The sequence below is a fragment of the Nesoenas mayeri genome (genome assembly GCF_963082525.1).
Source record: "Nesoenas mayeri genome assembly, chromosome: 10".
In the NCBI taxonomy this organism is placed as follows: Eukaryota; Metazoa; Chordata; class Aves; order Columbiformes; family Columbidae; genus Nesoenas; species Nesoenas mayeri.
In genome coordinates, this window is record NC_137560.1 from 7339330 (window position 1) to 7456436 (window position 117107).

Genomic DNA, 117107 nt, shown 5'->3' on the forward strand with positions numbered 1-117107 from the left:
GGCCCGAGTTTGGCTGCCATCTGCGCTTTCACTTTGATTTTCCACTGGCTTGGCCCCAGCCCTTGGACACAAAGAGGGAGGCAAATTGGTTGTGAGACATCGAAGGTGGAGGCACGTGTGTGAAGAGGATACAACACCAGCCCCAACATCCCCTTTGAGCAGGTGTCACCCAGGGGACAGGTGGCAGCTGCTTTGCCTGGAAGTATCAGGCAGAGGTGGTGGTACCAAACTTGAGGGAATGAAGGGGTGCCCTCATGTGTGTGTTTTTGGTGAATTGTGTGTGCCCCAGCCCCCAGGGCTGGAGCACTGTTGTGGGATACACCTGCAGCACCCCATTGCCATGTGTGTGGGAACAGTCGCAGCCCCTTCCTTGGACCTGCCATGGCTCGGTGGGGAGCAAGTGGGGAAGACGCCAGTGATGATGCTCTGTCCTAGCTGAGATGGTTTTGGTCCTTCTCCTAGGGTAGGCATACCCGTTTTGGGCTGTGCTCCCCTTCTGCCACCCATCCTGGAGTGTGTCCCTCCTCTTTCCCCTTCCTGGCTGTGCTCCCCATCTGGGCTCCTCTCCCTCTGTACATCTATCTGTGCTATACCCCCATCCCGGCTTTGCTCCCACTGTGCTCCTGCCCAGGCTCAGGGCGGTCCCGCGGGTGGGGGGTCCCGGGGGAATGTAGGGCAGTGCGGGGGGGACAGAAGGCCGAGAAGGCTACGGAGGGGGCGGGGAGCTCCGGCCGGCGCTGCCGGGGCTGGGGGCCGGGGCCGGGCAGGGCAGGGCGGACCGGCGGTGCCGGGGGGAGGCCGGGGGCGGGGAGGGGGCACTGGCCCCCCCTCCTTCTCCGCTGCCCGCCCCCGCGGCAGCGCGACTCGGCGGCGGCTGCAGACGGGGACGGCGACGGCGCCGCGCAGGTAGGACCGACACCGGCACCAGCACCGGGACCGCGACCGGGCGGTGGGGACCGCGCTGCGGGGGCAGGAGCGGGCAGCGGGGCGGGTGTGGCCCGGCTCGGCTCGCTGCGTTCGGAGTGAGGGCGGGGAGCGGCGCCGGATCCTGCCCGGCCGGTACCGCTCCTGGCGGGAGCATCCCCGGGCACAGGCGGCGGAGGAGCCCGGCCCGGGGGTCGCTCCGGTACGCGCCACCCCCGCGGCCGCGGCTGGCCGGTAGCGCTGGGCTGGAGCCGGGGTCGGATCCTGCCGCCGGAGGGTGCCGGGAGCCAACGGGGAGAGACGCGGTTGCCTCCCCGGCCGGGGAGGAAAGGCTCCGGGGACGGGGGGCTGGTGGTCCAGGAGGCATCTCGGGGTGATCGGGGGCTCCTGGGGTGCCCCACAGAAAGTGGGGTCGTGGGATGCTGGGGGCTGGCGTGGGCGCAGGGTGCTGGCAGCCTGGTGGCAGGTGGATCCGAGGGACATCTCGGTGGGACCCCTTGGCCACTCACTGTGTCCCCCCATGTCCTCAGTGGTCACTCCGCTGGCCACCATGGTGGGGACATGGGAGACTGGTGGAGAGCCCACTCGAGTGGGGCGCACCCTTGGGATGCAGGAGCGATGCCCTGGCGGGGCTGAGCCCTTGTCTCCCCTGCACCCCCTTCCCCCTGCAGAGCCCTGACCCACGAGGGACTGACTCCCTGTGGGGGCACAGCATCTCCTTGGGTGGCCTTGGAGGGCTGTCGGGGTGGCCGGTGACTCCCCAAGGGTGTGATACATGTGACATGGACAAGCTCCCCACTCAGCTCACGGCTACCGCCTCTTCCCTCTGCAATTTTTTACCCTCCTCTCTTCATGTCTACCTCTGCAGCCTCCGATCTCTTTTTTATCCTTCCTTCTTATTTCAAGATCCGTGGGTTTGTGTGGGTTTTTTTCCAGATCCCCCTCCCCACCTGCCCCAGCCTGTTTTCTCATCTGTGCTCTCACTCATTCTAGCCCTTGTCTTTGTTTCAGCTGGGGAGGAAAAAAAAAAAAAAAAAAAAAGAAAAGAAATAATTGCTTCCCTTGTAAAGTTGGCCCTGGCAGAGCAAGCCCCTGAGCCCCTGGAGAGCGATGCTGCCCGAGTGGCGTGGGAGCCAGTGGCAGCCCCTGCCACCCTTCAGCCGTGGTCCTCAGCACGGGGGCACAGCCACTTGCTCCAGTAAATGCCAGTCCCCTCCCAGGGAGGGTGGTTTTGGGATGCCCCACAATTGAGGGGCACCAGCAGTTTGGCTGCAGATGACACAGGTACCTCCCTGGTGCTGCTTTCCCCAGGGTGGTTTTTTTCTCCCAGCACAATTTTCATTGCACTCTCCATGTCTCGGTTTGGGCATCTCTGTCACTGGGGTCTGTGTATGGTGCTGGTTTCCTGGGGTCCCATGGGGCTGGGAGGGACCTCGGTTGGCCTGGAGTCTCAGGGAGGTTTGTGTTTCATGTGTGCACTGCTATGCCCAGGTTTGCCTTTGTCTGGAGCAGGGACAGGGATGGGGGACGGGGGGGCCAGTCTTTTATTTTCCCTTTTGCATGTGTCTTTGATACCATCCCCAGGAGGGGATCCTGTTTCCCCAAACCACCTTCTCTTCACATTGCTGCTCCTGTGCTGCTGGGATTCACGCTGGCCGCAGGTAAAAGGAGAAGCTGGGACTGACCCGCGCCTCCCGCTCCCCGTACCGCGGGCAGGCTGCCGGGTCCTGGTTGTGATCCCTGCACGGAGCTGCTCTGTGGCCAGGTTTGACTTCGCTGGCTCAGGTGTCGCCTGCCAGATGCTGCCAGCAGAATCTGGCCCCTTGTTTATAAGCCAGGGAGTAGTTTTGTCCTTATCTCCATCTACTATGGAGGCTGGAGCTAGAATTTCAACGGCATGCTGTGGGTCACTCTGGGAGGCAGCTGGTGTGGGTGCTACCCCCAGGGGACGGGGTGCCCAGGTGAAGGTGTGGGAACCGCAACGGAGGCAGAGGAGCGATGAGGTCTGCTGAGTCTGGAGCTGGACTGTCAAGGACCGCAGGTTTAGCCATGGTTTTATTGTCTGGTGCCTCCTTCTCCCCTCTGCCCCATCTGGTTTCTTCTGCCTTAGGGCTGGCTCTGAAAGACGGGAAAGAGGTGATGCTGGGGTGGGTGGCACGCAGAGGGCATGCAGGGCGTTTGGGAGGCACATACGCACTAGGGTCTACAAAACACCCACACAGATGCCTCATCCCCATGAAGTTTATTTTGGAGGATACTGTTGTGGCTTCAGGCACCAAATGGTTTTGATAACCTAAATAAACCCAGGCTGTGTGAGAGTGGAGCATGCAGGCACCGAGCCCCGTGCCATGGGACGTGCTGGCCAGGCCCCCTATGGCTCACCCATGTCGGCACCGCCGCACCAGCGCCAGGGGCTGAGTGCGGGGAGGTGACGTGTGCGGGGACGGGAGGGAGGGCGAGCAGGGGACGAGCAGGAGCCTGGTGATGACCCGGGGCTGGCGTGGGCAGCCCCAGTGGGGACGGAGAGCCGGGGAGAGGGACATAGAAGGGATGAGGTCCTCCCCGATCTGCTGCTCTGCCTGCACCCGAGCCGCTGAGCGCCAGCACAAGGTGCTGCGAGCCCCTGCCTGCCCTCTTGAAGCCATTTGAACTCAGCCACAGGGAAAGAAGGCCAGGCGTAGGGTTTCCTCCCACCTCCTTTTTTTTTTCTTTTAGACACGAGACATTCCTGAGCGGATATTCGTTGCTGGGGCTGAGATGCCTCCTGCCAGACAAAACTAATGGGAAAGGGGAGAATTGGTTTGGGATTTTTTCTCTTGTGTCTTGACCCTTTGAGTTATTGAAAAGCCAGCTGCTGCTCAACCCTATACAGTGAATCCCACATGTCTGCAGCCAGTCATTTCGGGTCTGTAGGTGGTTTGCAAACAAGTCGCTGTGAGTACGAGAGCAGCAGCTCACGCTGCCGCGATTACAGTGGCGGGTTACGTGATTTTGTCTCTGTTCCACCCCCCACCTGGGTCAGATGTGTAATTATCAGAATCAGTGAAGTGTAAATTATAAAGCAAAAACCCTCTGTGAAATATTCATAACTCTGCCCTCAGTGGAGGGTCAGCCGTCAGAGCTGGGAAGCCCGGAGGAGCCCTCTGCCATTCCCATCACCCAGCTACCATCCTGTCACCCACCGTCCCATTGTCCTACCAGCCAGTGGCAGGGGAGGGAGAGGGCAGATGCAGTTAGGCAGGCAGGGAGCGGGTGACCTTGTGACATCTCTGCCGTCGTCCTGCTTTGCTCCACCACCTCTCATTTTTGTCCAGGCACCGTAGACATCTCTGAAAGCTGTAATCTGCAAAGCCCCGGGGGGCTCCACACTGTGCTGGCTGCTATTATCCCAGAGACAAAGAGGGACAGGCAGGCAGATTACCTTGGCCTTTATTTTTTCAGCTGGGAGCAAAGAAAAGCCGTAAATGAGCTTGCTGCCGGGGAGGAGTTGAACAGCCCGAGCCCCCAGTGCCCCGTGCTCCTGCCCTCCCCAGAAGCCTCCAGACCCCATCCCTTGCTCCAGGAATAGCTCATGCTGCCCCGTTGCGCCCCGCTTCCTCCCAAAGCCCTGAGGCCAGGCACGGTTTTGGCTCAGGGCTGGGGCGCCACTGCAGCACCCTCACCTTCTCGGGGCATGTAGCACCTGGGGACAGGGTGGCCGGGAACAATGCGAGGCTCGTACCCATCTTGTACCCAGCACTTCCGTGCCTGGCGGTTGCATTTTCAGCCTGGACTAGCAATGGGGGGAGGCAGGGCTCCATGGCCCCATCCTGCACAGTTCAGCACCCAGGCTCCTCTGCATGCTGAGGGCCACATCCCCAGCCAGGCTGGCCCTATGCCAAGATGGCACTGCTACGGTGAGGGGCAGGTTCCCTCCATATGGTGCCCCTGGCTGGCTCCCAGCGCTGAGGCAGGTGCTTGTGTCTGGGTGACACAAAACCCTATTGTTGGCACCCACAGGGTTTCCCTACCCATACCAGCCCCTGCCCCAGCACCACCGAGCAAATAGAGCAGCCTGGCCAGACACAGCTGCATCCTCCCCAGGGCTCCCTGCAGAGGATGCTTTCCGTGCAGCCAGTGTCCCCCAGCAGTCCCCTCCACCTTGAGCCTTGCTGGCCAGCCATGCTGGGTGGGTTTTGTCAACGGGCTGCTGAAGTGCTGATGGTTTTATGCCTAGCACTTAATTATTTCCCCGACTGCCACTGCCATGTGCTGGCGAGCAGTGCTGGCTGTGACCCCGCCGAGCCCAACGCTGCTGCTGCAGCTGGGGAGCTGATGGCAGAAGCATGCCCCACGTGGAGTTTAATTATTGGCTTTCTTCCTTAACAGAGTACATTGGCTGACCTTAATGCAATTAATTAGGGCTTAATCAACTTCTGGTGGCTCAGCACAGCACACAGTGAGTCCTGCCTTTCCAGGAGGGTTTATAAGAGGTTAATGTGGGTGAGGAAGGGTGGAATGTATTTTGTGAGCTTGGTGGGGCTGTGCTGGCAAGTGGAGCCCAGTCAGCTGGGCACTGGGACAAGACTTGTGTGTCCTCCCAGGCTGGGCTTGCTGCTGGAGATACTGGTAAAGGCAGGAAGTGAGCGAGGCTCAAGGGCTGTGCCTGAGGTCATGGTGCTGCATAGAATTGCCTGTATTTCTTGGTTTTTGCATTGTGCTGAGGCTGGGGTGGCTTTCTGTGGGGCTTACCCCTGTGCCTGCACTGGGCTAGGAGTTTTCAGGCTCTTTGGGTGCTCTCTGTCAGTGATGGGGCTGTGGTCGAGTTGTGTATCCAGCAGCTACTGGTGGGTGGTTCCCAGGCTTGTACCCAGGCTGCTGGGGGTGACGTGGGGAGCCACTTCACCCCTCCTTAGCATGCATTGGCCTTGGAGACAGGAAGGTGCTGTCAGTCACTGGCTCTCCCTGGGCAAGGGAGATGGTCCTTCCCTGCCCAGTGGTATTTAATAACTAATAGTGTTAATTAATATTGCAGGATGTCCCCAACAGCCTGGCTCTGCCCTATGGTTTTTCTTGGTTTGCCTGCTGAGTGCCCCATAGGCTTTTGGAGCCCTTAAATAGGGACTGAGGCACACATATCCAGTGTAAGGATTTATTCTCACATGTTGTGTCTCTAGGTGCTGGCTTTTAAGCTTCCAAGCTGGGAGGCACCTGTTGGCATAGCTAGTGATGGGGTGCCCCATCCCTGTGCTGCTGGCTTCATCTGAGGAGGAAGAGACAGCCTTGGTCTCACAGAAAGCCTCTGGCAAGGTGGGTGTCCCTGTGCAAGTGGTGGCATCTCCCAGTGTCAGCTGTGCAGATGGGGACCAGGGTGGTGACTAATCCTGTATACTTTGCATCCCTGCCCCAGCCTCTGTGGCTCATCACTCATGGTAGCACATGTCCCCTCTGTTTCCTTGTGTCCCTGTCTGTCCCCCACCCTGGGGCCTGTGTCGCCAAGCCCCCTTGTGTGGGCAGCCCAGTGCTGGGAGTGGGAGCTGGTGGCAGGAGCTGTGCCAGCTGCTGTTGCTGGCTTGTTTGCTTCAGCGCCAGTTCATTAATATCGAAGAGCTAATTAGGATTCTGCAGCCCTTCCCACCCGGCCCTCCTTCCGTGGCTGGAGGATACTTGTTGTCTGTGGGATTTTGCTGCAGCCCTGTGTTAAAAAGGATTCAGCCCTGGTCTGTCCCAGCCCAGTGGTTTGTGTCCCCCTTTTTCTCTTCCTGGCTAATCCATGTGGCTAAAGCCCCTTGAAGCTCTGCAAATGGGAAGTGATATTTGCCAATAATCCCCCGTTCCCCTGGGCAGGCTTCTAATATTATGGGTTATTAAAAAAAACAGAACTCAGGCAACAATAACTGCAGCTGGGGGAGAGCCCAAGCACAGATTGCTCCTGGTCAAACCCCACCCGGCAGAAGAGCCGCAGTTGGAGGAGGCACAACATGGCATGGCATGGCATGGCATGGCATGGCATGGCATGGCACAGCCGGATCTTGCAGAGCATCTCTAGGCAGAGCCCAGACCCTCTTGCAAACACAGAAGGGGTGGGGATGCTGTTTCTTCCAGGACAGAACAGTGATGCTGCTGCATCCTTTCCCATGCAGGTCTGGCAGAGAGTGGCCTGAAGTCTTTCCTCAAGGATAGGTTTGTCCCGTGGGAAATCCAATCGTCAAAAGATCTCTAGTTACTTGCAATTTTTTTTTTTCTGCAAAAATATTGATTTCCCTGTGAGAAGTCTCAACTGCAGCTCAAAATGTTTCATTGCACGGGTTGGGGGGTTTCCTTCTGCTTTTAAGTCAACATTTCCTCTTAAAATGTCACTCAGGGAAGGCTGCCTTTTTTTAAGCAAAAGTCTGTGATGACATTTTAAGTGGAGGAGAAAATTGCTGCTTCGTTTCAAAATGTCAACTTTGAGAGGGGTGAGGGGTTTTTTATGTTGTGTATTTTTTTTTTTTTATTCCAGCATTTCCCAGGGGAAAAGCAAAATGGTTTTGTTAAACTCAAGTAACAGTTGCTCCCACCTTGTCATCCCCAAACCCCCTTTTTTTAACCTGATTTTATTTTTGCAGCAGAGAAACTCTTGCCAGGAGAAGTCAGCCTCTGATGGGACACTGCCCTGGGAAGGGACAACCCATTGCAGCCAAACCTGAGTTTTCTGTGGCAAATCCTCTGCCCCCAAACTCCAGTGAGGACCTGTGGGAGGGTTTCCATCGCCACCAGCCGGCTTTGGTCACTGTGAGAGGGATTAACAGTGCGTCTAGGTCCCGAAGCTTTCCTCTTTCTGCTCTCCCTCTGCCTTGCATGCCTGGTTTTCTTTTGCGCAGCTTGCCCTGAAAATCACTTGTGCTAGATTAGGCTAGAGACGGGAGTTATCTCCCTTTTATTTATTAGGGCAATTATAGTTAATGATTCACATGCTCGTGGAGAGTAATTACTCCCAAATACAGCACCGGCGGTGTTCTTACCCAGCCTGAGTACGGTGATTCACAAATGCATCTTCTCATACAAATCGTCAAATAACGATCCCTTAATTGCTGGTTTGGTTCAGAGGCGGTTAAGAAGCGATGCAGGACCTGGCAGTACCGTTGCTGTGCCTGGTTTGTGCTGGCGGTGTGGCCGCTTGCCCGCTTCTGCACCCCGCTGTGCCACCAGCCGCCACTGCTCGCCTCCCGTGTGGGTTTTGCTGGGGACTTTGTTTGAGTCGAGCCCCTTGAGCTGTGGGATTTGTGCTTTTCAAAGCATTGCAGTGTGACTACTGCTTCATCCTCCCAAAACTTGTCAGTGACATGGTTAAACCCTCGCCTCTTCACAGCTCTTGGAGCAGGTGGATGAGAGCTTGTGAAATACTAATGTGGAAAGCAAAACCCTCCGTGTTTTGAACAAAAATAAAGGCCCCTGGCTCCAAATTGCTTATTGTGGGGAAGTTGCCAGGGATGTTATCTACTTCCCCAGAGCCTGGCAGCCCCCTGCCTCCATTTCCCCAGGGAGAGGACATATGGGGACCCATGCCTCCCTGGTTGGGAGCATCCCATGAGGGATGACATGCAGAGTCCAACCTTGTGAGCCGCTCCAGCCTTGGGAGAAACCCTGACCCTGGGAATGGAGGAAGGCTTCTGGGAGCATTTTAAAAGGTATTGGTGTTTCCCAGTGCTACCACGTGGCTTGGAAAGGCAGCCTAGAGCCTGAAGTTCCTCCTTGTGGGTTAAGAGGAGCCCAGGGTGATGGCTCTGGGGTGGCTCAGCCCCTCGGGGGCTGCCCAAGGCAATGCCAAGGTGTTTGGCTGGAGACTGATGATCAGCCACAGTCTCCTGGGCCAGTGAAATGAGGGAGGTTTGGTGCCACTCAGCAAGCAGGGTGTAGCTGTGCATCACTGCTCTGCTCTTTTTTAGTTAAAAGCTGCTCTTGCCTTCTTGGTGAATGTCTGGGCTGCATTGCATGAGTCTGTGCCCACCACACATCCCCTCCTGCTGTGGGTGCTGCTCAGGGTCCTCCATCCTGCAGATGCCAAAATCACTGCCAGGATGTGAGGCAGGAGGAGAAGAGACAGCACAAAATCCCCTTTCTGTTTGTTGGCTGCTGCTTGGCTCTATCCCCAGCATTGCTTGGGTGGGCTCCTGTGGGAGCTGCCCTGTTTCCCCCCACAGGCGGGCATGTGGGGCTGCCCATGGCGGCTGTGCCAGCACGGCTTGTAAGTGTTCACCGGGGCAATAGCTCCTCAGTTTCATTCCATCCATGTCCAACTTCCTAGCAGAGGATCCGCACTTGCTCACACCAGTGCCTGGCCCCCTGTCAAGGGCTGCTGCAGGTGGCCAGCAGCTGCTCCCAAGGGGCTGCCGGGGATTTGTGCTCTGACAGCCCATGCTGCTCACTCCACCTGCCGGGCTCTCCTCTGCTTGGTCAGATGGCAGAAGATGCTCCCACCACTGTGGGGAGAGACTGGCTCATTTTTCTCCTCACACCAGGGGGTTGTGGTACCCATTGCCTTGGCAGTGCTGATGAAGTCCCAGGGATGATGGTGGTGCAAGAAGGGGGAAGCCCCTGAAGGGTGATGCTCTGGGATGGTAGGGGCAGAGGGGAGGTCTGAGTGTATCAAGGGCAAGTCTTGTCTCGGCTCCAAGGGGGTGCCTGGGGTAGGACGGCGTCCATTAGCTGGGAGCAAGTGCTGATACCTGCAGGATGCCCTCTCCAGTGGTTCTGGGGCCTCCCACGCTTTTTCCTGGCTGAAATCTCTCCTCTCTTTGTTTTCAGGCTTCTTTGTCTCCCCGTGGACCATGCACAGGGTCTGGGTGGGCTCCTGGGGCCCAGCCACATCCCCCCGGGGGCCGTGGCAGCCACTGCAGAGGGACCAGCCTGTCACCCCACCAGCATGGAGCAGCTCATGGCCTGCTGTCTTGTATGGCTTTTTATTCCTATGTGATTATACATCCCACTTCATATAGGGATTGAAGCCGTGCAATACACTGGGGTACTACGACGGAGAACAGCCCCTCTGCCATGGGAGCTGGCCTTAGAGGAGCCACCAAAGCTGTCCCCGGGGTGCTGGAGGAGGGTCCTGGCCTTAGCCGAGGCTTCGTCCTGCATCCCTGGCTCCCCAGCCCTCTTGGGGGGCAGGTGAGGGGTGCAGGCTGCTTTGGGGTGAGGCCAGCACAAGCTCCCTCGTGCAAGGGTGACCTGATTCTGCGTCTGCTGTGGAGAGCCCCAGCAGCTGCGTGGTTGGGCTCAGCCCTGGGGAGATCCCGGCTTTGCTCCTGCCCCCCAGGAAAGGGGCAGAAGGGTATGGGCACTGGAAGGAGATGCTGCCAGCAGGAGGAGGAGGATGAAGATGAAGAAGAGGAGGAAGGAGCTGGGGAACAGCTGTGGCAGCAAGGGCTGCCCCACGCATAACACTCTTCAAAGTTTCTCAAGGGGCCTTAGCCGCTCTTTCAAGGTTTGTGTTAAATCTGTCACATTAGCAAAAACAGTGAAAATTACCCAGCTTGTGGAGGAGATGAAAGGCAGCCCCCTTCCGATCCCTCCATAAAGGAAGGGCCCCATTAACACCTAGTGAAATATTAGCCATTAATCAGGCTCCGTGCAAAATAAAACCATCCACATTTATCATTATTGGATCCTTAATGAAGTGATAATGGGAATGCTGGGGAGCTGTGATATTAATGTCTCCTAAGAGGCAAGAGCAGAGCCAAGGGCGGCAGCCAAGATTTTTAATTTACTGCCAAAAGCTCACGCTGTTAATAACGCAGTTACTTCTCCTAGCCATTAGCACTGTTTGGCTACAAGCAGCTCGCTTAAAAGAGCAAACTGACCCTGAATGTGCCCAGGCTTTGCTTGCCCACTCCTTGCCCAGTGGCTGGGTGTGCTTTTCCTGACAGCTGTCCCTGTGTCCCCTGCCCACGTACGGGGATGTGGACTGGGAGCTGTCAGCAGTCTCCTTCTTGGAGGTTGGCTGGTATAGAAGGAGTTTCGCTTTTCCAGTGAAAAGAGCAGGGACTGGGAGCAGGGACGAAGCAGCTCTTGTTGTCCTCACTCTTTCTGTGACTTATCTCCTTAGGGACAAGAACCCTGGAACCAGGACAGTGTGGAGCTCATCTCAGTATGGCCCACACACTGGGATCACTTGGTGTGACTGCAGTCCCACCCTGGGTTTCTTCATTTCCCCAGGTACGCTCAGGCGATGCTAATATCCCACCCAGGACCGCATGGGCAAGCTGCAAAGCCTTGCTCAGCTATGGTGACTCACTCGGGTTCCCCAGGGGAAGGTCATCGCTTCTGGCAGGCTCCAACAGCCCAGAGGCAAATGGGTACTTGGCAGGTAAGCGATGCTGCTGTGTCTTTAGATGCAACTGCTATCTCACAAATCCTTGCAAAACCCGAGCAGTGCAGCCCAAATGTGTGCTGGCTCATGCACAGGGTCTTCTGCAGTCGGTGGAGGGACTGTGGGTCAGACTGGCCTTGGAGCAGTAACAGGCAATTCTGTTCTGAGCGTTGTCCAGAAGGATAAAAAGATGCAGTGTTTGTAAAGGGTTCACATGCTCCAGAGCACCTTTCCTCCCTGTGTAGAAGATGCACAAGGTCTACCCAAGCAATATGTCAGAAGTGGAGCTTTCATCTCTCCAGGTAGAGGCATCAGAAGAGGAAAAATGTTTCTGTAATGTGTGTGTCCTTGGCCAACCTCCCCCTGTCCTGCTATCTCATTAGAAAAGAAGGGATAAGAAGAAAAGCTGTACACAGAGGCCAAGCGAATGTAGATGTGAAGTGCACTTCAAACAGCTCCATGCTTTCAACAAACCTTTTATCAGCCTTCTTTCCCCCCCAACACAAACTCTTTTAATCGCTAGTGAAAAGCCACTGTTTAGAAAGCAAGGACACTGCTCAGAGCACTTGTGGTAGGCATTTCCCAGGAGAAGCCAGCGAGACCAGCTCGAGGTCTTCTGAACTTGACTGTGATGGAGCAGCTCCAAGGACCATCCCAGTGCTCAGCAGTGTGGCGGGGCACAGGGCTCAGGCAGAACGGTGACACTGTGCCCAGGCTGGCACCTGGACCTGCTGCTCAAGGTGCCAGTGATGCTTCTGCCAGACACTCCAGGCTGAAACTGAAGTCATTCTAGATTTCACTGGAGCAGAATTGGATGGGAAGCATTGACATTTTGGGGGGAGATCTAGCCAGTTATCCTGGCTGGAGCCAACACTTCCTGCCTGTATTGCTGCCTGTGCTGGTGCCCCCACACGCTGGTCATGCAGCAAAAGCCAAATGCTCCAAAACCCGCTGGTGACCTCTGGAGAAAAATGTACAGCACAAAGCAGCTTCTCCTGTACAACCACCACCTGACGTTACGGAGGCACAGCAAACCTTGTAACACTTGGCAGGTTTCTTACAGGAGATCTCAAAGCTGTTTTCCAGCATGAGCAAGTTCAGGCATCTTACAGAAGACCTTCAGACTCTGAGGACAAATAAGATGGTGGATGAGTTTAAACCACTGGGGTAAGACTGAGGCATTGAAATCCCCAGGCTTTTGCCTTGACACTGCAACTGAGCTGTGGCCCAGACACTCCAGCTGCCAGCCTGGCATCGATACTGGGCCCTGTGACGGTGCTGCTGATGTCCCTTCAAAACCAAAGCAGGAGGTGTCGCATCCTCCTCAAAAATCCACCCTCCAATCCACCTTGGAGCAGGGTGCAGAACGGCTGTTCAGTGAGACACCACGACTTGTGGTGTTGGCAGGACGGTGTATTTATGTCATGAGATGAGATCAGCCACACGGAGTAGGTCTGTTTGGAAGGAGTCTGAGTCAAGCGTGTCCTATTAAATTAGGGCTGGATTTTCCAAGGAGCTCAGCTCTGTAACAAACAGGCAGATAGTCAAAAGGAGTTAGACATGTTGGGTCATACTGGCTGCTGAGCTGAAGTCCTTTGAATATCCAGCCAAAAGAATCACCCTGCCTGTTGCTACATGCAGAGCCCTTCTGAAATCCAGCCCCATTGTGGGCTCCATGTCCTGGGAAACACGGCTCATCTCTGTTCTCCCACATATTGCACTGCACAGGTGACAAAACTGTGATAACCACTGCATACTCATACATGTGGGGGAGCAGCTCCCAGTCAAATCACAGCTCCAGCAGCTCTGCCCTTTGATCAGCTCAGCAGCGTGGGTCAGGAGAGCCGAGTGTGAAGGTTTCCTTGCCTTTTGTTCTGCAGAGTTAATCAGAGTGACAGCGACTTCTGCCTCCGTGCAGAAGAAAGGTCAGTGGCTCAGGCTGGATGTGCAACTTTTCTAGGCAGCTGGAAAACACCACCGTGAAAGCTCATAGCCTCGCAGTATCCCCACTGCTGGCATGGAGGCTCTCCTGACAGAGACGGCAGCGAAGATGTCCCCATGGAAGGAAGGAGACTGAAGAAGGGCTGGCTCACCACTGCACCTCAGTTGTCCCCTTCCCTATGCTGCACAGGGAAGGTAAATCACCCTCTGTGTCACTGTCACTGCTTTCATGTCCCGCAGCGGGATGAAACACTCTCAGCCACCATCCCCCTCAGCTGTGCTGCTGGGTGAGCACTGTGCTGGGCCGGGGGGCTCTGTGGCACCTCAGGCACGCGGGCATGGGGGGAGCTGCGGGGCTCTGCGCTGGCACGGGGAGCGGTTGATGGGGGTCTCCTGCCCACCGCAACCTCCCAGCACCCCCATGCCTGCAGCAGAGCAGGCCTTGCAGTTGCTTTTACATCCTTCAGTCGCTGTAATGCGCTTCAGTGAATCTGCAAAAGCCCCTGATGAGCTGCTTTTGAGCTGGAGGTGCCCCAGCCGTGGTGAGGGCTCTCCCTGGCAGCTGTACTGTGGCCCTGTTTTCCCCACATCTTTTAGCTATAGCTTAAGCAGTCACAGGAGCGGTGGCTATGAGCAGAAGTGTTAAATGCAGCCTCCGTGTCCGTAATATGACCTCTTACCTTCCTCTGATCCCAATTACATGTGCTGGCTTTTGCTGTGGATATTCACTTATGTGTCTAATTAGTGGATTCGTTCTGTCAAAGATATTAGCAGCCTCAACAGTGAGTCCTAATTTAAGTAGTTTACGTTTGTCTGCAGTGTTGCAGTGCCTTTATTTTCCCCAAGTCTTAATGAAATGCATCTGGATATCTGCAGAGGGAGCTCTCATGATCTCTCCATGGCTCTAATCAAAATGGCCTGGATATCCATGACATTGGTGCCCGTCAAGCCTGTCACCAGGAGATGATGCCCATCTTGGAACTGGCTGAAGAAGGTATAGGAGTCGTTGTTGTTGAGAAATGCCTCCACATCGAGGCCGTCTCGCAGCGCCTCACACACCAGCTCGGGGCTGCAGAAAGCCCCTGCCGCCTCCGTTGGCCCATCCTGCCCGTCTGTGCCCCCGCTGAGGAAGACAACGTCACACCTCGCGAGGCTCCTGCCTTCCGCAGCCCGTGCCTGGTGCAGCCCCAGCCCCACGCGCAGGGCCAGCTCCTGGTTCCTGCCTCCCTTGCCGGTTCCTCGCAGCTGAACCGTGGTTTCTCCGCCAGCCAGGATGCACACTGGTCTTTCAGCTCCTAACCCTCGCATGGCCTGCAGGAACTCGGCAAGGTTCAAGCCCGGGATGTCCAGTTCTGCCGCCAGCTGCAGGAGATTCCTTCTCACCTTGTCACCCTGGGGCCCTTCTCCAAGGCCAGCGAAGCCCAGGCAGCCCAGCTGGACCAGCTGGCAGTACAGTGTGGCGACGCGGCCGACCTCCCCGCAGATCGCTGCGCTCAGGATCAGAGTCGCATAGCCCAGGCCCTCAGCTTGGCGTTTGGCCTCATCTAAAGCCAGTGCATTTGACCCGATGATGACATTGCAAACGTGGGAGTAGTCTTCAGGAGCAGTGGGCTTGGTGGGAGAGTGGGACAGGACCGTTTCCACTGACTCAGGCAGGCTTTGCAGCAGGTTGTATTTGGTGAGTATCTGAAGGCAGTCTTGGATGCTGTGGGAGCTGGCAGCAGTGGGGCCACTTGCTATGATGTCCAGGGGGTCACCGATCACATCAGAAAGGATAAGGCTCACCACCTACCAAGAGAAACACCCACAGATCATAGCAAGAGGCAGAGACAGGTGACCACACAAGAGCCCTGGCATAAGTGCTGCTCTGAGTTACACCTGCACCACCCGTGTGTCAAAGCAGATGGAAACGGGCAGATCTTGGGCCATTTTTGTTTTACAGTCCTGTGAAAGTCACCTTGCCCTACCTGAACCTGCAAACCTACAATGTCCTTTGATGCTGGACCACCAGACTGGAAGATGTAACCTGCAACACTGCACTTGTCAGGCTGGTAACCTAATGAGGGGTCAGCACACATTGACAACAGCCCTGAGGGGAGCCAAGGGTCGTACCCAGCCTTGAAAGCGTTGTAGTGGAGCCACCAGCACATTGGAAGCACCTGCTAGGTGAGGGCTGGGGACTGCTGGGAGTGGTGTGATGGGATGGCTGACATCTGCAGAATCTGAATTCCCCCTGCTCCACCTCTGTGTCCCTGAGCGGTTGGGTCCTCAGTAAAATCTGAGCCACAGAGTCCCAAAACAGTGTGCAGAAGTTGTTCACACAGTAAGGAGAAAAAAAAACCTGCATGCATGCTTAGGTCAGTTGATTAAACCCCTATTTTGAGGGCAGATGGGTGACCTCTGAGCAAGCAGGGGCTTCGCCCCGGTTACCTGTGCAGGATATGCAAGCCGGGCCAACCCTCCACCCTTCAGCAAGGACAGAGTCTTCCGGACAATGTTCAGCTCCTGTATGGCAGCTCCTCGGGAAGCCAGTGTCTTTGTGAGCTTCTCCTTCTCTTCAAGAAGGATGGGTGGGATGGGAGCAGGCAGTAGGGCTGATCCACCCCCTAGGATGCAGAAGAGATGGCAAGGACATCAGGAGAGCAGGAGAAGGAGGACAGAAGGAAAGGAAGGCTGTTCAATGCCTTTCCTGTGCACTGTGGGAATGCAGAGGTGGTTGGGGAACTACACTGACATCTCTGGACAATTCAGTCTTCTTCACCAATGGGTTTTAATCCCTGCTGCCCTGCACTGCCTGGAGCCAGCTACACTTCACCCAGGCAGCGTAAACCTCAGCATACCCAGGTGCTGCGTGCCTGCAGTGGTGCAAGGATGATGGAGAAGGGCCAGCAATTACTACCCCTATTTTACACTATGCAATTACTACCCCTATTTTACACTATACAATTACACTACCAGGCTGCTAGTGTGTCACCACGCTGATTTTCAGGGACTACCTGGATGGCTGAGCAGGGAGCACAGACTCCATGACTCGATGCTAAGCAGATGGAGAAACTGCCTGCTTTGCTGGCTCCATTTATTCAGGGCAGTGTGTAAAACCACCAGCTACAGCTGCAGCAAGATTGGAAACTGCTGAACTGCACTCAGCTAGGCTTGGGAGGAAAGAGAAAGTAACACAAAGGACAAAGCAGACCCAGAATCTAGTATGATAACCTCATCGATGGGAATCCTGTCTGATACAAGTGAGCATTGGAAATGTGAAAAAAAAGGCAAGAAAAATATTATAATGGAAAGGTGGAATAGCTGGAAAATAACAGAGTAGAAAGGAGCAAGATCTGAGCAGAGAGGGAATGTGCACAGAAGTACAGCTGAAAGCTACTGTCAAAAGGCAAAGCCTGCTCAGAGGTTTGAGGCAAATCAGCATCAATAAAACATGACGAGCAAGGAAAACAAATGCAAATGCCTGTGTTTCAGTCAATAGTCAGGGATCTAGCTGAGAGGCAGGAGCAGTTGGAGACCGGCTGCTGTGTGGGAGTGCATGTGCACAGGGAGCCGCAGCCACAGGGAGATCTTGAACAGGCTCCCTGCGGAGCTGAGGAGCCTCTTGGAGATCCCCACAGTCAAAGGACAGGAGGGAGCCCAGGGGAATCCCAGCAAGCGCAGCTGGATCCCAGTCACTTAGGTGTTTGCCTAATGGCACTGCTCTCTCTGTAGCAGGTCAGGCTTCAGCATCCACACAGGAGCAATCACTGAGCAGAGGAGTCCCCAAGGGGTTTCTGCAGAGCTGCCCTGAGCCCTTCATGCTTTGTCCTGTGACACCCCCTCACCCAGCTGAGCTCAGGCTGTGGTAATGTCACTGCTTCCCTCTGATGCACAGTATTCACCTTCCTTATGCAGCCCTGGGAGAGCCAGGGCCTGGGGATGTTGTCCCAGCTGTGCTCAGGGCTGTCCATGCAAGGCATGCAGATTGCTGCGTCAGAGCCTGGAGGCCTCATTTCCACTGCCTGGGAAGCAGTGAAGCCTTGGGAAGGGTCAGTTCCAAATCTCAGCTTACAAATTCACACCTCTGCATAAATTCAGAGCTTGTAAGTCCACCAGGTGGTTGCTTCTCCAAGTCTGCATCCCAAATATAAGGAGGGGGCAGAAAAACAGCATCTTCTTGCCAAGGGCTGAGAGCAGCTGCCAGGCTGTGCCCAGAGGTGCTGTCTCACCGCAGTGACACAACCACGGGACTCAGCTGTGCAACTCAGCGCCTCCCCAGTGCTGGGAGGCAGCATGTCCACTGCAGCAGCAAGGAGGCCGCTGCTCTCCCCTGCTGCATCTCTGGAAAAAGGCTGGTGGGAGAAGGGAGAGGACAAATCACAGAGGTGCGAGTGTCAGTGTGGAGGGGCTGGCGTGGCACAATGCTCCTCTGCTGCAGGGCCACGTGTGGGCAGGCAGCTGGGGAACGCTCAGCAGAGCCCGTTCCCTGGGATCTCCACACTACCTGAGATGAGCACAAGGAGCAGATCATCTGCGGTCAGACCCTCAGCCAGCTCCTGGATAGCAACCGCTCCCTTCAGAGCTTCTTGGTCTGGGAGGTTGTTCTTGGCACCTTCAATGACCTGGATTTTGCTGTGTGGCTTCAGCAGCATCTCCCTGGTGAGGTAAGAAATGCGGTCACACCACTGACACGTGCACCTACACAGGCAGCCAGGCTGTCACTCAGCAGGAAAACGGGCCTGATGCACCAGAGGCACCCAGCGAGTGACCAGGACAGGGAGGTGGCCTTTGCTGAGCATCTCTTCCCCAGGGCTGGGGTGGCAGCACATCCAGCACAAGAGATGGGCTGTGTCACTGGTGTCACTGGGATGTGAAGGTGGTTGAAGAGCAGGTGGACAGGGTGGGTGCCAGAGGAAGGGCAGCTGGAAAGGACTGAGGGGGGTCACAGCAACATTCCCCAGAAAATAAATCCGGCAGCCTACTCCCCGAAACTGTCCTGACACAACCCCCCTTACTGCATTCCTGCTCGCTGCAGGCTGTTCTGGATGCCCAGCGGCACATTGACGATCCCCCGAACGAGGTGGTCTCCCAGGATCTCTTCTGCTGCTGCAGCCATCCCCAGCACAGCTTTGCCAAAACCCACCAGGTATAGGTCCCTCTTCACTGGAAAGGCCCGTCCCTTCACCAGCAGCCGAGGACACCCGTCTCCCTGCAGCTTCAAGGCGCTCTTCAGCATCGGGGCTGGTCGGACGGTGCCCACCGCACTGCGGAAGAGGGACAGGGCATGCTCGCGGAGGGACATGCTGCACAGGGTGGCCAGGCTGAGTCGATCTACTTGGTGGGGTGGGCTTGTATGCGTTCCGCTGACCCTGGTGAGTTCTTGAGAGCTTGAGCAGCCGACACCCCCCAACCTGCAAGGGACGGTGAACAGTTTTGTTGGCAGAAGAGACAGGACTGTCACAGAGAGAGCAGGGAGGGCAAAACATGAACCATGGAGCTCTAGCTCCTGTTTCCTCTAGATTAAGGTGCCATATCAACAGGGTTTCCAAACCTCTCCCCAGGCAGGAGGGAGGGAAGGACAGTGTCACATTCAAACTACCTGCCAGCTTGTGGCTCCCTTGCAATCCCGTCACCTCCCACAGGGAAGGTGAGCCCTGCCAGCAGCTTCTCCATCACTGCAGCTTTGACCCTGGCAAGCCATCATTTCTATTTGCTTAGCGTTTGATGCCTTTCCAAACTGTGGAAGCTGTTCTCTGTCCTGGAGAGAGTAAGGCATCTGTGTGGAACAGCTTTTCACTACATTAACTCCCTTCCTCATGCTAGCCAAACGCTGATCTCATTCTCCGGCTGCACGTTGCCCCATGTGTCCCTGCAGCACCAGGCACAAACTTAGGAGAAACAAGAGGCTTGCTGGCTGCCTGATCCCATGCTGCTGGTGGCCAGAGAGACCAGTAATGACATTTCCCCACCAAACAGCAAATTAACACAAGGCTTCACTTGTCTTTATTTTTTAGTCCCCTTGTTATCCACTGAAATTACATTTAGAGCCCAAATAAGACTTCAGATCCAGGCAAAGTTGCCAGCTGTGTCTGTGAAGTCTCACTGGAGCTGGCCTCTGCTTAGTATGAGCATTATATGCAACAGATCTGCATGTGGATCGAAAGATCTCAACTGCTCAAGAGCAGACACTAATGTTGATGGAGGAAAGGCAGCCCCTGCCAGCACACTCACATCTATTCCCTCACAGCGTTTCTCCTCCTTTTTGTCAACTGGCAGCAAGCTCACTGCTGGTTTCTCAGGATCAAAGACCCTTGTGATCTGCATCTCTCCCGCTCATGGCAATTACAGCAGGGTTCTGGGACGCTGAAACCACCCAGGCAACACGCTCAATCCCAGACCCATTCAAATTACCTGAGAGAGTTAATCCTCTCTCTAGTAAATGGATGTGTTTCAGTGCAAGGCCAGTGTCTGGCTTCTTCTGGGAGATCTCACGAGTCCAGAGGTCTCTTTGTCCTAACACTCCCATAGTACTGCAAAGTGTTAATCATTAAGCCAGACAAGCTTTCCAACAGGTCCTCTGAGTTTGAATATGCCTTATTTTGCTGCAAGCACCCAAACTCGCTGTGAAAACCTCTACAGAAGCACCTTCTCAGGCAATGAAACTTGGCACACTCTGAAACCTATTGGACAAGGAACTTGCAGGTAAAACTATATGCAGAATCATATGTTTGCTAGAGAAAAAAATGCAAGGATCATTGAAACTGGAAAAAACCCATAAGTCTAACCATTCAGTGCTTAGGAGAAACAGATTTTAAAAGCAAAACACAAGGCAGATATACTACCTGTCTATACTCCCTAGTCTATATACTGGTCAGAAGGATTGGCTTTTCTATCACAAGGACAAGTAAGAACAAAAGACGGGGTATCCTGACCACTTTCTTCCTACACTCTTAAATTTAATGGCAGCTGATGCTGCCAGAAGTTTAAACTGCCAAGCCTCAGCCCTCTTACAATGAGGGCCGGAGTAAGGGTGCTAACAGCACTGAAGTCAGCTGTGCACCTCTCAGGAACTGAGATTAGCAGCTCCGCGCCCAGCAGGTCTGCGATGCACCTGGCAGCACAGTGCAATCAGAGGAAGGTGTTACAAATCAGAGGTGTGAGCTGTGATAGGATAGGGGGTTTGCAGAAGTGGCTGGAGAAAAAGGCTTAAATAGAGCCTGGGGAGTTTAAGGAAATAAAGCCCTGAAGCTTTTAACAGGCTCTGGTCTCTGCCTTGATGTTTCTGTGCATGGCTGACCCTGAAGACCAGGGGAACTGAGCACAACCAAACCTGCAGCTGCAGCTCCAGTCACGCGTGCCCTCCCGGCAGCTCCGCTCAGCTCCAGACACCGCACAGCAGGCGCGAGACGTTTAAAAGCAATCCTCTCCTACTGGAGCTGAAAATAATAAATGCCAGCTTAATTCTTCTGGTACTTGTGTACATACTGTTCCTGCTTGCTCTGGAAAGCATTTTGCTACAATAGCAGGTATGTAATCTGTTTTCTGCACTCTGAACTCAGATTATATTTTAACCATTGTGGCCTGATCCAGAGTCTGTGGAAGTCAGAACGTGTCCCATTGCTTTTGAGGATTTTAGGGCACGCTGCCTGACACTGATCTCAGTGCACAGGTGTAAATGCAGAGTAAATCCGGTGTAAAACCCCCTTGCAATCGGAGGTTATCCAACTTTACACCAGCACAAGAGAGAGCTGAATTTGGCACAGCCCCATTAGCTTGGGCAGTTTCTGTGTGTGACTCTGTTCCTTGTAAGCTCTGATTAGACACGCAGCCTCACTGGAGGCTCCCCTTGGAATGGGGGTGCTGCTAATGATGCCACAAAGCCATTTTTCTGTGATTTATTTATACAGTCCTGGGTACTAAATGTCATCAGGGAACAGCTATAAATCAGGGCTATGAAATCCACTGTAGATATTAACAAAAAATAGAAGTCCTACTCATTTTACTAGGGCTTTAAAAACAAGATCAAAAGAACTGAACGTCACCCCACAGCAAGGCATAGGCAGCCTTGGAAAGAGAAATAATCCAAATGGCAGCTCTCAGACTCGCTCCACAGGTCTAGGAATGATGTAATTGCCATCAGCTGCTGCATATGGCACGTGGGGAAATTACATCCTCACCGCCCTGCATTTTCCTCTTCCCACTGCTGGCTGGGAATCTGGGCTGGGAGAAGGGGCCGATGATGTGACGCGTAATTTCACACACTAATCTTTGTTCCCTGGTTTCTCAGGGAAATCACGTAGGGATGAACAAGCCCTCTTCAACGTGGATATAAGGTGACATGCTATAGACACCAGTGGGGCTTGGGTTTTGCACCTTCCCTTTGTCTCTGCTTGGGATAATTTGGAGTTGGGGTATAGACAGTAATTTGGAAAGTTTTCTAGAAGTTTGCATTAAGCTTAGGAGGAAAGTGATGCCAAGAATTGCCTGTTCCAAAGAGAGCAGGAGGACTGTGAGAGGTTTAGATTAATCTGCTTTAAATTAAAACTTCCTCTGCTTTCACTGATTAATAATGTTCACCATCTACATACTTGTTTGCGTGCATTACCATTATAAGCTTTTTCTTCACAAGGCTCTTCCTAAGCTTGCAGAAACTTCTACTGTTAACTCTCACAACAAAAAGCAGCAAAAACCCAGCTCCTCATTTTCACTACCCCTGGGAAAGAGGGAGGGAGAGGAGCTGGACTGTGATTATATTCAGGCAAAGCACTAGTTTGCATTACCTTCCATTAACTTTTTAATTAAAGCAATTCTGCAGGCAAGAAGCCGAAGTCAGAGGGAGACAGAAACAATCCAGCACGAGGGGCAGAAACGTGGTAAGCTGCCAGGTAAATTGGCTGGTGGCATGAGACCAAAAGCACGGACACAGGGGGGCAAAGTCTGAGCCATAAACTTGGAGTCACACTGGGGAGAAAAAGAGTGAACAAACGAGCTGGCCGTGCCTGTGCAGTGAGAAAAATGAGCCAGCGTCTCATTCCATGGCAGGTCCTGGAAAGCCAGAAAAATATTCCCTTCTCAGGGCTGGCTGCCCACTGCTGGGCAGAGCTGAGCTATTCCAGGTGCTGTGCTTGGAGGTTTGTTCAAGGGTTTGCATCATAGGCTTTTGGTTTTCTTGAAGTTGGGGCAATCGGGCTTGTTGCAGGCCAACCCAACTGCACATCCTGCGCACTTCAGGTGCCACAAGGTCAGAGGATGCTGTGTATTCATGCTCTGGGATGGGAAATTTAACTTCAGGGGTATAAGTTATTTCATGTCATCAGGACTTCTCTGGACTTCCCGCAGTTTGGCAATGAGTGGTAGCTGGCCTGCCATGTACAGGGTCAACTCCAAAATCCCTGCGGGGCTTGGAAAAAAAATGAGATGGCACTGGATCAAACTCCAATTGTTGGAGGATAATTTTGAGCTCAAGCTCTAAAAGACAGATTACATCTTTGTTACAGCAGCAAACTACCAGACATGGCAAATTTTAGCAGTGTCTCTTGCTACTCGTTTTTCTTGCTACATGACTTTCTTCTGGCCTCTTGGTACGTAAATTACCATTACACTCACGAAGGCTTACCGCTTCCATTTTTCATGCATTACCATGGGAGTTTACCTATGAAGTACAACAGAGCAGAGATTTTACTGCTTCGAACTCCCATGTTCCCACTTACTGACACATCTTTTCTACCATTTGATATATCAACCTTAATTCGCCTGGTGAGCCCTGCTCAAACTCAAACTTGCTGCTTCAGATGGTCCCAAAAGCATTAAGAGAAAATTTTCCAGGAGATGTTCTGAACCCAGAAGAAAAACAAAGCAGTGAAGGTTTGTTCCAAGTGACTATCCTGGGGGGATTAGATGGGGGATTTTTCAAGACTAATCTCTTTAAATGAAAATTTCAGAATTTGATTAATTTTTTAATCTGCACATGGATTTGCATAAAATTACTGTGCTGCCTCCTTCACACTTTGTAAAAGAGAAAATGCCTGCAGCTGGGATGGATCAATGCACCACCGGTCAGCAATGAAGGGTCCAGTACACAAGTGGGTGTGCAGGGACAGGGCGAAAGGTCCTTCTGCCCCCACTCATGCTGGTGCTTCTGCATCCTTAGCCGAGACAAAGGATGACGGTGGACAGAAGCAGTACGAGGAGAGCAGAGAGCTGGACTGAGGGTTTGCCAGGTAGGCAAGGGACAGAGTAGGATGGAGCATAAGTACCTTTGTTTCAAGAATATGCTGAGCTCTGAGAAACCCAGGAGTTGTAATTTCCAATACATGGTTTTCTATATGTTTCTTGGAAAAGAAATATGTTGCTCTTATAACTGATTTACTCACCAGAAAAGTGTCAGCAGGGTCTCTTTTCCTTTGATGGGGAATGTAGCCTAAGGCCAAACACAGGGAAGGTAAGTATTCAGTTCAGCATTTTATATATATAGATCAGTATTTTTAGTAAAAAAAAAAATAACTGAGTTTGACATATGCATCTTACTAGTTTTTCTAGGTCACACTCCCTTCGCTCCCTATGTACCTTTTGGAAATGATTTTCCCATGCAGTGGGGATTGCAGGGCAGAAAAAATTTTCACTAAAAAAATCCTTCTGTAGCTCAATGCAGAACAGCACTACCCTGGAGCCAAGTCCGTGCCAAGTCTGCTTCCTTTCATGCTGTAATTTCTCAAGCTCCCTCTTCTGAGTCAACTTGCAATAGAAGTTGAGAGTCATTTAAAATACAGGGAAGGATCATAGTATTCTAGAGAAGATGAAAAGTTGCCAGCCTTGAGGACAGGAATAATAGAAAGGGGTCGAAATTCAGTACTGCAAAATATAAGGTCATGCTCTTTGGGATTAATAGCAAAAATTATGAGCTCCTCAGTTGGAAATAATGTAAGAGGAGAAAGAGCCAGGAATATTAATCAGTCACAGGATGCCAATTACAGCTGCCCACTAGGCTGAGACAGCAGGCTATGGGGAAAGCAGAAAGCAGCAGATGAAATCTACCTTGGCTTCAGTGAGGTTTTTAACACCTTTCTCATGAGCACACTGAAGAAGCGTGGGTTGGGAACACACTGTTAGACTCATTGGAAAACAGTTTGACCATTGGCTCAGAGGGTAGAAATCAGTGGCTCAGGGTCCAGTTGACAGTTGGCAATGAACAGGGACTCTGCTGGGGTTCATGTCACCCTATGTCTTCATTGATGACCTGGAGGGTAGGGCAGAGTGCCTCATCTGAGGGCAGTGCTGATAGAGCCACCTTCCAGAGGAACCGTGATAAACCTAAATTCTAGGCAAATGGAACAGAAACCTCATGGTGCTCAGCAAGGAGAAGGGTGAAGTTTTGCTGCTGGGGCAGGATCCCCACACTTCAGGTCAGGCTGGGAACCAAGTGGTGCAAACAACTAAGAAGCAACCTGATAGCTACAACAACTACTTGAAGGATGGTTATAAGGACTTGCTAGTGGCAGGAAGTATAAAGAGGAGTAATGGCCACAGTTTGCAAGTCAGGATGTTCACATTGGACATGAGCAAAAAATTCTTTATAGTGGGGGTCGCACAGGACTGGACCAGGCCACTCAGAGAAGCTGTGCTCTCCATGCAAGGTGGTTTTCAGGATTTGGCAAGACAAAGCTGCAGCCAAGCTGATCTTGTACTGGTCCCGCACTGAGCAGGAGGTGGAGCAGGCAGCTCCAGAGGCCTCTTCTCCCCACACTCCTGTGATTCCATGTTGTTACAGCAGGGACAGGTTCCAATGCTCCAGAGCACCAGGCTTAGTTTCAGGAGCCCAGCAAGACATGCCAAGTTGTAGGACATGAGTCCTCCACACAAGCCTCCAGTCATAACTGTTACTGACAGAGAACCAACGCTCCAGCAGAGTCCAACAGAAATATATTTCCCCAAGCAGTGTTGTTTCCAGAAGCACTTCTCTGAAATTCCCATCCACCCATCAGAGCAAGTATGGGGCTGTCTGTGTTGTGCAGGTTATGGTGGAATCTAATATAGAAATGCATAGGTAGAATGACTGCATTTGATCAATATTACTCAAGCAGCAATTAAACATTTTTTTCCATTAACTAGTCTTGCAGGGGCATTATCCATAATTCCTACTTAATGTGACATTTTGCTTGGAGATTCAATTATCCTGCCAGATAAATTCCAGCTTGGTATAAACTGACAAACTAACTTCCAACAATTAGGAAGGCAGAAGAAAGAATAAAAAGGGAGTGACAAAACATCAAATCAACAACCCACGGTGTTATACAACTCTAAAACTTAGCTAAGTATTGGAGGTGTTTTGAAGTAAATTGCCTTATGATGGTATTGGTGAGTCACCTTCAGGGCCCACATGAGATAATCCAGGCTTTGATCATGCGATTTACAGCGTGCAGGAGGCGTGCTGCTCTGCACTTAAATCTCTCATCACACAAAAATCGGTTGTCAGTTCTGAACCAACCTGCAGTGGGGTAGCTGACCCCGAGGCCCTCGGAAGTAACGAAGGTGTCTTTTGTTGAGCCTCCTTAGACTCCGGTGTGAAAATCTCGTCTCCGTTTCAAAGTAAAAATCAGTGAATCATTCCCACGAGCCAATCACATCGCAGCATAAGAGGGTGAATCACATTAGGTGCCTACACCTGTAAGGGTGAACTCTAGTAAGCAAACAGCAAAAGCAAGTAAATTGTTTCACTAAATTGTAAATCCACATAAGATAATTAAGCAGGTTTGAATGACGTGCAAGCAGAACTCTGAAAATAGTTCACAGACTTACTGTTATTTGACCACAGGAGGGCAATATCATTCTAAAAGCAAAACCAAACTCTATTCTGGAGACTATGAAAGGAAAATGCAATTAACATCTATGAGGCATCTATCGTTTATTTTTTTTTCTTTTCATTCTGAGTTTCTGGGGGACTGAAATGACAAAAGATCTGGTATTCTTCTAAAATTAAAATAGTGGGGTGCTGGAAATCTTCATGGGGTGAGAGATTCTCACAGCTGCTGCTACACTCACATGTACAAAAATGTGAACATAGAGCCTGACGTGAAGATTCATGATAGAAAAAAATAACAGTTCCAAGGTGACTGTATTGGAGCAGCAGCCCCCAAAGCCACAGTGACCTTCCCAAAGGTTGCGTGTGTGCTGCTCATCTTCTACTGGCATCTTACGTGGTGTTAAGACCACAGTGCTACAGCTGAGGGGCTTCTCTAGTACTGCTGGGGGCTGGGTTTTGGAATAATAAAATGTACTGGGAAATTAAAATGTGTAATGATTGGACTGAAAGTAGGGGAAGAACGAGTGAGGTCATCACGGTGTGTTCCACAGGAGGGGACCTGGCGCTGGCCTGGCAGCGGGAGCGAACTCCTGCCGCCAAGGAGCTGCGCCCCGGGCTGTCACTGCGGGTCCCGGGGAGGGACCCCCGCCTGTCACTGCGGGTGCCGGGGAGGGATCCCGGGCTGTCACTGCAGGTCCCGGGGAGGGACCCCCGCCTGTCACTGCGGGTGCCGGGGAGGGATCCCGGGCTGTCACTGCGGGTCCCGGGGAGGGACCCCCGTCTGTCACTGCGGGTCCCGGGGAGGGACCCCCGTCTGTCACTGCGGGTCCCGGGGAGGGACCCCCGTCTGTCACTGCGGGTGCCGGGGAGGGACCCCCGCCTGTCACTGCGGGTCCCGGGGAGGGATCCCGGGCTGTCACTGCGGGTGCCGGGGAGGGACCCCCGCCTGTCACTGCGGGTGCCGAGGAGGGACCCCCGCCTGTCACTGCGGTTACTGCAGGTTACCACGGGAAACACAGGGAAATATGTAACATTCACTACTGGGCACGCTCCCAGCACCGCAGGAGCGCGCCTTGACACCCACCCCGCCCGGCCCCGACGACACTCGGGGGCCCCGCCCTGACGGGCACCGGAAGTGACGCTCACCTTAGCGGCGTGAAGTCGTTGCCCGCTCTACGGGATGACGTCATGCCCTCAACCCGACTTCCTTGCTAGACGCGAGATGGGTGGGTAATGGCAGTCTCGCTCCGCCCCGCCGCAGCCGCCTGGTCCTGCCCTAGGTCTCCTCTTCCCACCTCGGGCCCTGCGAGGGTCGAGGACGCCAACAGCCACGCGGGGGTGGGGGAGGACAGGCCTTCCTGCCACGCTCAATATGGCCGCCGGGCACCGCTCCCCTGTCCCAGCAGGCCGTGCGCACGCCCCGCCCCCCTCCCCCCCTCCGAGCTCCCCTAACGCCCCCAGCGGCCGGGCGCCCCCCCCCTTCCCAGGGTGCTCCGCGCACCGCCCCCTGCCGTTCCCGGAGCAGCAAGATGGCGGACACAATGAGGAGGAGCCGCCTCTCCGCGACCTGAGCGGGCCCAGCCGAGCCGGAGGGCGCCGCCTGCCCCGGCCCACCGCCCCTTCCCGCCCTCTGCCGATCCCCTCTGCCCCGCCAGGCTCTGCCCGTCCGCTCCCGCCGCCGCCCGGAGCCCCGCCCGGCTCCCCTCAGCGCCGCCGCCCTCGGCGCGGCCCGGCGGCGGGATGAAGCTGACGGACAACGTGCTGCGGAGCTTCCGCGTGGCCAAGGTCTTCCGCGAGAACTCGGACAAGATCAACTGCTTCGACTTCAGCCCCAACGGCGAGACCGTCATCTCCAGTAGCGATGACGACTCCATCGTTCTCTACGACTGCCAGGAGGGCAAGTGAGTGCGGGGGCCCGGCGGGGCCCGCTCCTCCGCGGGGCTGGGGGGAGTCTGGGCCGGGCCTGGGCTGTGAGGCCGCCGGTTTGGCCGCCGCCCGTTGGGGCGCTCGGGGAGAAGCTGCGGCTGGCTGAGGAGGCGGCGGGTCTGTCCCCGGGCTGGGAACCTCCGGCTTTTCTGTTGTTTTTCAGTATAGCTTGTGGGTGGAACTGCAGCGATGTCTGACAGGGAGTGGGGGGTGGATTATAAAGGGTTAAAGTGGGGCAGAGGTTGGAGCAGTTCGGTTTTGTCTGCGCTACGGGCGGCTCTGCTCGTTAGCTCTGGTAGGCTGCAGCCGACGGTGGTGATTTCCCAAGTGTGGGAGAGTTCAGTGCTGTAAGAACTAAATGGTTAAGCCTAAGGGGTTGAGTCTGGTCCCATTTCCAGGCCTGGGGATTGCTACGAATATGCAAACTGACTTTCAGGCCTCACTGAGCTTAAGTCTCACTAATTAAAATACAAGCAGTTGCTGTGAGCAGTGTACAAATGTGCCGCTTTAAAGAATTGGGGTGTAGCTGCTTAGATGAATGCTTTAAGACCAACGGTAAAGATGGTGTGGTGTGTGTTAACTGTAATTTCTAAAAACTTGATGGTGTTTTCTTTAAAACCTAATTCTTAAGTGGTGTCTGAGAATGTTGCAGATAAAGGTGGTCCTCTGTGCTTTAAATCCTTTCTTCTAGTGCATTTTTATCTGCAAATCACAGCTGTGTGATTTACATGTCTTCAGATGTTGTCTTAATTTATATTTAATCAATCAAGGTGTTTATTGATTTCTGTTAATGAAGTTTAATGCATTAAAGATGTCTGCGTGTTTCTCACTGAACAAAGTTGTCCAGTTTATCTTCTGTCATTGATGCTTGTTCTCTGTGCACAGCACTTGAGATACGGTGCTCTTGTGCAGAGGTTAAAAACATGCAAATAAGAGCACCGCTAATACTTGCAGTTTATGTCTTGGAACGTACACAAAAGGGATTTGTATTCTATGAGAGCTGGAACAAATTGAGCCAATAATTAAAATATTTCTTCGTACAAGAATGCATTTGGTTGATTTAAATTCTTCTAAATTTTAAGTTTTAATTTTCATATGCTCCTTGGTGTGGAGATGTAATTCTGAGGTGATTTTTTTTTTTTTGGTAGAGTCAAGACTAGAGAGCATCACATATGTATAGAAAGAAAAATGAGCATGTGTGGTGTAGGAGAGAGAATAAAAAGGACAGGGTGGTGCAGAAATGGAAAAGAAATGGCTTGGGAGTAGCAGGAGGTAGATGTGTCAGTGTTGCGTATATTTTCTAGATATTCCTAATCTTCCTGCTTTTTGCTGTGTTTGAGAAATGGCATGCTGCATATTCTCTTAGTTTTGTAGACCACCTATTATATTTTATTTTACATTTCTACTTAGTTTGCTTGCTTTACACATTGAAGTTGTTCGTGTTCCCCATCTGATAGATTGAACTCTTACTTGAAGTTATTTAATTTTTATTCATATAAGAATAGGTAACTTCATACATATGGTGTCTGCCATGGATTGTATTCTAGATCCTAATTATATAAGCAATAGTAGAAGGGCTGAGTGATGCTAATGCAGATGGTATTGATTGCTCTTCCCCTTTCAAACTTGTAAAGAATAGTTTGATGGGTTGGGATGCATTTGGTCCTTCCATCTCTGTCTCCATCTAGGCCTGATGTGTGCTTTACAGTCAGAGGGTTTGCTTTAATTAAGTTAAATGTGGAAGATCGATGATTGTCTGCTGCAGTGGTACAGGGCAACAAGATTAGTTTCATCAAGGTAACCCCTGTTTCAGGATGTGTTTCTCAGGTGGTTATAAAATGAATTTAAAAGTTTCTCATGTATTATCAATTGATTTAAAAGTGCAAGCGTGCTTTCCAGAAGTACCTAGGGATGCAGGATGTGCTTTTTCTCTCACCTGGAAAGTTTTAGCTGCGAATGACTTTGTCACAGGAGATTCGTGTGGAGGTGAAAAATCAAATCTGTGAGTGGTCATTGTTGTGACATGGTGGAATTTGGCAGTTCCAGACGTGTCGTTTTTTCTTTTTTCTTAAACCACAATTTCGAGGGCCTAGAATTCTCACCTTCTTGTATCTGTTATTACTAATGAATATAATGGTCAGGAGAGGGAATGTCCTGATTGCTGGGTTTCAGTATAAGATACCCTACTTGAGCAAATGGCCTGAATGTTAAAACTTTTCCCCATGTAAAAATCTCAAAATTTGGATTTTTTTTTTTTCCTCTTGTTCTGAGAGGTTCTGCTGGTAGAATTAAAAATGCCCCTGTGTTTGGTTATACTTTAGGCACACCCTCAGCTAGTTTGCTTTGTTTTGCCTTACTAAAATGAGCCGTACTGGTATGATCAAGCCCCATCTCAGTGAACTTCAGTTTGTAAAAGTGTCGGGATAGTTGAAACAGTGATGTGCAGTCAAGAACTGACAGGACAAGATTATCTCCTTGAAACACAGTTTCCCTTATCATGTATATTCTGAGCATAGGCAACAAGCTTGAAAAAGTTGTCCTGCTTCTTCATGAGCATCCAGTAATTTTGGACCTGAGATTCCACTTGTATTTCAAAATCTATAAACAACTAGATTGTTATTATTTTTTAAGCCATTCTGCATCACCAAATACCTCCGTAATAGGCAGGCTCAAAAGCCTAACCAAAAAGCTAGTGATTCAAACCAAGGCACAGATATTATTACAAACCTCACCTGCGTTTTGTTCCACCTTTAGAGCAGATTTGACTGTGATCTTATAAAGTAATTTTCTTTAGCAATAGTGCTTGGTTTGTGGGTAGGCTAGATAGATTAATCTTAAACATGGAATTATGCCTAGTGATAGTGATTTGTTTAAAAATATGTAAAAGTTTTTCTGTGTTTTTAAACAGTTGATTGGGAACATGTGATTGGTCTCGTGTGAAGTGACACGATTCTGCTTGTATCAGCTTACATGAAAACTTCACCTTTCTTAAAAGGCAGAACTGCTTTTTTTCCTCCTTTTTGGTAAATGTGCTTTTGTCCATCTGACGGTTTTTATTACTCTATGTGTATTCTTTGTATGTTCTTTTTATTCTTTTATTTTGAATAGAGCTTCTAAGCTTTAAACTTCACATAGATAAGGAAGAGCCACATTGGGCATGAAAATCTTAGTATGTCGTGATTTTTTTGTTTGTTGTTTGGGGTTTTTTTTGGTTTTTTAGGGGAATGGTGGTGTTTATTTTGGGTTGGTGGGGGGGGTTGTTTAAGTTTGATCAACAGCTGAGGTAACTACAGAGAGCAGTTTGGGGAAGCATATCAGGCACAATGTTACAGAATTTTGGTGTGTAAATTTACATTTGATGTGTTTTTTGGTTTGTTTTTTTGTGTTGTGTGTGTTTTGTTTTTTGCTTCTTCTTTTTTTTTTTTTTTTTTTTCCCAATTTGAAGCATGTTTGCATCTGAAACTTGATTTAAAAATCTACTGGAGGAACTGAGGAAGACTCTGTTGAGATTTGGTCCAAGTGGTATAGGTTTTCATTACACTTGCTGTATTGGCTTTCGGTTAATGGAAGCTTGTCCCCAGCAAGTTTGTTTGAAATTAAAGCCCAATGGCTTCTGCTGTTTGAGAATTAATCTTTTCAGAGTGAATATCTATTTTTGCTCTGATGTGAGAAGTCTCAAAGTCCTGCTTGTTCGGGTGTGTCAGTTTCAGGCTAATGAAAACAAAGAAAAAGTTGAGCATTTTAGAAGTACCTTGTCTGAGGGTGTAGTCTGATAAACTTTTCTTTTGGCAGCAGTATTGGTTTAAAGCACTCCTGCTGTTTGTTTGCATTCCCATGCAGTCATCCTTGGTTTGTGCTGGTAAAATATTTTGTGGGCCTGTGTAATAACCAGAGTTATGAATTTCTGGATTAAAAATAACTCCCGGAAGAGACTGTATTATTTCTGATGTTGATCGGTGCCCTATTGGTTGGCTGCCCAGCTCTGAAACTGCCATGCTACCTCAGCTGAGGAAGAAAGGGGAAGGAGGGTGGTGGAGACCTTGTGCTGCTTAAACAGGCCCTGCTACTGCTGCAAGATACACTTATTGACCAGCTACTTCTACATTTACTTTGCAGTTCAAATTTCTAGTATTGCAGTACATCGCTTGCTTGGTAGACCCCTAAAATCCAGTTCTGTATGTTTACTTCACTCTAACTAGAATGTCTTTAAATATCAATCTAAGATAAGCAGCAGATGAATTAAAAATCTGTATTGGCGGTACTCTTTGACATTAAGGGCTCATTGTACTGGCTTCTCATATTCTTTTTATGGCAGACGTCACGGGAAAAAGACTTTTGGAGGAGATAAGAGCATTTTGCAGGTGTTACAGGGAACTCAAGCCTAGTGATGGTCTTGGGGAACACACCAAGGTCCTTGGTGGAAAACTAAATAAAAATGCTTTTCTTTCTTTGAATAAAAACATCTGACTGCTCGAAACAATCTTGTAATATCTCAAGGAAAACAGGCCTTGTTAACGTGGTGAGTTTTATTTTTTTGTTGCAGTGAGTGCAATTATTTCTGCTTCCTTCTGACAGACCAAAGAGAACACTGTACAGTAAGAAGTATGGAGTGGACCTCATCAGATACACACATGCTGCAAACACTGTCGTGTACAGCTCCAACAAAATAGATGGTAAGTGTGCTGCTGGAGTTGAGCATACTTAATCTCCTTACACTTGAAACTACATGCTTGGATAAATAGCCCTAAAGAGCTGGGAAAAAATTATAGCAACTTTTTTGGTGAGAAATGCACTGTCAGAGGAGGAATTCAAGTTCAACTCTAATGCAGAACTCTGTGATATTCCTTTGAGCATGCTGATGTGAGTTTTGTTCATTACTGCAATAACTGAGGGATTAAACTTTGTTATTGTGATAAAAGTTTGGTTCTTGACTCTGTTGTTCACTTTGCTGTTTGCTACCAGTGCTATCAGCCTCTGTGCCTTAGTTTCTTATGCATGAAATGAGGTAGAAGGAGCATGTGGCCAGAAGGTGGGCTAAATGCTGTGGCTCTGGTACACCTACAAGTCAACTGCAAAGGAGAGGAATGTCTTCTCATTCTCTGTATACAGCAGGAAGTTCAGGTAACTCAGGAGATCACCAGCCAAACCTGGAGGAGATCACAGAGCTATTCTGAGACTAGCTTTGCTTCTGCTCATCTATTTTTTTCCATGTAATAGAAAACCCACCCATTTTCATGCCATTTCTCCACAGTCAGTGTTTGTGATAGCTACAGTCTGTAAACTGGTGACATCGAAGGGCTTCCAGAGCTTTGTGACAGCCTATTTATTAATGTATGTGAGTTTAATTTAAAATTAAAATTTAAGAACTGGCACAATAGGTACATTAATTCTTCTGTCTGGCAATACTTCCGAAGTTTGGAAACAGCTAGTGTTTGTTTGAAATTTTTTCTCAATTTTGTTTGTTGTAGTCAGTGTCTGAGAGTTTTTCAGTGAACACTTGACTTAGCACAGCACTTTATAAATGGGTTTTAATGCTGCATTTGTAAACTCATAAGCATTTCTGGAATAGTGATTTTGGTTTGGTTTTTCCTTAGAGCTTGATGGTAGAAATACTGATGCCTTGTGGTGCATCCTAGGTTACTGAAGGAATTTAATAGAGCATGAATTTAGAGCAGATGAAAGTTAAGAGTTAGGAAGTCAGGTTTGACTAGAATAAGCTGTGCCTGAAACTAGTGGAACAAGGAAGTTTCCAATGGAATTAGATTTAATGGTATAAAAGGATTAAAAGCGTGACGGGAAACACTTGTGTTTTTAGTCTCACAGCCTACGTATTATTTTCCAATTATTAATTTATGTCACATTTCTGTCGTGGCTGTTATTTAATTTACAATTAATTAACAATTAACAATTTGATGAAGTGTCTTTAATGCCATTTTGAGTTGTGAGTTTATAAGCACTGGTAAGCCTTTGAGGAACCGAAACTTAAGAGTCTTCATGTTACAGGATAGCATTATGACAAATACTTGATTAGAATAAAAGAAAAAGATAGAATGTGAAAATATTTGTTGCTGTTATAAACCATAAGCCTAACAAAATCAGCAGTGTGTTCTGCAGGGGTCCAGATACTCTCTAGTCTGTAATGCATACAGTCTTGGGCATGGTGTGTTGTATTTAACCTGTTACACAGTTGTCGGAAGGGAAAATTAACTGAGGAACATGTTATAGGAGTGCTAGTGCTCTCTCCCAAAGAAGAGTGTGTTGGTTTTGTTACCCATCCACTTCTGAAGATGTCCTCAAGACCTTTGGACTTAATTCTTCTTGCCTGATTCCAGGCTGAGGTAGTAGTTTGTACAGTTTGAGGGTCTATGATACCACCCGGTACAGGAGATAACTGTACAGGCCACTGCCTTGCCTGGGACAGAGCGCTGCCACCAGAAAGGACATGAAAGGATCACAGTTCCCCAGTGCTGCTGCTTTAGTGAAGTAAGCTGTAATTCTGCATGGATACTTCAGAAATCAGGTAATGGTACTTCCTGCAGGAAAAAACAGAGACAAGCCTTAACAGCGTGCTTGAAGCATATCCGTTCTGGACATGATGAGGTTTGATGGGGATTTGGGGATTTATGTTTTAGAAAGTCATCTGAGGTCACTTAGAGCCTTTCAGAATGTTGTGTCTCCAGCTTGATCATTAAGACTTAATTTTCTGGTCAAATACTGGAGGATGATCCAGAACTCTCATCTCAACTTGATGTGAAATCCCAGGCAAAAATGGTGACTTGATAATTTTTTCACAGAAACTAGATTTTGCTGAATGAGCCATTCAAAAAGCTCTGAATACAGTAGCCGTTATGAGCATTAAAATGCTCTGTGTATATTGCATCTTGTTCTTTGGAGTTAAAAGTCCTTTTCCCTTCGTTTGTCTTTGGAGCTGCAGCAGGACTCGTTACATCAGTGCAGGGTCTGTCAGCACTGTGCAGTGCAGGTGCATAATGCCAACCTCCTCCATCCACCCCTAGTTTAACTGGTGTCCTCTAACCAGTGTGAGAAGGGATTTTGCTGCTGTTGCTTTCCAATATCAGAGGCTTAACTTGTGCTCAGATGGATCTGCACACAAAGATTAAAAAGTGGCTTCTGTGCTTTAATAATTATTTCCTCTTACAAAGATTTCTTTTAATCTTGGGAGAAAATCTTAACAACATCTTCCAAAATTCTGGGCTACTTGTGGTATCTGCATCTCTACTCAGAATAAAATTACCACTTGAGAAATGTTGTGGTGCTGCTCTGATTTATTCAATATATTTTGAAGATTGCTTTAAGTAGACTAAGCATTAGATTACTACTCTGTCTTCTTCTCAAAGCTTAACTGCTCAAAGTGCAGAGAATGTGTGAAGCTGTTGATTGCCAGCTTAAAGAGAAAGATTTGCTGCTTTTTGTCCTGGCTTTGAAGTTCATATTTTTATCTCCTCTATGGCTAACTGCTGAAATTCATATGTTTCCTATGCTTACTGTTTGGTTTGAGACTTGTTTGCTGGATGCGTAGCACAGTTCATGCTGTATAGCAAAAATAAAGTGGTAGTATCAACTTTGTAAACTTGATACTCTTATTTTTTTTAGAATCATGCAATTAAAACTACTGGTGCTTAAATTTTAGCAACTTTGAAATTAACTTTTGTCAATCACATGATAGTTTGTGTGTAATATGACTTCAGACTGTAGGAAGCCGCCCTCCTGGTGTTTGATTTCCATTTCTGCCTTCGAAAAGAAGTTGCTTTATGTCTGTTTCTAACTTGATTCTGCTTCTAAGTCTGACTTGAAATCAAATTACCAGACTTACCATGGCAAGGTTGTTGTTGCTGTGGGGAATAAGTTTACTGCGTGATCACTTCTAGATAACGTTGGGTTTGTAGTATAATAAAGCTTATGGTTTGCTTATGATTTCAGATACAATCCGATACCTCTCCCTACATGACAACAAATACATTCGGTATTTCCCAGGACACACAAAAAGGTAAGATGTGGCTTGGGGACAGTACAGGAGAAATTGAAATAATTATTGTAATGAGCTTAAGTTATATTACACTCAATTCATTCTGGTTTTTGCTTTGTAGAACTGTTTATGGCAATTTTGAGCTTGTATACAACCATTGGGGTGGGTGTTGCTCCATTCACTTCTTTTGTGTGTCTCTGATAACATGTGGTCTTCTGTGTTGCAGAGTTGTTGCTCTTTCAATGTCTCCAGTGGATGATACTTTTATTTCTGGATCTCTTGATAAAACTATTAGACTTTGGGATCTCCGTTCTCCAAATTGCCAGGTAGGGTATCAAACCCACATGTACGGTGTGTTGCATTTTCAGTTAGAAGGATGAAAAATGAACGTGTGCTTGTTATAAACCAAAAATACTGCCAGAAGTGTGTGCTGCTGATTTAGTGTTGACACCTTCCTGGAATGCTGAAGGAGCCTTGATGACAAATCTCTATGAAATAGGAATGTCACATTGTGTAACACCACTCACTTTCACCTGTGTCTCTGCTGGTGAGGTGCTGGGAGAAGCAAAAAATAACACCCACAGCCGATGAAACAAGAGAAGAGCTGGATGTTCGCAGCTTGTTTGTCAGGCTGTTACCCCATGCAGAATGTTCTCTCTTAGCCAGCATGTCTCCTGCCTTGGGAATGGCAGCAGAAGGGACATTGCGAAATGTGTTTTATTTGGGTGTTTATAGTGTGTGTTTAAAATGGATGCCTTGATGCAGTTATATTTGATGAAGAAACTGATGATCTAAAGTAACCCAGCAGCCCTATGGTTTACCCCCTCCTTGCTTCACTTTGGTTGTTCATCAGACCTGTCTATGAGCAGACTGAATTTTTGGCAAGGCAAACCCCTATTTGTTTTTATTTATTTCTTTTACTGGAATAGTTGTCTGTACTTTTTTTAGTGGAAGCAGGCTTGTGTGGGCTCAGAAAAGTACCAGAGTTGGCAGCAGGGGCAGGAATGGAAGACTAGGGGGAGAATCTCCACCTTTTATTGGTGATGAGCTGTTTTGTCTCTGTATCTGAACATGTAGTGTTGTGCTGTCATATTTTCCTGTCTCACTGGGACCATTTTGCGTATGAGGGCTACTTATTAATACGGATGATGTAACTGTAAATGCAAAAGGAAGAAGAGGTTGTATTTCTTACAAAATTGTTTTATCTGTGTCAAAACCAAGCTTTTTCTGACAAGAAATCTTAATTTTGCCTTTTTCCATGAGTATGTCTTTAATGTCAGTATATAGTTTCCCTTGGGATGAATCTCAATCTCAGAGTTCCTACAGATGAGATAGGGTTGCAAATTCAGTAGCGGTTCTGTGGTTTATGCTAATACCTGAAGTTCTAAGAATGGTAGAACTGGGACTAGTAACTGGAAGCTGCATCCAGCAGTTTGGGAAAGAGGTTGAGAAAGTGTTAATTGTAATTTTCAGTTTTTCCATGTGATGGCAGCTGTGGTACCCAGAAATATTTTCGGGAAACCAGAAATGTTCCATTTGCGAGGGCCCCCCAGAGTTGGGTAGCTTAGTGCCCAACCTTCAAACATCACAGGGAAAACTGACCTAAATTGGAAAGAAGAGAGAAGTAGTAAAGTCTCTAGAATTTCCTAGGGAAGAACAGTATTTCAGAAATGCAGAAGCTTCTTAAATGTATTGTTGATTTAATCAAAGATGTGTTCTTATTTATGTGCATACAGTTGCATAAAGACTTTTGGCTAACATATGCAGATGTGCCAGTAGGGATATAGAAAATTATATATCTTGTTGGCTTTTGTAAAATTCCCTCAAGTCTTTTGTACTGTGTGAGCTAAGGAAAACTTAGCATTAAAAATAAGCATTGATAGTAATCTGTCCATTTTAATGTGTAAGGTCTGTTGACCTCCAGAAGGTAGAGGGTTTCATTAGACAGGCATGGAAAGTTCAGTGCTGTTGGCAGGACCTGTTTCTACTTGCTTTCAAAATACCTTTTTTTCCCCTCCCTTGTAACCGTAATTGGGAGAGTGTTGCTATTGATCCCAGCAGCAGTGTTTTGCAGAGCTGTCTGATACGAGTGTTAATACAGCCACATCATCCTCCCTTCTTGAGGTACATTTTGAGTGGATGAGAGCTCCGGTGAGGTCTCATTTTCTTCCTATGTAAACTTTGTAATTGCAGCAAACTGGAAACTCCATATGATGACCTGGAGTGGTCAGAGTTGCTTTTGTGAAGATGAGTTCTGAACCTTTTTAAAACCCCAGTATTTACAATGGAAATTCAGTTCTTCCACCCATAGGCTACTGTCCTGCTCACAGTGGGCTCAGGGGTGGGGTGGTAGGAATGTGAGCTTCAGTTTAGCAGAACAACTTGGATTTCCTGTATTTTCTAGGGTTTAATGCATCTCCAGGGGAAGCCTGTGTGTTCTTTTGACCCAGAAGGGTTAATTTTTGCTGCTGGAGTCAATTCTGAAATGGTGAAGCTTTATGATCTCCGTTCTTTTGACAAGGTGAGTTACCCTAACTTCAGTTCTTAGACTTTATCGCTTTCAAGGAGTAGTCTAAGCTCAGTGCTCAGAGGTTGGGTTTCCTTACTCTAGCTTACTATATGGGGTGCCTGCTTGGCACCTAGAGAGTTTTGGTAACTATGCATCTCAGAGAGGTGTATGTGCAGTCACCAGATCCTGAAATCCACTCTGGAACCAGTGTTAAAGTTTACTTCTGCTAAATCTTTAGCCTGTTCCAAACTCCTGTTTGGATTTGTTGTTGTTGGGTTTTGGTTTGTTGTGCTTGTGTGTGTGTGGTTGGTTTGTTTGTTTTTTCCTTATTCTGGAAGAACACTGGCAAAGACGGAGCCGGGATTGTCAGAAAGGATGGAAATTTCAAAGGAAACTGTAATTGAGTGGGCAGCTAAACTGGTTAAGCACAAAGCATAGTTAGTTCCACAGTTTTCAAACTGTCATATGACGGTAACACTGGCTCAAGCTCTTTCTCTACCTTTAATTAGCAACCTTGTTTGAAAACTTCATCCTACCTTAATTTCTGCTGTTAAATGTGGTAGAGCGTTGGGGCTACTAGGTATTGAAACACCCTACTGTGGCTCTTTGTGTGAAAATTGTGGATTCCTCCCTCTTGAAGCTCACACATGCAGTGACATGTTTTTGGCATGTCACTTTCCTTTGGTACCTTAGGACTGAAGATTTTCTTTTGAAAAATCTTAAACTTTTTCCTGAGCAAAGGTTAAAAGCAGACTCTTGTTAGCAGCGATGCATACAGAATCAACATCGTATTTCCCATTTTTTCTTTGAAGGGGCCATTTGCTACGTTTAAGATGCAGTATGATCGAACGTGTGAGTGGACAGGCCTGAAGTTCAGTAACGATGGCAAACTCATCCTCATATCAACTAACGGAGGTTTCATTCGACTGATTGATGCCTTTAAAGGAGCTATCCTGCATACGTTTGGGGTGAGCATGTTGCCTGTGTTACATGCTTGAAACTTGGCGCTAGGTTTGGGAGCAGGTGCCCTTTGGTTGTGAGATGACTGTGGACACACTCTCTACTACAGACTGTCCTGTTTTGTGCTGCAGGGTTATAACAATAGTAAGGCTGTCACGCTGGAGGCATCGTTCACACCAGACTCTCAGTTCATCATGATAGGTAAGATAATTCTTCTGGAAAGAATTTCAGTGCTCTGAAATTACATGTGTTATGTAGGACTAAAGTTGTGGCTGAGTTGAGAAGCAGAATGTATTTAAATAATACAATGCGACTGTAGGATTTCTGTGCATTGACAGTTTTCTTTTGTGTTAGTTTACTCAGCATTTTTCGATGTAAGCGAGCCTGCAAGAACACTTTTTATTTTTTCCTTTATATATGAACACTTCCAAAAAATATAAGAAACTGGCAAAATATTGTAATGTGTGGAGATCTGTCACATAATGTATGTCAATGACCCTCACCTTGTGGCTGGGACATACTCCTGCTGCTTCTGAGAGTGTTTTGGGGCTGTCTGTCATGGCCTGACAAACGAGGCACCTGTCTGTGCTGGGGTGATTGGCCTGGTGTGTTTGTACACCCCCCAGGGACATTCCTGCACTGGCAACGTGCATGGACAGCTGCATTGTGTTCATGTGGCTCTTGTAAATCCTCATGTCTGTGGAACAAGCTCTGCTTAACCCTTGATAGAAGCAGTAGGCACCAGCCTGGGGGCTCCCAGCATGGTTCTTCTGGTCCAGGCCCCCTTCCTCACCCGCTGTGGGAGGGACTCTCAAGTGAAGTGGGTGGCAGAAAGCAGTTGCAGCTCCTGTAAAAGCTGGTGCTGCGGGTTGGATGCCCCAAGGGAAGTACTTCAGGACCCATGGATGCAAGTCAGGCACATTTGTGTGGTGCTGCCCCCTCCTAGCACTTTCTTTTCATTCTTATTTATATACCTGGTACATCAAATAACTTTGTGGTAATTGGTATCCTCATTTTTCCTGGGTGAGTGATGGTCTTGGCAAAACTTCTATTTTTTTCTGGCTGAGAACTTCCTGATTGCAGAGAAGGTGGGGAGGTTTATTTGTTTAAACTGTTTCTGGAGAGTACTTTATTGCACACATTTACCTTCCTGTTGTGCCCTTCCAAGTGAAAAATATAGTGGAAGAAGTTCCAAAACACTTGTTTCTTTTCGGTTTTTACATATAGTTAAGTTGTAACTTGTTCTTAATTTTTCTTTCCTGAAAGGCTGTACTTGCAGAAGAAAATGCCTTGCATTTTTGTCAGGAATCCTATCTAAAATTAGACCAAAGCAGAATTGAATTAGAAAAAACGTAAAGTGCCCAGCCTGAGACTTTGCAAAATGCCATTTTAAAGTGAAAAACCTGTTCCGTTGTAGCAATGTGGAGTCGACATCTCCAGTGAACCTTCTGCTGTTTGGCGTAGTGCATTGAAATCTGGTTCCCTGCAGTGGTAAAGCTTTTGATTTGATTCTCTGCCCACCAAGTGAAATACTTGTAGTGTCTGAACTGAGAACTTGTGTGAACAGTGACTCTCACACCCAGCTTTTGGCCTCTTGCACATGGGTGCAGGTCGGCGAGGGTCTTTCCTCCGCAGCTGGATGGCGTCAGCTCTCCTCCTCTCCTGGGTGACCATAGTCATTAAACTCTTTGCCAGAATAGTGTCGCACTGTGTTGTGTAGCCGAGTCTCTTCACTGCAGAGATACAAACCTGCTGCTTGGATACAGGTGTGTAAACTCTAGCAATGTTTTGTAAATGCCCTTGTGATACCTTGAGAATTTTAAAGGTTAAGTCCTGAAGACAAGGCATGCTTGTTCCTACAGTTCTCTGACAGAAGAGCTTATGTACTTATTTTCTCTGCTGACCTCTCCAATGTATCTTGCATATCTTGTTTTCCATTTCTGCGTGCAGGTTCAGAGGATGGGAAGATTCATGTTTGGAATGGGGAAAGCGGGATGAAGGTGGCTGTGCTTGATGGGAAACACACAGGTCCTATCACCTGTCTGCAGTTCAATCCCAAATTTATGACTTTTGCTAGCGCATGTTCCAATATGGTAAGGAAAGTGTTTTAAGTTCCTCCTAGCTCAGTGAGGTGCTGAGCCTTTTAGAAATGAATCTGAGAAGGCTCAGTGCAATTGATGGGTGTTCCCTTGGGCTTTGCTGAGAGCCAGGTCCCTGCTGTCCCACCTTGATTGTGCCTTGCTGGCAGGTAGATACGCAGAGCAGCACACCTGACAGGCCAGTGTTTGAACACACAGGTGAAAGCAGAGCACTGAGTGAATGCTCATGCAGAAGTACGAGTTCTTTAGCGAGTTCTTTAGGTCACTGCACACAGCTGGTATTTTCAGTTTGTCTAAGAATGGGCAAAACAAACCAGCGTAAGCAAGGATTGTAACCTTAAACTGCTGGGAGGGTGTTCTTGCCTCTTTGGTGGTCTGCCTCTGTGCCTGTAGAAGGTAGCAGTGATCAGCTCCCATAGTGTGCTGTAGGAAAGATTTGTATTCTGCCCTGTTAATGATGTTCTTTCTTTCCTCTTTTGTAGGCCTTCTGGTTGCCAACTATCGACGACTAGTTCCTACACTGCAGCTGCTGTCAGATTATTTCCATACTGCAAACAGCAGCACATCGTTGCAAGCATAGTATTGGAATTGCCTCGGTCTCCTGGACTGTGTTCCTGTTCCTGCGTATGTTTCTGTATGTCTTACCTTTATTTGCTGCATTCCTTTGCGAGGACTCTTCCAGTTGGCCTCCAAGCATGTTCAGAAGCGGCATGCTACACGTTCTGTCCTTCCACTCTGTGCCCAGCTGAAGTTGGAACTGACACAGTATTATTTCTAAGAGCAATGAAGTCTGTTTTATTTACAAAATGTTTGTGCCATTTTTTTAAGCTGTAATTGTGTGTTTTCCTTCTGTGAGTGCACAAGGCTATTGATGTTCAAGGTGGAACGTGCAGTTCCTTCCCATAAGTGCATGTTTTTCACATCTGGGCTCTCTCTGGCTTCACTGCAGTCCACAGATGCAAAGTTACTTCTGTGCCAAATGACAGTTTTCAACTCAAACAGCAGATGCTGGATTCTCTTGCAATGGAACACATACTGAAAGAGTGGGCGACTCTAAACATACATTAGACAACCTGTCATCCTGTTTTGGGCAATTTAGTGTGCAGCAAACCGCACAGGTTTTGTCCATTGCCACAGCTTGCCGAAGCCTCCCTGCTTGTTTGCTGTGCCAGCATCTTGGAGGGCACAGACAGTACTGATGAGGTCCAGGCTGTGTCCCAAGCAATAAAGGAAGATGGAGGGTCAGCAGGAAAATGCAGAAACGAAACTGAGACTGAAAGCACAGCCTGACTGTGTATCTTCCTTATGTATCATCTTGGCTGATTTTATTTGTAAATATCGTGGGGAGGGCAGTGGGAATGGGCCATATTTTTTTACTTTTAGATATTAAAGAATATGATGTGGGCCAGTATTCTGGGTTGTCTAGGCTGTTTACCTTCACTGATGCAGTTTTCCCCTCCTGGTTTGTAAATAAGCTCTATTAAATTATCCCCAGACCAGGCTTAGACCTGTATCCCTTTGTTGATAAAACTGACGTGCTGTTAGTTCATCATGCATTTTGTTACAGGTCCTGCAGGCTTTCAGCAGTAGCCCCCAGAGAGCAACGCTTCCTTTGTCAGATGATGTTTTCAGAATCGAATTTTAAAAATCTTACATGTGATTGCGCTGACTCTGCTTTGCCGTGGCTCTGCTCCAAGGAACGCCCCTGCAGAGAGACGGGAGGGATGTGCTCCTGCTGCAGAGGGGCTTGTGGGCAAACAGCACAGGAGGGCTGGCAAGCTCGTTTTAAAGCCTAGTTCTAGCTTATTTTTCCTGAAGTGCTACATTGGTCAAATGCATCTACCAGCAGGCTGGGACAGGCTCACCGTAGATGTGGTGTTCATTGTATTCTGGCCTTCCCAAGCGCACTTGGCTCCATGTGCTGAGTCACAGTTTGGAAAGTCCATTCTTTCCCCCATCCAGCCAAGTGTGCTTCCCCTCTCCTCAATGTACAATGCTGGGAAGGTGACAAGCACAGCAATGGGCACATTCTCTCTGGTCTCAGTGCTGGTCCATACAGGACAGCAGCACTTAAGCATTTTCCCATAGGTCAGTTGTCTGGATGTTCCCCTATTAGAGCAAAGTTTGTCTCAGCTCTGAGGCCCTTGACATAATTCAGGGCATGTCTGGAAAAGTAAATGGGCTTGTAGAACAGCTTTGTCTGTTTGGCTTTTCTTTGCCTTTTTCTTTTTTTTACAGCCCTCGTCAGCAGAAATGTGCAGTGCTAAGAGTTGGCAATGGGGAATGAGCATTTATCCACTTCTGGTTCCTTAAAGCAGCAGCGTGTGCCGAGCCGCAGGGTTTGCCCGTGGCAGCCGCAGGAGGTGATCTGACTAACTTGATGTTTGGATCGGTGCTGTGGTCAAAGCTTCTCAGACCCCATGGCTTGCCTCTGCTGATGCTACCACATGAGTTTAGTGCCGTTTCTGATGGCATGGTCAGTGATGGGAGTTTGCGATCCTCCAGACTGGAGGAGGGAAGGGAACAACAGACTGATGGCTTTCAATCTTGCCTAACGGGCCTGCTGTTGGAGATGCAGAGATTCATACTATTACACTATCATCCTTCTTTCCATACCATCCCACCGTCACCTGTCAATGCCCAGTGGGAAGGGAAATGGTTCTCTTGGTCCTCACAGTCGACTGGGTTTCCACAGCCACCTCTTCAACTCAGTGTTGTTGCACTTCAGGCTGCTTGGTGCTATTTTACCATTGCTGGTGTTTCTGTAAGCAGCCATGTTTTACAGTGGTTTGTAAATACAGATATTTGGGGTTTGTAGTGCATTTTACCAGTTAAGCGTTCAGTAGCAGATCATCTTTCAGGGTTTTAACAAGTCTGTTGCCTGAGGAAGTGAACAGGTAGGCCCCAGCCATTTTTCTTGTTACTTTCCACAGGGAAGTATTTGGAAGTCTCATTTTAAAAAAATGTTCTTTGCTAACATGGTTTAAGCACTTGTCTAAAGGCTATTGTTCAGCTCTCTTCTGCTTGCAGTGTTGTAAAATACTGTGCACTGCACCGTGAAGTGTGTAAGAAAAAGGACCAAAGGACCGATCTAGAAGGACATATACACTAAGAACATCAGTGGCTTTTTGGAGGGAAGATGAATGTACAGATTTGTGCACAACACAGCACTAATGCTCAATTCAGAATGAAAGCTGAACACCTTCCCAGTGCCGCTTGACACCCCCACAGGCAAAGACTTTGTTGGTGTAGCACGGAGTGTTTTCCATCTGCCTTTGCATAAGGGAAATGTGTTGTCAAGGAACTTAAGTATCATGTGTGTCTAGAAGGTGAGACAGGGAAGGTGAACAAAGCTTTTAGCCTCCAGTTTCTATGTGCTTCCACAAAAATACAGGACTGCAATTCCTGTGCTCTTCAGGGCAGGCAGCTAATCATTCAAAACAGCACTCCCAGGTCATATGGAGTGCCCAACATTATGTAAAGCCAAGGAGGAAACAGCATTCCCCTCTAATTTGACATTTAAAAGATAAATCCTCCCTGTGTTCTTTGAGATAAAATAAAGACCTTTCATCAAAACAAGGGGAAGTGAGAGTCAACAGCCTCTGAATAAGCAGTGGTGGGGGCTGCACACATCTGCTTGGGCTGTCGGTAGATTTCGGGTGCAATTCTCCAAGTTAGTCTTTGAGAGATTTGTGTGGGGGTTTTTTGAGACCTCCAGGTCCTTGCTTAATGTCCCAAGCCCTGCTCTGGGGGACGCAGGAGCAACCGAGTGAACAAATTTGGAAGAAGCAATGTCTATTTTCTAATGCTTCTGGACTATATTTGCACTTTAAGAGACTTGGCCTTGGGTTGGGGTTGGGGCTGGGATCCTGGTGAGCCTTTGAGAAACTGCTCTCTTTGGTTGTGAGCTGCTACGGGGAGTTTGACTCCTAGGTGGTATCTGCCAGATAAGTGTAAATACATAAAGTCAAATTATGCTTTGTCACAAAAGACTACGTATGTGGAGAATTCAATGTTATGGCTGTTACTAATAAATATTTTGTAGAGAGATCAAAGAGTGCTGTAAATTCTGCATTTGTCCGCTGTGATACAACATGCTGGTATCTTAGAGGGGGAATGAGAAAATGGTGGGTTTTTTTAAAAGCCCCTTCATTGTGGAAAGTCAGAAGCTCTGTAGTGGAAACTCTGCTGCTCTGAAGCTACATAAATTGCTCATTTTAAGAGATTTTACTTGCCTGGGAATGTGTCAGCATAGGGACGCAGACTGGTGACAGCTGCTTGTATGGTGTCCGAGGCAGAGCAAGGTGGGGAAGTGGCTCATTACTTTGGAGGAACAGACTTGGATCATTACAACAAATGCATATAGAGCATCGCAGCTGCTGCAGGGGGCTGGCAGCCGGTGTCAAGGTGATGGGTAAAGCCCCGTGTTGCATCATTTTCAGGTTAAACTCAAGAGGATGGGGGAAAAGCAAAGCTGGAGAGCAATGTTTTCTGTTCTATCCCCTGCTTAAACCGTGAGGAGGTAGCTGAGAAGGCTCCCTTGTTCCTGGGTCCATGTCTCCCACTGCAGGAAATCATCTGCTGACCCCCTGAGCTCGCAGCAGTGCTGCTACAGGAATACTGCTGGCGACAAATGGGTTTTTGGCAAAGACAAATCTGAAGCAACAACTTTCCTGTGGTTTTCTAAGGCTGTTTTTCTCCATGTCAGGTCTGTGTAAAACCTCTGGCAAGAGTAAAACTGCAGTAAGATGCATGAAAAAAAAATACATTTTTATTTGCACTTGCATCCTTGTGAAACTTAAACGCACACCAATGTTTGTCTGCTTCACTAGGGAATCTTACAACTTGTGTAATGAATAATTAAAACAGAAGTGGGGACTTGGGGAGATGGGAAGCTTGTCCAGACCTGAATTTGCCTGGTTAATGAACTGGTTGAGAAGCAGATCCTTGGAGCTTAAGGCACAACTCGGTTTGGCATGTGTTCTGCGCTGCTGCTCCTGTTGTAACGAGTGTAAGCACTCGTGATTCAGCACTGCAGCCAAATTTGAACAAACTGGTTCTATTTTACTTGGAGCTCGTCTACTAAATTAGCTGATGTACTTAAACACTTGAGTTCTCATCAGTGCCACTGCTCCAAAACCAGCTTTGCTGTCAGAAATAACCTGAATTAATATAAAAAGTGTTAGCAAGTGTTGTGGACTAAGATTTGTTAGAAACCTCTGTGTTGCTTTACCTGCTGATATACTTAAATGCTCTTAAATAGTAAGGCACGTATCTTAACGCAGGAGGCTCCTGTACTCCAGTGTGTAGCTTCCTCTGCTAACGTCATCTGTTTTGAGGTGGTGCTGCCTGCAAACAGCAACTTTCTCATGAGGCCTGGGCTGCTGCTTCAGTGTTGGCGTTAGGCACGGCTGTGCTGGTGCCGTCTGAGCAACAGCTCCCAGTTCTTCAGTACGTTTCACGTTACAGCAAATGGATACAAGGGACACTTTAGCTTATGCATCCAGTTTTACACACCTTAGTTCAAGTCTGATGAAAATCCAGCTCTGGAGACTGGCTGGATCTCAATTGATCCTCAATTCTTCAGTATTAAAAAGGAGAGGGGTCACTGGAAACGTGGATTTGAGGCGCGCTGTACTGCAAATATCTCAGCAATAGTGCCCTTCAGCTCTGTGGCCCCCTTTGAAATTTGTCCTTGGCCCAACAAAGAGAGAGGAGTAAGGGGAATGATTTTTTGCCCGCTGTTCCTCTTGTGCATGTTCTTAAGGAGCTGATGTTCTTGTTGATCTTCTGCATAAGTGCTGGCTGTGCATTTTCAGGTTCCACTGCCGATGGTTTTGCAGGAAGAGTGTAGGTGTGCAGCAGGAATCCCTCAGCCCCGGGCTGCTGCTGAACAGCACCACAGCAGGGGGACACCCAGATGCTGCTTGTGCTGACCGTCAGCCCTCACCCCTGTTGTGTAGTGGGATGACAAACACAGAGATGTCATCGTAGGACGCCTCGTGGCCGTCATCCAGCATCCACTGGTGGTCTCTCTTCCTCCCCCTTGCTCTGCATACTAAGCACTTGGCCAGTTCTGAAAATCTGTGGGTGGAAAAAATGTAAAGTTTGGTTTAATGTGGCACTGCCCCTTAGGAAACAACAGTGAGATGTGGCTTTATGTTGTCAAAATAGGTAGAACACTAGCTTTATCATTGTATCTTTAGGACGGGGAAAGATTAGGAGACAGTTTTCAGAGTCGCAGAAGAGAGTATCTGATCATGCTGGAGCTGACCTAGAAGCAGAGTGATCTCAGCTTTTGGCCTGACCAGGTTCTCTGCAAGGGAAAATGATGGCAAAGCTGATGTTACCTGTGAGGATCTGTCCTGTTTTCTGCAAGGAAGCTCCTGGCCATATGGGCCACCTCTTTGTTGCACAGAACATCCCAAAGGCCATCAGTAGCCATGATGAGGACATCATCTTCCTTAATGTCATGCAGAGTGAAGTCAAATACATTCACCTGGGAAGTACAGAAGCAAATCAGTGACAATTCCTGCACTGTATGAGAGGGGTCAGGGAGATGACTCTTCCCCTGAGAGACGACTTTAAGTGGAACCACAGTGCTTTGAGTCTTCTGCATCCCCTTGCTGCTATGCTTCTAGATCGTTCTGTCCTGAGGATTCTTTGGGCAGCGTGCAGAGAGATGGGCGATGGAAAAAGGACACAGGTAAAACCTGCCAGGTCCGTAAGAGGCGGGTGCCACAGAGGAGAAGCAGCGTGTTTAATTCCACCCTGCAATTCCCACATGCCACGACTGACCTTGGGAATGCAGGAGAGGAAAGGTTTGACTTCAATGTTGGTGTCGATGACTTTGAGTTGATGATCCCCCAGACCTCGAGAGACAGCCAGGGTCCCCAGCAAGCGAGCCTGGCCCCAAACAAAGCAGAACAGCATTTAAATGTAAGAATATGGCACCTTTGAAGGCTGATGTGTGGCCTGTCCTGACTGATCTATGTGTCACCTTTAGAACCCTTCAAGCATCACCCACAGCAGCCCCTGGAGACTTGAGAGATGGAGCAGTGATCAGAAGTGATGGCCTGATGCGAGTGTGGAGAGGGACAGCCTGCATGTGGATGGCTTCTGGTGCTCTGGCGTTAATAAGATGTACTCTGGGGTAATGCTACAGTCCTCAGGAAGCCCATGGTGGTAGGAGAGAAAATTGGGTTGGTTTGGGGGAAAAAAAAAAAAAGGAGAGGGGGGAGGTTTTTCCTCCTGTCAAAGGAGGTTCTGTACTGACTCCGTGCAAAGGGGTGGCACGTGGGTTGTAGTGCTGGAGGAGGTGATGGGGCTCTTTCTCCTCAACTCCAACAAGCAGACTCTGTCTGCAGTGGTTGCTTTTCCCTGCCACCCCCTTTTCTCATCTTTTCCTTGAAGAAGGTTTGTGGGAAAGGTGCTGTTAGAGCTGGAGGAAGAAGTCCAGGGTGAGATCTGATTAAATGAGCTCTTGTGTGCGAGGGGAGACAAAAAGGGCAGGCTGGCTAAGGGCTGCTGTCTGCTCTACTAGAAGGTACTTGGAGCAGGGTGCAACCTCCCTGCTCTGGAGGGCTCTGGCTTACACGGTGCTGGCAAAAGGAGCTGTGGTATCGGGGCTGTGGGGCTGTGCCATGCTGGAGAGCCCCAGAGCACTGGGCACGCTGCAGCCTGCCTGCTGTAGTGCCCCAGAGCCTGCCTGGGAGTGACAGGGACACTGAGCATCCCCAGCAGACTTGCCTCTGCCTTCCCACTGTGTAAAGCATTCAGCTACCTGCTTCCCGTGACCATGGACAAGAGGATACTTGAGGTCGGCCTTCTCCACTGTCTTGTATCCCCTAGAAGAGAGGATTCAGTGTTCATTTGGGATTTTTTTGACATATAGCCCAATCACTTTAACTGTCATTCAACTCTTGTGGTGCCTCCACACCCCAGCAGCTGACTGAGGGAGGGGCAAGGTGACCTGCTGAGGCAAATGCAGTGAAGAATGACCCTTTGCCAAATGCCCAGGTGTTCTTCCCTCTTCCCTTCCTCCCCAGCTTGTACCTGCAGCAGGCTGGGACTCCTTGTACCAGCCCCACCTCACAGGGTCCCAGAAGGACCATCTTAACTGTTCCCCAACAGAGCCCCAGCCCCTCAGTCATGGGGAGGCTGCTCACAGCATCCTTCATTTGATCTGGCACAGCTTTGCACCGTCGACCCACGGCTCTCACCAGTGGGGCGTGTGCCTTCTCCCTTCACCTCCCCATTGCTATGAGCAGGTACAGCCGCCCTCAAGCAGAAAGGACTCACCAGCCCTCCATGAAGTAGTCACGGTACAGGACTTTCTGGCCCACGTCATCTCCTTTCAATCTCCGTGGAAACTCAAAGCGCGTGAACTCACCATCCAGGAGCTTGGGGAAGAGAAAAGCCTGGAAGAGGGAACGAAGGTGTGAGGATGGGCAGGCTCTGCTTCAGCACAGGTGGGCACCAAAGCTGGTGGTGCTCTTGCCACAAGCCCTCTCTGATCCAATGGGATGCTCACAGCTGGATCGTCTGATGCACGCAAGGAGTCACTCACCAAGTGCTGGATTCGCTGCCTCTCTGTCTCAGGTGTGAACTCGCAGCTCATGGGCACAACGCTGTCCTTCAGAACAAGAATCGCCCTACAAGGGGGAAGAGGTAAAGCGCTGAGCTGTGTCTGTCACTGAAGCCCTCTTACCGAGGCTGTCCCCAGGGTCAGACAGGCATGGGACCAGCGTAACCAGCAGCAGAGCAATGCCAGAGAACAGCTGTGCACCCAAGAACACTTAAAAATATCAGTCTGTTTTAAATAACTCCATTGCAGGAGAGAACCTGTTTTTACGATGGTGGAGATCACTGCTGCAGAAACGGTGGGCAAAGGCCAGATGAGGAACCTCATTAGGATGCTCTGAAATCATCTTCCACTATTAAACATAAGCCAGACTGGACTTACTGCTGCATCCCCACCCCAACGCTGCCCTGGGGCTGGGCAGTCCCTTGAAACCTCCAAACCCTTCCAGGAGGCATGAGGGCACCCATCCATCCATCCATCCATCCAACATGTTCTGTGGCAGGCAGGAGGCTGGGCTGGGCTGCAAATTTACCTTCTGTAGCATTAAATACGATGATGGAAACCCTGTTTAACTCCTGGCTGTTGTCCCCCAGCAACTTCCCCTTTTCATTGTGGCTCACCTGCTGTCCCCAGCGTTAGCCACATAGAGCTTTCCCTGGAAATAAAGTGCAGCCAGAGCAGTGCAGCCTCCCGTCTGGTTTGTAGCTTCCATCTCCTGGCCAATGACTTCATCCTGTTGGTTTGAACAAGTTTAGAGAGTGACATGAGCTGGGTTGCTGCTTTCTGCAGCTGCCTCCTGCCTCACAATAGAAATCCAGAGCCAAAACTGATTGCAGATGGGCTGTGCGAAACCAGCAAGGTGAAAGATGATGTTGCTTCGATACAGCAAACAAATCTGTTGCTACTGGACCAAGGACCATTCTATAGGAGTGTGATGGGGAGATCTCAAACCTGTATATGCTGTAGGAGTCTGACAACAGCCCCTATCTAGCCCTGAAAAAACTTATCCCCTGGGTGCAGCTTAACAGAGATGCTGTAGCTTTGCTCTGGGTCAGCACTAACAACATGCAACACATCTCAGGCAGATCTTGGACCTGACCCAGTGTGATCTCAGCACACTTAAAGGTTGGCTGAATGTTCCTGTCTGCTCGATGAGCTGCAGAACTGCAGACCTTGCCCACCCTGGGCAACCAGGAGGGACAGACTGACTGCTCGGAGCAGCGCCCTGCATGGGGTACTCACGCATTCCTGGAAGGCGTTCTCCAGGGCTCCCACCACCAGGTCTTCAGCATGGATGTGCTTCTCCTCCACGAACTGTGGGTCACTGTCACAAACGCAGCGTCCGCTCAGGTGCATGGGGGGATGCGCTTCTGTGACAGCTCCTGCAACCTCCTCCAGTTTCTGCTTGATGCAGTAGTGCAAATAGTTGGAGGCGATGATGGCAGCTTCGGGGCCACCGTGGCCATCAAACAGTGCCCAGTAGTAACCAGTCAGAAACTGCAGTGGGGAAGAGGGGGAGCACAGGGGCTGGAGAGGTCGTACAGATGGCAGGCTTGCAGCCAGGGCATTGCTGCATTTGTTCTGCCTGGCTTTTCCACCTCAGCTACCCTCCCCTGCTGCCAGTTAATCCCCTGCACCGCTCAAACTCGTCTGCTGCTCTGCCAGATACACCATCTGAGCTCTGAGCGACTGGATTCACAGCCACCACCCTCACGCTGAGAGGTGTGGCGACTCCATTTTACAAGAGGCGAGGCAGAGCCGCTCCCAGGTGAGAGCATCCCACCTGCCTGGTGCACGCTGCTGTCCCCCAGCCATGACAATACATACCGCCCCTTGGCAGCAGAGTAAGGACAGTACTCGGTGAGGGCGCGGAGTAAAAGGGCTTGGATGACCTCAGATACTGCAAGGCATGGGCCAAGGAAACAGAAATGGCAGATGGGTAGAGCTGGGTGTGTGCTGGCTAGATACAGGATACATGGGACCCCTAAATGTGTCCAAGGAAGGGTTCCAGTGCATGGGCATGTAAGATAGATGTGGGAACTCCATGTTTCCTGTTCCTGGGCCCTTGGGTGCAGACCAGGGCCCGCAGCGCAGCCTGCCCAGGGGCTATACCTGCGTGGAGCACAGGATCAGCCATTCCTCATCCTCCTCCAGGCCTGGCTCTCTCCTGCGGATGGAGATCTGACAGCAGGCTGCCTGGTCCTCATTGAACTCCGACTTCTCGGCATTGATAACCCTGGGGGTGCAAACGCTCCAGGTAAGGGGTGCAGGTGCAGAGCTGCTTGGCTGCTCCCAGCCAGCTGTGCTGGGCATCCCACAGCCATAGCAAACAGCTACACCTTGCCCCATCCTTCCAACCCCACAACCCTGCTCCTGTTTCAGCCCCCAGGATCTCCTTGCTGGGGACCTCAGTAACAAGTCCTTTATGTGCAGCAGGAAAAAGTTTGGCCAGGCACACAAGGTCAAGCAGTTTTGAGCACCCTGGCCTCAGGCTGCCTTTGTCAGCAGCCCCCACTGTGCTATTTCCTTGGTGACACAGTGAATTGCAAAACTATCATCACTGTTTGTCCTTCCAGTCTGGCTAATGTTTGCCCCCGGATGGGAGTTTGTTCTCTTTACACAGCTCAGAGATTTCTGAAATTCTAGTCTCTCTCCCTTTGTTTTTAAGGCACTTTGTTAGGTGTAAGTGGATGGATGCCCAGTGCCACTAGCCCCAAAAACCACCTCCTGCCCCAAACATCTTCCCTGCTCCCGTCTCTTTCAAAGGAGGGTTTTCTGCATGCTGCTGCCCAACACAGCAGCCCCACGGAAGAGCCCTGCCTAGCCAGCTCCCTGCAAACAGGGCACAGAGCAGGGGACGGTGCAATCCCAGCAGTAAAATTACAGTGTAAACACCGTCACATTAAGAGACAAGATATTTGAGCTGACGTGATGCTGCTCGCAGGGCTGCCCCTTGGCACAAGCAACGGTGACAGCCCAGTGCAGGCAGGGAGGTGGGCAGGTGCGTCTCACGCTGCTGCCAGCCCCGATGGGGAGGGAGAAACATGCCAGCGCATCAGCCCTGTGCTGCTGTGCCTGGGGGAGGACGCCGCTCGCCCGCTGCGGGCGCGGGCAGGGGGCGGTTTCAGCCTGCGAGCCGCCCCGCGCCCCAGAGGGCTGATGCTCCGGCCCTGGGCAGCGGGAGAAGCAGCGGGGTGCGGCCACCACCCCGGAGTCCCCTAAACACCCCCGACTCTCCCAAGAGCCCCAAACCCTACGTCGACCCCGGGCGCCCCCCCACAACCTGCACAACGCCTCCCACCCCTACAAGCACCCCGAGAGCCCCGTTAATCCCGCTCCTTCCACCCCCGGGGGTCTCCCGGAGCCCCTGCCTGGGGCGGCCCCGATGCCAGCCCGCACTCACTCGGCGTATCCCGCGCCCCAGGGCAGGGGCCGCTCGGGCCCGGTGCCCCGCACGGCCCGCCCGCCCCGCGGGCTCTCCTCCGCGCTGCCGCCGCCACGCAGGAACTTGGGTCGGCGGTAGCCGAGGGCAGCGGGCGGCGGGCCCGGCCCTGGCCCCTGTGCCCCGCCGGGCCGCTCCGCGGGGTCGCCCCGCCACAACCGCCGCAGCCACTCGGCGGACATGGCGGCGCCCGGCCCGGGCACGCGCGGCGCCGCCCGAATCCGCCAGACGGCGCTGTAGTGCGGCCCCGGGGCGGCGGCTCCTCCCGAGGCGGCGGCGGCTCCTCCCCCCGGGGCGGCGGTGGCTCCTCCCGGGGCGGCGGCGGCTCCTCCTCCCGGGGCGGTGGCGGCGCCTCCTCCCGCAGCGGCGGCTCCTCCCCGGGGCGGTGCGGGCGGCGGGCTCCAGGCTCCGGAAGCGGGAGGTGCTGCTTGCGAAGCCGTTTCCTGCCCGGTACGCGGCGGAGCAGGAGCGGAGCGGAGCCGAGCCGAGCGGAGCCATGACTCACCAGACCGGCATCCACGGTAATTGGCGCTCGCCGAGCCGCTGGTCCCCTTCCGCCCCTCCCCGTGGGTGCCCCCAGCCCCCGCTGCTGTGCCGGGCTCGGCTCGGCAGGGCTCGGACCCGCATCCCCCTGGGCTGGGCTGCTCCGCTGCACCCCGTCGGGAGGCACCCAGCGGGGCAGTGCCCTGAGCATCCCCCGGCCCCGCCGCGGGAGCCTGCTGGGCGGTGGCGGTGTCGCAGTAGCGATGATGGGGGCGATAAGATGAAGCTTCCCGAAGGAGCCGGCAGGTTTTCCTGCTAGTAGAGGCGGGAGGGGGGAGCACTGAGCCGGGCTCAGAGCATTTGGGTGCTGGTAAGAGGTGAAGAAGCAAGTCTGGCTCCGGGGATGCTGCCGGTGAGGGGTTCTCCTGCATCCTTTGTCTGAACTGATGCTAAATAAACCGCTGTGACACGGCTCATAACGATGCCTTCAGCAGCACGGTAATCCAGGCAGATCTGCTTTGCTGCAGCCCCACATCACCCTCGGCCACATCTCCCTTCCCTGCAGTGATGCTCAGCCCCCGGCGCTGGCCCTTTCCCAGGTGGATTGTAGAGAGCCTGGATAAATTCCTGCCTGACCGTTGTCACTGGATCTGGGGGAAAGGTCCCCACTTTCTCTGCTCACTCCCTACAGGACCTGGCTGGCACCCTGAGACTACAGCTTTCTCATTTATGGGTGTGTTTGTGTGTCCTCATGGTATTTCCCTCCTGCTTCCCACCACAACTCAATTAACAATATTACTCAGGGCTAGAGGTGCTGCATAATTTATATAACTGAATCAATATGCCAGCAGGGATGTGAGGGCAGCCTCCTCTGGAGCCCTGTGTGGCGGCAGCCGGGTGTGAATCCAGCACTGCTGTGTGCCCTGGGAGGGGAGCTGGGACACAAAGCTGTTGAGTTTGTGGCTGCTCTTCATTCGTGGCATGAGCATCCTTGCTGCGAGAGTGCTGCTAGATGCTCCTGGAGGAGCTGCGCTTGAGAAGCGGTTAGCAATGGTGCTTAGTTGTTTCTCCTGGGAGTGCTGGTGGCTGACAACGCTTGGGTTCAGGTTTGTTGCTTCTAGTTTAAACTGAGACTGAATTTCAGGCTCTAGTTGAATGTTCCCTCTGCTGTAAAAAAAACCAAAAAAAAATAGTAATAATTAAAAATCATCAAGATGGGCCCCAGTGCCCACCTGAACTCTCAGTGTGCTGGCCCTGCTCTGCAGAGGTCTCCTGTGGGGTTTAGTGCAGGCAACAGATGTTGCTCTGCCTGCTCCCCAAGAGGCTGCAGCCTGTTGCTCGTTGCCGTGCCCGTCTGCTCCCGTGCTGCTGACACCGTCCACCCGGCACGCCAGGGATGTGCTGGCTGGGCAAAGCTGAGAAGCTGCTCTCCAGAAGCGCCAGCCTTCACCGACCTTGGTTGCCCACCACTCAGCAAACGCTGCCGGGACCAGCACTGAGTCACCATGAGTTGTCATTGCCCATAGGACGTAATGTGCTCCGTCAGCAGCGCTGCCTGGGAAAGGGGAAGGGACTCAGACTTCCCCCAAGGAGCTGCAGCCGCTGCAGGGCAGGGATGGACCCAGCTGCTCTGCCCAGGCAGCAGATGCCCAAGTTTGGGAGACATAAAAACCTCCCCATGGTTGTGAAGGAGTAACTTGCAGTGAGTGGTCTTGCTCTCCCAGCATCATGGACATGTCTGGTGGCTCAGCTCTCTGGGTCAGCGACTCCATCCCCTGCTGCACAGCCCCTCTTCCAGGAAGCGCCTATTTCCTCTCTGAATGCAAATCTGCTCTTCTGACACTTGCGATGCTGAACTGGGGTGCTCCGGGCTTAGGTGCCTCCTGGGCAGGGGGATTTGGGGGCTTTCGGTCCTCCCTGGCATGGTGGTCAAAGTAATTCCTTTGCACAGCAGACAGCAGACTCAGTATAGGATGAGGAGCAGCAATCCCACTGCTACTTTCATGCCCTCTGCTGAGACGCTGAGGTCTGCTGTTTGCTGAGGAGGAGGAGGAGGGGTTTTCTGCATCTTCCTGGTTTCTGAGGCCTCGTTGTTTTTGTGTGCACACGTTGCTTTGTGGTTTTGTGGTTTTTCATTCCCGTTTCTCTCCTGTTTGCAGGAAGGCTGGACCTGCCCACTGGCTTAGGCGAAGTTGTAGGCAAGCTGGCAAGAGATATTTTGGTTGCCACTGGGCTGGATCAGCATGAGAGCAGGGTGACGTGGTGACGGGGGAGCCCCTGGAGCAGCCCCGGCTGTGATGCTGCCGAGTCATCACAGCTTTTGGGGAGAAGCGGAGGGGGAGCGATGGCAGCACTTACTTGGGGGTGCAGAGCTGCAGGTTTGGGGTGTTAATCAGGGCTGAGCCTTTCACACAGAGGCAAGAGGCTAATTATGTTTTTTTAGGTACCCGTGGCAGCTCCTTTGAAGGTGGTGGCGAGAAAACTGAGCTGCCATGTCGGCTGCTGGGCAGGGGAGGTAGTTGGAAGGTGTCAAGGGTTGTTGTGGGCTTGGGGCTGGAAACCTGCCTTTTAACTACAGCTGGGAGGATTCAATGGGTATTTTTGCAGTCTCTGTTCTGCCCTGTATGGTGTTAGATGGGGACAGCACTCTCAGAGTTTAAAAACCTTAGGAAGGCAATGCTGAACCAGGGCTTTGATGCTGTTGGGAGGTCGCTTGCTTTTAGGTTGCTTCTGGGTGCTCTTTTGTGACCTCTGGATAAAGAGAAAGAATGTCTTAAACAGGATTTTTTTTCATCTAGAAAGTAAGAAATCAAATGCACGTTGTTTCTTCAACCAGAAAAACAGGGCTTGGTCCTTCCTTTTTCTGGGTTAGGTGGCAGGACGTGGGGATGGGGAAGGACCTTCACTGCCATCCACAGCTGAGGCTCTGCTTAGCCCCTAGACTGGATCTTGCATTGGGAAAACATCTGGTAGGAATGGCTGTTTGGTTCAGGAGAAGCGTAACTGTGATGCACACAGGCAAGAATGGTGTCAGATGGGGAAAAAGGAGCAGAAAGGGAGGACCTGGGACTTGCTGGGTCTGCAAAGGTCTCCTCTGAAAGTAGACGGCTTCCTGGCTCTTCAGCGAGAAAAAAAGACGGAGAAGGAAGAAGGAGCTTTTCTCCCCATCCACTGCTTCCTCAGGCCATCTCCTCCCGCTGTGCTGGGGGGCAGCGCTGGCTCCCGAGGTGCCTGGCTCCCTGAATTCAGGGGCAGCTTCACCACTGGGGTGCTGGGGTAAGCCCCTAATGAGGGTGCATCACACTGTGCCAGCAGTGGAGGAGGAGAAGGGGTGGCTGGTGTCCGTGGGGGGCAGAAGGGACTGAGCTGCTGCAAGGATTGTTTAAGGAGCTGCTTGTGAGCTCTTTTCTGGGGCCAGCGCCCAGCTTGGAGGTTGACACCCATGTGGGGCAGTGGCCCATATCCTGGTGGGTGGCACGTCAGGATGACCAGAGTGGCAGTGTGGGTGGGAGACCAGACAAACACCCTGAGATGTCAAACACTTGAAGTTCAGCACCTGAAGTGGCAGGGTAGAGGACATCCCTTGGAAAGCGTGTCTTGAGAGGCTGTAAGCACAGCAAGATCTTTGCCAGGGTTTGTCTCTGTGTCCCTGTCACCCTCAACACCCAAACCAGGGCTCCCAGTGGTTGCTTTACTGGGCAGGGGAGTAGCAACAAGCAACTTCTGCAGGCAAAGCAGGACTGTGTGTGCTGGCACCACCGCTTGGCTCCAGGGTGCTCTGTCACCAGCTGGATCTCACCCGTGCTGTCTGCAGGGTGGGTGCTGCTGACCCCGGAGCAAGGGAAGGGGCGAATAACTCCTGTCGGAGGTGCCCAAGTGGAGAAAAGATGAGTCCTGGGCATGGACAGAAAAACCAGGCGTTGAAAAGCAAATGGCTGGTGTCAGGCAGGTGGCTGAAGGTCTCCAGGCGGGATTTGCAATACAGACCAGGAATCGTCCGTGTGAAATCCTGCAGGGCACAGCCCAACCCCACAGAAAATTGGGAAAAAAAGCTTTGCTTGTGTCCTCTCTTGCTCAGATCATTTTTTTTTCCTTCTTTCTATTTTCCTGACATCTGTAGCTTTTTCCCAGGGAAAAGATACCCTGCAAGGACATTTTTTTTTCCTTTTTTCATGGTGAGAAATAAAATCCTCTTAGCGCTTAAAGCAGCCAGCCGAGCCTGTCAGCAGAACAGCGCTCTGCAGCAAGCGGGTTGAGCAGGCACTGCGTGACGGAGTTACACTGGGATACACTGGAAAGGGGGAATTTTAGCAGCAGCAACAGCTATTTTGTGCCTGTTGCAGCTGTGCCCTTTCCTGGCAGGAGGCAGGCAGAGCTGCCTGTGCAGGGAGAGTGTGGGCTGGTGCAGGTGTAACAGTGTTTTATCCACCAGCATCTCAACTGCTCTCTGGCCAGGCATCCCTGGAGCTTGGACAAGTTTTGCCTGGGATCGTGGCTGGAATTTTGGCTGAGTTTCTGCACGCGCTGTGCCCTGGATGGTGAAAGGGAAGCAGCTGCTTGGAGTTGCATCAGCTTGAAGATTATGTCCAGGGAATGAAAGATTGATGGCTGGAGGCTCGGGTTTCCCGTCAGGAGGGCAAGATGACTCGACATATTGAGAGAGGCATCTGTTTCAGGGAACATGTATTATTGATCTGAAGCTGGGCGCTGCCATCGGGTTGGGGGAGAAGTGGGGAGGGTCGAATAAGCAAAAACCTGTTGCTCCTCGAAGAAGCAAGTGAGGAGATGGAGGAGGGAAAGGTGCAGGGTTGGCGACGTGGCTGTCACCTCTGTCCCTGTCCCTGGGGGTGGCCCGGATGAGTCCGCTGGCACCCTGGCATCCCCAGGGAGAGACTGGCCCGTTGCCGTGGCTACATCTGCCATCGCTGCGCAGTGCCTCTGTCTCCCTCCGGACACATCACAGCCTGCCTCTGCTCAAATAAGCTAATTGGGGCTGTAAACATCAGAAAATGCTCGGCTTTAGGGATGGCTTTTGTGTTGACGTGGTACCCACAAGTACCATCTCGCTCCTCCACCTTGCAGTGAATTTAGGGAAGTGTGATGCTTCAAGCCCAGCACTGAAATGTGCCCGGGCCTGATCCAAATAGCCATGTCCCTGGGCAGCAGGTGCCTGCTCTGGCTGCAAACAGCACGTCCCTTGCGTGGGTGCAAGAATCTGGCCACCCCATGGGTCCCCAGGGCGTGGGGTCTTCAGGCTTTGGTCCGTGCCTGCTCGGTGCTGCCGAGGGGGAGCCACAGCCATGCCTTCCCACCAGGTAGCTTGTCTGCTGGGTCAGGGCCACCTGAAGGCCACCCATGGCCAAACGTCACCCCCTTGCCACATCACAAGCTGCCCAGACTGGGTGCCCTGGTGCTGACAGCCAGCCCCGTTCAGCCTTCCGTGCCACGTGGGTGCCATGGGGCAGGGTTGGTTTTGTGGAGCGAGGGGGCCTGGGACACGCTCTTCCCAAGCTGCTAAATGTGTGTTCATTCATGCGGGTGGCTCGTGCATAGGGGACAGCTCATCTGCAGCCTACGAACAGCCGGGAGAGGGAGGTGTTGCACGACTCGATGGCTGGAGGCGATTTTTGGGCTGTCATGGGAGGGCGGCTGTGGAGACACGGGTGCTTGTCACGCTGTGTCTGTCAGGAGGATCAGCAGCAGGGCTGCCGTGTAGAATGGCCAGAAGGTTCCTCAGGATGCCACTGAGCTCACCCTGCTTCAAAGCAGCAGCATCCCGGGAGGGTTTCTGCAGGTCTTTGAGGGCAGGGATGGAGCTGTTGTGTCCTTCCTAGTCCTTGGTCACCCTCATCAGGAGATTTCCCAAATGCTGTAGTGGGACCTGATGTTTCTGGCTGAAAAACCAGTACAAATAGTTCATATTTTTCTCCTCTGGACCAATTTGCCCCAAATCCGCCACTTCTGCACACTGTGACTTCTGGCATAGCTACCATCTGTCCTGTGCCTTGCTTCTTACATGATGGATGCCTGTGCATGCTGTTTGTATTGTACCCACTTCTCTGGAGCTGCTGGGCTCTGCCCTGCACTGGTATAGCTGGTCCTTCTCATTACAGTACTTTGCCTTCTATTGAGTTTTATCTTATTTCTTTTTTTTTCCAGCCTCTTTCTCCAGTCTTCTGAGAGAACAGTAGATTCTTTTACAGTGTGCACTTGCATCTCCTCTAGCTTCCCATGTTACAGCTGCAGAAAATGCTGTTGTACTTGACAGAAATGTTCATGGAAATGTGGACTAAACCTGGACCAACCACAGGTCCCGAGGAGACCTTGCTTGATCCAACCTCTGATCCTCCCAAAGTGAGTTTTCCATGCAGTTTTGTGCCTGTGCCATAGAGGTTCTTCACCATCATGTTTCCCAAACTTCCGACACTTGTAGACATGTAGTAAGCCAAGCTGAGGTGCTTGAGGCCCACAGGTCGCTGTGCTGGAAGAAGCTAGGTTGACCTCATGCAACTTTGTTCTCATTAGGTTCCTGCTGGCTGTAGCCTAGCTTGGGTTTGTTTCTGGATTATTTGTTCCAGGATTTTCCAGGAACCCATGTCAAAAGGGTGAGCTGGGTGTGTGGGTCCCCCTCCAGTCCTCGGCCCCGTCACTCCTCTCTTCCCCATCTGGATGGTCACCGCTGGCCCCATGCCGTGCCTGTGCTGATGCGTGCGCGGCATTCCCTTTCCCACCTCACCTCATTGTCAAGTGCAGGAGACAAACCAGAAGAAGCAGGAAATTTTTGTGGTTTCCCCACCCACCCTTGAGTTGGGTTCTGGGGACTTCCTGGCAGGACGATGCCTTGGGGTGGAGGTACCGCTCGCCTCCAGCTCCAAGGCAAGTTCTCCTCCTTGCCTTTCTTCCAGAGATGGATCTGGACTTTTATATTAATATTTCAGGCACATGAACCATCTCGTCAAGTCTGCTGCGCCAATTAAGTCGTAATCATGCTGTAATGAAGCAGTTGCTGAGCTTGTGCTGGAAACCTTTGCTAGGTTATTCCTCTCCCTCCTCACTGTCTCTTGGCTGTGTTGCAAGAGACAGAAGGGGATATCAAAGACCCCCTGGTGATTTATTTTTTCTTTAAATGAAAATTGTTTTTTGTTATTACTTCAGCAGAATCGAAGCTCAGAAGCCCACTCTCAGGGGTTCTTGAAAGCTTGGCCTCTGTCTCCTCTGGAAAGCAGCTCTCTCCTTGTCAGACCCCACGGTATTTCCCGTCGAGCACGTGGCTCTTCCAACAGCATCTGTGCTTCTCCCCATCTCCTTAAACCCATCAGTACCTACACAGGTCCCGGTGCTCGGCTGTCACTTGTCACTCAACCGTCAGTCATCGCAGTTGTTGATCCAATATTTCTGGGCACTCACAGCATTTCCAGGTGGGCTGGGGAGTTGCATTTGCCAAATGCCTGATTTTCCAGGCTCCCATGTGCTTTGGGCTCTGGGAAGGATGGGATCAGGCTGGATGGGTTTGCAAGCCTGTTAGTGCTGCAGAGCTTTCCTCTTTCTCTCCTATAGCTGATGCTATAGAAACATCCAAGACCAATGCTATTCTCTCCTATTTTGGCAGTGGAATAGGCTTATTAGAAGCTTTTGTCTCCTGCACGAGGTTTCCTGGGTGTATAAATGTCTCTTTTTCTCCTTTTATTCTGCCTTGTGCGTTTGCAATAACCACAAATGCTGTCGGAAGGAAACAGCCGCTCTCAACAGGGAAAGGGGCTAAAAATATCGAGCAGCCTTGGATGGAGCTGCAGGAGCAGGCTGAGCTCCCAGCCAGCGCTGGGAAAGGATGAAGATCTGAACTGGGAGAGCCACGTGCCTTGATGCTGATGGCAGGAGGAGGATGGTTTGCTTGTAGTGAGATTACCCCAGCAAAGCTTTGTGTCCCCCCTGAAAAAGGTTATTAGGAAGGCGCTGAAGAGAGACTCGAACTCTCGTGGGTTACTCTGAGCAGTATTTATTGTAGAAGATTCGCAGGAACAGCAGGGTTGGATCACCTCCTCAGAGAGTGACAATCATACAGCAATACAACTAGTCATTATATAGGGTTCTAACAGGTATTATGCAACTAAGCAAAATTTATCACTGTCTATCACTGTCAATGTCTTCAGGTTCCTTCCGTCCCAGTGGTCTGCAGGTTTCACTTCTTCCTTCATGTTCCACTTTGGCAAGTACTGAACGAAAAGTCCTTGGGTCGCAGGGCTAGCTTTGAAGTTCTACCTGTCCCATTTGTTATCCATAGTTCATCAATCTAGTACAGAAATCAGCAAACCTAAGAATAGCATTTATCAATGTCTAAGGGTACAAAGCAAGCATAAGGTAACCATGCTCGTGGTTATGGGCAAGGGCTATACAGGAGACAAGCTGAGACTTGCAGCCTTAGCAGCACAGCTTATAACACTGATATAGGCCTAAAATCCTAATTCCCTATTTTCCTATAACACCCTCTAAGGTGCCATTAGGGACTGATGTGCCTTCACTGGTGTGTCTGTGTGCCTGTACCCCCAGGGTCCTGCTGGGGTGGCACCTCTGGGTTTGTGGGGGAGCTCTGCTGACTGCAGGACACCAGCCTGGGAGTTTGTCCTTGTTTGTGGCTCTTCTCTCCGTGGGATGGTAAACCACCATCTGGAGCTCTTGTCAGGGCAGGCTTGGAGCTAGTGGGGCAGATGCATCTCAGATATATCACTTGGGGTGAACAGGCAGGAGTTGCCCCCAGGACATCCCTTTCCATGTCTCTGCATTGTCAGTGTTTGTGGGTGGGCACAAACCCATGCCTGCTCCTCCCCTGGGGCTGGGGGAGCTGCAGGCAGTGCCCCAGCCTGGGCTCTGTCTCCAGAGGGTGTGTGACAGTCAGTGGCCCTGTGTGTCCCTTGGGTGGGTAACATCCTCCTGCAGTGATGCTGGGGGGCTGTGCTGAAGGGTGGTACCTGCTGCCGGTGGAACCAAAGCAGAACAGATATGGCCCTGCCTGGTAGGGGGTGGCTTCTCTGGCCACCGCACCTTTCTGCTGACACAGTGGTGGCTTTCTTTGTGAAGTGCCTTGGCCATGGATGCTGTTGGGCTCTGGGGACCAAAGCAGGGCTCTGTCCTGCTGCGGACTGCTTCAGCGTGGTGGCTTACCCATGTACAGAGGGGTGGCACAGCAAAGCACCAGGAGCAGGGGGTTGCTGATGATGACCCTGAGCCTGGATCCTCTTGTAGGCTAAGAGGGTTGTCTGCCCGGGTCTTTAATCTTTGCAAAACCAGTTACTTTGGTATTTCTAACAAACGCAGAGGTGCCTATGGCTTTGAACTCACAGGACCCTCTTGGCTGCGTGGCTGTGTCTGGGAAGAGGCTTGGGGACGTAACTGAAGGGGCTCCAGGGGCAGCTGGGCTGGGAGATGCTCCGTGTCGGGGGCTCAGCCACTCCAAGCTGCATCTCTTGAGTGTTGCCTCCTCACGTAGCACATCCCGGGTGGGACGGGGAGCTCTGCGCTGGTGATGCTTTTGGGGTGGGCAGATTAAACCTCCAGTGCTGGCTGTGGGCTGCCCCTTCAACAACTGCTGCCCGCTGTTGCCTCCTGGTAGGACGCCAAAGACTCTTTGCCTGAGGAGGGGAGATGAGGAGGAAGGTGGCTCCCCAAAACAATTCCCAAAAGCCTTGTGCAACCAAAGCCCTGCTGGCACTGGAGCAAAACCCTAGGGCTGTTGCCTTTCCCATCTCCAGGGTCTCAGCTTCAAACCAGTGCCTCCAGTTTGGAGTCATGCTGGTCTCCAGCTGCCTCAGGAGCAGCATCACCACTGTGTGTCACGAGCCTGGGATGTCACAACCTGTTGGGACATCTTCCAGCCACCCCCTGCATGCAAACCCTGCTGCTCTGTAAAGCGAATAAACTTGTCACTTGAGCTCTCCGCGCCTGCACCAGCCAAGCCATCATCTAAATTTGGGTGATTATGTTCACCCAGGCCAAGTATCAAGTTCTCTGGATCACATGCGTTCCCTGCTGCTATTTAACTCTGATGCCTTGGGGAGACACAGCACTTCGCTCCCAGCTGTTTGCATTTTGTATTATTATTTTTATTATCATTTTTTTGACGAGAGGTTTTTTAAAAAATTTTTAACTTTCTATCCTGCCAAGTTGTTCCTCTCACCGGCTGGTCACCGAGCAGCCCAGTACCTGCTTTGACTGCTAAATCTGATCGCAATGTTTCTGGTTCTTTCAGCCACCACGGAATTAAAGGACTTTTTTGCCAAAGCTCGAAACGGTTCTGTTCGGCTTATCAAAGTCGTCATCGAGGATGGTAAGTCCTGTTCTTAAGTGCTCTGATTTACTCCATGCTAGTTCTGTTTCTCCTCTCCTCCTTTCCTCCTTGCTGCTGTGGTGCCAGCTCATGTTTTTCGAAAGCTGAGGGAAAATCCCGCTGAGGCTCCCTGGCACTCAGCAGACTAGAGCTGAAATACAACCCCAAGCTTTGGGTGTGCTGGTGAGCAGCTATTGGAGCTCTGGGGGCAGCTCCGTGGGACAACAATGACTTTGCCGACAGACCGGTGCTGGTGTCTGGGGTCGGTGCTGGGCTCTGCGTGGCTTCTGCTGCTACTGGGTTGGATTTTGTCACAGGGAGCCCTGCAAGAAGCTGCTGCAGGTGCTGTGTGACCACAGTCAGGGGTGATACCCAGCATCTTCCTTCTGGGACGTGGCATGCCCCACCAGGCAGGGAGGCGCTGGGGCAGGGGTGGGCAGGGGGGTGCTCCTTCATGCGAGGCTCAGCATGGGGCGCCAATTGCATCCCATGAGGGATGCTACGCTCTGAAACCCATCCCAGCCCCTGCTCCTGTGCACGGGGCTGCCCCCAGTTTGTAGCCTGGCACCAACCTCCCCACATTTGTCCCATGGAAAAGTGCCATTGAGTGGCCTCTACATCCATCAAACAAGTGAGTGGAGCAAAGCACTGATTGAACATGCCAGCCGGGAGCCTCCCTGGTGTAGGTTTTCCCTGGACTTGACCTCACACAATTGCATATGAATGACTTGTTTCTCGTGGCAGCGGGGATGTTACTGCCCTGCCAAGCTGCCATCACCAGCTCCACTGGGACTGTACTTGCAAATGCTGAGGGAAATGTGGTCATAAGGAGCCTGTACTGGGCCTCAGGGGGGCTGTAAAGCTCTGTTTGGAAGAGCAGCACAACTTGGAACACATGGGACACATCAACAGGGCCATTGCAAGTTTCATCCGTGTTGGCTTTGTCCTCAGAGAGGTTCCCATGTGCTGGGATGTGACATCTACGTTGTTTTTTTGGAGCGTCTTTGACAATGATGTTTCTCTCTCAGCTTTTTTTTCTTTAATGAGTGGGAGTCAGGTTTGCATTAGGATAAGTCATGAGTGCCCCTAAGCCTGGACTTAGGGTACTAGGGCTTGTGCTGCTGGCTTTGGGTTGTGGCTGGTGACACCGGCACAGGAGACTTTTTGTCATCAGTGGAAACCACGTCAGACCATCTCCCCACAGGCTGAGTGGGGTCTGTTTATCTGTTTGATATGTTGGCAGCAGCTGCTTCATAGGCCAACTTACTCGACGGTTCTTCGTGTTTCCCAGCCCGGCTCTCCCATCCTGCCAGCTCCTTTCCCATGGCCTGGACCAGCCATGAGCAGCTCTGGAGGAGCTTGGGTGTCTGCAGAAGCCCCTGAGATATGGCAGAGCCTGAGCCTCCCATGGGGAGGCAGGTGGAAAGAGGAGAGCCATGAGCATCTCCACGATGGAGGGCTTGGTCTGTTGGGGACCAGGTGGTGGCAGTCCCACCTATGTGGCTCCAGGACCTCCTGTCTGCCCTCTCGCATGATTTGGGACAAGTTGCTCGATCCCTCTGGGCCACAACTCTTTTCTATAACGTATTATGGGCATCAGCCTGCTACACGCCACCTGAAAAGGACCCTCGGCCAGTAATGAATGGCCAGGCAGATATTGCAGCTGGACAGGTGGACTCTATAGCATGCTGACCCTGGAGGAGTTGTGTCCTGAGCCAGCTGCCCTGCCTGCACAGGGCATGTAGAAGAGGAGCCTCCAGCCCTGCTCAGTGGCTTGCAGAGGACCTTCTGCCCTATGGGGCATTAGCCTTGGGTCATTTTGGAGCAGGCAGCAGCAGGTGCAAGGCGAGGAAGATGATGCAAGGAGCCTTACAGTAGATGCTCTATGTCTGGGCAACCCCAAGACAGCAGCTATGGCTGAGCAACCCTTTGGGAGCTCTTAGAGCTGATGTTGCCTTTGGGGGCTGGCCAGGAGAAGCCAAGGTCGGATGGAGAAGGTGCAGTGGCAGGGAGCAGGTTGTGCACTAAGGCTCAGCAATGCTTTCCTGGTGTGGGAACTGCTTCTGGTCCAACATGGTTTGGGTGATGCTCTCCTCCTCGCTGTCAGCAGGTTTCTGGACAAGGTTGTGGCTCTGTGGTTGTCCCCGTTGGGTGCATTTATTTGCACGTAGGTGATGTCGTGCACTGAGCTTTGCAGGCTCCCAGCTCTTGCCCCGTCCCCCGCGGCGCCTGCCAGAGCCACAGGCAGGGCTGCCTTGTACGGGCATTTCGGAGCTGAGTGCTGGGGAACCTCAAGGGCCAGGAGCACTCTGGCTGCGCTTCCTCCAGCAGAAACGGAGCCTGAAATAGCCAGCGCTGACTATGATGCTTTGCTGAAGAGCGACTGCTCCGCATTTCCCTTTTCCAGTACTTCCCCAGGAGGAAAATTTGGCCCTGAACAGATGAAGCTGAGCTGCAAAGAGCCTGAAGGGAGGCAGGGGGACACGCGGCTCCTCCAGCCCAGGGCAAAGCCGGAGGCTGCCGGCTCACAGCGGCACGGCCAGGGTCTGGCTTGGCGCAGCCCGGGAATAGCCTGAAGTGACTTGGCACCATGCATGAGGTGTTGGAATGTTTGGCAGACACAGACACGCATGAGCTGCCAGTGGCTTTGGCTGAGTGACATTCTTTGCAGTCTCCTCTGGATCGCAGGTCTCTGCGGTGCACAAATCCATTTGCAGGGCTCTATGTTTATTTTAGGCGTATGCTGGGGTTTTTCCAATTTCTCAAAACAGGTAGTTTTGCTGAAGGGAAAGTATTTTCAGCACATTTTTGCTGCTGTCCTTGTTATTCTACTGGTAGCAGGTGCCCCTCTTGTGCCAATAATTCGGGGTTCAGTAGGTGATGGCAGATGCCAAGGTGGGCACCGTGGGGCAGCGAAGGGCTGTGCCGCTGTCGGTGAGGAATGCCCTGCTTGGCTGGAGAGCAGGGGTGAGAGTAATTCCTCCCAAACCCTTTTTTCTTCAACTGTTTTCCTTAAAAGCTCTCCTGCCACAAGGTTCAGAACTGCTGAGCTGGCTGTGAGTGAGAGGGTTGCAAAAGCAACAAGAGCCAGGGGGCTCCCTGGCTCCCGATGGGCAGCAGGGCCAAGGTCAGGCAGGGTGAATGCTGGGGCGAGCATCCCCTCAAGTGCCAACTGTCCAAGGCTCCACCTCGTTTTGTTTTGGCACCTCCAGATTTTCCTGCATCTCGTTCTGAGTCCTGACATCTCTCCCTAGAACCTTTCTGCATCTAAAATGGAATCAAAATACATGTTGTTTTCCAGCAACCTACACTAATCGTCTCCAGCACCATTGCTTTTCCATCCAGCCACCCCAAAGCTTGATTTGACCCTCATGGGCGGGTTTCATGTTCATATGATGCCTGCACCAGCATTTAAAATCCATCTGAGTGCTGTCTGGCTCACGAGGATCTCAGCCTCACCACTGCTTGTGTAGTAACTGAAGAAAATACCCTCCAGACACCTGAGATGCTTCCAGAGGCTGGGGCTGTCCTGGCAGCATGGCCCACCCCCTGGCTGGGGGTCTCGGGACAGGTCTGATCCTCACAGACATGGGCTTCAGGAATCAGTTCTGATTTTGACCCTTCTGAGGTTACTGGGAATCCAAGGAGAGCAGCTTGGGCTGTGTTCTCAGCACCCCAAATCTAAGTGTTTCTTTGTGTCCCTGATGAGGTCTTCTAGTACCCAAGCCCCTAGAGCTTGTCCAGGTGGGATGGATGAGGTCTTGTGTTCTCCTGTGAGCAGGGAGGAATAGCTGGGGACTATGCGGCTGGAGGCAGCAGAGAAGAAGAAGAGTACAGATGGTTACTGGAGAGGACACATGGGAGCGGGGAGGAGATGGTTGGACAGGAGGCAGTGGGATGCTGGCAGAAAACCCCTCCATGGTAGCCACAGCCCTAACAGCATCTCCTGGGGGGTCACCCATGGGGGTGTACACTGTGGTTCTAGACCTCATCTTGTTTTTCTGCAGAACAGCATCGTTGTTGGCACTGGGGCTGCATCAAGCCATTAGATCAGCCATCCCAAGGTCCTGCAAAGTGAATGAAACCTTCATCTAACAGCACCTTCTCCCTCTTTTCCTTCTAGAACAGCTCGTGCTGGGAGCCCACAAAGAGCTGTCCCGGCGCTGGGACGCTGACTACGATGCTTTCGTGCTGCCCTTGCTGGATGAGCAGCAGCCGTGCTACGTGCTGTACCGCCTGGACAGCCAGAACGCCCAGGGCTACGAGTGGCTCTTCATCTCCTGGTCCCCTGACAGCTCCCCGGTGAGCACTGCACCGGGCTGTGGCACCCCAGCCTGGGGACATGGTGGAGGGTGGAGGAGATGCTGGCCAAGGTGACTTTGCACTGACTGAGGAGGAGCGTTCACACCCTCCATCGCTGTGCCCAAGTTAAGAATTGGAAACTGCTTTGGGGATGGGGGATTTTTTTAAGACACAGTAAGATAAACTGGACCCTGTCTCTGTCCTTTTGTAGCGCTGTGTGAGGAGGAGGAGGGTCTGGGATGTAGGGAGGGCAGCGGTACGGACCGCAGGGCTGGGATGGAGATGTCCCATGAGGCTCTGGCCAAACACATTGCTGGGCAGAGCCAGTGCTGGCACCGACTCACCTGGCCCCGTGTCCAGCCTGGCCCGGCTCCGCGCGAGGCTGGCGCAGGGCGGCCGCTGGACCAACCCTGGGCCCAGCTCCAAAATCTGCCTTACAGAGCGCTGGGCAGGCCGGGTCCCGTGGAGCCACGGGTGGCATTGACAGCTGCTGGGGTGGTGCGTGGGCTGGGGATGGTGTTGGGGAGCAGGGACAAGAGGGACACATGGGTGGGAGGCTGGTTTGGGGGGTGTCAGTGGTACAGCTTGGGAAATGCCATCTACTTGAGCGCATCTCCATAACCAGCTTTCAGTGGGACCGAGATTTACTGCTGTGTTAACACCTGCATTTGTCGTATATATATATTTACACACAGGGATATATATTTGTTATATATTTTATATAACCTATATTGTATGTAGATTTACTGCCATGTTAATACATACACGTCTCTCATATATACATATTATTATTATATATTTTATTATTATAGATGTTATGATTATATATGTTATTATATATTATTTTATATAACATGAACATATGAAAAAGATCCTCTGCAGTTTTTTGAGATATATCTAACAGATATGATATAAACACCCATTAGGTATACACATATGTATACACACATACAATGATAATAAAATAATAGAATATCTAATATATATATATAGTTTTGTGTGTGGACATGTATATGTAAAATAATATTTTTTAGAAGTATTTATCTCTCAACAAACTATGGAGGGTCTTGCCACCAAAGAGCAGGGTGCCAAGAGCACTTGCCAAAGCTCTTCCCGGCATTTTGCGAAAGAACGATGCAAAAGAAGTGCCAAAAGGCAGAAGTTGCTTTTACGTGGCTCTGGCAGCATTTGTGCCTCCTCTTACCCGGTGCAGGTGGGAGACAAGGAGCTCAGGGCTGGAAAGCAGAGCACAGGAGGAGCCCACAGCTGTGGGCAGTGCTCGGTGGGGCTGTGCCCTGCACAGGCAGCCCTGGCACCATGCTGCCGCGTTCTCCTGCTGCTCCCCACCCGGCTGGAAATCAGCCTGAGATAGAAGCTTGGGGGCTGCTCCTGGGAGTGAGGGGCTGAGGTTTGCGGAGCTGGAGATGGGACGATGGCTGGGAGCACTGGGCACCGCTTGCAGTGAGGTGCTGCGCTCCAGTCCCACCATGCTGGATCCTCTCTCTGATGGCATTTGGTGCATCCCTCCTCACACAGGTCCGGCTGAAGATGCTGTACGCTGCCACCAGAGCCACAGTGAAGAAGGAGTTTGGTGGGGGGCACATAAAGGACGAGATGTTTGGAACGGTGAAGGTACAGCGGTGGTTCCTGGGCAGCCTTTTGGGTTCAACCACGAGCTTTGGAAGCCTACCCTGGGTTCAGCACCAAAGCTGGGCGGGACACTGGAGTTTGGGAGGGACAGCATGGGGGTTTGTCTCCTGTGCTGCTTTTGTCTCCTGGCTGGCTGCTGCCACTTTCTCCTGCCTGCACAGCTGTGGTCAGGCTGTGATGGAGACCACAGAAGAGATGGGAGGAAGCTGTCAGGAGATCCAGAGTTTTACTCTGAGCAGGAAAAGAAGTACCAGGTGGTGGCAGTGTCACCCCAGCAGCAATAGCTGCTGCTGCGTTGGGGTCATCTGTCTGTGCTTCCTCAATAGCACTTGGCTGCAGGTTACTCCATCTGTTCCCTGCGCTTTTGGCAGAGGGAGCCCCTCTGGGAGCCAGGGAGCATCCCCAGTGCTGCCCTTCTGCTCCAGGGCCCCTCTCTGCTGCTCCCAGGCTGTGGTCTCTGCCTTTCCCTCTGGCTTCCCTGCTCACCAGCTCTGTTATTCATCTGGAGGAGCCGCACTGCCACAGCCATGTGTATCTGGGGAGGGGCAGAGTGGTTTGAATGGGCATGGGTGGTTGAGGGCACTGTTTACAATCTAGCATGGGATTTGCATGGAGGTGTCTGAGAGTCCTACTCAAGGTTGATCCTCCTGGTAAGGAGAGACCCCAAGGCCCGTTGGGTTGGTCTGACTGGGTGGGGGTGCATCCAGCCCCGCAGCAATAACCACCCCCTGACATTTGCCCCGTCGCTGTCCCTTTGTCTGCAGGAAGATGTGTCCCTGGGCGGTTACCAAAAGCACGTGTCCTCCTGCTCCGCCCCAGCCCCGCTGACCGCAGCCGAGCAGGAGCTCCAGCAGATCCGCATCAACGAGGTGGGTGTCCCGGGAGAAGGAGCCTGACACCCACAGGATGTGCAGGGATGCAGAGATGTGTTTGTGGCTGGAGGTGTGGGAGCGAGCATCCCAGCATCCAGCCAAAACGGATGACTCATTTTTACTGAGCTTGCTTGTACCTCTGTGTTTTAACTCATTCCTGCATTTGCTGAGGTGGACCAAGTGTCCTTTGCTAGGACATGAGCTCACGGTTCAGTTTCGCTCGCTGTAGTTGGCAGTTAGAAGATGGTTTAAGGCTAACAGCAGGCAGAGCTGAGTCTGAATTCGTGGGGGAAGCAGGATGAATTCAGGTTTATCTGTGGGCTATAGCAGCCTCCTTTCCTGTCTTTCCTCTATGGCTATAAATATGAGGGATGCTGTCCAGAGAAATACAGATCTTAGCCTAAATGAGGAGGCTTATGTGCTGGAAAAATACATGAAAGTGGCACAGGATAGGGTTGGGGGCAAACAGGACTGTAGTGCCATCATCTTGCAGCTCTTGGTGCTGTGAAATGACGAGATGGGGAGGGATCAGCTCAGTGGGTGGGAAGACCACCTGGAAGCAGTATTTTTTGGGGCCTGGGGATTCCACTTGGATGCCATGGAAAGCCTTCTTCTCTAGAGGAGCATCCCTCTTTCTTCCTCCTGTGCTGGGGATATGGGGCTCACAGATGGATCAGGACATGCCTGGGAGATGCAAAGCCAATCAGCCTGATGGCGTTAATTAACGGCAAAGACCAGGCAGGAGATTTCCACAGGTCTGGGGGCAGCGAAGTTAAGGGAAGGACATTAGGGAGATGCCACCAAGGGGTGGTCTCCACTGCGTGGGGCTCAGCATGGTTATTCCAGCTGCCAGCCTGGAAGGACTGGGCAGGATCTGTGCTGGAGGATCCAAGGTGATGCTCACACTTGGAGAAGAGAGAGATGGATGCTGATGGTGGCTTTGTGGCTTGTTTGGCACCTTTGGTCATCATGCCTTAGCTGGCCAGTGCTGCCTGATTAAGTAGTTTTGAGGTTTTTTTGGCTGTGTCTTGCAGGACCAAGTGGCCCAGGCAAGTGGTGCTCGTGGCGCTTGTTTTCAGGTTGATCTGCCGTGCTCTGCTTCTCACCCTTGCCTTTGCGAGACGCAGCTCCCAGGACAAGGTGCTGCTGCTGTTTGGTTTGATTGGGGTATATTTTGATGGTACCCTGTCCCCTGTGTTAGCCTGGGCAATGGGGAGCAGTCACCAGCATTTAGAAAGAGAGGAAAATGGATATATTTTTGCCTGTGGATTCAAAAGTGGGAGTTGGCTGGGCGCTGGGTGTGCTGAGGGGTCTCTGTTGCTGAAGGGACTGTGCTGGCTCAGCGCTGAGCATGGAGCAGGAGGCAGTGGGAACTCTGGTTGGGGTGTTCAGTGCCACGCTCACCTCCTCAGCTTGGGGATACTCACAGCTCTCAGAAAATGCAGCTTCAAGTGAGTTTCTGGAGCCACGCAAAGCAGAGGGCTTTCGCTGAGAGGAGTTCTATGGGAGCAGCCCAAAGCTGTAGCAGCACCCTGCTCGGTGCAGTGACACCTCCAGCCTTGCATGTTCTCTACAGGCTTGCGGGGTCCTTGTACACGTGTGCACAGGTTGCAGCGCCCTTGCACACACGTGCACATTGCAGTTCCTTCCTTTGGGAGAGCAGATCCAGCATGTGGGAACAACCTGGGGAGCAGCCCCTGTGCAGCCCCGACCTCAGTGATAACACCCACCACCCACGAGTGAAAAATCTTTCTCGAAACATTGCAGGCTCAGAAACATGGGGCAGGGGGATGAAACAGAAGAATTAAGAGGAAATAAACGTCTCTGTGCCATTGCAGCATGTAAGGGGGTGTCACTTGTAGCTGCTGTACAGTGCTGGTGGGTGAGCAGAGTAGAGGCTTTGCTGGAGCCACCCCCCATGAAGGTTTCATCATAAGACAGAGAAATACTCATTAATGAGGTCAGCACCCTGCCAGCAATGAGGAGAGGGGAAAAAACTAACCTGATGAGAAGGAGATAAAATAACCCCCCAGCTTTGGCCAGCCCACGCAGGGGAGTGTTTCAGTGAGCCAGTTTTCAGTGTTTTTTCAGAAAGGGGAGGAGGTAGAAAATACGGAGGTATATGGGGCAGCGGACATTACTAGGACAACTTTCCACCTCTTGGGATTTTTGGACTTCAGTGTGCCTTGTGTTGCAGCTTTAGCTTTCTCTGGTCCCGCCGTAACTCTCCCAACCTCCTTGCGTTGATGGGGCAGAAAGATGAGGATCTGGGAGTGTTGGCAGTGGTGATGTCCTTGCACCACACCGCTCTGCAGGGCAGGACCAGGCGAGCTTGTGTGCGTCCTCTGAACCCCTGTGCACTTGCCCTTGGACTCTTACTGGTGCACAGCGCCCCAGGGGACAGTAGGACAGCAGACCTTGGAGGTCAGCTGGACTTCTCACCTACGTGGCACCGGATGACCCTTGAGCAATTATTACCTGAGAGCTGCACGTTCACACTCTGTTCATCCTCCAGGATGTTTGGCATGGATAGAAGCCTGGGCATTTTTTTCCCCAAAAACATTTAGTATGTGCTAAGGGACACTGCAAAAATCTATTGCTGCAGCTGCTGGAACTCCTCCAGACCCTGAGTTGGGCCATCCTTGGCTGGAGAGCCAGCAGGAGATGTGGCAGGGACAGGTTCTAACGCGGAGACGTTGTGTGTGAGGCTGCCGGGGCTCAGGGCTGGGGTTCTCCCCCGGCTCCTCCCAGCCCTGATGTCTCCCATGTTGTTTTGTGCCGCTCTCCTTGCCCGTGCTGCCAGGACCTGCCTTCCTTGGCCTCCAGCAGAGAGATGGTATGCCTCCATCCTCCCAGCATGTCTGTGTGTCCCCCTCCCCCTTCTCGTTCCACACGAGACCTCCTCTCTATCCCCCTCCCCGCACGGGGTGCTGTTGACGGTGTGTCTCCTCTCCCCACGCTCGCAGGATTCCTGTTCCCAGGACCTGAGCACCGAGATGGTAGGCTGCCCTGCCCACTTGATGCCTGGTCTTTCCTTCTCCTGGAGGTCTTTTTCTGCATGCTCTGCTCCTGACACCCTGGGTCTGTCATCCCCTGGGGTGTGGGTACCACACGGGGCTGCTGTAATGAAGGGCAGCCTCGTAATGAGATCCACTTTGGTGCTGCCAAGCGGGGTTTGAGCTAAAACTCCTGTGTTTCTCTTGGCATGCCTTGGTTTTTCTTCCTTTCCTCTGCTGGAGGGAGGGAAAAGAAGGAAAAAAATAAAAGGCTGGAATGCCTTTACCCAAAATCCCCCAAAGCAATCCCGAAGGAAAGGGACCAGGTTTGCTGCAGAGCCCCTGGGTGACTGTTGCCAAGCTCTTTAGCTGGGGGGGTCTGGAGGTGGGATGGGCTCTTCTGCCGCTGAGGTGACACCGTCTCCCTGTATTCTGTGGCAGATGGTGGGGGGCTGTTGCTGCTGCCCATCGCTGGTAGAATACTCTGGCCCCGAGGAGGTAATGCCGCACCTGCCGCGTCCTGTCCCCCTCCCCGCCACCGGCTCATGGCACCCCAGTCCCGGGCAGGGACCCCTTGTTGCAGCTGGATGGAGGTGGCTGGGGCCATGCGATGTCTCTGCAGTCTCTTTCTCTTCTCTTTTTGAAGTGGGGTTCCGTCTCCTGGAGTACAGGGTTTGCTGGGGGTATGGGCAGCAGCCGCTGCCTGGCAGGGGTTGCAGGGAGAACCGGAGCCAGGATCTTTCCGAGCTGTGGGTCTCCAGTTCCCCAGCTCCAGCACCAAGAGGGGCTGCCTGTCTGCTGTAGTTAAACACACGAGTTGGGGCTTGTCCCCGCTCAGGGGATCCGTGCAGCTGAACACAGGGATTTCAGGGCTCTCCTCATCACCCGCAGGCTGCAGTGGGAGATGATCTGAGATGGACACGTGCCAGCATTGGTCACAGCATCCCTGCCAGGGACTTGCTGGGAAAAATCAGTTTTGAGGTAGTCTTTGCTGGGGGTGAAGCAGGGGAGCACAGGGATGCATGGCTGGGGCCGGGTGGCTTCCCAGAGCAGCGGTATGGTGACAGGCATCATTGCCCTGAGCCTGGCTGATGCTCAGCGGTTTAGTGCCACAGTCCCCATGAGCCAGGTGACAGGTGCCTCCTTGGATGAGATGCCTTTTTACATGGCACCAGCTGGTTTTCCTTTCTCTCCTTTCCCCACCCTTCGCTGCTTTCTGCCCTGACACTTGGGGTCATTTCCCTCCCCAGGTGAAGACAGAGATCAGCGTGGAGAGCAAGCACCAGACCCTGCAGGGCCTGGCCTTCCCCCTGCAGCTGGATGCTCAGCAAGCCATCCAGGCGCTCAAGCAGAAGAAAATCAACTACATCCAGCTGGTAGGTCCCACACACAGCTCCCCCACACTCCACTCCCACCACTTGCTGCTGCCTCTCACCCCAGTCCGCTCCCTTGTCCCTCTGTCCATCAGAAGCTGGATCTGGAGCGGGAAACCATTGATCTGGTGCACACAAGCCCCACGGAGATCACTGACCTGCCCAAGAGGATCCCCCAGGACTCGGCTCGCTACCATTTCTTCCTGTACAAACACTCGCACGAGGGAGACTACCTGGAGTCTGTCAGTGAGTGCCATGGCACCGGGGGTGGCTGGTTAGAGCCCATGCTGGTCCCTGTTCTTCCTGGACCATTGCTCGTGTGGGGAGCAAGCAGGGATGGAGATGGTGGGGACAGTGGACCTTGAGTCAGTTCCTGCTTGCTGTCCTCCTGCGGTGGGTGCTGCTGGCAAGTGCTTTGGTGCTGAAAGAAGCTGCCACGTGCAGTGTAGGGCTCTCCAGGTGCTGCCATGCAGGATTTGTGCAGCCCTTGTGTTGCGGGTGTACTGGAGCCAGGGGAGATTTGGGGAGGGGTGATGGATGGGATGGCTCACCTTGTGTCGCTGAGTAGATTGGGATTCTTGGGGCTGGAAGAGCCACAATTGGGCTGGGATGCAGCTGCCTGGTGCTCCCTGTCCATGAGCCCAGGCAGTACCACTAGCCCCGCTCTCTTCCTGCAGTCTTTATCTACTCCATGCCTGGGTACAAATGCAGCATCAAGGAGCGGATGCTTTACTCCAGCTGCAAGAGCCGGTTGCTGGACACTGTGGAGCAGGAGTTTTGCCTGGAGATAGCCAAAAAGGTAAGTGTGAACCCTCCCAGAGGTGATGGAGCAGAGACCTGTGCCAGCCTTCTGCAAGGGAATGTGCCACAGCTGTGGTCCTGCCCCACTGGTGGGTTCAGGGAGGAGCTGGGTGCCCCAAAGGTGGGTGTCAGGACCCCAGGGAGCTGCTAACCCTGCTTGCTGCTCCTGGACGCAGATCGAGATTGACGACGGCGCCGAGCTGACGGCAGAGTTCCTCTACGAGGAGGTGCACCCCAAGCAGCACGCCTTCAAGCAGGCCTTCGCCAAGCCCAAGGGGCCCGTGGGGAAACGGGGACAGAAGCGGCTGATCAAGGGGCCAGACGAGAACAGTGAGGACAGTTAGATCTCGCAGGACCAGGCGGTGAATGGACAGCATCCCCACGGCGCTTCCCGGCTTCGTCTCCACTGACCACCTGGGGATCTTTCCCTCCATCTCAGCCTTTTTTTTTTTTTCCCGTATTTTTCCTATTTCATTCCTTTTTTTTTAAACATCAAGATGGCTTGTTGCCCCTGGGGGCAGAGTGATGGCGAGGGTTCAGGGTTGTGGGTGTTTCTTTTCCTTGCATCCTCATGCAAGCCCTGGGGCTGCCAGAAGTTGGGAGCAGCAGGGTCGTATCCCCCAGCCTTGCTCCTGTCCCCGCCAGGGTCACAGCTGCTGCTCTCAGTGTCCCCTGGGTGAATGAAGGACATGCTTGCCTGCAAGCTCCTCTATGCAAAGGGAAGGGGGTGGTGCTGGGGATTCCTGTTTGAAAAGAGAAAATGCTTCTTTCCCTGTTCCCTTAGCCCCAGATTTTGCTCCCCCATCCAGCTCTCGGTGTGCACAACCCCTCTGCCCCAGTCCTGGAGTGATCCTGCACACCCCCAGGGTGTGGGCAGGACCCCTTCCCATGGAGTGGGCTTTGCTGGCAGGAGTTGGTCCCTGGGGAGAAGGAAGGCTCCCTCCCACCCTGAGTCCTGAGCTCAGCCTGGCCCTGGATGAAGGTCACTCTGCCTTTGGGTGATGTTTGCCTCCCCTTTTTGAACCCCCTCCCAATAAGGCTTTTCCCCTCAGAGGGAGCTGTTACAGCCCTGACTTGGCCCCTTCCCTGTTTAGGATGGGAGCCAGGGGGCCCAAGTCCTTGTACCCCCACCCTGTGCTCCAGCCCCCACCATCACCCCCCTGGTTTGCTGCCAGCCCTCTGGTCTGGGCCAGCCCTATGTCTTAAAAATTGCATGGGCTGCCCCAAACCGCTGTGCAAGGAAGCGTGACAGCCCCTGTGTGCCCCCACCGGGGGATGTCCCCAGCCACCAAGGGCCATCACCAGCTCCAAGGGCTGAGCTTGGCGCTGCGAGTTGGGCTTCACTGGGGGTTTTGGTGGGGAGAGCACCTTGCTGCTGGCTACCAGCGAGGGCTCGAGAGCCGCCCACTCCCCGGGAAGATGGAAGCGGGGTCAGTGAAACCTGCCCTTGGCTTTCCTGCCGCCACGGCGGACATGCCGACGTTGCCTTGGCCTCGGTGGAGTGGGAGCAGGCAGTGGTGGGGGGGGTTGAAGCTGGGGGGAACAGAGCACACTGTACTGAATGCTGTATTTTCTAAAGAATAAAGTATTTTTAAAACAGGCTGATGCTCTTTGGAGGTCCCGTGGGTTCCCCGAGTTTGCGCATTTAGCAGGTGCTGGAGCTGCAGAGCAAATTGCTTGGACATTGCCAGCCAGGAGCCAGCAACCATCACAGCCTGCCCACTGTGGCTGCATCCAGGCCCTGCCACCCCAAGGACATTTGCACTTTAATCTGGGTTCTGGGACAACCCCTTAATGCCTGGCAGAGGTTTTAACACCAGACCCCTCCAGCGTTGCCCAGAGCTACAGCTGGCTGTGGGAAGTGGCATCTCAGCCCAGCTCTTCCTCCTTTAATGGCTGGAGATGATTTTTCCAAGGCTGTGATGCTGCTGCCTGGGGTTGTTGTGTTCTTGGCTGGGGTGAATTCTGGCATGAAGATGAGGGGGGAAAGCAGGATGATGCTCAGCCAAGACAAGGTTGGGAAGGCGATGGGGTCTGCCTGCATCCTGGGCCCCACGTCCCTCCTGCTCCTTGCCCAGGACAAGGCAGATTCCCAAATCCTGGGAGGGGAGCTGGATCCTGCACCCCCCCATGGTTGTGAGTAGCTGCCCTGCCAGAGCTCTCCAGCACCCAAAAAGCTGCCCACAGCCAAAATCTAACTCCAGTTGGGCTATAGGGCCAAAATATTGATGTGGAGTGAGGAGCCTCCCCCACTTCCTACCCACTCGCCTCGCTTCCCCTGTCCCCCTGCCAGCACAGCCATGCCAGCTGGAACCCCCTGTGCCAAAGGATGATGGTGGTGGGGAAGATGGCCGGGAGCAGCCCAAGGGCTGCAGATCCCCAGCTGGGTGCTCATCATATCCCATCCTGTCTCATCCCATTGCATCCCTTTACAACCCATTTTGTCCTCTAGCTCATCCTCCATCCTCTCCTGTCCCCTCCCATCCTGTGCCCTCATCCCACCCGCTCTTACCCTCCCTTTCCTATCTTATCCCACATGTCCCATCCCACTCTATCCCAACTTGTCCATCCTTATCCCACCCCACCCCAACCTGCATCCTCAGCTGTCAGTGGGCCATGTACGAGTGCAGGCAGGCAGCACTGCATTGAGGGCAGCCAGCCACGCACACAGCCTGGTTCTACATAGCCCTCCACCCCCTCGTGCCATGAGGGACCCCAGCCCTTACATACTCCTACTCACCTGTCCCAAGTCTTTCTTGTCCCAGCTGCAGGCCTGGTGGCCCAGGGTGGGTGGCACCTCCCGATGGGGTCACCATGTGCAGTGGAAGGCCATTGCCCTGCTGCTGGGGTTGAGGCAAGGGCAGGTGGGAGCACAGCTGGGCAGGGGAGTCACTGGTGTCTCGTATAAGGGTTGGGCACTGGCTGCTGCCTCTCCCACAGCACAGCCCAGCAGGGACACGCAGTCCAGCTGCCTGCTTTTGCAAGGCTTGTCAGGAGTTAGATGGATTTGCAGCTCACTTTCTGTTAATATAGAATAGAATAGAATAGAATAGAATAGAATAGAATAGAATAGAATAGAATAGAATAGAATAGAATAGGATTTTGGGGGTGCTGAAGCAGTGCGAGGGAGAAGCAGAGCTGAACAACTCATAGGCAGAGCACTAACAATCTCATGTGTCAGGTTCAATTTGGAAAGTGGGTTACAAAGTCAATGATCAGAAATTCCTGGGGCAATTAAAGTACTTACTAACTCAGCTGCTGCCTCCTGACCCTGTGTCCCTACACCCAGTATACACGAGGGTTCATGCAAACATCAACTCTTTCTTTTTAATGTTTGAACTAACAAAGTCTCCCCAGCTGCAAACCCAAAACTCTGGGGTTTGAGTTGATGCTTGAGAAACCTGGGTTTGGTTGGTAGCCACCAGTGCCACTTCAGGGCACATGTGCCAAGGGCCAAGGCCACCCTGTCACAGCATTTAATCAGCGAGGGAGGACGCGGTGTGGAACAGCAGCTCGAGTGCTCAGGTCTTTTAGGACTCACAAACAAGGTCTCATGCATTTCACAGAAAACAAGCCACAGGGAAAAGGATGAGACCAGGATGCTTTTCCCTATGGGATTCCCAGGTCAAAAAGTGCAAAGGATAAAATCTCAGAGGATATAACTCCTTTGGCTTCTGCTCCCCTGAGAGCTGAAGCAAAGAAACTGCAAAGGAGCTACACCTGGTTGTGAGCTGAATGTGTGAATTGAAAGTGCCACCTGGCATCTGGGCTCTGAAACCACAGGTGCCTGTTGGAAAGGCAGACAAGTTCTCAGCCTCTTAAGAACTCCACTCCTGGCCCCAAACTCTCCTTTGGGGATGGCAGCCAGTGGGGAGGAGGGTGCAGGAGAAGGAAGGAATGGAAGGATGTTTACCTAAGGAGGTGAGTATATTGAGGATCAGCCACCCAGGACTGTGCAAGCCTGGGGTGTGGGTGGAGAGGAGGAAGCCTGACCTGGCCTGGGGGTGGTGAGGGTTTGGGATCAAGCTGGAGGGTGGTTGGGGCACAGAGCACCCTAAGTGACCAGGAGTCAAGCCCCTGTGTTAGGCTCTGGTGCCTTGTGCCAGCATCAGCTGCAGCCCAGCTAGCATCTCTGAGGTCTGTCTCCCTGCATGAGAGTGATTTACACACCCAAACCCTGGCGGTTTGCAGTGAGTGCCTGCACGCATCCCTCAACCTATCTGCTGGCAGCGGGGCAGGGGACCCATTTGCAGTCCCTTGTGCAAGGAGCTCACTGCTGCTCTTCCCTGGGGGGCTGCAAGCATGGGCATTGCCCACTCTCTCCCCTCTGCACACCCCATCCTGTGCCTGACAAGAAGTGAGGTTTTCTATGCGCTGAGGTGGCCAAAACAGACACTCAACAGAGGGCTCCTGTGTTGGGGCTGGTGGGGTCTTGCTGGAGGAAGAGAAGCAGGAGGATCGGGTGCTGTCAGAAGGGCAGCTTCTCCCCACCCTGGCACCTCCCTGGGGAGCAGCAGCTGCGCATCGGGCTCTGCTGGGGGTCAGGGAAACCCACAGCAGTGGGGCTTGGTTGGCACCTTCTGCTCTGTGTGATGGCCCTGGGAGAAGGGCAGGACTTAAGATCTCTGACCCCTTAGATGTTTCCCCATGTTAACAGATTGTTCCTGCCTAAAACACCCTGTCTGTCCCATTGCCCACATTATTATTATTACTACTATTGCTGGTGCATAATGGCTGAAAGCAACAACAGCAAGAGCAGGTGCTAGGAATGGTTTTTAGGGCATTTATTTCTCTGCATGAGTGTGTTTCAGCAAGGGACAGCTGGTACGGCAGAGGGCAGAGGCAACCGCATCATCCCTCTCAGGGGCAAATTCCTGCTGGTAGGAGATGCTGACCCCAGCCTGAGGGGGTATTTATAGTGCAGTTCCCTAAAGAAACAAAGGTCATGAGCTTGTGATGCTGGTTTCCTCCTTCTGAGCTGAACCCATGGGTTATACTCAGCCTTGTACTGCACACAGCAAGTGGCTTGGCAGAAAGCTAGGGCCCCAGAAGCTTCATGAACATTAGCAGCTCTGCTAATTGGCAACCTCTGCCTGGTGGGACTTGTACCAGGGATGGGGTGGAGGAGGGAACAAGGTGGTGGAATAGACCACAGCCTGCCTGGCCTGGCACCCTGTCCTGGCTGTGGTAGGAAGAGCCCCCTCCTGCTGCCTCCTCCCAGTGATGCTCTTGTTTGCGTTTGGGATGTTTTCCCTGCTCCTGTGCCGCCTGGGGTTTCTCTGGTGTGTAAAAACGGTAAGAAATGCAGGAGGGTGCGAGTTTAGGGCTATGCAATATTCAGCTAGATAAACTGAGTCCCAGACAACGTTAACAGTGGCTTTTCCGCTGTTTTCTTGCTTACTCTGTCACTGCCATGGGCCATTTGTCTCAGACTTTAAACATCTTTTACTGATTACTTCCTCTATTATTTTTCCAGAAACCAAACTAAAGCTTGCATAATCATCCCTAGTTACGCAACTTGCTATTCAAGTTTTGTTTGCTGGGAAACAATATGTGTTTGTTTTTTCATTCTTTGTCCTTTTCATCGGGGAAAACTTATCCTTTCCATGTGTCATTCGATTTGTCTTTCTTTTGCAGTTCAGTGATGGATTTCAGCTGGCCTCTTGCTGTGCACGGCTGCTGCTTTCACACCCTTGCTTGCCAGCACCACAACTCAAGGTAACTTGTCACATCTAATATTGATGTGTGCAGAGATACCAATTGCCACGTGCCAGGGTTAGTTGTGCTCCTGTCATTTCAGAGGTTGCTAGCTTTGAATACTAGGATTTGGTTCTCTCCTGTGACTAATTTGGGATAACATTTGAGATTTCTGATAGCTTGTGCCCTTTTTGTGTCTTATTTATTCTCCTCTGCAGCATAGAATGTAGAGTAGCTGCTGTAAAAACTAGAAAGAAAACTTAGGCTTATTAACTGGTATGTAAAATGCGCTGCGCAGATTCTGAATTACTTTAGTGAAGAAACTAGAAATGCAGTAAACTTGTACTGTCAGATTGTGACTATATATTGGTCAACACGTCATGTGTCCTCCACACAAACATAGATTGTTCACACCAGCAGTTTGGAACAGCACTGAAGGCATGTTATGGTGTTAGGGGTAGGGTCTGTGGCTTTTTACTTGGGGTGTCACGTTAATGTAGTAATGCAACCTAATATACAGTGAGAAAAGGCCTGTAATGGAGATGCATATTCATTCAGTCTTACACCACAAACAGCTTGTGGCAAGGCAAAGGAGTTGGGGTGTGGAATGGCCTTTTCCCTTGAGTAGCCCTGAACTTGCCTCAGTAAGACCAGGCCAATGTCACAGCAAGTGAAGTGTCATCCAGCAACACAGCCACTTTGCATTCGCAACACTCTGGTGGTGGGTTTGAGCATGGCAGTTCATAAACTGTCTTGTTTAGCAATGGAGTTAAATTACCATGTTAATCCTATAGCTTGATGGTGGGTAGTCTTCTCCTGCAGAGCATCTGCACTTGACAGAGGCTGACTGACAAGGGGCTTTTTAAAAGTAGTTGGATTGCTTGGGAAGTCAAATATTTTGCTATGAGTTCTTCTGAGAATAGCAGTGTGCTTCTGTACACGCTGAAATGATCAGCAGCTTCCAATTGATGGAGCTGATGATTTTGCATTAACTTGGGCTTCTGTCTCCCCAACATGTAGCTATTTGTGATACTAGAATGGATTCGTAATGGGAGCTTCCCAGCATGCCTGTGAGCCTAACAGAGGTTGGCTTGTCACACCTGGAAAATAGGACTAGCTGGACAGAGTAGCTGTTCAATGAGTTGTTAGAGCAGGACTGCAGCAGTTCCTGGATGTGCCTGTACACAAAGGAAGCAGATCGGTGCTTTTCTCTAGACTTCATGCCAATATTGACGCATATACCCACAAAATTACTTCCCCCTATTCAAAGCATGCCTTTGCTATTCATGGAAGCAGTAGAGTGTGGCCTAAGTTTTCAGAGGGGTTGCAAAAGCAGCACTGATATTCTCTGACAATTACTTCCTGCAAAGACCTGACTTACTAGATTGTTCACTGATAAGCAGTTTGCACCCTGCTCTTGTAGTCTTGCTCTGTGTGCATAGGGGAGCAGACCTGGGGAGACACAGGCAGTCAGGGGCAGCTTGCACCTACCAGCTGCACCTTCCTTTCCCTGCCACCTTGGTGTTCTAGCACAAAATACCCAACAGCACTCTTTTCCTCTTAACAGTGAGCACCATGTTGAACACCAGAGGGAATGCTTGTGCACACAAAACTAGAAAGGGAGAATGTGACAGTAGAGGGAGACACCATCCAGCAGAACCCATTATAAATGCCTGCCTCCAAATAAATGCGCACAAGCTTATTGTACAGCATTTAAGTAGTAAACTCTTGCTTAAAGTTTTGGTGTGCCTGTAGTATAATACCTGCATGTTTGCAAAAGTTCATGAGGAGCTATAAATACCACTTTTCTCTTTTTGTAAGAAATAAATCCATTCCTTGCAGTACAGCAGGAAACACTGCTGAAGTTCTTCTGGTGTAAACTCAGTGAAAAGGCAATACTTCAGCTCAGGAGTATTAAGCTGCAGGATCTGTTTTTATTCCACTGGGTGCCCTTCCAACCACTGACACTTCAGTTCCAGTTATAGAAGATAAGTAGAGAAACACACAAAACACATGGGCATAACGGCTCTAGAAATTTATTTTCAGAGCTTAGTGCTTCAACTATGATTAAAATGCTTAAGCAATTTAAAAATGCTACTGACAGGGTACTAGAACTCGACAAGAATACAGCTAACACCATTACTCTCATGCACTGACAGATACTAGTTTGCTCATGCCACTGAAGTAGGATCTTTCCCGTTCACTCATCACTTCAAAATGTAGAGGTCTTCTGCAGAAGTTGCATTCAGCTGATGAATGTGGTTTCAGCTCCAGACCAACATCCTTCCACGTAGCCAGCAGTTTTTCTGTTAGGAACAGGAAAGTTCATTAAGGTAAAGTCTTGGGACAGTGGATTGCTTTAAAGAAGCAGCAAAAGAGAAGTGTCAGCATACTTATTCTCCTAGCAAATAAGGTGGGATAACAAGAATTCCCTGTGACATAATCTACCCTCTTCAGTGAGGTGACTGGGCTGCAGCTAAGTCCCAGCTATCCTCGTACCACCTCTTCTGACAGGATCAAGAAGCAGCTACTTTCCCTGGACAGATCCATGTTTAAGACAAGTTAACAGCTCAGTTGAGGAAAGCAGATTTCTTTGGACTCTTGTGACAAATGAAGATTTCTTTGGACAATGCTGAGCAGAGCACGGGCTTTGCACACTCCATTCTAGGTCACAGTACACTAACCTTCACATGTCCTGCTCAAAGCACGTTAAATGCAGAAGTATGTGCTATGTGTACTGCAGGAGTGGAAAGACATCATCCAGCTCGTGACACCTGAAACTTCAGTATTTCCTAGTCTCATCACCGCACAGATGGCCCAGTATTTTCACTGCACTGATGCAAGAACTCACCAAGAAAATAATTCATCATTTGAGGGGTGTGGTGAGGTGTAGGGGCAATACGTAGCAGCTCTTCTCCACGGGGGACTGTGGGGTAGTTGATTGCTTGGACGTAGATGCTGTGCTGGCTCATCAGCTTGTCACAGATCTCTGTATTTTTAGCAGCATCTGCAACCTGAAGTTCAAAATTTTAAGTTACAAGATCACCCAAAGTATACAAGGGGGCAGAACTGTCAGCCCAACTTGGCTAGCCACGATAATTAAATAGGACTAGTTACTCTGCCTTATGCCACTATAAATAGCATATACACCAGAAAGAAAAGCTAAAAGCTTGTGCTGTAGAGCCCTCCGGGCATAGGCGCAGCATTACAGCCTGGGTGGGTAGCTGTTTATACCTGAACTCTTCTTTTTACTGGCTTGTTACCAGTCTCCTTGCTTTCTGTGTGCTGTTAGATTGTGGATTTCATACATTTTATCATTCTGCTTTACAACACTTAGAGCAAGCTGAGGTTAACTTAAGCCTGACTCCTGGAACATCACTGCTGAATACTCAGCCAGGTTTGAATTTTGTGAATGTTAACTAATATCTGAAAGCTTAACATGATCACAGACATGCAAACAGGCACCACAGTCCAGTGACAGTGTCCTCAGCACTCACCCTTACTGGAATGATGTGACTGGGGCAGTGCACCACTGGAAGCCCCGCATCCATCAGCATCTGCCTCATAAGCTTCACATTGCGTTGGTGCTGGCGCCTCAGAGCTCGCCCCTCTGCGCTCTTCAGAGTTCGGACAGATTCTATGGCACCAGCTAAGAGCATGGGTGGCAGGGACGTTGTGAAAATAAAGCCAGCAGCATATGAACGAACAGTGTCTATCAGAGAACTTGTACTGGAGATGTAGCCTCCTACACAACCAAATGCTTTGCCTGACAAGACAGGAAAAAAAAAAAGCAACCAAGTTTATTTCTTCCAACCTTTAGAATGGTTTGAAGTATTATAGCATTTCACTTAAAGGGAGGAGTTATTTTGACTACTTACTTAATGTAGTCGTGGTAGGCAACAATCTTAGCCCCCCTGTTAATCTTGTATTTACTCAGCACATGTTACAGCTTTGTTTTTAAGCCAATCCTGATAACATGGATCTAGTTATTACACAGCCAAGACAGTTCAAGACTCTCCCAAATATTCAAGTTTTGATTTTGGGGAAGACCTTATAAACACAATCATTAAGCACAGACTTCAATAGTGACCTCAAGAGTTGACACTAAGTCTCTCAGCAGATTTAAATTAATCTGTTCCAGAGATGCTAGAAATAGCCTCTGCTGCTAAGGAGCACACAAGGTTGTGACTGTGAGTCAATACCAGCCTCCCTTTCCAAATGTTCAGGTACCAGAGGAGAGCCACAGATAGAACTAGGGTGTCTGGCAAATGCTTCTATTAGGTTGTAATGCAAGATTTTAAGTTTCAAAGAAGCCATGAACTTTCCTGGTAAATTTTATTTATGTTTTGGAAGCTGTTTAAACAACTTTCCAATTTGCAGCAGTAAACTTACTCCTAAGCCTGTATTCTACTCAGATAATGGCAGTTGCTTCAGTTCTTGCCAAATCTCTTTATGTAACTCCCCATCTCAGGTTTCTAGGTTAGGGGCATTCCATTTCACATAAAAGAACTAAGTACTACTAAATATAGAGGTACTACCCTACTAGCATTATCACCTGAATTTATTCTTGAGTTGTATAATATGCCACTGGAGGACTTTTCACTAGCTTGTTTACAGAAAAAAACACCAACCCTACAACAATGCTACCTTAACTGATTTGTGAGGCAGTGTAAGTAGCTTAACAGAAGCTTTTCAAACTGTGGGGCATACTTACATCCTCTGGGCTTTTAGAAAAATTCTAGCTCCCTAAGAGCCCTTGGCAAGTTCACTTGACAGACTGATTTTGAGTTAACCCACTTAATTGGGCTGCTCAGCAGCTTTGCTGCCTTAGCTTCTGTACAAGTGCCAGGCCGTGCATACCAAGCGTTCCAGAGATGATGTCCATCTTGTGCATGATTCCATCCCGGTCTCCTATACCACCACCTCGAGATCCATACAGCCCCACAGCATGCACTTCATCCACAAAAGTGATCGCCCCGTGCTCGTGGGCCACATCGCACAGCTCTTCCAGGGGACAGACTGCACCTGGGAACCAAAGCAGCAACTGGCAGTTTAGGATTCCTTGTTCTCAGTTTGCAAGTACTTCCAAACATGAGGCATTCCAGAAGCCTATTTTAATGTAAATTTTTATGGCACTGTACAGACGATCTGAGCACTAACTGCACTGGAAAGAGAGAGAAGCGTTTGATGTCAACTTACCATCCATTGAGTGAACAGTTTCAAATGCAACAATTTTAGGGGTAGATGGATCAGACTTCTTCAATAGTTCTCGAAGATGGTTGACATCATTATGGCGATATATGTGTTTTGGCACCCTGCTGTTTCGGATCCCCTGGATCATGGACGCGTGGTTTCCAGAATCAGAGTAGATTTCACAGCCTGAGGGAACAGCCCAGTTACACTTTACGTACAAAAGATAATTAACTGATTCTCAGCGCTGCTTTATGTACGGGAAGTGTTCAAGCAGCATATTCTAGAAAGTAATGCTCTTGATCAAGAAAGCAAGTTGCAGATCATGAAGCAAAAATATTTAAGGCTTATTTTAGCTGTTTAAAACTAACACAAACTTGAATCTTTAGGAAATACAGAAGGGTTTTTCCAACTCCTTAATATTTTTATCTAACTCTTAACTTTTGAAGTTAAACCTGCCCTGAACTACAGGGAAGGGATAAAGAGGGAGAAGTTCACACTCACAGGTGGGAGGATACGTAATTCCTGCTACCTCATTTTCAGGTTGAATTTAAATGCAAGAGCAGAAGACTGCGCTTTTTGTCCAATGTCTTCTGCAGGTCCTAGCTCCTAGATCTCAACCTCAGTAGGCTGCTACTATGATTTGTGTGAGTTGAACATAATTTGAATATAGTATTCAGTAAAAAAAACCTACTTTGCTGATAAGAGTAGGATGAATCCTCACTTTGAGTAGCCATTTGTGAAGTGCCCTCCCAATTGCTTAGGGCAGGATTCTGTTTTTTGTGATAAATAGTGGATGCAGTTTGAGATCTCACCTGGCAGCATTTTAGCTAGAGTGAAGAGAGTGGAGTCATTGGCTACAAAGCAAGATGAGAACAACAGTGCTGCATCTTTTCCATGAAGATCAGCTAGTTCTTTTTCCAAATCAACATGAAATTTACTCGTTCCTGAAATATTCCTTGTGCCTCCTGCTCCAGCACCATGTTGTTTCAGTGTTTCCCTACAGAGGGCCCAAAGAGAGGCATTAGCGTGACTGTGCAATACACAGATAAATGCAGGATCATCGCCAAAAACATTCTAGTACATAATTGGAGTATAGTTCTTAAAAGGAACTGGCTGCAAAAAGCAGCTGTCAGGTTTAGTATCTTTGAGCAACCTGCACAACTCAGGAATCTGGTGAGCTAAGAAATCAGGTACTGAGTACAGCTGTAATATACCACCCAATTTATCTGGTAACATCTGGTGGTTTCTCAGGGAAATCTCAGGAGCAGTGTCAGTGACTGACAGGCAGACTGCAGCCCTGGAGCTAAACACTCAGTTACCTACCCCAGCTCAAGAGAACAGTGTAAGCTTAATTATACCAAGAATAATACAAGAAACGACTTATGTAGCACAGTAGAGAAATCAATTATTCAAAAGCCTTTCCACAAAAGCTTCTGCAGGGCACTATAGCTTGAAACTGTCTCTTAAGAATATGGCCTTACTCACATAACTGCTCCACACACACGAGGGTGACGACTCATGCCCAGGTAATCATTGCTGCACCAGACAGACACCTCTTTCTTGGTGATGAGGGAATTGGTGTAGTCATCTGCCATGGGAAAGATCTGCGCCTTTCGGTTCACTGTTTTGAATACTCGGTAGGTGTGATCCTTCTTCTTTTCATCTATTTTTTTCTCAAAGAACTGATCATACTGGAAGGTGGATACAGCTGAAATGAGACAGAAACTTAAACACACACGAAATAATCACAAGAGACCAGGCCTGTGGGGGTTTTGCCAGACAATCTTACATTTTGGCAAGTTATCCTGAAGCAGATGAGAGACACTTTCCGGTCTTTGCTTCAGCACAATATCCTTAAACTTCTTGAGCAAACCACTCTGCTCTTCTCCCTCAGTCTCAATGTTCCTCACTGGGGAGGTAGTTGGTATTGTAGCAAATTCTGTACCTATAGACATGGTAATAAACTCCAGTGAGCTTAATCAGTTTGAAACAAAGTGAAGTAGAGTTCAGCAAAGCAAATATTTTAAGTAACTCTAGCTCTTCTTTCTTTAGGAAGCACGTGCCTGAATCCGTATGGCCTGTTAGAAACAACTACTTTATTTGCTTACAATTTTGCATGGTACAAGACAAAAAGAAAACTTGCTAATCAGTGACAATACAACACGTAATGATGACACATTTGGTTCATCATGACTCAGAAAACAGCTCTATACAGCTACAGCATTTGACTGAAAGAGCTGGTACACACCTAACTGAAGGCAGAGTTCTAGTCATCTTCTTCCTTTTGGTTCCCAGTACTTTGTTTAGTTAGCACAGATTTTAAAATTATGCCATAGAAAAACACAAAAGTAAAATAAGCTTCCTGAGACAGACAGCAAGGCTTTAACGCTATTGGTGAAAAGTTCCTTCCTTTAAAGGACAGCCCTTCCGCATCAGGACTGCGAGCCAGACAACACTCTTTAGTTCCATAAACAACAACAAAAAAGGTTTCCTTGCTTTCCAGCTTGGATTTGTGTCTGTATAGTACGTTGATCCAGTTTTTTCCATCTCTGGATATACCACCTTTGTCTATATTAGCACCCTGGTAAAGCACTTTTCAGCCCTAAGCATCCACTTTGGGTGCAAGTGTTAAGTGTGATCCACACATTTAGAGCCAGGGTACTGGCATCCAGTATTCCCACACCAAAATCACCTGGGGGAACCACTGCACAATATTGCAGGTATGCCATTTACACCTATATTCTCCAACAGCTTTTTATTGTGGTGTCCTATAATCCTACCCATATAATTTAAGTGGCAACTGTTAGACTTGGCACACTCCAGGGCAAAGTCAGGCAGCAGCAGCTCTTGGAAGGAAGCAGCACATAGAATACATACCTTTCCTGTCTGCCTGCATTTCCTGCACATCCTCCTGGAGTTCTAGGCTGGCTTTGCAGAAAACATTACTTTTCTTGTGATTCATCTGAGCTGCCAGGAACGGACATTTGGTAGCAGAGCTCTGGCCAGCACCAGCAGCTGGGTGGCCAGTAGGTAGCTGGGATCCATCTGTATTCTGTTGGGCCACCTCTTTGGCATTTTTGGCATCTGAGGTGGGGGCAGAGAAGGGAAAGCACTTCAGCTCCATCATTTTAATAGAGTGACTTAAGCTCTTCTATCCCTTACCTTTGCAATTAATTTGGCACAAGCCATTCAGAACTATTTAACTGAGCGGTCACACTTCACTCATACAAGCACAAAATCCCATTGATACCAAAAGGGCATCTGATTGAAAACACTAGCTGCAGCGCCGTACCCTTTTAAAGGAACACCCATCTCCCTCTTCCATTCCCAAAAGGGAGTTCTGTGGAGTTTCTGGGTGGTTTTTTTTGAGCAGTTTGGCTATTTTCAGCCACCCGTCCCAACTCTTGCCCTGAGTGCCAGGGCCAGACCCCCGCAGAACATCACCAGCGAGGGTGAAGCTCGGGGACAAGAGATCCCAGGTCTGTGATCCCGGATCCCCAGCCAGAGCTCGCTGCAGGCCGGGCTCTGATTTGTGCCCATGCTTGATTAGCACGGACATTTAAAGGATTAAGCAACCCCCATCTCGAGGCTGCCTATTCCAGAAGTTTCTTTCTATTATATATATATATTTTATTTATTTTTCCTAAGGACGCCGGGCCCTGTCCCTAGGAACGCTCCCCGCTACAGCTGCCGTGCCCCAGCCGCTGTCCCGCCGCCCACCCCGGCCCCACTCACCCCGCCGGCCCCCAGGGGTCTCCTCCTCCGCCTGCTGCCCGCGGGCGGCGGACGTGGCCAGGGCGCGGGCGGCAGCTGGCGGGGCCGCCTCCATCATCCGCGGGCAGTGCTGGGCGTAGAGGAGCAGAGAGGGCCCGGCCTTCTGCAGGAACGCCTGCGAGACGCGGGCCAGGAACGGGCAGCGCCGCACCACCGCCTCCATCCTCACCGCTTCACGGGGGAACCGGACGTGACGAGCGCACCGCGGAGGCGTCAGATACACCCGAGCAGCTCCCGCTCCGCTCGCCGCCTATATAGCCCCGGCGGGCACGGCGCAGGCGCGCTGCTCCGCTCCCCCGCCGCACGGCGCAGGCGCGGGCCGGGCCGGAGGGGGCTGCGGGGGACCGGGGCTGGTTCGCATGGGGTTGCCGGGGTATGCGAGCGGCTCCTGGGTACTGTGAGGAGCTGGGGGGGCTCTGGGCGCAGTGAGGACACGGACAGGGCTGCCGGGGTGTGTGCGAGGGGACGGCGGGGCAGCCGGCCCCGGGGGCTGTAGGGGACGGCCACTAAGGGGGTCATCCCCCCCCCCAGAAGGCGGGCGGGCAGCTATCCTGCTCTGGGGATCCCCTCAGCCCCAGGCCGGGCAGCGCCTGTTTCCCAGAATTATTGCAGCCGCTCAGCCCTGGGCAGTAGATTTGGGGGCCCCTGGTGCGGCTGTTCGTTGGAAAATCAGCTGTGAATCAGCTGAGTGGGGAAACCCGGCGCTGCTCGTGTGCTCATTTCCCAGCGCGCCGCTCCGGCTGCCCGGCCGGCCTGGCACAGGCCGCGGGGGTCTCGCCGCTGGTCGTGGTGGGGTCCGAACCCCTCCCTTCGCCTACAGCCGCTCCGAATCCGGCAGGTTCTCCACCTGCGATGCTCAGGCTTCCACCACTGTGTTTTTGAAGTGTGGTGCCGTTGCCCAGGTTTTGAAGATAAATACTCTTGTAGGAACGACAGCAGCAAGTAAAATTGAATCCTGCATGCTCTATTTTGCAATGGGCATTGAAGTTTATTTGTTTAAAAGAGTATTTACAGGTGGGTAATGATTAAAGGAGCTGTGGTCATACAAATCCATGTAAGCGTGTACTAACTGCTGAAGTGTGGAAAGAACGAAGAAGAAAGATGATGCGTGTTTTCTTTTTGTCCTCATCTTGCGAAACAAGAGTTTCACGGAAGACAGGATCCAGGCCCAGTGCTGCCTCTCGGCCACGTGTCTCAGCCAGCTGAGGGTCGGCTTGCGCAGTTGGAGGCAAAAGTGGTTTTTCTAACAGGTACAGAGTTTTGAGGAGAGCTCTTTTAAAGCTCCTTCTCCCTTGACTGGTATCTCGTGTGTTGTCATGGTGTGTAGTTAAGGTCCTTGTAGTAGTGATTGGGAAAATACAAAACCTATGTAGAACTGTGGCTGCTGAACCCAAGTTTGGATACCAAAAGCATTGGTCAGTTTTTACATGTTACAAATTGATCTTTAGATAACTCCTCTGTTGGCAGGCAGGGGAGAGACCAGCAGGATATTTGCCCGACTCTCCTCTTCACTGACTCACTTTGAGGATGCTGGCTGCAAGGCGTGGACTTTGTGAACTAAATAAGCAGATAAAGAGAACCGCAACCTTAAACCATAGCCAAATGGCAGGGTCGCTGTCAACTCCAGTGCGCTATTAAACTCTGAGGTAGGAAAGAGGACAGAGTTTGCCCTTGCATATTCCTTGTGGGGCCCTGAAGAGAGTAGACATGGCCTTATGAGGCAGGTGTTAGTGGGGTTAGATGTTTTTTTTGAACAAGTTTGCTCTTGCTTATTAGGAATTTATTACAGTGTTAAGAAGTCTCAGTGCTTAGATCTTAAACACTTTAACTCATTTCAGCACTGTATTGCAGAAGTTACTGTTAAGAAACAGCCTTTCATCGGTGGGCATTGTTAAACTAGATACATACTAGTTTTAATTTGTTCGGTAAATAAATGATTGAACTAAGGCTATCATATATTATCTGAGTCTACATAGCAGTTATGATAGCAAGAGTCTTGGTCGTTTGGTAATACTAGGACAGTGCCTCAAATTATTACTTCCGTTTTCTCATGGAAAGTGTTCATAGAGTAGTTTGGGTTGGAGGGGACCTTCAAAGCTCATCTAGTCCAGCTCCCCTGCAATGAGCAGGGACATCAGTTAGTGTTACATGCCTCAAGTATTTACATTTTGCAAAATATAATAGTTAGTTGGCACTTGAATGTTAAAGATACCTGATCTGTGTTCCAGATTGGTGCTCTTCCCATTCCCCTGACCATCAACATTTGGATCTCTACCCTGAAGCTTTGTATCATATCAGTTACTATAAAAAAGGAGGACATATCATGATATTGTGCCACGTAAATACCTGACGAGTGTCCTTGGAACAGAGAGTTAATGTTTCTGAACCTAAAGGATCACTCCAGTGCTCCTTGGATTAATTTCAGTTTTAACAACATAATTCAAGTCCCTTGTGCTTGATTTATAGTGTGTTGATAGTACTTTTCCTTCTATTTTTCCCTTATTAATTGACCATGGCACTTAGCTCTAGAGGGACAGAGAAAGGGAATCTGAGTTCTGTTGTAAGAGGCACCAGGGAAAGGTGTTGTGCAAACGGGCTGGCAGAGTACTGCCACAGGCTGCAGAGCTCATCTGCGTGGCACCTGCCACAGCAGGTTCCATCTCACAAAAATCGTTTTTCATCCTGATAATCTTCACTGCAGCATCTTACCATGTTGCAAGATTGAATTACCTTAGCCTACACTGTTGCTGGAATGCAGAAGCTTGTGGTTTTGTATTCAAAAGTGTATGTGAAGTCTCAGGCCTGAAGAGCGTCTGCTTTTTACGCAAATGTCATTCAAGGCTGGCAGCTGAGACACAGCGACCTTGGCTGCGATACGAAGATCTCCAAGTGGAGCAGAACTCTCAGCTTTCCTGTCAGAGTACCCTACAATCTGCACAATTAATCAGACCCCGCAATAACACTTCTTTAGAGCTTGGTTTTGGTGAATTTATTTAACCTTGTACACGACAGAAGTTGCGCAGAGCTGAATAACAGTGGAATGACATTAACTTGACCCTTCTCCTGGAGAACTGCCGAAGCAACGTGTCCTTGTCAGTGCAGAGACGACAGAGCTCTGGGACCAACAGAGCAGGGAAAAGTCAGGGGAAAAGGGTGTCTTCTCAGCTGCTCTGCTGGTTCAGTCCCTTTGGAAATATTGCCAGAGCTTACAAGTTGCAGGTGAAGTAAATACTAATAAAGCTGCCATTAATTAAAATTTCTTACTGCTTAAGTGGATTAATTAAATGGTATTTAAAGATGTTAATTGTGGCAATGTATTACTGTCATCCTACAGGGCTCAGGAGAAACTAGCCTGAGCTGCTATGCAAATGCCATTTGCTACACGACAGAAGGACTTCAGAGTGTGACAAGGGACAGTGCCTCAGCAGTCACAGGGGAACAGGGAGCCTGTCTGGAGGGAGCAAACAGGCTCACCCAGCCTGGCTGGAGAGAGGCCAAAGGTACGGCGGGCTGAGGAGAAGGAACGGCTGCCTCGGAGTATGTAAAGGGCAGAGTAGCAATTAATAAAGAAGGAAAATGGTTAAGTTGAGGGGATAGCATTGATGTGAGAATAAATTTATTCAGCTGGCTATGTCAAAGTTTGGGTTGGAAGGTGTAGTTCCTGGCTGTGACTGTGTTTTGGAGCTGGTACCGGAGATGCTGGGTACCAGATGGGTTTAGCAGAGGAAGCTGAATCTGCCTGAAAGATCCATCTGATGGGGGGAAGGGGAGACGCTCAGCTACACTGAGAGACTCTGCTGAGTTTAGGTTTCTAAAGCCCATTCCATTCCGATGATTTGTCGATTTCTTTGCTAAATAAGTTGCAAGAGGAGAAAAACAAGGTTAAATTCTAGCAGTTTGAGAGGTGGATGAGAAGCCATAGAAAGTGCTTCTCATATAGCAATTGAAATGGGGAAAAAAAAAATCCCCTGCCACAGGGTCAAGTTGATTTCTGCAGATGTCCATGGAGAACTGCTGCTGAAGATGGTCTCTTTCCATTTTACGATATAGGCTCAGGTCTAAGTTACCTTCAATACACTTCTCTCAAGCACATTTTGACCAATATTCCTGGAAACAGAACTTGATTCACAGGTTTGTAGCCTTCATCTGGCCTCATGTCTGTCAGCAGTTAGCTCCTTTCGTGGAATTTTAATGAATGTTATGGTTTTAAGAGAGCTTTTAGATACTTCAACAGAAAAACTAGAATCAAAGCCCCTCTGCACTCAGCCTGTCCAAATGAAAGCAGATAACTATGCCATTAGCAACATTTAATCCCTTTAGCCCACTTCTGAAGTCAGAGCTGTACATATTCCTAATTTTTTCCCACCCAGTCAGGGTCACAGAGGGCGAGCCAGAAAAACATTTCCCCCTCCCCATGCACAAGCCACTGTCTATATTGAGATCTGAATTTTCCAAGGGAGGGGATGTGATCCTGACATCTGGATTTAATCCAGACTCAAATTCCAGGCTTATATCTGAGAACTTCCACCTCTAGTCCTGAGACCAGTAGTTCTCAGACAGAACCTAGTTTACCTTTTAAGGCAAAATTCGAGGGTTGTGATAGTAGCTGCATAGTGAAAATTCTTCTCATGCTGAATTTCTTTAACAGATTTTCCTCATTTGTATCCAGTGTCTTATTGACATGACAGAACAGGAAATCTCATTTCTTTATAGGAGCCTCTAATTGTCAGAGAATTCAACCAAGCTGGAAGAGCTGCTGAAAGCTGAGGCACACGTGACCTGTTGCAGAGTGACTGGGCAGCACCCCTGTTTCACAGACACGGGCCAGGCAAGCTTCTTACCCTATCTCATACAAACAAGTGCTGAGTTGTTCTTCTCCCCAATATAATGGATATATTTTAAAATTCATGAACTGCTGGTGGGCCCTCACAAGGGTGTTGGGTCAGGACACTATTGGCCATCTGCTGGCCCCTTGGGTGTTGCCCTGTTGCAGAGGGTTTTGGTCACCTGGCAAAGTCCAATATCAGGGGCATGACTCAGCTCAATGGGGACTGCAGAAGCTCTTGCCACCCTCAGACAAGGTCCCCTGCCCTTCTCTTGAAGGGCACCACTCCCACACCAGGGCTGCTGCGTTCTACAGCCCATCTGATTAACACAGCCAGCAGTCACTTATCTTAATTCCAGTTTATCTCTCCGGTTGCTTCAGATGTGGAAGATCACACAATAAGTCTTTTCTTCTCCTGTATCCTGGAGTTTGTCTTGTTTTGTGCAGCATACATCAGGAAATGAACCACAAATCCTTCCAGCTACTGTGGGCTTTGCTGCACTTGCAATGATTTGCATTCACACCCTTGTTTGCTCCTCTCTCTCACAGTTTTTCTCCTTCTCTTAGAAAGAACCAGTAAACTCCAACTAGTATATTTTTAGTTAGGATTATTGCTGGGCTTCAGCCTGTCTTTTTCTTGCATGTCTCAGCCCTTCTTTTTTCTCATTAGCTACTCAGGCAGAGACGCCACCTTCTGTGTCCAGTTTAGGCACTTGAACTCTGCACAGTCAGCAGAGAGCACAAGTACCTTAGAAAAAGTGGATCTGGGTGCTTCCTGTGTGAAGGTGCAAGAGCGTGGGGAAAGGACAGCTCTGCAGTCAGAGCTCTCTGCAACTGGAGTTTCCAGAAGGGAGTTCAGTAGATAGCCTGCTCCTCTCTATATAGGACAGACAGCTGACAAAGAGGAAGAAGCGGGTGTCTCTCCTTCATCTGAATTTCAATGCTTCAGGCCCAGAGAGACACTCAGGTCATGTTTAGATAGCAAAGCATCTTTGCTACACCAGGTAGCTCTAGTGAGCTCCTGCTGCTGCTTGTATCTGCGTTAGTGTGGGCATTGGAAGGAAGGTGGAAGTCAAAGTAGAAGCAGGATTGTAAAAGTCCTTGAAAACAAGAAATCGACCCACAGCAGTGAAAAATACTGTGCTGGAGCCCATGGGCTGTCTCTCTTAAAGCAGTGTCAATGTTAGGACTTATCTGTCAAGCAGATGATTTCTAGAAAATCAAGGGCATATGTTCTTGTCTCCCTGTTGCCCTGTAAAAATGTACTGATTTTGGCTAGTATAGAGTTAATTTTCTTCAAAGCAGGTTGTATGGGGCTATGTTTTGGATTTGTGATGAAGATAGTGTTGGTAACACAGGGGTGTTTTAGTCATTGCTGAACAGCGCTTGCACAGCGTCAAGGGTTTTTCTATGTCTCACACTTCCCTGCCAGTGAGGAGGCTGGGGGTGCACGAGAAGCTGGGAAGGGACACAAGGGGACACAGCTGGGACAGCTGACCCCACCTGACCACAGGGGTATCCCAGACCATATGACATCAAGGTCAGCAAGAAAACTGGGGGGGTGTAAGCTGGTCAGGGCTGCTGTTGCTCAGGGAATGGCTGGGTATCGGTCAGTTAGTGCTGAACAGTTGTTTTCTTTTGCATCATTTGTTTTTCTTGGGTTTGGTGGATTTTTTTTCTCTATGTTTTTTGGTGTTATGTTTTCACGCTTTTACCCTTTCGATTTCCTCCCCCATCCCACTGTGAAGTGACTGAGTAGCTGTGCAGGGATTAGCTGCCTACCAGGGTTAAACCATGACAAAAAATCACTTATCTGACTTGTCTACCTGTCCCATGGGACCCCACAGGCACCTTACAAGGCAGTAGCATATTCAGGTGCCCTCACTACTCCCCAGTCACCCCAGACTCGGTCTAACATGGTAAGTTAAATCCTTTGTATACGCTGATACAATTTTATCAAAAACAAGATACCCTGACTATTTGTCAGTCGGTATTGTTTCCTGCAGATGTACGCGCTACTTTTCTTCTCCCAGGTGGAGTAATACAAATAAGATTGCCTTTTCAGCCTGGAAATAGGGATAAAGGCATGCTGTGAAGCCCTAGTAGTCTCTGACCTTTTTTTTGGTGGGGAAAATGGTGGGTTTTCAAAAGGCTGTTGTCTTAAATTGTCTGTTGTAGGTACAGTACACCTACAAGCAAGGCTAGTTGTTGCGGTTTGTTTCATCAAAGGCTTATTTTTCTCTTTTGCATCGGCTATTTTAATTTCTTCTGCAAGAATTGATATTTCAGTGAAGTAAAGAGAAGCATTTCAGAATGAGAGACCTGCTGATGACATGAGAAGGTGGGGGAAAATGCCCTTCCTGACTAGAACCAACCTGGAAATTCTATGTCAGTGTTACCCTGTGAACACATACCCAGTGAGGCAACAGGACTCTTCTGTTATCTGGGTGGCTTTTCTTCTTATCCAGCTGTTCCACAGCATTAGATATTGCTGGTATCGAGACAGTCTTAAGAACTGTCTTGGAGAAAGCAAGCAATAAACAGAGGGAAGTGTAAAGCAGTTGTGATACTTTATTATTTCCATCCATGGTCTGAGAAACTTTATAGTTAAAAGAACTAGTTGTTACAGTTAATATTAGTTGCTATAGTTGTATGGTCAATTAGAATTAGCTCCTTGAAAGAAACAATCCACGCAGTAGAGCAGAAGAATGCCTCACATCGAAGTGGAGATGTTCCAGATATCAAAATAGCAGGAAAGTGTGTGGCAACAGGGGGTATGACACTTCACAGGGCCAAACCCAGTCCCGTGAATGGTAGGAGAGCCTGTGTAACACCACAGCCTGTGTGCCACAGCAGAAAGCTGGGAGGATGAGCTGCAGCATTCTTGGTGTCCAGCTCCTTTGCAGATCTTTGCATCTCTGAGTGTAAATGCTGGTGCTTCCTGCCCATGGGCTTTGCTGTGCCATTCTGCAATAGCTCTTGTTGCTTAACCTTTGAGGTAATCGTGCTCTAAAGATTATGGGCAAAGTTAGAGGGTGGTGATAAGGCATTCAAATGAGAAGAGTATCAGCAATAGGAAAGAAGGGGCCAGTGCTGAAATATGAAGGGAGGAAATTAGCACATCATATCTCCAGTTCTGAACTTGGGAGCTGCCGACTAGAGGAACTCTGTGACATATTCAGGTTACGCGAGTACATGAGGCTTCCATTCCTTGTTTGTCTTTGTTCTGAACCCTTCAGAGAGCTGGCAAGTGCTCTGTTTGCACTGTCTTACAAACAGCCCAAGTCACGCAAAGCTCTGGGCTCTGCTTCCAAGGCTGCTGGGCCACTCTGCCTGCCAAGCAGTGCAGGCAGTACCAGGAGGAGTGCAAGGGAGGATCAGCCAGGGCAGCTGGGATGGGAGGTTTCTTGGGGAACTTGGACCCTGCTGGCAGCCTTTTCTGCATGGAGTTTATTTGACCTGATGGTTTTGCAGCTGCTTTGAACACCATTCCTGCTGTGATCTACGAGGCTAGAGGACTCAAAGGAGTGCTGAGCAAATGTAGTCTTGTCAGCTGTTGGCTTGGGCTGGTTGTAATGGTTGGAAAACGTGCTGTTCTTTTATCTCCAGGAGATGTAAAGAACCTGGAGTCTCTAATGTCTTTTCATGGAACTCTCCACTTCATCGGGAGAGATGTATGTGCTTTCTCTTGGAAATGCACATTGTCCCAATCTCAGGGGAAGAAGATAAAAGCTGATTCTAGGAAATGTCCTAGAAAGACATGGAAGTGCATAACAAAAATTTTCAATGGGATCAGCTGAGAAATTAAGACTGAAATGGCAAAAATACAACCTTGGGGTTAAGTAATTTTCTTCTGTGCCTGGTTTCTGATGTTGAATTGACTGTAAGAGCAAACCAAGGGAGAGCAGAGGATCATTGCTGGCTTAGCACTAGTGATGGATCATGTGATTGACCAATGTGCTGTGGTTTTCTGTAGAGCTCTGCTAATCTTACAGAGCTTTTATATGCATTAGAAAATCTAGTCTCTTCAGACTTGCTAGTTGCAGCACTTTGCCCAAAAATTCTTGCAGCCATTCCACAAAGTCCTAGGAGAATGAGAGCGTAGGGGTTTTTTTAAGTACTTCCAGTCTTGATTTTTAAAGACCTCTAGTCTTTACAGCTTTCTGCTTCATAGTTTAACTTGAAATAGCAATACAGGGTTCATGTTCTCAAAAAGATGTATCTTGTTTCCAGTGTGGAATTCGATAATGTGTTAATTAAAAAAAATACTCAACGTTAGGACAGGAGACGTCTCCTGAGACACTGCCGTCTTGGCACTGATAAGGAATAGTTGATCACACAGGGACAAAGTATGGAGCCATGTGGAAACGTGATGTGAAGGGGTGGTGGCTCTGCACAGAGAGGTAATATGAGGTGAAGAGCAACTGATGTCTCCAGCAATCAGCAGCACCAGTAAACTTTCAGATTAACTCCACTGTGCAAGGCTAATGCTGGGATTCTTGGGTTTAAGCAGTGGCTGAACTGTTTCCCCAAAAGCCTTGAGGGTAGTTTTGTATTTCTGTTGTGTGGCACTTTGAATTTTGCAAACACAGCACTGCTGGCATTTATTATTTCAGTGTTTAACAAGTGGAGGGGTGGTTGGGTTGCCTTGCAATGTTTTTTCTAGCCCATTCACTACTTAAAGGTTAATTCTTCTGCCTCTGATGGAGTGTGATGAGCAGCCTCTGTGTCAGGGAGGATATGAGATGGGGCTTTTTTGCCAAGCTGCATTTTGTGAGGTGACAACGTGTTGGAAGAGGCGGTTTTGCCTGTGTTGGGGAGAGATGTCACATGGGGCAGCACACAGTACTGGGCCAGGCTCTAAGGTAGGCAGCATTCATCCTGCCCAACCTGCAGCAGGAATGAGACCCTGGAGTGGAGGGTGGGGTGCCTGGGAGGTGGGCAGCCACCACTTTAGCCATGGAACAGGAGCCAGCACCTCTAACGTGTGAAGGGGTGCCGACCCTCTGGGTCCTCGTGCTGTCTGGTGCTGGAATACGGGAGGGTCTGCAGGGCTTGCGTAGAGCCTGGGATTGCACTTTGCTGGGGGGAGGCAGAGAGGAGGCTGCTGCTTGGCACCGCAAATGAACGTGCTGGTTTTCTGGAGGTGACTGAAGGGGACAAGCTCCAGGTTCCCTTGTGAGCCTTTGGGACTCCAGATTGCTCCACGCTACCTGTGCTCTCTGTGCTACTGTCTCAGAAAGGTGGTTACCTTTCCTGTGTTTGCTTCAGCTGCATTTCCAAAACTGTGTGTCCCCTCCACAGCAAAAACCCTGTCAAGATACATTTACCATGAGGGGTGATTGAGACTTTGAGCCAGTAATTGAGATTTAAAGCTCCAATTACAAGAGCAAATAAACTAGAGCTGCTTCCTAAGCTTGTGTTTTAATTGGAAGAAGTGATTTCAGTACATCCTTCCCAAAGTCCTTGCACTGTCTCTCGAGCTTGATAGCCAGTGACCTGGTTTTCATGGAGTGACCTCACAGCACTGCTGTCCCTCACCCAGCTGCACTTGGATGGGGAGAACAGTGCGTGTGTGTGGTAAGGGTGCGTATGCCTGGGCTTTGATTACTCTGCTATTCAAGGTTTCCTTGGGTAGAAATACTGTTTTATGTTTACTTGGCAGCTTTTCTTTTTGCTGCTTGTTCTGGTTTAATTGTAAGGAGTCGTGTCTGTTCCCTGGCGTGCTGTCAGTTGTGCATGTCGCTGAATACAATGCCTTTGGGGGTGGTAGTGAGCAAAACTGACACCTTAATAAGGGTCCCTGGAGCTTTAGTACTGGGCTTTAGTACTAAGCTGCCACCATTTCCCAACAATTGTCAGTTTAGGGCTTATTAGTCACACATCCCTCCTTTGAAACAACTATTTTTAATGCTCTTGCTCTGTGCTGAGTCCTCAGAAGCCCTGTTAGGTTTTGCTGCTTTTGCTGATGGTAGCTGCTTTTTAATTGCTCAGGTAGCAGAAGGAGGGCTTGAAAACTCAATCAACATTATCTCAGCTTATTTCCCTGTCACCAGTGGATTTAAGCAGATCAAGACGTTCATAGGGATCATGTGTAGATGCAAAACACAGCTTTCTCTAGAGGCTAGCCTGTTCTTCCAGGTGTCAGCCATCCATGCCCTCAGCCGGTCTCTGCCACTCTGCTGCCAGATGGGCTTTCTGCTGTCATGGTCAGCAACAGGTCTTCTGCCAAGTGAACAACCTCGCCCTGCTGGCACGCGACCTCTCCTGGCTTCAGCTGCAATGTCAGGCCCTTTTCTCCGCTGGCTTTGTCCCTTTGCAGCGCCTGTGTCTCAGGGCTGTGACTTCCAGCCCACCTTGTTAATTTAAACCTCTGTACAAGCTGAGGAAGTACACGTAGAGAAACTGGGACCTCTTCTTCCAGAGAAGTCGAGGAAGAAGCGACTTGAGATAGCACACCCTGGCACAAAGGGGTGTTGAGGAGAAGAACAGGGCTACGGGTGAAGTGCATTGCAGGGAGCTGAGGTTCAGCTGTCCAGCAGGATTTGGTACATCTCTGCTGGAGCCCCATGTCTGCCTGCCCTGGGCTGTTTTCAGTCCTGTTTCTCTCCTGTTTCCTGGTATGTCAGTGTGGTTTAGGCAGTGGTCAGTGAACAGGCTCCAGGTTGTCATTGCTTCCTCAGAGGAGATAAGGAGAGCCTGGGGTGTCTGCTAGCTAAAACCTTGGCAGAGAGCAGGCTGGGCAAAGCAGCTGCTGCTGCCAAAGGGGATTTTGTCCCCAAACCTCTGGAGGCTAGGCTGTGGTCTAGCATTACCCCTGGCCTGCTTCTGGGCTTAATGAGCTACCTTATCTGTCATGTTCCCCATGGCAGATAGGGTCTCTTCAGGATTAATTAAGGATCATAACTGTGACCTAGTTACCAGACTTGCACTATTGTTACTAGAGCTCTCTGAGCCATCAGGCTGTTTGAGAGCACTTCTTACCCTTGTCTGCTCTGGTTACTTGCTCCATAAATCCTTCTGGGACTGACTCTGAGTCCCAGGCAGGATCTTGTTACATCCATTTCTCTAATAGAATCTTGCCTTACCCTTGGGTAGGTAGTGGCTTCCTGCTCACAGTGTACCAGTTGATGTGGAGATTAAATATGCTGACCTACATCTTTGGCAGTGTTGTCTTCTGTTTGGGAGGAAGCACTGGAGACAGATCAGGTACAGGATTAGAGGCTGGTGCTGGACACAACACCTTGAGACCATCCAGTTCTGTGCTGCCATGCCTTAAATTACACTGATGCTGAAGGGATATCCCAGGGTCTCTCTTCTCTCAGCTACTCAAATCCTTCTGATTTCCAGTTTGTACTTTATAGTAGCAAGCCTTTAGGAATGCTCTGTGTAAAGGAACAGAAATTACTAGAGCTTGAGAGGTATTCAAGTGCAAGCTCTTCTAACTCTGCTTCTTTCTTGCCAGATTCTCAGGTAGGGCACTGTTGCAGCTGGGAATGTTTTGGTCCTGTATTCTGTGGTCTGCAGACCTGCTACAACCAGATCCTTCCTTCAACTGGGGAGGGTTTTGTACCAGGGGAATCATGGTGGGGAGTTGTCCCCTTCACATTTTCCTGTTCGCTTCCTCTCTCCCTTTGCTGCTTGTTTGAGAGCTCACCTTATGCAGTGGAGCGGATCTCACACAGGCAGACCATTGCACGGGCTCACAGCCTTGTGCACAGAGGCTGCACGTGGAGTGTTTACCATTCATGTGAGGGGCGTTCACGATCCTGAAGCTCCCCTCGATCCCCCATGGAACTGGTCCTTAACTAGCCTGATGTTTTGCTCATGCCTCCGCTGGGATCCCAACGGCTCCCACTGATTTTGGACAGGAAGAGCAAGAAGGAGGCTGTTGAGTGGGACCCCTGGGAAGCAGTGCTTCACTTTGTCCTCGGAAGCACACGCAGTGCGGGAGCTGCTTGGCTTTTCTTCTCCGCCTCAGAAAAAATCTCTCATGTTCCAGTGACCTGCTTATTATGTAGGTCATCATCAGCTGGAAGGAAAAAACAATTTCAAAAGTAGGAGAAATCTAGTAGGGCTCCTCCACTGAGCAGCTCTTTCTAGAAAAGCAGAGAAAGTTCCCTGGGGCAGGTGGCAGGCAGCGTGGCCTGTTCCTCTTCCACCCACCCGGGCAGAGCAGTTGGAGAGGGAAAACTCTGCAGCTGGAGGTGTGTGTGATACCCTGAAAGCAAGCAGATCCAGAGTGCCCTGTGATGGGGAAACAGTGCATTAAGGTAGACAATAGGAACTTGAGTGGTCAGGGTTTGTTTGCCCTTTAATTACTGTCTTGGGCTTGGTTTTGGTAAGTAGGGGTTTGTTTCTATCAGTCTTACCTTGGCCATGTGTCTGTACAGCAGAGGCTTGTGCCATGCCTGCTCAACTGCTTTCCTAATGCTCTGCTCTGTGTGTGCGCACAAAGCATGGTGGATGTCTTTTTACTGTAGGTGAAAAAACGTGCTGGAGGCACTGCCATGCGATCTGCTGGTGTACCGCAGAGAGCTGGGAAGTGTTACTCAAGATGTAGGATGCGGGTAAGTTCCTAGCACAAGATTTTCTGAGTTAGACAGGGGACAGATGCCCTGAGGCTGGAGTTGTCACGTTTGCTTGGTGGGTCCTTGCACAACAAGGCTGCTGTGTGCTGTAGACAGCAGAGTGCTGGAGCTGTCACGTACTTGTGGTGAGAACGTTGAGGACAGCCTGTTATCTTTGCTTGGAGGAAGAGTTTGATTAGAAACTGTCTCATAAATGTGCGGTTATTGAATGCGTTGCTCCTTCGGTATGTATGAGCCATCTCCATATACATGCCAAGTGCATCTGTTCTAGACCGGCATGCAGTGGGTCTCAAGTAAAGCAGACGAGCTTTCCTCATCACAAGCTCTTCCTCATCAAGCTTTTTCTAAATGGCTCCCTGCATGGAGCAATTCTCCCCACAATATTAAACACAGCAGCAGAGGTGAGTCAAGCAGATATTGTCAAGGCTGCCCTATTTTTTCTCTTTTGGGTTTTATTTTAAATCAAATCCACTGTGTCACAGGGCACAGTACTGTTCCCAGCATGATTGGTGGCAACAAATAGCTACCCAGGAATGGTATGTATTTTGTGGTAGCTGGGGAGAACCTCCTGTTCCCAACATCTCCAGCCTGTCCGGGGCTTGTTCCCATGAAATTGTGGAACTTAACTAAAGGATGAATGGGCTGTTAAAAAATAATTTTAACCACTGATTAACTGAGTTTACGTATGTGTGTCTCATTGTCTTCAGAAGTTGGTGAGGCCGTAAATTTAGCAAGACATAGTGTCTAACTCAAGTTGTTAAATGGGAAGCAAGGCAACCTGGTGTTTTAATGGATGGTGATATAATGCTTTCCTGAGGGAATAACAGGTGTTATAGTCCAGACAGAAATGACTCCTGAGGTATTGGAGGGCAGGTTGAGACCTATGCAGGCAGGCTGGGGTTCTTGCATTTCCTTGGGAAGTGTCTGGGGTTGCTTTGGATAAGAGATGAGGTTAGGTGGCCCTTGGACTTGACTTCTTGTGATGGAGGCATCAGCAACACTGCCTAGCCTGGGGCTCTGCACAGCTTTCTGTTGTGAGACCACATCTCTCATTTGCTTAACTTTGCTTAGCTCATCTACAGATAAGTCTTGATATTGTTTAACAGAGGTTTTCACGCAAACCACGGGACAACAGTTTAACGGTTACTGTAGCCTCGGATGTTGCTGAACTATTGTGGGTAGTAGATGAGCTACACTGGAACATGGAGATTCTTTAAATTAAACACCAGCCTGGGTCTTGAACATCTACCAGTTACTTGTCTTGCAAGCTGCAACTGTCCTATGAAAAAAACCACCTTTATTTGAATTAATCTCGAAGTAGAGGGTGCTTGAAGGAGTAAAACACCTTGGCTGTGTGTGCCTCAGTGAGCTTGCTCCAACCTGGGGTTGCTCCTTCCTCCATGCCCCCCACCCTGACAGTGCTCAGGTCCTGGTTTCCACCTCTGCGTTGTGCGGCGGCAAGAGGGGAAGGATGGGGAGAAGACTGTGCACTTCTGGATGCACAGACAGGGATGTGAGGAGGCAGGATGAGGTCACTGGAAGCCCAAACTGATGGTCGTAGCGTGGCTCTGCTCTTCCTTGTGCAGCCTGCAGACAGTTCCCAGCAGCGTCTGCCAAGCTGGGTGGTGATGGAGTCTCTCTGTCATCACAGTCTGAAAGGCTTCTTTGGGATGGCCCAGCTTTAGGGACATCACCTCGTTCTTCAGCCCACGACCTTTGTGGCTGGAGAGTCCTGAGTGTGTGGAGAGGCTAAACTGCTTTAGAGCTCTCTTGTGCTGGGTGAAATTGTGTCGGGGAGACAAGAAAGTAGACCAGTGTCCCAGCATGAATCAGCCATCCATTTCTATACAGCTACCACTTCTCCCAGTGGTACCAGGCAGTCCTGCAGGGTGATGGGCTGCAGGGATAAAGGACTGACTCTCCTCTTGTGACAGGAGGTTTTATGCTAGGCAGTTGTGGCTGGCTGTTGTTCATGAGAGAAGAACAAGACTCCAGATTTGGACTGAAGAGCTTCCCTACTGTCTGGGCATTCAGAGCTGAAGATCATGATTGTTGAAGCTGTTGGGTTTGGAGGCTCAGGCTACGTCTCTGAGATTGAGGTGATGAGGCTACAAATGAGAATTTTCGGATTTAATGCCTTTTCAGATTTGGTGTTGCCATTCCATTGCACTCTAAAGGACTTTTGCTAGGTTATTATATGACTTACTGGCTTCCTTTACCATCTGCTTTAAGCTGAACTTCATGATGGCACACAGTTCTGCTGTGGTTGTGCTCACTGCTTGCCAGCAGCTTTGAACATGATGGCCATGTTTCAGTTCAATGAAAAGCTCAAAGAACAGCAAAGCTTTTAAAGGTCCCTAAGGGATCTCTGAAACCGCATAACCAGTGGATACAGACCTTACAATACACTGACCAACAAAGAGGTTGTAGCCATGAGCAAAAAAACCCTCAAAATACACGGAAACTAATTATCTAAGTACTAAATGCGTGAGAGACTAGGCTTCATTAGTTCTGCTGCTGACGGAGTTCCTTATGTGGCAGAAGAAATAAGGTTGCTCACAAATCAGAAACCAAGTGAATGGAAAAAAAAAATCAGGATTGCCTGCAACTATTTGCCTGTAGTGTAAGGCAGGCAAAGGTTAAACATTGAGTTCTGTGTAGTATCTTCTGTACATTTTTCCACTTGCCCAGTGCTAGTTCAGTGTAGCTATCTGAAGGGTGGGATGGCACACACAGCGCTGGGTTGAAGAGGTGCATTCGGGTGAGGACACAACATGAGCGTCCACCTTTGCAGGATATCCTGCCAGGCCAGGGCTGCTGTTGCCAGTTGGACCGAATGCCACAGTGGTCCTGGAGCGAACGCACTGCTGCGGGACTCTGCCTCAGGCGAGGTGCTGCTCACGGCAAGCACGGGCAGGAGGATTTGGCCTCAGCACCCAGACTTACTTCCTCTCTGGAGTTACCCTGCTTGCAGTCAGTCCCATTACGTACGATGGTACCTTTGGACAACTGAGAAGGTGATGACATAGCCTGTGTTACAACCCCTACCGTGAGTTTCTCCAAGCCCATAAGTGATGAGTCACAGTTTGTTTATTTACAAAATGCACGGAAATGATACCAGTACAAAATAAAGCTATTACAGATGCCGATGTTTGGACATCAGGCTGTATTGCAGAGCAGAGACAGAGCAATTGCACAATCTAAGTAGTCACACGCTCCTAAGAAAACCAGTCAGATCTCAGTTTGTCCACGTGGCCTATTGCTTTAGCCCAATGATTTGACTCTCTGTGGTTGCTTTTGCTATGTAAGGGGTTTGATTTTCCTGCTGCAAAGGTGGTTTAGCATGCATGGGCTTTGTATCATCTTTCCACCTCCTCTACCGCATAAAAGCATTAGGTCAAAAGCTGTAAGAGCATCACATCTTCACAGCTGGAGAAGTTGTGTATAAAATATGTTTTAAGTTAAACAATTTAATGAGTTTACTCTGTGAATTTTTTTAATGCTAAAGACTCCTCTCCATGGTCTAAGCGCAGAGCAAGCATCATGAGTGCTGATAGCAGCAGAGCACCAACCACAGCTTAGCTCAGGAGCAGTGTTTGATGCTGTACCACCCTGAACAAGGATGTTTGTCTATGTAAGAGCTTATGGTGTGGTTCACATCAGGAACCTTTACCTTATAGTTATGTCATCTGGAGGTGAGATGAGGATACATCTTTATAACAGCAAGGAATTGCTCCTGTAACTGTGCAAGAAACATGTATAAAGCAGTTGCAGTACATGCTTTTGCTGTTTGGTTGAAGTTGTAAGAAAAAGGCAGCCCACTCCAGAGGTGTGGCAGAAAAATCTGCTTTAGCATAGTCCTGAGCTAAGCTTACAGACAACAGGTAGGCACAAGTAGTTGTTGGGCTAGCACAAGAGAGCCGGGAGTCTTTGTTTATAATTAATGTAAATAAGCTGTGAGGGAACATTCTCATACTCCTCTTCTTTGGGTCATTTTTATCCATGACACTAATCATTGCAACATGAGCGTGACTAATCCCATGCATGGAATTTATCTATGAGATGTCTGTTTCATCTGAGGTTAGACTGTTTGTTTGCACAGCGTGTTGTAATACTTTACAAACAAGAATTAGAGCAGCCCCGTGATGGGGTGTCTGCCCTCTTTGGAGGTGGTGGCCTGTCTTCTGCTCAGGCTCCCAAGAGACAGAAGGAAGAACTAAATGTATGAGACACTTTGAGAAACAAGCCTGTAAAATCTCACACCACCAGGCAGGGAGGCTTTGTTTTGCACAGTCAAAACTGAGTCTCAAATACTGGAGTCTTGGCTGACTGTATGTGACAAGCAAGTCAAACCAAAGGTCCATGCAGCTAGCAGCAGACACTAAGGGAAATGCTGCTGTGCACTATGCTCATGGCAATCCCCTGAGCCAGAGGATACAGCCCAGGACATGAACGTACTGGTGAACCTGTTCTACGTTCATCTTTTATGAACTTGCTTGGTTTAGATCCAGAACTTGGCAATGAGTTACAGAGTTCTTTATCATTTGGAAATGAACTTCCTTCACATGAATCTATATTGTCTGTTCAATGTCAGCTTCACTTTCCTGCTCTCTAAACTCTAGGATAGCATATCACACTGTCATAAAACTTGCTGGTCTTTACAGCTCACAGTTTGAAAGGCATAAGGTTTCATTTTGGCTAAGTATCCTGTAATGTCAACAGCTTGCATTTCCGACGTCTTTTGTCATGGTGGAAGTATTTATGGCAACTATGTTATACTGGAGGGTTTTTTTCTGTAAAGGTCAGACAGTTGCAGATGAAATAGCCTGTCCCTCCCTGTGTTAGTCCTTTACTGTACTTCTGCAGTTTCTAATAAATGTTTGCTGATTAGAAAAACTACCCGTGGAGTAATTCAACAGAACTTAATGCTGCCAATCCTAACTGTTCAAGAACTTGACTTAGCAAGTTGGGTCTTTCCTCTCTGCCTTTCTGATGCACTAAGGTTTGCGATGAGGACCATTCTGTGTAACTAGGAAAACAAAACACTGGATGCTCTTAGCATGAAGTTCTTGTACCATCTGAAAATGGACACCAGATCTGTTCATGTGAATACAAAATACAGAAAGATGCATAATAAAAATAACAGGTGTTGGAAACAACCAGCCTGGCACCTCAGCTCTAATTCTAACAGTGTTGAGCCCCTTGGCAGTGGTACTGTCTTCTGTGAACAAAGCACCAGCTTGAACCAGTGCTTGGCCGTTCTCCAGCACCTGGTTTAGTGCGGCACTTTTCTGGGCAGGCAGCACCGTCCTTGTGCTGGTTCTCCAGGGAAGTCCCTCATGCAGGACAACTTCCAGTGGATTGCTTCCTCATTCTGTTCTTCTGCTTCTATTTTCACAGGTGAAAAGTTACCACAAGCTTGAAAACTGGGCAGTAGCCATGCAGCTCTTGAACTGGTGTAAGTATGAATGCAGCTATGGTGGAGGCTGTGGAGCCTGCCTGCATCAGCGCAGGGTCTGGTTCTTCTGTGCAGCGGTGATTATTCAAGAAACCAAGCAACCCCTGAGGAGCAGCTGAGTGTGATATTCCCCCTGTTCTCCTAGCTGCTTGGAGCATCCCAAAGTCCAGCAGGTATTTTCCATTTGGCTGTGGTAGCAGGCTGTGTAGACAAATATCTACGTATTCAGCAGGCTGAGCAGGAGGGTTTGTGCATCTCTCCCTTTAGACTGGTCTGGGCATGTAAATGTTCTGCCTTCCCTTCCCAGGTGCATCCTTCTGTGCTTCAGTAAAGCGGGATATGGCATCGCTTTTGGTTTTGTCTTCAGAAGAGTAAACAAAACAGAAGGCCAAAACCCAGCTACTTAAAACACATTCCTCTGCTGTGATGGGAAAAAATCTCTCCCTCAGATACAGGCATTCACTGTTTGCATTCTCATCCTCCTGGCAGGGGATATGGACTTTGTCTGCCTAACCTGGTTCAAGCTTAACTTTTCTGATGGTTTTTTGTTTTTGAGATGCCTGATAATCTGTCCTTCCTTCCGTGGTGCCTGGGTCCCAGCTGCTTGCCATATCTCCTGGAGCTGATAAAAAAAGATCTTGTACAGTGGGTCAAGGTACAGTGATAGACAAGAGTGCTCTTGGTCTTGATAGGGCTTGGTTTATGTGTCAGGTGCATTGTGGACCTGGCATTGACCTGAAAGGCAGAGGTGGAGGAATGTGTTTGCTCTCCAAGAGGGAGTCAACCTGACCAAGAAATGCAGGGTTGGGTGCCTTGTGATGGGAAAGAAGTCCTTCTGAGAAGGCCTGAGGTGCTGCAGGGGACAGTGGCTTCTACACCTCAGGATGACTCAAAGCAGCGCATCTCAAACTCATTGCAGCTGTAGCACCTCTTTTTTAGACTTGTCCATCTTCCTGTGAAAATGAGCTCCTTTCTTCCCCTTTCTGCTTTTGCAGGAGGAAACACAAGTGGCTTCCTGATGGCAGAGGTGGCTGCAATCACTGGGTCCCAGCTTTCCACCCCAAAGGATTTTCCCTGCTGCCAGAAACTGCACATTGCTTGCTGCTCCTTTGCTTTTGTGAACACTTGGTGACCTTCACCCTCTGAGCAAACCTAAATTGCTGAGGATTTTCAGGAGGTAAAGTGAAAGTCAAAAGCTGAATATGGACACTTTTCAAGAGTCAGATCATGTTAGGAACTGGCTTGTTAGTTGAATCTGTGTTTTGGGTGAAGTTTTCACATCGATTTGCAAAAGTTGGAGGCTAGACAGTGAAATACCCTCTGCTCTTCCCATTTCCAAGCACTTAATGCAGTATTAAAGCTCTATTACAGCCTTTTGAAGGACTCATGCTTGGGTATAAACCATTCTATAGAGGAAATACTGTACAGTAACGTTTGTCCTGCTGCTGGTGAATCTCCCCATATTGACAAGCTCTTCATTTGTTGGCATGATAGCAGCAAGCCTGCTTTTAGCACCATTTCCAAACTTAGCCAATGCTTAGAACAGATCATTAAAGAACAGTAACCTGGGACTGCTAACAAGGGGAGCTCAGGGGTTGTTCTGGACTGTCTGCTGGATCCCTGTCACCTTAGAAATAGCCTCCCCTGTTACAGAGCTCACAAAGTGCTGCAGCCAACCTGCCTCACACTGGGCTGCAAGAGAGAGAGAAGCAGGAGCTCAGATACCAGGTACCATCCTTTACATCAATCCTGCTGGTGTGAAGAAGGTTTATGCTGCACAAAACCTGCTGCAATGTGTTTCAACAAGAGAAGCCCTTTCCCCTTGCTCGGCAGAAGTATTCATAGCCCCTTTGGAAGGTTAGTTTGCTACCACAGAGCTTTTCCAACTGCAGGACAGATCTCAGGGCATATGAGGAGACCTTGTTCACAGATCTCTAGAAGTTGGCCCAAAGGAGCTTTATGTGTCTGGAGCACTGGGTCAGTGTAGCTTATGTTGAACACGTAAAGCTGGCTCAGGAAAAACTGTTGCCAGCTCTTCAAATCCAGAGAGGGTATTTCAGGGCAATTTTCTTCATGCACCTCCTCCCCTTTCTCATCAAATAAACAAAAGGTAGAACGTCTTCCTCCCAGTTAAACTCCTCCAGGGCTACAGAAGCCAAAGGATGAAGGGCACAATGCAGATGGTACCAGGGTCAGAGCGCACTGGAAGGACAGAGCATGTCATGGAATCACATGCTTGGAGCACGAAGGGGCCTGGTGGCTCTGACAAAGGTTATGACAATGCATAGCAGGCACAGCTTGACTGTCCTGGTGGGCTGGGCTGTATGCTGGGCTCCTCTGAAAGTGGCTGTGCAGCTCAGAGGGAATAATGGGCTGGTGAAGGATCAGCATAATGCTTCTCTTGGAGCAAAAATACTATCAGTTCCTGGGGAGACTGGAAATTACTACTGTGCAGTCTTGCAGTGTTTAGAGGTGGAAGTATTTTGCTTGGCTTTTAAAGAACGTGCAGCCAAGGCTTGTGAGATGTTTCTCCAGTGAATTACAGCAAATTCGGAAATGGGGTCACTGGGGTCCCAAAGCTGCAGCCGTCCCTGCTCTTCCCTGGGGACCCACTCCTGGATGCAGCCGGGCACAACACGGTCCTCTTGTTGCCTGCAGTCCTTCACTAACTTCTGGGCTCTGGGGTCCCACCACCGGTGGCTCTGGGAGTAAAAAGCAACAAGTGCTCTTCAGCAATTTCTCCTCTGGCTGCTCCCTTCTGCCAGGTCATGGGTGCCACCCTGCAATGTCACTGCCGTGAGGCACAGGTGCCACAGTGACATTTGAGAATGCCCCATCAGAACTTGCAGTTGGCACCAGCTGGTACCAGTCAGCCTTTGTTGGTGTCTGGCAGGACCAAGCCCCACTGGCTAGAGTGATGGTTGCAGAAGAAAGGCCAAGCCCAAATGAGACTGGATGGTTTTAAAGGGAGTTGTTGTGCTGATTTTGCTGCGATTGAGTTAATTTTCTTCATAGTAGTCAGAATCTTTTCATTTGAGTAGTTAGCAGTCTTTTGTTGTGAAGTAAATATGAGAATAACGTGATAACACACAGAACTCCCCATGCCTTTGCCTTGGACAGAAGTAATTTTTTCTTTCCAGTAGCTAGGCTGTGTTTTCAAGTTGGTATGAAAAGACTGTGAGGACTCACTGATGTTCTGGCTGTTGCCAGGGAGACCAAGGATGTTTTCAACTTTCCAGCTGCACATAGAAGCTGAGAGGGAGCATAACAGGCCAGCACCGGGACTGACAGCCAGGCTGGTGAGTGATGAGCTATTGCCTCCGACAAGCATCGTGCTGGGAGAGTTGTCAGGCCCAACTTCTGCCTCTCTGGGATGATGAAGCAGCTGGGGACACTGCTGTAGAAACAGTGATGGAAGAAGAACCTTTCCAAACCTGGAGTGAGGACAGCACTACTGAAAGAAACACTGCTGCTTCTTCCAAGGAGAACACTGGTGAAGCCTAAGACCTCTCCTTTCTCGAACAACTCTGGAAAATTGCCAGCAGCAGTGAGTTTCAGTCTATTCAGTGGGTTGATGATGGATGGAGTTTTTGTTGCCATCAATGAAGAAACATTTGAAGAGGAAGTACTAGCAAGGAGAGGACCTGGGAGAGTTTTTGAAATGGAGAGCATGGAAAGTTTCCATGCACTGCGTGAACTGCCAAAGGTGCCCAATTTGTCTGTCTCTGGGAATGAATTTCCAGCAGAAGAAGCAGCTGCTTCTGCTCCTAGAAAGGTACATCCGTTCCTCTGCACAGGAACTGGTGGGAGACACTGATGTTCAAATCTAATAAGCCTTGGCAACAGAGGAGATGAAGATGGCCATGTCCTCGCCTTCATGTCTTTCTCAGGGCATTTCTCAGGTGAAAATCCATGTCTTAACTATATTGTAATGTTTGAGACAGCCCATGCTTGAGGTTTCAAACACCCCTAAGAGTCCTTTTCAATATCCAAGTTTGGCTTTTGTGATTAAAAGCCTTAGTTCTCGTATATTTGTGTTTCCCAGTTGCAAACTGTTTGCAACTCTTCCCCTTTGCGTTTTTTTTAGCTTCTACACTTCTATTATAGCCCCAACTTTAAGAGGGACTGTCCCCAGCTGTTGGCAAGGTGCCAGCCAGGAGCGGGACACAGAACAAGAGCCCTGTCTGCATCGTGCCTGAATGTGGAGCTGGGCCCCTGGACTGGCAGTGCCGGTGCTGGCAGCAGCCCTTGCCGTGCCAATGCCACCCCACAGCCAAAGCACAACAGCCCCACATTGTCACCCTGCACCTGTGTCACCAATGCTGTGGCTGCCGGCAACAGTGCTGGACCCAGTGTGGCACATGGTAGAGAGCACAGAGATAGTCACTACAGAGTGAACACAGCCTAAAAGCATCAGAAAGAAAAATGGTCTAATAGAGTTAGAAATAAATAGTCTAATAGAGTTTGTAAGAAATAGAGTCTAATAGAGTTAGTAATTAATGGAGTCAAATAGAATTGGTAATAAACTGTTTGAACAATAAACCTTTGCAGTTGCCCTGTCCTGTTTGGACAGTGGAAAACACTGTTACATAGTTCTGTGGCTTTTATGTTCCTACTTGTCCTTTAGTGACCTTGGCAAGGCAGAAGTCCCAGCACTAACATGCACTGTGTCGTGGTAGTGCCAAGAGCTCCTGTTGACACTGCAAGAAGAGCAGCCAGGTGCCTCTTTCTCTGAGGATGAGACGTTGGAAGGGGAAATGATCTGTGCCAGGAAGGAACTGGTTTGGGTGGTGGGAGTGGACTGCACCACCTCTCCAGTTCCGTCTGCCTCGAACTAGCTTGGAAATGGAAAGGACCACTCTCCCCTCATGCAGTTAAATTCACTGCAGAAGGGTCTGACTTTAGTAGCTCTACAAGGTTGTTCAGAGAGGAGCAGAAAGCTGCAGCAAGGTAGATATAATAGTTAATGCTGGTTTGAACCAGAGATGATCTGAATTTTTGCAAACAGATGCATCTTTCCCTTCACCATGTAAAGGCAGCAAATGCAACAGATACTTGGTTTTGGTGTGTGGTTGGTCCTGGTTGTGTTGATCTGCCATTCCCCTCTGCAGCGTGTGGCATTGGTTTGGGAAGGAGAGCAGGTGGCCACCCTGGGTCTTCAGGAGGCACAAGGCCACTAGCAGCGTAGAGCTTTACAAGAAGGACCAGAGGTCTGTGTGCTTGCCTGTGCTGGCCAGACCCAGTGCTGTCAACAGGAGTTTCTCTAGAAAGCTTTACATCCTCCTGCCCACTCTGCTCTCAGCATGGCTGGGTGTGGATCCCCTGTAATGCTTTGTGTGGAAACTCCATACCCATTATCAGGGGCAGACTTCTAGGCTCCTCTAATCTGCAGAGTGAGGACTCAGACTTTGGATATGTTGGGACAAAGATTTTCAACAATATTATGGGCTTAAAAATTAAGGTGAATTGTAATGCAGCCCAGTGATCAATTTTGGTTGGAAACTAGCCAAATGGAGCAAGACGAAGGCCTTGAAGCACGCTCCTCAAGCACTGTTCAGGCTGCTAATACCATTGTGGTTTATCAGGTGGGTGGTGCTGGACTGTGCAGCATTAGCTCCTCTGGCCAGGCCTGTGCCAGGCTTTGTGTGGCAATGTCCCTGCCAGGTGCGGACACTGGGAACATGCCCCACGAGTATCCCAAAGGTCTCAGCTTCACTCCTATGAACTCAGTTAGCATTTTCCTAGTACCAGTCTCTGTGCCCTTTGGGTTCTGGGTTGACGCAACTGTGAGTTCAGTGAAGTCTGAACTGCGCTCACCCCTGCAGTTAACAGCAGAGAAAGTTCAGGAATGAAAGCAGTTGCCTGCCCTCGGTCAGCAAGATTGGCAGAGAGGCTCTGCATGCTTAGCAAGCACCTAAATGTCAATAAACAAAAATGCCTGTGGAGCCAAGGAGTTTGGGTCTGGCCTGTAATATGGGGAAGAGAGGGCTTAATCATACCGCAGAAGGGGAAAGCTATGGCCCAAAGAGGTGCATGTGTCCAGAAGGATCAGCTCCATGTCTGGAGCCAACTGTACTGGGAGATATTTTAAAAGTGTGTTTGATTTACATTCATGTAACAGATTTGAAGATCTTACAGTGGCTTAAGATGCTAGAACCAAAGTAAGTTGTCAGAGACAGCTTCGTAGATGCCCAGAAAGCTGCCAATAGGATTCTGGCTGGATCCAGCTTGCCAGGATTTCTCACTCCTGAATCTTTCTCCTCTTTTAAGCCAGCTTGGGAAGCTGCAGGCATGTATGAGCTCCTTTCTCTCCACCACTCTTGGATGGCTGAAGAGCTGTAGAGGTCACACAGGGAGCAGCAGTGTATTCCTCTGGCACCCAGGATTTGTGCTGGTGTCAGTATGTCTCTGTCCCCTTGTCACCCTTCCCCTCACCACTTCAGCTGTATGGATGAGCAATGAATGCTATTCAAATCACCTGCAAAGGCAAGGCAGCAAATAAAATACAGTATCACAATTAATGGGGCACTTTCTGGCTCTGTGCGTATCAGATGCTTTGGATCTGAGAGAGACAAATGTTCCCTTGGTAGCCTGAGGAGCTCCATAGCCTGGACTCTGCTGACCCTTTGCTTTACAACAGCGGCGCACCCCTGGATGCTGAGCATGGAAGAGGGTGATGGGCTCCCCAGCCCCGTCAGCCTTTTCCAGTTGTTGCCATAATCAGCTCACATCACCTTCCTCCATCTTTTCAAGGTTCTGATAACAGCACTAGGACAGCCACGTGACCTTTGGCTGAGCTTCCTCTTGAAACCCGGGTGACTTTTGCTTCATGGCCCAGTTGTTACGCAGCAGTAAAGATCCCTTCTGATAGCAGTAAAATCTGCTCCTCTCCTTTTTCCTCTCTTACACAGGATCAAAGCTTTCTGAATTTGCTTGAACAAATTTGCATTTAGGTCAGTGAGAGATTTACTTGAGGAAAATATTTTTTTTTCCTGTCTTAACTCCGTAAAAAAGGAAAATAAGCACAAAGGCAGGTGGGAGAAGAAGATTGTGTGCTATAAATAAATGGGTTTGGTACACATGGGAGGACAAAGTAATTAGTAAGAGAGAAAATCACTGATGTGGCAGCAAGCTACATCTTCAGCTGATGTGAGGCTGCATCTCCCCATGGAAGCAATTGGATCATGTAATTGTCATCAGGTGAGCTCCCTGGTGGACCTGGTCCCCTCGCTGGTGCCTGAGCTGACTGCAGCTGCCTCCTTCCACAGCGGGAATGAGGGACACAGGG

At 50.1% G+C, this 117107-nt stretch overlaps 5 protein-coding genes across 9 annotated transcripts; 2 read left to right on the forward strand and 3 right to left on the reverse strand.

The window, feature by feature from the left end:
• Positions 1–14046: 14046 nt before the first annotated feature.
• GLYCTK (glycerate kinase) lies at positions 14047–27330 on the reverse strand. 2 transcript variants are annotated; one of them, XM_080350241.1, is made up of 7 exons: positions 27123–27330; positions 25662–25838; positions 23551–23597; positions 18193–18588; positions 17682–17833; positions 15626–15801; positions 14047–14983 (listed from the first exon to the last, which is right to left on the reverse strand). In XM_080350241.1, exons 4-7 carry the CDS (start codon positions 18477–18479, stop codon positions 14081–14083), a joined length of 1518 nt encoding a protein of 505 aa, XP_080206367.1. In that variant the 5' UTR covers positions 18480–18588; positions 23551–23597; positions 25662–25838; positions 27123–27330; the 3' UTR covers positions 14047–14080. The 2 variants fall into 2 exon arrangements, with proteins under 2 accessions (XP_080206367.1, XP_080206368.1); XM_080350242.1 differs by lacking the exons at positions 23551–23597; positions 25662–25838; positions 27123–27330 and adding an exon at positions 20508–20587.
• A 152-nt stretch (positions 27331–27482) lies between these two features.
• WDR82 (WD repeat domain 82) lies at positions 27483–45295 on the forward strand. 4 transcript variants are annotated; one of them, XM_080350244.1, is made up of 9 exons: positions 27483–27877; positions 32478–32575; positions 35844–35910; positions 36116–36215; positions 38294–38410; positions 39211–39366; positions 39490–39559; positions 40969–41124; positions 41309–41387. In XM_080350244.1, the coding sequence occupies exons 1-8, from the start codon at positions 27717–27719 to the stop codon at positions 41076–41078; spliced, it is 879 nt and encodes a 292-aa protein (XP_080206370.1). In that variant the 5' UTR covers positions 27483–27716; the 3' UTR covers positions 41079–41124; positions 41309–41387. The 4 variants fall into 4 exon arrangements, with proteins under 4 accessions (XP_080206370.1, XP_080206371.1, XP_080206372.1 ...); XM_080350243.1 differs by lacking the exon at positions 40969–41124 and adding an exon at positions 41940–45295 and having other exon boundaries at positions 27491–27877; positions 41309–41451; XM_080350245.1 differs by lacking the exons at positions 40969–41124; positions 41309–41387 and adding an exon at positions 40625–40753.
• Positions 45296–46283: 988 nt separating this feature from the next.
• PPM1M (protein phosphatase, Mg2+/Mn2+ dependent 1M) lies at positions 46284–53681 on the reverse strand. The gene is made up of 10 exons (XM_080350638.1): positions 53445–53681; positions 52154–52277; positions 51284–51538; positions 50662–50774; positions 50027–50111; positions 49759–49877; positions 49241–49304; positions 48256–48363; positions 47808–47956; positions 46284–47541 (listed from the first exon to the last, which is right to left on the reverse strand). Exons 1-10 carry the CDS (start codon positions 53663–53665, stop codon positions 47397–47399), a joined length of 1383 nt encoding a protein of 460 aa, XP_080206764.1. The 5' UTR covers positions 53666–53681; the 3' UTR covers positions 46284–47396.
• A 221-nt stretch (positions 53682–53902) lies between these two features.
• On the forward strand, positions 53903–77768 carry TWF2 (twinfilin actin binding protein 2). Its single transcript, XM_080350770.1, has 9 exons — positions 53903–54004; positions 64210–64287; positions 68411–68589; positions 70126–70221; positions 71004–71108; positions 75358–75483; positions 75576–75726; positions 76158–76279; positions 76458–77768. The coding sequence occupies exons 1-9, from the start codon at positions 53980–53982 to the stop codon at positions 76623–76625; spliced, it is 1050 nt and encodes a 349-aa protein (XP_080206896.1). The 5' UTR covers positions 53903–53979; the 3' UTR covers positions 76626–77768.
• A 6344-nt stretch (positions 77769–84112) lies between these two features.
• Positions 84113–91108, reverse strand: ALAS1 (5'-aminolevulinate synthase 1; the record flags this gene model as incomplete). The annotated part of the gene is made up of 10 exons (XM_080350790.1): positions 84113–84284; positions 84830–84992; positions 85476–85744; positions 86839–87003; positions 87178–87357; positions 87984–88168; positions 88657–88879; positions 88961–89116; positions 90049–90255; positions 90907–91108. The coding sequence occupies 10 exons, from the start codon at positions 91106–91108 to the stop codon at positions 84124–84126; spliced, it is 1911 nt and encodes a 636-aa protein (XP_080206916.1). The 3' UTR covers positions 84113–84123.
• Between the last annotated feature and the right edge of the window lie 25999 nt (positions 91109–117107).

Coding starts and splice junctions, on each gene's coding strand:
- GLYCTK (XM_080350241.1), bottom strand. CDS start 18,479: ATGTCCCTCCGCGAGCATGCCCTGTCCCTCTTCCGCAGTGCGGTGGGC. Junction 17,834..18,192: donor CTGCAGCGAGCAGGAATGCA/GTAAGGGGGGTT, acceptor TTACCTCACCAG/GGAGATGCTGCTGAAGCCAC. Junction 14,984..15,625: donor GGCTTGCATATCCTGCACAG/GTAACCGGGGCG, acceptor TTCTCTTGGTAG/GTGGTGAGCCTTATCCTTTC.
- WDR82 (XM_080350243.1), top strand. CDS start 27,717: ATGAAGCTGACGGACAACGTGCTGCGGAGCTTCCGCGTGGCCAAGGTC. Junction 36,216..38,293: donor TCCGTTCTCCAAATTGCCAG/GTAGGGTATCAA, acceptor TGTATTTTCTAG/GGTTTAATGCATCTCCAGGG. Junction 38,411..39,210: donor ATCTCCGTTCTTTTGACAAG/GTGAGTTACCCT, acceptor TTTTCTTTGAAG/GGGCCATTTGCTACGTTTAA.
- PPM1M (XM_080350638.1), bottom strand. CDS start 53,665: ATGTCCGCCGAGTGGCTGCGGCGGTTGTGGCGGGGCGACCCCGCGGAG. Junction 49,305..49,758: donor GACTACTTCATGGAGGGCTG/GTGAGTCCTTTC, acceptor CCTCTCTTCTAG/GGGATACAAGACAGTGGAGA. Junction 47,957..48,255: donor TCCTCTCCTGCATTCCCAAG/GTCAGTCGTGGC, acceptor TGTACTTCCCAG/GTGAATGTATTTGACTTCAC.
- TWF2 (XM_080350770.1), top strand. CDS start 53,980: ATGACTCACCAGACCGGCATCCACG. Junction 64,288..68,410: donor CAAAGTCGTCATCGAGGATG/GTAAGTCCTGTT, acceptor TTTTCCTTCTAG/AACAGCTCGTGCTGGGAGCC. Junction 75,484..75,575: donor AAATCAACTACATCCAGCTG/GTAGGTCCCACA, acceptor TCTGTCCATCAG/AAGCTGGATCTGGAGCGGGA.